The sequence below is a fragment of the Mirounga angustirostris genome, unplaced genomic scaffold (assembly GCF_029215605.1).
Source record: "Mirounga angustirostris isolate CCGP_5_RB_7025 unplaced genomic scaffold, mMirAng1.0.hap1 SCAF_5, whole genome shotgun sequence".
Lineage (NCBI taxonomy): Eukaryota > Metazoa > Chordata > Mammalia > Carnivora > Phocidae > Mirounga > Mirounga angustirostris.
Window position 1 is genome coordinate 118,386,955 of NW_026991713.1, and position 144,179 is coordinate 118,531,133.

The 144,179-nt window shown below is 39.2% G+C and overlaps 1 protein-coding gene across 1 annotated transcript; it reads right to left on the bottom strand.

Moving 5' to 3' along the window:
- Nucleotides 1-21,401: 21,401 nt before the first annotated feature.
- ARMC3 (armadillo repeat containing 3) lies at nucleotides 21,402-114,283 on the bottom strand. The gene is made up of 19 exons (XM_064591974.1): nucleotides 114,180-114,283; nucleotides 110,847-110,895; nucleotides 97,635-97,752; nucleotides 89,819-89,944; nucleotides 84,252-84,320; nucleotides 83,838-84,013; nucleotides 81,198-81,392; nucleotides 78,854-79,037; nucleotides 70,269-70,421; nucleotides 70,071-70,176; nucleotides 51,740-51,989; nucleotides 48,098-48,234; nucleotides 47,070-47,238; nucleotides 44,199-44,296; nucleotides 43,441-43,542; nucleotides 42,906-43,001; nucleotides 30,202-30,402; nucleotides 28,022-28,184; nucleotides 21,402-22,523 (listed from the first exon to the last, which is right to left on the bottom strand). The coding sequence occupies exons 2-19, from the start codon at nucleotides 110,892-110,894 to the stop codon at nucleotides 22,314-22,316; spliced, it is 2,601 nt and encodes an 866-aa protein (XP_064448044.1). The 5' UTR covers nucleotide 110,895; nucleotides 114,180-114,283; the 3' UTR covers nucleotides 21,402-22,313.
- Nucleotides 114,284-144,179: the final 29,896 nt, after the last annotated feature.

A 144,179-nucleotide genomic window follows, 5' to 3' on the forward strand; every position in this document is an offset into this window, starting at 1 on the left:
ATTTTTCTCTTGCTTTAGAGTCACATGTCTTTCTCACGTCCTCTTTCTGGAAAACAACAACGATCCATTTTGACTTCAGGGCCTGCCCAACGGAAGCAGGAGACAGAGATGGAGAAGGCCAGTTTTGTAATGGCCTCCAGCCTTTTAGAATTCCTACATGATTGTGACTAACGATTTTGAACCTCGAGATAATGAACCAAGAAGGAGCTTGTCCTATTTAAAAATGTTTCAGGCTAAAAATGGTGACTGGAATTTACGGGGCTCTTACTATGCTCGAGGAACAGGTGTGAACACTTGGAAAGGACCCATGCCATTTAATCCTCAGAGCCATCTGATGAAGGAGTATTTTAGTTGTCCCTCTTTACCAAGGTAAAATGACTCAGCCAAAGTCACACGGCCGGCACAAGGTGGGGCCCCATTATAATCCCAGACAGTCTGACTCTACTGCACTTAAGTGTCTTTCCTAAAACCAAATTCAATGAAGTGACAAAACTGGGACTCGAATTTAGAACCTCCACCTTCAAATCCTGCTGTGTCCTTTACATCACTGTTCTCAAATGCTTCCGTCTCAGGACCCCTTCACATTCTAAATTATTGAGGACCCTGAAGAGTAATGTTTCTGTAGGATAGATCTATTATGATTGACTGTATTAGAAATTAAAACTGAGAAATTTAAATGGGTTAATTCATTAAAAATCACAGCAATAAACCCATTCCATGTTTACAAGCAACACATTTTTATGAAAAGAACTACTTTCCAAAATAATAAAAAAATTAATGAGGAGAAAAGGTTTCCATTTTATGCTCAATGTAAATGTAATATTATTTGATACAGAAAAGCATGAAGAAAAGAAAAAACAAAAATCACCTGAGGGGTGCCTGGGTGGCTCAGTTGGTTAAGCATGCGACTCTTGATTTCAGGTCGGGTCATGACCTCAGGGTCGTGAGATTGAGTCCCGCACTGGGCTCCGCACTGAGCATGCAGCCTGCTTGAGATTCTCTCTCTTCCTCTCCATCTACCCATCCCCCCAACTCATGTTCTCATTCTCTCTCTCTCTCTCTGGAAAAAAAAAAAATTAACTGCAAACCTACCACCTAAGAGAGAACCACTGTGAATATTTTTGTATATTGTTCTAGCCTCCTGGAAAGACTATATCTCCCAGACATTGTGCCTTCCAGAAACTAAAATAGTAATCTTAAATTGTAGCAATTTAAAAATTCCCACAAAATCGGTGTAGGATACCTCAAGGTTGAGCCTAGACCTGGAGGGGAAAGGGAATGACTCTTGACCATATATTTCTAGATGGAATCAAGGCCCCACTATTCATTATCCAAGGAACCCTGGGCTTGGGCAAGTCATCCAAATTTCCAGCTGTAGGTTTTATCTCTCAAAGGGAAAATAATAATTGTACCTTCAAAGGATTATAGAGATAATTAAATGAGTAATGTGTGTAAACACTTTGAACAGTACCTGGAATGTAAATATTCAAAATGTTATTATGCTTACCATTTAAAATGATTTCCTGGCACCCTTTATATTCCTTATTCAATCATATGCTCCCTTTGGCTTTAACATCTCTTGTATATTGTTATGTGTAATCTTAAATAATCGGGCAATTCTGGAGACAAAGGTAACACCCATCCTGGTACGGTGTTCAATCTCAGAAGATCATGATTTCTATTCTTACTATTATCATTAGCAGTTTTCTTCCCACACCAAGAGATTCTGATAAAGATGTGGGTGTTGTGGATCATTAGGTTGGGCAGAGAAAACTTCCGGCAATTAACCTGTTACATGTCAGTGAAAATATAATATATAAACTTTGTGTAAAGGAAAGAGGTTGGCAGTTGGTTGGCACTGAATGCATTGTGTATTAAATGGACAAGTTAATGGAGCTTGATCGGGCCCATAGCTCTCTGAGCTGCTTTCTTCAAAATCTGGAGGCTGGAAATCATCGAAGTGTGGGATGCAAGCAGTAAAGGCCAGGCGGTCTCTACTGTACAAAGAAGCCGTCTTCTTTGTAAGGTGTTCATTCCGTAGGGATGATTCCAGGGGAGTGGAGAATATTCCATCATAAGCAAGCCAATCTCTCTCTGCACACATACTGTGATAAGGCATATCGTTGTCCCCAGACCTTTCTCACTCTCTATATTCACTCCTCTTGCCCTGTGACTTTGCAGTTTTTTCCCCACCAAAGGGGCAGAGTATATTTCCCAACCCTTTGACCTTGTGTTTGGCCATGTGACTTGTCTTGGCCAAGAGAATGGGGTGCAAGTGAGTGTGCAAGTTCTGAACCTAGGTCTTAAGAGGCCTTGTGTGTTTTCACTTGCGCTCTTGAGATTTAGCCATTTCCCTGAGAAGAACAGGCTTAGGCAGGCCCTCTGGTCTGAGGAGGGGGATGAGAGACATGAAGCAGAGTCACCCAGGTGAAGCCCTGCCTAGATCAGCCAACCTCTAGCATGCCCACAAACATGTAAGCTAAATAAATTGTCCAAAGTTATATGCCACTAGTTATAGTTGTTTATTACACAGCAATAGCTAAGTCATACATCAGCTCATCATCTGGCTGGAGTAAGGAAGAAGGTGGATACGATAATAAGAGAAAAGCCCTTTCCCTCTACTGGTGGAATGGGGAGAGTCAGAAAAGAAGTAAGCTGAGAAGGTCAGGGGCCAACCTTCTTATTCTTTCTTTGTTCTTGAGTATGACGGATGGGGAACACAAGAGACATTCTGTCAATTTTGGACCATCAGGAACCAATGGCCCATTTTCCTGGATTAGCATGGGGGAGGCTGTGAGCCTCCAAAAGACACCTGCATTTTGCTTAACACTGCCAGGGAGCTATCAGAGAGCTTGGGCAGGTGTCTGGGCTGGTGGTCATGGCTTCTGGCTTTCCCCAGTCTTTAGAGAGTTCATGGGGGATCTAGAACTCACTGTGTGCTCCAGAAAAGGGGCTTAAAGGGGTCAATGGCCTGACAGAAGCCCGGCATTAGCCAGAGAACATGTGGAATTTGTGGTCAGAGACAAAAGGCTGGGGTCTTGGTGCCAGCATAATGGTCCCCCCTCCCTGAAAGACAGGTCAGGGGCCAGCAGTTCTCCATCAGTTGTCTTACCAACCCCAGGCTCTGCAGACCGCTGACCACCCAGATGTCATCGTGGGGAGAAGTGGGATGGGAGGCGATGCGCAAGCAAAACATGCCACATCAAGCATCTACCTAAAAGATGCTGGGTCACCCCCTGCCCCAACAAAGCAGCATCAAATGGCAAGTGGCACATCTCAGTGGTTTCCTCGCTGCTCTGGGTATTGTGGTGAGTGCTCTTGTGAAGCTTAAACCTGTTCCTGAGTGTGGTTTATTCTTTCTTAAAACCTCATTCTTTATAATGTTGTTTTCTCCAAATGGTAACAAATGTTAAGTTTTTAGTTTACAAAGAGCCCCTAAAATCAACGACCCATCTGAGACTCCAGCACACAAACATCTGCTCGCCAGGACCAGTTAAAACGTCTTCCTTCAGCTGTTGGCTCTCAGCAGCTCTTTGTAGCCTGGGTTAAGTTGGACAGGAACAACTGTAAGGGAGGACCGCGCAGAATTATCCAGATGCGATGTAACCCAAACTGCATTTTCACGGCAGAGAGAACAGAAACAGGCCTCCAAGCAGATTTCAGAGCCCTTTCCCGATTCTCATGCCCATGTCCTATATCCAGTTTCCCACCTCGTTTTGCATTTCAACGAAAGAGCAGCGCCTTGCAGAGTTTATTTGGCCAATGTCATTTGAGACTGCAACGGGGTGATTTGTGGAGATAGCGATGTGTTAACTGGGCCCCAACTGCTATCCAATACCCCACCCGTAAACCTCTTCCTGGGGGCTGAAAGAGGAGCTGAGCCCTTTGGCAAGTTTACCTTTCATTTTTTCTGAGGCCTTCCAATGTCTTGGCTGCAGCTGGGTGTGCTCTCAGAGCAGAGGAGATGCTCTGGGAAAGCAGAGGTTGTCCATCATGCTGCCCAGCGGGGGGGCAGTGAGAGCTGGAACCTTCCAGGGGCAGCGCATCCCTGCCTCTGTGTCTCAGGTCAGCCGCCTGCAGGGCCCCGGGACTCAGCCCGACGTGGAAGAATCCTGGGGCTGATTGGATTCTCCAGGAAGAGCCGCATACAACCAAATGACCTTTCAGCTCCTGTAGATTTTATTTTCCCCAGTCAAGCATCCTTCCCTGAGTCTTTATTAAGCAAGGGGCAGGCACCATGCTTGGAACTCAGGACCCATTTGCCAGTTATTCCTTTCGGAAATCGTTTTGCAGGCAAAATGAGATGTTTGATGATTAGCAGCAATCCTTACTTCTCTACGTACGCAGTGCTTCTGGACTTAGGATCGGCTCTAGTTTGAAAACACTTAGTTTTGTGACTTTCAAAGTGAAGCCCTGGGTTCAGGGGTCCTGGGTAGAATTCTTGCGATTTGTTCCAAAGACAGTTGAGGGCTGAAGGGATTTGTGGGAAACGTAGTTTCTACTTTTGATGCTTCCTTCCCCCTCGGTAATTGGGAAGGAGTTTTAACTGGCAAGCCGGAGTCTCCCCAAATGCGAAAGAGGTTGTTGGAGGTGGGGATGTGAACAAGGCCTCGGTCCTGGTGCCTTGGCTCCCCGGGAGGCATTTGGATGACTTACAGTGAGGGATACTGAGCAGCCACGGCACGCCTGCAAATTTATCTCCCTGAACCACGGCCTCCCTGCTCTGTTCCAGCCTCTAATTACAAATGCAAAAAATAGCTAATTTGCAATGGCATCATAAAAAGGGAAAATATAAATGATTTAAGAGCTGCTCTGCGCTATGTTGTTCGTGTTTTACACACTCAGGCAGAGAAGAATTGCTCTTTCTCCGCATGTCGGGAGAGCTCCCTCACATCTGCCAGTTTCTGATTTGGCCAGACTGGGAGAATTCCCACAAAGTTGCAAAGAGGAGGAGGGGTCCCAGGACGGGCCGGTCGCTGGGGTTACTGCTCAAGGCCAGGAGTCTGCCATAATTTCTGATTTGAGCTCCTTGGGGAAATCTATAATGTGGACACAGTACCTGGAGTCTAACTATGATTGCTAGAAATTATTTTTTAACTGTGCTGGTGATGAAATAAGGAGGGTTTGTCATGGATCATCATGGATCATCATCCAAAAAAGACGTAGAAAGGTGTGTGCATGCACAGAGCCAGCGATCTGACTTCCTTTTCTTCCTCTCTTCCTCCTTGCCCTGCCCTTGGTCCTCCACCATCCGAGGGGCAGAGGCATGGGATAGAGGAAGGAGCAAGCAGTTTGGAGTCCGGGGCTGCCTCTAGATTCCTGGTGTGCTCCCCGAACCAGTGGTTACCTACAAACAGGGCAGGCCACAACCTCCCCCAGCCTGGCTTCTCCTGGGTGTGGATGGGCATGAACAGCACCTGCTCTGCCTCCCGGGTCTCTGTGGCCATCCCGTGGCCTCCCATGTGACAGTTGCTTGGTCATCCAGAAAGCCCCGGTCCAGCTCTTTCATCCTCTACCCTGCTTACTGCAGAGCCTCACCCTTGCACTTGGCCCCAGCACTCACCTACACACTCATGATGCTTTCGACACTCCCTTGGCACCCAGGGCTGTGCTGACTCCTGGGGGAGGGGCCTGGGGGGTAGGGACAGGCTCTGGTGGAGGCCACAAAAAAAGACTCTTTGCTCTTGAGGAGCGAGTTGGTCCTGTTTTACACCTCCCTTCAGAATGGAAAGGCAACTTCCCTGTGAGTGCAGAGACCTATATTCAGAACTGGCATTGCCAGGAACTGATTAAGAACTCTGAGCAAATCACTTTGCTTCTCTGGGCCTCAGTATTTCCCTGCTGTAAAATAAGAAGCTTGAACAAGATGGTCTCTAGGAATTCTTCAAGCTTTAAATCTCTATTGCTAGAATATTTTTGAGTCTAGGGCAGCCGCTTTTGTTCTATTTACTGTAGATTTGAAATACCCATTTTCTCTGGGATGCTTTGTTTGCCTTAAACACGGTACGACTCGCCATTTCCATCTTTAATGGTGGTATATGTGCAATAGGAAGATAATATATCGAAGTTCTTTCAGAAAAAGTAAAAACAAGGATACCTGGGTGGCTCAGTCAGTTCAGCAACTAACTGCCTTGGGCTCAGGTTGAGATCCCAGAACCCTGGGATCAAGCCCTGTATCAGACTCCTTGCTCAGCGAGGAGTCTGCTTCTCCCTCTTCCCCTGTTGCTTGAGTTCTCCCTCTCTCAAATGATTAAATAAAATCTTAAAAAAAAAAAGAAAGAAAAGGTAAAAACAAAATATCAATGGACAATTCTTAGAGGTAAGCTTTAAGTAAGCTTCAAATAGCAGATTTTTGGGGGTGCTAGGAAAAAATTATTCTGACATTTGTTAAAAGGACAAGGAAGGCTGTATTCAGGACTACTGCAATAGACATCAAGACTATTGCAGTAGGGGAGAGAAATCAGGCTTAATTCCAAATACAGTAAAGACAGCTAGGGACTGGGGCACCTGGGTGGCACAGTTGGTTAAGTGTCTGACTCTTGGTTTTGGCTCAGGTCCTGATCACAGGGTCATGAGATCGAGCCCCGGATCCGGCTCCATGCTCAGTGCGGAGTCTGCTGAGATTCTCTCTCCTCTAAATCTGCCCTTCCTGCTTGTGCTCTCTCTCTCTCTAAAATAAATAAAATCTTAAAAAAAAAAAGCTAGAAATTTATAGCCAAGGAGCAGAGCGGCACAGAGTTGTACTAGGCAAAAAAATCAAGTGGTTATTGCAGGGTCACTTTCCCTGCAGGGGATGACAAGGGTCTATCAGGCAGACTGCCCAACTGGTGCTGGTCAGGAAATTCCTTGTTGGTTTAAGATTCCATTTCTAGGAAAGCCAAAACTGTAATTAAGTCTTGGTTTGATAACCTGGGTCTTAGCACAAGCAAACTCCATTTTGGACCTGTTGTCTTGTTTTTAACAAGGGATTCTTGCTAAACCCATGTAACAGGATTCTCGTTGGAGGCAAGGTATTAAGGATGGGGGAATTCTTACCAAACTGACTTGGCAGGACTTTTGCTACAACTGGACAAGGCAGGTCAAAGACAAGGTCGGAGGATGAGACCTAGTTGAAAAGAAACCTCAGAGGAGCCTGTCTAAAGTTTGGTCAAGGAAAGAATCTTTGTCAGTGGGAGCAAATAATCCATTTTCTAGGACAATGAAACCCCTTTTAGGTGAATTTTTAGTATAATTATTATCAGATGATAGGTTCTTCATAGATTCTTTACAAATAAATTAAATGATGGAGGAGGGGAGGATGGTACAGGAGAAGGATAGATTCCACTTTGGTTAATGAGATGCAATCCTTAGATCGCCAGTGTGGTCGACACTCCTATTTACAGGGGAGCTTTGTATCTTGGATTACATGATATGGGGAGAAACTACAGATCTGAGTCAACTATCTATGCCTCTGTGAAAAAGCTGCCATTACATGATGTTTACCAGGTGAAGAGACCTGCTGGAATATTTCTTGGATTTTTCACAATCCCATCATTTTGCACAGAAAGAAGCTTTAATAACCCTGTGTACTATTGACTAGTGTTCGGAAGGTGCTAAGTAAATTTCACAGCGTAGACACATATCACATTGTCTACAATGCATGCTTCTATCCCCTCCCTCTTCGTTACTGCTCCATCCCCATGCACACTTAGGATCCTTGGTTCTGGGGGGTTCAATGATTCTGTCTGTAGAACAGTTCAAAAAGGAGAACAAGTTTTCTGGGTCCTAATCCACTATTTTAATTCAAGATTTAAAAATGCAAACAATTTTGAGAGAGAGATTTTGAACTAAGAGGACAACAGAGTGGGTAACTTGCGCCCTCCATCCAGGCTGTCCTAGGGGCTTGGGTAGGGCTGGTCTGGACTCAGTGAGGATGAGAAGGTAGACACAATGGTTCTGTCTTTCAGGAGTTTTTGGTTAATGGGGGAACGCTGCTAGGAGGTACACGGAACCACTGGTACCACTGGTGTGTGAGAGAACTCTCAGAACAGGAGAAAGGTTAGCACAGGTGGAAAAAGAACCCTGAGCATAAACCACCACCAAAGACTTAGAACAGTGGAGACTCAGAAAAATGTCCACTTCTATTTGGCCTTCTCAGGGTTTCAAAACCTTCCAGAAGCCAAAGAGAAAAATGGCAAAACAGAAGAAACAGACTATCTTTCTGCAAAGGGAAAAGGAAAAATGTTTCTCACTCACCTCAGATATGGAGAGTGGAGAACATTAAGAAAACCAAAAAGCTTTTTGCTTTTCATTTATATGTACGAATACTTTGTTGTTTTCCGTGGAAGAAAGCAGTTTTCAAATTGTATTCGCAGATTGATTTTGCTGAATAGATGTAGCTTCATTTTATTCAATCGGAAAATAATTCTTTTCAATTATAACCCTATTTGCAAACAACGCATTTTTAGCCACTGAACGGAACTTTTAGAGCTGTGATTGAGTGCTTCTTTGCGGCAGTCTGGGAGTTGCGATGTTTGTATTTTCTCGTATTCAGGCACGCAGACTTTGGAACCTGCGTGAAAAGGCGTCCCTAAGCTATAAATGGCACAGAAAAAAAGGGAATGGTTTGCTCTTATCCACAGTCCGAGCGACTTCAAGAAAGCATTCTCTGGTTAATTTGGACATGGCTAATCAGCTCAAGTGGATTCTAGAAAGGACTTTAAACATAAGTTATATTCCAATTGTTTCCATCTAAGTCACTCTCAGTTCCTGGGCTCCTGGAATTCTGATTTAGGATTTCCATAATACCTCAGTGAATTAGAGGAGCTTTCTGGGTAATTAGCATGCAAATGTGCATTTCAATGCAAGATCTAGACAAGCTTTCACTCTCCTGCTGAGGGATTGATTTTGTTAGAGGGCCCAAGAAGGTATGTTTTTCATTTAGACACGCTTATGGCAAATTCCATGTAGGCTGTAATGGATAAGGAGCCTTATGAGAAATGAGATATATCCCCACAGCAAGTAAAAAATATCTGTGCCCTGTCCTGGTCTGCATCTGCTGGCTGAAAGATGAGGAATCAAGGAATGTTTATTTAAAGCGATTCCTGGGGCGCCTGGGTGGCTCAGTCGTTAAGCGTCTGCCTTCGGCTCAGGTCATGATCCCAGGGTCCTGGGATCAAGCCCCGCATCGGGCTCCCTGCTCCGCAGGAAGCCGGCTTCCCCCTCTCCCACTCCCCCTGCTTGTGTTCCCTCTCTCGCTATGTCTCTGTCAAATAAATAAAATCTTTAAAAAAATAAAAATAAAAAAAATAAAGTGATTCCTGCTTTGTATGAATTTAAATTGTTGTAAAGGGACTTTAAAGAAAGCTTCAGACATTATCTGCAAAAGAACTGTGTTAGAGGACTTTATTAAGTCGCACAATCTGACTTCATTTATTATTTCTAAGAATGACTCCTGTAGGAATGAGAGAATCAAGCCTTTGTTCGGTCTCCTTTTCCTCCCAGGAAGGAGGCCCACTGGAGAGAAGTCTGTGAAGGTTTTCCCCGGTGACATTCAGGAGGACAGTAGCCGTGCTCTCCGGCAAACGGCTCGGCTCAGAGTGCCGAAAATGTGTACCAGATTTCCAAGGGTTTTTTTTGTTGTTGTTTGTTTTCGTTATTGTTTTTTTGTAGTGGAATATTTTTCCTGTCTGGGTTGAGATTTTGTGGATGGGAGGACACCTCTTGTAGTATGTGAATTCAGACTGAGCAGAGAGGATTTAGCATGTCAGGGGGATGAGGGCAGCTCGAAGCTTCTGGAGCCATCTTTTGACAAGGAAGTGGTTGCCTGACATTTGAGCTCCCTGCCTTTTGAACAAGGGGAAGAGAAGATGAATTGACCCCTCGGTGGTGGTGGTGGTGCGGAGAGCAGGGAAGCGGTGTCCTTGAATGGGTAGTGATGGGGGCAGAGGATGGAAATGCACCACTTTTTCGCACCCAGGATTATGGGTACGCCATTTTTTTAAGCCTGAAAGGGAACAAAATGTTAACGGCGGTTAGTCACCTCTGGTCACGGGGCTGTGAGTGACACTCTCTACAATGAGACTGTATTGCCTTCAGAATCCTAATGCACTATTTTAACCGTCCCCCCCCCAGCCCCCAGCAGGAGGAGGTCACGAGGTATCACGGAACTGATAATAGCAGGAAGGCACCAAGGCAAGAGCCCAGCCTCGCCTGGGCTGGAACCCCTCCTGAGGCTCCACGAACCCAGACACTGGTGGCCGCAGCATGGCTCCCCACTTAGGAAATCTCCCATTCTCTGCAAGGTGCTCCAAAGGGCCGCCTCTGCCTCCGTCCTCACCTTGCCTTCGCCGAGGGCTGCCCTTGACTGTGGTACCAGCTTCTAGCACATTGATTTATGGAGCTATTTGGTGTCAGGTAATTGCCCATCAATATCCTATTTATCACCCAGCTTGTCACGGGTAGTGACTGCTATTCCACAAAGCCAAGGCCTCTGAGAAAGGCCCAGTGGCTCAAAGCACAGGAAGAGGAGGTAGGAAATGTACCATGGCCAAGTTCTTTTCTTCCCACTTCACTTATTGCTGGGCTTTCCCTTGAGCGAGGGGAGGGAAGGTGGCATGTGTCCAGAGCGGTCGCACGACTTCTGGACGCCAGGAGGATTCCTCGTGTTCCAGCCCTTGTCCCCCCAATATCCTTCTTAAATAAACGTGATCTACATTGGATAGGCACAGCATCTGCCTATTTGGCAGGTCATTAAGTTTTTTAAAAAGTACATATGAATAGGCTGGAAAGAAATCTATCAAAACACAAATACTCTGTGGTTGATAGAAAACTTCTTTGCTATATTTGCTGCATTGTCTGCAATGAGCATGTATTTCTTAAAAACAAAATAATGCATTTGTGCCTATTCACTGGTAACTTGAAATTCCACAATTAAGTAGTCATTCATTCGGCTTCCAGTTTTTTATATCTTTAAAATGCAGATTCTGAAGAGTCCATCATTCTAGAAAGAAGGCTTTAGAATTGATGGGCCTCCAGAGAGCGGGCTCTGGTGAGCCTGAGGGTGTGTGGGGGCTGGTGGGGAGCGTGTTGGGAAAAGAGGGTGGAAAGTGGGCTGGGAAGCCACCCTTGCCCACTCCAGGGTTTGCCAGGGGGTGCACGTGCTGACCCAGCACGCTGGGAATCTCAAGTACAGACAGGAGGACGCTCCCCGCTTTGCAGCACTGAATTCCTGGAGAGCCCAGCCATTGTCTGGAGCCCTGGAGATCAGGAAACCCTGGACTTTCCCGGCCCTCCCTTGCCCTTGAGTTTCAAGGGCTCAGCCCAGACGCCCTTGTCTCCTCCGGCCTGGGTCTGCAAGGGGAGCAAAGGAAGCTGGAGCTCTGGTTGTTTCACAACAGAAAGTCCCGGCTCCTGACACTGAGTGATTAAAAGTGATTTTTCTTTTAAGAAAAAAGAAGGCTTTTATCATACTCCTAGGGCTGTCAGAAACCATTCGGACAGATTTTCCTAGTCTTGTTTTTTTAGATGCAAACGTGGGAGGGCGTAGCTGTCCTCACCCCAACTCACCCTTACAAACCACGGGGAGAAGAGAGAGGCTTTCTGGTGTGGTCAGGGAGGTGGTTGGCTCCACTGTTCTCCTCACATCCTGTGTGGCCCTCCCCAAATGGAAGGAGGCTGTGGACGGTTTCAATCCGCAGATTCCCCCTTTATGTGGATTATGTCTGAAAATCTGGGTCCCAGGGCATGGTGTGAATGGGCTGAGGAGAGTGAACATTCACTGGATTCATTCTCTGTGCCAGGCACCGTTTTTAACAGCTTTGTGTTTATTCATCTATTCAATTCTCACAACAACCTGATGAGAAAGGAGTATTGTCATCGCCATTTTCTGGGCAAAGAAACTGAGAGCCAGAGTCACTTGCCCATGACCTCGTGTTCGGTGAGTAGCAGAGCCAGGCTATGAACCTGGCCTTCACCCGATAAACAGACTCAAATCTCCCACCATGGTGTTTGCCGATGGTCATTTCAAATTTTGCTTACAGCTGTGCATAAAAGTTTTAAAAATTATAACGAGATACCTTTCCAGGCATTATGCTAATTACAATGTGCTCACAATTTACATCCGTAATTAGGAAACTGGGGAGTGAGTGATTCTATTGCTTGAAAAGGGAGAGTACAAATATTACTCCCTGTGGAAACCACATACCCAAGTCCCAAGAATAAGAATAGCATACCAATGGGTACTGGTGCCCAATGGGAGCCCATCATCTAAATATTCTCAAGGCCCAAGGATTTTAGTGATTAAGTATCTCAATGGCATGAATCTAAAAAGACAAGGAGTTGGGCCAACCAGCTCAAGCCTGCGCCTCTTCAGTGCAGGGGAGGAGATAAGGTCTTTTTCCACCTACCCTCCTAGGTTCTCTGGCTGGAGCCTGTAGATTGAACAGACAAAATTCTCATAACAAGAGAAAAGCATACACATTTATTTAATATAAGTTTTACATGACACAGGAGCCTTCATAAGAAAATGAAGACCCCCAGAAAGGTGAAACCTTCGTGTTTGTATACTAGGTTTTTTTTTTTTTTTTTTTTTAAGATTTTATTTATTTGACAGAGACAGAGACAGCGAGAGCAGGAACACAAGCAGGGGGAGTGGGAGAGGGAGAAGCAGGCTTCCCGCTGAGCAGGGAGCCCAATGTGGGACTTGATCCCAGGACTCTGGGATCATGACCTGAGCCGAAGGCAGCCGCTTAACGACTGAGCCACCCAGGCACCAGGCACTAGGTTTGATGAAAAGTGAAAGTCGTGGAAAACACGATAGGACAAAGGATACGAGCTAATTGTTGTAACGTTGGAGGAAACTTAGCAAAGCCTTTTATTTCAAATTCCTCTCAGAGCCCTGCAGTCTCAGAGATGAGGAGGTTCCTTTCCTCGGGCATAGGGAGGGCATCTCTCACATGAGGATCTCATGACCTGTTTTGGGGGACACAGGGAAAGTCAGGGAGACCTTTCTGCACCTGGCATTTCTCAAATTCCTTCAGCTAAAAATTTTCATATGCCAAGTGACCATATTTTGGAGTAGTGTGTGAACCCTGTCATCAGCCAACAACAAAACTGGAATAACAAAATTTTAAAGCCAATGGCATCTTGCAACCAAGGCATTCAGTGCAACACGGGTCTCAAGTTTCTTAGACAATTTATTTCATATATTTTTAAATTGTCTTTTTATAGAAATGAATATACTCATTAAAAAAGTTGGGGCGGGAGGAGCCTGGCTGGCTCAGTTGGCAGGCCATGCAACTCATGATCTTGGGGTTGTGAGCTCAAGCCCCATGTTGGCTATAGAGCCTACTCAAAAAAAAAAAAAAGTTTGGTTCTATTTTTTTAAAAAAACTTTGAAGAAGAGTTACTTGCAAATCTCTGCTTGGATTAATGTCTTAATATCCACACTTAACCTGTGACATTGAAACCTGAGCTGAAAGAACACTTTGGAGCACTTGCTAAAGACCCACTCTGATCTTCTCTGTGGAAATTTCTAGTTCATAGCTGACCTCTGTAGGTTGTTGTGTCCTTTCTACATGGTGTCTTTGACAGAGATGCCAATGGTACATGAAAAATGATAATAGAACATGTCCTGGGAGAAGCTACTCTGAGCATCCTCTCCCAGGCTCAGAAGCTCTGCCAGCGACAGGCCAAAGGCAAGACTTGGTTTGTTTCCTGGAGTGATTGACTTTATGGCTCTGGACTAGATTCCCAGCCAGACACCATCCCCAATCTAGCCCAGGCCTTCGGGACTATGCCAATAATGTAATGGTGAACCTAAAACTAGGCCTAAATGTAATCAGATGGTTGGTATTTGAGAGATACTCCAAAGCCTTCCTCATTTCCTCATTTGCTTTCTATGGGATTTCATATTTGTGAGCATATTCTCTGAACGTGATGGTGTAGCGTGGCACATGGCAATCCTGAGTCCCAGGGCACTCATTTAGTAAAGAACATGAGTGAGAAGGGAGCATTTGACTGATCCCATAAATGTTTTTAACTCACCAATAAGGTCTGTGTAGCTAGTAATTGTGGCTCCCGGCATGGAGAGGGCTTTCCTGTTGCTAAATTTTGGGCTGATCCTTAAAGCCAGCTAAGGTGGGTTCCATATTATTACTTCTTTTTTTTTTTTTTTAAAGATTTTATTTGACAGAGAGATAGCGAGAGCAGGAACACAGGCAGGGGGAGTGGGAGAGGGAGAAGCGGGCTTCCCGCCGAGCAGGGAGCCCGATGTGGGACTTGATCCCAGGACCCTGGGATCATGACCTGAGCTGAAGGCAGAAGCTTAACGACTGAGCCACCCAGGCGCCCTCCATATTATTACTTCTGAGTGGGGCAGTGACAACCACCTCTGGCAATTCTTAGCTCCCTTTTTATTTTTTATTTTATTATTGTCTTGTTTGGCTAGAGAAAATAACTGCATAACGAAAATCTCATCTCATTGAACACTTAAGTTTTCTCTCTCATCCTAATCCTTAAAGGAATAAATAATTGCATATAAGCCAAGCTTTCCATTCTGTAAGCGTCTGTCCTATTGATCTCTCTTTCTGCATGTCTCTCTTACATGTATTAATAAAGTTAAAATTAAATTTTTTTTTCCAGGAAGCAAATAAACGAAATCACACAGCTAGAAAATTGTGTATGCAGGATTGACTTTCAGTGATTTAGCAGATAAATGACTTGATAATATAAATATAAATGCATTCATCTGGGGTTTTCAAGGTTTTTTTCTTCTAAAAGTAAAGACCATGGAATCAAAGAGGAAAGATAGGCACTAAGATTTTTCAAAGAAAGGAACCTATAAATAACTAATTGGCCTATCACTTGATTTGTATGTCAGATATGTGAGTACTTGGAGAGAACACTGTTTCAGCTGTTCTCATCAGTATGATTAATGACTACTTAAAAGTGCTTGATTCCATTTGTGTGCCGGCTGTTCTTGTGTAAAACAAACTGGGACTTTCTCAAGATAATCAGAGTCGGACTGTCTGCAGGATTTGGGGGCTGATACCTATGAGCTGGAAAAGGAATTTGACGGCTCTCGGCTCATCATCTTGAGGTCAGACCCAGACGCTCATGATTGAAATATCCCCAAAACAGATGCTCATTACTGGGCACTTGTAAGAACAAGGGCCTGCTCCTTTGCAGATTTTGGATGACGGCAAGATCTTAGGCAATATGGAGCTTTATGCGCTGTTAGCGAGTTAACAAGGACCTGAGAAGTCTTCACTACACAGATTACTTTAAAAGGTAAATATGAAAGAAGAATCATTCAAAATCACAGGCAAGCTGGGCCAAGCAGCAATACAAAATCATTAGACCATGGAAGCAATGCTCCACACTTTCCTAATGAAGCACTCACGACAGGTTGCATCCTGCGGGTAGGCAAGGAGTTGGTTACATGGGAATGCACACATGCAGGATGAGGGTGATTTCAGCCCAAGCTCCAAAGACAGTGAGCGTTTCTGAATTTTCACTTCCCGTCGCACAAATTCAAAAATGGCTGCGCAGTCATTATCTCCTCTACACGGAAAGGTAAAAGGAAACCAGTACCTAATCAGAGATGGCAGTGTTCTTGACCACACGGCTTCTTTCAAAAGTACTCAAATGAAAATGAAAATCCCATTTTAGTCTTTAAAGTCAGTTAGTTTAAGGCGTCAAGACAGTCAACAAATATCGTTCGAGTTATCCTTGTGCTAGCAAGTCTGCCAGTAAGGTAGTTGCCAGACCTGAAATAGCTTTCCGTCTCGTTGCAGGAGATCAAAGCATAATAGCTTGCAGTTGTCAGCTGCTTACTATGTTTAGCACCATTCTGAGCACATTACAAGCACTATCTTATTTACTCCTCAGAGCAACTTTATGAGGTCACTATTATTACATCCTCATTTTTTAAAATTTTTATTTATTTTTATTTTTTTTAAAGATTTTATTTTATTTATTTGACAGAGAGAGAGAGAGAGACAGCTAGAGAGAGAACACAAGCAGGGGGAGTGGGAGAGGAAGAAGCAGGCTTCCCGCTGAGCAAGGAGCCCAATGCGGGGCTCGATCCCAGGACCCTGGGATCATGACCTGAGCTGAAGGCAGACGCTTAACGACTGAGCCACCCAGGCGCCCCTTACATCCTCATTTTAAAGACAAGAAAATGCTCAACATCCCACAGCTAAGAATGGTAGATGGAGGACTCAAACCCAAGTTTCTCTGACTCCAAGGACCATGTGTGCTCTGAACTAGTCCCCGATAGTTACGTGCATTAGGAAAATGGCGGTGCCGGGCAGTAAGCATATGGGGAAAAGCCAAAATGTGTGCCAAAGATAGGGTTATAGAGGTCATCAGAAGAGCAAAAGGCATCTGGGGAAGCTTAGGGGAGAAAGTGAGGCTTATCTGAATCTGGATTTGAACTTGTAGACAAAAGATTAGTGGGATGATATTGAGGATAATTACCATACTTTCTCACCAACACTCCTTTGTCAAGAAAGAAAATTTGGACTCATGAGTCATTGAGCTGATACATAAGTCATTGAACTGATATATAATAAACTTTTATGTATTTATATAAAATTTTATAAAAATGTATATATATAATTATAGAGATAATGGCTAGGGTAGGTTTCCATAACCATGTGTCAATTATCTCTATTTTATAGATGAGAAATTCCATAAGGCCTTTTATACTGTAAGGATTGATCAAGCTCCTGGGAGACAATCCTCCATGAGTTTCCTTTGTTTCTGCATGTCTTTTAAACAGAGGCTTCCTAACTGCCCTTTGTTCCAGACTATCTTTTCATGGATGTTGGCACAGAGCCTGGGAAGATATAGTGTCTCCCTCTGGTGAAAGGGTAAGTATGTTTATTGCCCATTATAAAAGATTGGGCTCTCTAAGCCCAGGGTCCCCCTCCTGAAATGCAATCCACTGCACCCGTAGGCATCCTTCTGGGTCTATCCAGGTTGTCCCCATGACACTTGGGAGCAAGGAGAATTAACACACTGCACTGGCTCATGCTGCTTGCTGTGCTATGAGTAACAAAGTCCTTTGTCTCTGACCCAGGAGTCTCATGTCTTATGCCAGCAACCACGAAACTGTGGCAGTTAGCTTGCCACTGGGGTAAAACCTCAGATACTTCACACTTCAGAAGACAGGAATATTTTTCTTTTCTTTTCTAGAGAGGTCAAATTTGTCCTCATCCTTATAGAAAAATAAGGCATCTGCTTTGGCGTCCATTGGATTAATATCAAGTAGATCCATCTTAGAGCCTAAAGAAATGAAGGAAGACAAAATGGCAGTGTTGGGGGGGGCTCCCCTGAATGTTAGCCAGGTGCTCAGAGATGAGGCTAAGTGAAGTACAACTATTTCCATGTCCATACCCTCAAAATGCTCATCACTGAAAGCAAGGGTTGACAAACTGGCCCATGAGCCAAATCCAGCCCACACGTTTTTCGGTAAGTACATTTCTATGGTTTAGGCATTATCGGTGGCTGTTTTTATGCTACAATAGCAGAACCGAATGGTTGCAACAGAGACTCCATGGCCTGCAAAGCCTAAAATATTTACTGTCTGGCCTTTTACAGAAAACACTTGGTGACCTCTGATCTAAAGAAATAAACAGATTCATGTAGAATAAAGAATTCCCCCCAAATGTGCTGAAGAGGTATGAACAGAACATTATGTGAGCATAGAAAAGAGAGCTGTATGGCGCCTGGGTGGCTCAGATGGTTAAGCGTCTGCCTTCGGCTTGGGACATGATCCCAGGGATCGAGTCCTGCTTCGGGCTCCCTGCTCAGTGCAGAGCCTGCTTCTCCCTCTCCCTCTGCCGTTCCCTCTGCTTGTGCTCTCTGGCTCTGTCTATCTCTCTGTCAAATAAATACGTAAATCTTTAAAAAGAAAAAAAGAAAAGAGAGCTGTAAACACAGGCACATACATGCTTGTACACACACAAGATATTACCACGTTATTCCTCTGCCAAAGGAGTAATCTGGAGATATGACTTAGGGAGTTTTGGGAGATGGTGCATTTTCCTTTAGAATTCTTCACAGAAAGGCTGGAATACACATACTGGTGGTGATAGTTGCTTTTTTTCCCCCCCTCTAACTCAGTACTACTAAGGGTTGGATCAACTGACTCTATGAAAATTACATGGAAAATATCACTGTTTGGGGGGTAGATTCTTAAAGCAATGCAATAGTAACAAATCACTTATCTACAGTTTAATAGTTAAAGATACTATTCTTTCATTAAAATGACCTGAATATCATCATATAGATAACTGACAAAAGCTTTGCTTAGGCTTGTGCTCTTAAAATCATGAATATAATTATTTTAATGATAAAAGTGGACTTGACTTCAAAGGATCGCCATCAAAGCGTCAGGTGGGAATATATAATGACTTCAAAGAAGGCTCTTGCAGAACTCAGGACAAGAGATCTGTAGGATCTGCCAATAAACAACCCACAAATCACAATTTTACAAATACTAAGTATTGTTGGACAGGGCAAATTCTATTATGATTTTATGTATGAATTCTATAGACCTTTAATATTGAGGTGCAATATAATAGCAACGGTAAAGGGCCAGATTTTAGAGTCAGAGCTGAGATTAAGTTGTGCATCTACCTTTTTTTACCCGTATGACCTTAACAAAAGTACTTAACCTCTCTGTCCCTCAGTTTACTCTTCTGGAAAATAAGAAATATTTGCATATTGTATACTTTGTATAATCCTTCCATGGACACTATGTTGTTTAGGAATTTTACAAGGAACAAAACTGAGGCTCAGAGAAGTTAAATGACTTATCCAAAAATCACTCAGCTAGTAAGGAGCCAAGTTTTAAATTTGGACCGAATTTGTCACCAGAGGCTCTGCTCCCAAATCTATATGCCTAATAACTCTGCTGTGGAGATGAAATAAGACCATGATGCAAATGACAGACGGGTGTGTGATTAGGGGCAGGAAGGGATGCGTACATATGTGAGCATACACACTGAGGCCTTTGATTCTGACAGAGTAACAACAAGCTACTTTATAGAAATTGTTTTGAAACCTCACAACCACAACAGCTGCCAGAGTTCGCACACTATTTAGGTGACAGGGTAGGATTCTAACTCAGATCTTCTTGGTTCCAGACATTACCCCATATTTCCCGGGTCTAGTTCTGACCGAATCACATGCTATGTCAGCCCAAAGCACGTAATTCCTGAAGGAGATCCTCGGCATTTTCTCCTCCCACTGCAGTGGCTTAGAAGGTCCTGTATTCCAGATAGTGCTGCTACAAAACAGAGGGGTTGCTGTCGGCCTGGGTCCTTGGGAGACTGTGTGAAGCAGAGCCCCTTCTACCAACCTGGGTTTGACATGTAAAGTGACAAAAGACAAGCTACTGCGATCAGAAATCTGGGGTTTATTGCCACTGTATAGATGTCTTATTGAAATACTGCTGTCTTTGACTATTCTCCAGGTGAATTATCTTTTCCTCATTGATTTACAGAAACTCTTTATTTGTTAAGGATATTGACATGGTGTCTGTTACGTATGCTGTCAATGTTTTCCTCCCTATGATTTTGCTTACATTTTATTTTGCCGAACAGAAATATTTTTGCTGATGCTGTATTTTTCTGAACAGGAATTTAAAGTTTTACAGAGCCAAACTTGTCAGATATTTTCCTCTATGGCTTCTAGTTTATCTGTCAGAAATAGAGAGGATGTTCCTTTGCCAAGATAATAACTTTCCCATAGTCATTTACTGAATAGGCTATCATTGTGCCCTGCTCCTGGCAGAAAAGCTATTTTTATCAACACTAAATCCATATATATATATATATATATATATATATATATATATATATATATATATATATATCTCCATATATATATACACACACATATATAATCCACATATATATATAATGTATCTGTATCTGTACTCTTAATATTGTTCTATTTTTATGCCCATTCCATACTAATTTCTTACTTTTTAATATATGTTCTGATATATAATAGACGCAATTCCTCTTCATTTTTTTATTGCAAATATTATTGGCATACACATGTATTCATTCTTCCAGATAAAGTTTACTATTTGTCAGGTTTCAGAAAAGAAAATGCATTGGGATTCTAAATGAGTTACTAAATGTGTATATTAATACGGGGAGCACTGAAATCTTTATATTGTTGAGTTTCCATCAAGGAAAATGATGTGCATCTTCATTTATTCAGATCTCATTAAAATTTTATAGTTTTTCCTGTGTATTTCTTACTGAATCTATTTCTAGGTACTTTATACTTTGTGTTGCTATTGTGAATGTGTTGTCTTTTGGTAACACAAAATAGATGAACTTCGAAGAACTGTCTAAAAATAGAATTGAAACTCAAACCTGTGCAGTAATTACCTAGAAGCCAGTTGAGAGAGACATTATACGTAAATGTTTCTCAGATGAGAAAAGGGGTGGGGGATGGCCCTTGGCTTGGACCAGACTGAAGAATGTCACGTCTACATGAACCACAGCACAGTGGCTCTGAATGCAACTTCTGCTTCATTCCATTTTGCTGTTAGGCCATTGCCTACAAAAACCCTTTCCAGAACTTACTAGGAGGTTGTTTTTCAACAATGTTATTTTCTATATTACATTTGTCATCTGTATGAAGCTCCCAAAGAGGAATCCCCCTGGTCTTTATTCCTCCTGAGAAACTGCTTTGTGCTTTTAGCTAGCGGACCCTATTATAAATCATGTAACTGATAGCATTTCCCACTGCATTGTCTGCTAGAGAGCTTAGCATCAACTTCTCACCCACTGCTAACATATGCATGGGATTTTCATGGATGCATTCAAATTCTAAGCTTATTCCTGGCCTTGTCGAACTTTCTTTCCAACATTTACGCCTGTTTTTCATTTATTTTTATCTTGTTACATCTTACATATCTTTGTAATCCACTTTAAATGTGTTCTGGATCAAAACAGACTTGAAAATGCTTAGACGGGTATAATCCACGCACTAGTTCACGAAATTGCATGATAAATATAATTACCACACCATTTGATATAAAGAACTTTATTTTGAAATAAGGAAATACAAATTCTTTGAAGTTACCATCGGTTTGTGTAGAATCATCTCAGCCTTAATTTCTAAAATCAATCTGACTTTTGAAAACCTTCTAGTAAAATGATTACAGTAAACTTTAGACTTAAAGTCAGGCGAGGATATATATACTTTATGAGAGTCATCATATTACTAGTTTTGATTTATCTTTTAAAATGTGTGTTTGCTCCCTGTTTCATTCTCAATACTGAAAACACAATTTCTCACAAAGATTTACTCTCTTTCTATATCTAAAATTTTCCAAAAAAGAATTTTTAGGCTACATAAATTCAAAACAACTATTTTTGTGACCCAGCATGAAAATGTGTAGAAGCAAATCAGAATTGTTTTTAACTGGAGGTATATCTTCAAGTAAAACAAAGATAGGACCAAAGACAAACACAGTTTATGGGAATGGGTTTTAGAAAGATTTTTAGTTCAGTGAAGTATATTAGACAGTGTTCTTAATAATACGTTGTTTTAAGTGTGAACAAAAAAATTTTAGAAAGGAATTTGTAATACTAAAATCGATCTATACATATTCGAACTATCAATAATCTGACTTTAAGAAAGTGGGACAAGGTGACTGAAGACATAAAACACTATTGAGTTTACGGGGCACCTGGGTGGCTCAATCGTTAAGCGTCTGCCTTTGGCTCAGGTCATGGTCCCAGGGTCCTGGGATCGAGTCCCATAGCGGGCTCCCTGCTCAGCGGGAAGGCTGCTTCTCCCTCTCCCGTTCCCCCTGCTTGTGTTCCCTCTCTCGCTGTCTCTCTCTCTGTCAAATAAATAAGTAAAATCTTTAAAAAAAAAAAATACTACTGAGTTTATTTAACCAAGTGTTCCTGAACCATTCTGGGCGTGAAGAATGACAGGCATGAGGCCACGGTATTGTCCCAGGAACAGCGGCCGGCAGCTGGGTGCTTTACCACATGATTCCCAAAGGGCAGAGAGGCTCCTCGGGAAATAGTGGGGTGGATTAATTTTGACAATAATAAACTTTACATGAGGGACAGTGAGCATAATAGGATCTAATCAGACTGAACTCTTGCCAAGAACCTGAAATCAGAACCACCACCACCACCAAGTTCAATCCAAGTGTCCTCATTTCTACACAGAGAGAACATTTCTAATACTTTTATTTAAAGAAATAAAATCAATTGGTGAACTTCGTAAGAAGTGTATATAATGCACTTCTTGTGTGAACCCCTTTTTGTTCATTTGGTACCTTAGAGATATCTGTAAAGATCTGCCTCTTTACTTCTTAACTTCATCAACTCGCCTGGATGGAACATGAGGTCAACGATATACACCTCAGGGGGAGGGAGAGCCTCAATCAGTCCCTTACGAGATTCATTCATCAACTTAACTTCATTCCAGGCTCTGCCATACTCCCCACGAACCAGAGAGCAGCCAATGCCAATTTTATCAGCCAGCGCCTGTGGGAGAAAACACAAGATCAACCAAAAGTGAGGAGGGAGAGGGGCGGAGAAAAATCCTTAGCTGGAAGACCCACCTTGTTGAAGGGGAAATACACAACTCTTGCAAAGAAGTGCTTAGAAAGGAGGCTGGAAAAAAGATGTGGAATATTGTGATAGGAGCCAATAAAATGTGGTAAGTTCCCTTGTTCCCCAAGATCCTGCAGACTCAAAATCTCTGTGTAGGTCCTGCTGGGAAGTGACATTTTTCAGGCAGTTACACTGCATTGTATCAGCACAAGATTGATAACGTCATTGGAGAATAGCTATTCCACGGGCTTTCAGCACTACCGCATCTATCAATCTTTCCATGCTTCTAGGCTGCTCTGTGGGTGTGCTATGCAGTGGGATTGAATGGAGGGATCAAACTGGTGGGGACCTCTTTCTTGCCGATTTATTCTGTGTGATGGGGACGCTGCCGTGAGCAGGGGGTTGGCCCTTTTTGGGATGCCTGATGCCACTTCCTCCGGAGTGGCTTATGTTCCTTAGAAGCGCTCTCTTCAGTTTGTCCTGATTTTGAAGTTATTTAAAAAGTACCTTTAAAATAATCTGGAGACTTCTTAGCCACGTCATAGTGGATTAAGAGACTGCTCAGACTGCCTGGATTTGAATTTTGGCTCAGCCACTTACTAGTTGTTGTCACCTCAGGCAAATGACTCAGCCTCTCTGTACTTCTATTTCTTCATCTGAGAAATGAGGATAACAACAGTCGAACCTCCTTCCTAGCAGGGCGGTTATGGAGATGAAGGGAATGAATACGTGTCAAGGGCCTAGAGCTATGAATGCTGCACAGAGTAGGTACTCAATAGGTGTTCCTAGTAGAAGACAAGAATTGTGTTGTTTTAAAAATCCATCTATATATTAATGTGATTTATTGAATACCTACCCTGTGTATTGACTTCACCAAGGTAGTCTTTCTTGGGTGGACCAAGATAATTAAGACATGGTTGTCACTTTTAGAGGCTTCCATCCTATCAAGTCTGAGCCTGCCTGGTAAACAGTCAACTAGAATACAACAGGATCCAAATGGATGGCATTCTGTGGTATTGTCATTTATAATAGGATATACGCGTTTGGTCTTTGTCCCGTTTCTGGCACGGAACTCCTAAACCCTTGGAATTTCCTAAGTGATGAGAACGATAAAAGTGTCTTTCCTTATGTTAATGAGGTGACTTCTGGACCGCACTTAAGGATGGGGGCTGTTTGGCAGGGGAACCAATCTTATGATTGGGTTACAACATTTAGTCCCACCCTGAACCTGGGGAGGGGAGAGGGGTTGCAGGTTGAATCAGCCCCCAGTGGCAATGATTTCATCAATCATGGCTATGAAATGAAGCTTCCCTGAAAACCCAAAAGGTGAGAATTCGGAAAGCTTCCGGATTGGTGACCCCGTGGAGATTCAGGGAGAGTGGGGCACCTGGAGCAGGGCACAGAAGCTCCAAGCCTTCTCCCCCTACCTTTCTCTATGCATCTCTTCCATCTGGCTGTTCCTGAGTTATATCTTTTTATGATAAACTGGTGATCTAGTAAGTAAAATGTTTCTGAGTTCTGTGAGCCCCTCTGGCAAATTAATCAACCCTGAGGGGCTGTGTTCTTGGAAACCTCCAATCTATAGCGGGCTGGTCAGAAGCGCAGATGACAGCTGGGCTTGTGACTGGTTGGCTGAAGTTTGTGTGGTGGGGAGGGTGCAGTGTTGTAGGAGTGAGCCCGTAACCTGTGGGGTCTGATGCTGTCCCCAGGTGGGTAGTGTCAGAATTGAGTTGCATTGACCTAGCTGATGTCTGAGGATTGGCTGGATGTATAAAACCTGCTCCCCCCACCCTGGGCCTGCCACCTCTCCCCCCACTGGAATTGGTACAAGAATCCTCATACTCATTGTCTAGTGGGGTAGAGAGTCAAAAATAAACATGTTCTGGGGCGCCTGGGTGGCTCAGTCGTTGAGCGTCTGCCTTCGGCTCGGGTCATGATCCCAGGGTCCTGGGATAGAGCCCTGCATCAGGCTCCCTGCTCGGTGGGAAGCCTGCTTCTCCCTCTCCCACTCCCGCTGCTTGTGTTCCCTCTCTCGCTGTCAAATAAATAAAATCTTTAAAAAAATAATAATAATAATAAAAAAAAACATGTTCTCTGAAATAATATTTATTGCTCTCTTAACTCCATGTCAAGGCACTTTAAGTCGTCAAAATAATCCTGTGAAATAGATAACGATTGCGTATCCCATTTTATGGAGAGTGAAACTGAGGCCAGATCATTTTCCTGAGGAAGGTCACCGTAAGTGGTGACCTAATGTGGAAGCCAGGGAATCTGTCCCCAGAGTCTGAGTTCCTAGCCTCAGGGTGATACTGCCTCCCACTGAGTTGAATGAGTTCCCAGCTGAAAGTCTCCATCTTCTCTGCAAAGTGCGAAACAAAGTCGTCTGCTTAGAGGAAGAGGCAGAGATGAAAGTGTTAGTAGGACAGACATGTGGGGCAGAGCTGCTGCGGGAAAAGGAAAAGCCTGTGACCAGGAGCTGGAAAAGAGTGGCCAGGCCAAATGACTGTCCACATGAGTTGGGCACGCTGACTCGGCTGTGGCACTCCCCACTGTCAAGTTCCATAGCCCGAGTGTCACAGTGGAAAGGGCAAGCAATCCGACTGGCCCCGGGGGGACTGGCAAGGCAGTAGGGAGGACGGATGGGGTCAAGAAAGTGGGGGAAGTTAGTGAGCCAATTATAAGGTCTAAGGATAATTCATCTAGGCTGCCAAGGGGGAAAAGTAAAGCCAAAAAGGAGGCAACAAACTGGAAGAAAATAGGGAAGATGAAGAGTATTCACAGGAGTGAACAATTTAGGAGGGTGGAAGGATAAAAGATTTTATCATTGGTATTAGCGGTCAGGCCGTCAGGGGTGGGCAAGACCCAGCTAATGAATTGTGTCACTCCATGCAGGTGTGAGGGTAATAGATTGAATTCGGCATAATGAGATGGACTGAATGTTCGTGTCTCCCCCGCCCCGCCCACCCAGTTCATATGCTGAAACCTTGATCCCCAGTAGGGTGGTATTGGGAGATGGGTCTTTAGGTAGTTAGGTTCAGAGGAGGTCATGAACATGGAGCCCCCACTGCGGGATTAATGCTTTAGTAAGAGGAGGAAGAGATCAGAGCCTCCTGTCTGTCCGGGATGTGAGGACAGAGGCGGAAAGTGGCCACTGCAAACCAGGAAGAGGGTCCTCACCAGATGCTGACTCTGCTGGCACCTTGATCTTAGACTTCCCAGCCTCTGCAATTGTGAGAAATAAATGTTTACTGTTTAAGCCCCCCAGTGTATGGTATTTTGAGACAGCAGCATGAGAACACTAATACAGTGCCTAGGAGATGCTCGGGTGCAGCCAGCTGGAGCGCAGACAGATCAGGAATCAGGAGAGGTCTGTGGGACAGAGGAAAGAATCTGGGCACCTTAGGCAGTTAGTGTTTAAGGTCACGTGACAGGAGGACTGCACCGTAGAAAGTACATAAAGTGAGAAAAGAGTCTGGGTTGGAACCGTGAGGGACCCCCACCTTGAAGGGGCGTGGAGGAAAAGAGGTCACCAAAGGCCACTGAGATGAAGTGGAAAGAGAGGACAGAAGTTACTAAAGAGAGTGGTGTCAACGGATGAGAAGGATCAGTGACAAATTCTTTGACATATCAAGTAAGACAGGGAGCTAAGGCCAGGCTGCAGTGGGCTGAGGAGAAAAATGAGGCATGCTAAGGAGGGACTGAGATGACTAAGGTGCTGAGATGACTTTGAATTTTGACCTGGAATGAGAATTATCTACAGATAGAAGCAATGTGGTAGGTTTGATTCAGACAGGCATGGGTACGGGTGCCAGCTGGGCCTCTGGTTGATCTTGGGTAAATTCTCTCTTTGAGGGGCGCCTGGGTGGCTCAGTCGTTGGGCGTCTGCCTTCGGCTCAGGTCATGGTCCCAGGGTCCTGGGATCGAGCCCCACATCAGGCTCCCTGCTCCGCGGGAAGCCTGCTTCTCCCACTCCCCCTGCTTGTGTTCCCTCTCTCACTGCCGCTCTGTCAAATAAAATTAAAAAAAAAAAAAATTCTCTCTTTGAGTTCGGTTTTCTTGTCTTTCAAACAAGGGTGTAATTTCAACCTTTGGCATTTGTGAGACTCTTCACAATTGCATTTATCAGGTGCTTGACACGTAGCTCAAAATGATGGTGGTCATGGTAATAGGAGCTATAGGAGTAGTTGTAGCTATGAGGAGAAAAGGTTTCTATTTCCTCTTTAAAGAGTACAGACTTAACTTTAGATTTTAAAGGAAAAACAGCTAGTAGAGAGAAAGAGATTTAAGGAGAAAATTTGATAAAGCAAGAAATCCAAGAAAATACAGAAGGTTGGCATTTGGATTAGAGATAGAATTCGCTCAGAACTGGAAGCAAGATATACATGGATGTAAAGAGGTTTGTAGGTATTTGGGAGGGGATAGGAATCTTATACATTCAGTCTAGAGTTCAGAAACCATTTTTGCAGCTCCTATTATATTCCAGACACTTGACACAATGGAGAAAAAAATCACCCCCTCTTTCTCGTATCTGATCCTTCTTTAGTGTCCCCGTCTCGGTGAATAATGCCATCATTACCAGTTGCCCCGCCCAGGACCTGAAAATCACTTTGTTCTTCTCATGCAGTCCCTCATACCACACCTAGGCAGACACCCAACTGTTTTAAATCTCCCTGTAAATTCACACCTTCTTCCACGTCCTCACAGCTATTGCTTTGGTAAAGGTCACCTATATTTCTTGCTCCAATGACCTTCCAGTTGGTCTTCCTGTCTCCAGTCCTGCCCCTGCTCTAGTTGATTCCCCCTTCTGTTGCCTGAACGGTCTTTCAAAATCATGTTGCTGCTTTCCCCTTAACAACATTCAGTGGCTACTCACAGATTTTAGGATCAAGTGCAAACTCACATGGTGCTTTGTGATCTGGCCCTTAGCCTCCTCCAACCCCTCCTCTTTCCTTCATCCAGACAAACTACTCTACACTCCTCAGATGGACCAGGGGCTCTCATTCCAGTTATTTTGTATAAAATATTGGTTTGTTTAGAATGCTCTTGTCTTCCTTCTTTACCTGCTGAAATCCTACTTAGCCTCTAATACTCAGGCTGCATATCACTTCATCCCCTGAAACTTGCCCTGACATCTCCTTAGAACCCACAAGTCGGGCTTAGGCACCTGGGGTAGGGGCTGCCACTTTAGTATCTCTATATTCCCAGACCTTAGGAGAGCCCTTGGCCTATAGTAGATGTATGATAAATGTTGAATGAATATGCTTCTGATAGTCTGGCAAATATACACGTTACATATATATCTCAAATAGAAGTAACTCTAAACGATAGGATTAATATTAGCCAGTTAAATGTTAGCCAATGGCTCACACCATTATAATAATGACAAACATTTGTACCTATTGGCAAGTGAGGCAAAACATCTTAAGTACCTTGAAAAGCAAAGCTCGATGGTAGAAGATTCCTTTTTTGATCAGTCCAATTGGTATAACATTGGATTTAAGTTGAAATTTTAGTTCGCTTATATGAAGTTCCCAGCTGAAATCATGTAGTTTCTCTTTTGAAACTTTACCGCCCATTTTTTCTGCCACATACCTGTGTCAATTACATTGAGATCAAATCAGTCAAGTTTAATATCTCGTTTTGGATGCTTTGAGTGTAACTGTATGTGTGAAAACTATATTTCCTTTGACTTTTATCATTGGCTTTACTTTTTAAACTTACTATAAGCGTGTTAACATTATGCCTACTGTCTTCAAACTCTCATGTATAAACTGAAATTCTAACAATTTCATTCAACACAAAGGAAGAAATGAATGCTAATTTCAATATTTATAACAAGAGACAAATCAATATCACACTAAATTTGTATCAGTGCAGTCTTAAAGTTCTATCTTGCTCTTGAAAAGTATTTTCAAATGTTTCAATCTGAAATCCAAGGCATTGTACTAACGTATGGTCCTTCTTTTAAGGAATTTGAACTCAGAGATAATGTGAACAAATAGGAAATTTTCCCATTGGATTCCCAAATATTTTCAAGTTTTATAAGTTTTTGCCTTTTGTCTTATTATTATTATTTTTTTATTTAGAGGCATTTATGTAACCCTGAAGTGAGAGGAGAGAGGAAGGGGGTGATATAGTTTGCCTAGGGGTTTCCCCCTCATTTGAAGCTCTCCCTGAAGAAGTCAGTAAACACACCTGCAAAAATCTTCTGTCGACTGATGAAGCCTACTACATCTTGGAGTAAAGGCAGAATTGCAAATTTTAAGAAAGAATTTCCTCTTGCTGTATGTAGGATCAAGCAAAGAAGAACAACGGCGAAAAACAGAGAAAGGGGCGGGGAGAGAGCTGTCGCACGGACCCCGCCAGGTATCCTGTAATGAATGCGGGAAACCAAAGGCACGGGGACAAATCTCTGGATCTCGCCTCGAAAAGGGCTCAGGTTAAAAAAAGAATTATTTGGGAATGATGAAAAGTATTTCTGATAGGAACAAAGCATGAGGACATCTGACAAATGCTGAAATGAGCTAAATCAGAGTTCTGCTCGAGTCATCACTTCTCAAGGACATCAGGAAAACTTCAGTCGCCAAAAATGTTCTCTTCCAGTTCTGGCTGACAAGAAGTCAATGATCTGGCGGCTGTGTTTCTTGCAGTTGTCACGTCCAGGTTTGATGAGTGCAATGCACTGCTCCTTGGAATAGACACAAGCTCCTGTGGAGACTACAGCTGTTGCAGGATCCAGTAGCTCACTAACTGGTTGTCGGTGCCAATTATGGAGGCCACCCTCCACTTGCTGCAATTCCTAACCCCTTACAACTACCAAGTCAAGTTCTCAGATTTCCCTTAGTGGACTCACATTAAATGCTCTAATTAAGAAGGCAACATCACTGGCTCTGCCCAAACAGCCACCTCTTAGGACGCTCACAACCACACTCGAGAGCAACGCGAAACGCAAAATATCAGACATCTCTCTGACCTAAAAATAGTGATGGTTATTTGTATCAGAAAAGAATTTGTGGGGATGGGGTAACCTGGTGATGGGCATTAAGGAGCACACGTGATGGAATGAGCACTGGGTGTTATAGAAGACTGATCAATCACTGAACTCTACCTCTGAAACTGATAATACACTATATGTTAATTCATTGAATTCAAATTGAAAAAATTAAAAAAAGAAAATAATTTGTGAGTTTACAAAGAATTCACAATACACTTCGTTAAATTGTGAGCACCCCAGGTACCTAAGGAGTAATTTAATTTTCTTTCTCTCTTTTTTTATTTTTGGAGTAATTTAATTTTCAAACTTTTGATTCCTTCCTAACTTCTTCAGGATCACGTTGAACGATGCCTTTAATGGTTTAGCTGGAGAAAATGACAAAAGTGTTTTTCTTTAAGCAATTTCTAGCTCCTAGCTCTGATTCTTGGCGGAAATAGGACCTAAAATAGAAATTGGGCATTTTTTCCAATTTATTATGTTTCTGCTTCAAGGTCAGAAGTGGGGGGCAGTAATTACACTGTCGTTAGCTGAAAATGGGCTAAGAAATGTAAACCACTAAAATAAAAAACTTTGCTTCAGAAACTTAAAATGCTGATGTATATAGAGACCACTTACTCTGCAAGAGCCTCAATCTGCTCCTTAATATTGGTTATGGGAAATATTGACTTGGTCACTTCATACACATAAACACAGAAGCCCGGGTCGGAGGGAGGGTACCATTCTTTATCAGGGCTCCCTTCTCCGGCCAATTTTGGGGCTGCCACAAACTCCTCTTCCTCCTTCACTTTTTCCTCTTCTTTTTTCCCTCGGTCTTTCCTTTAAGAGGAAACGGCAGCAATCAAAGTCACAACATGAATAGGCACTAACTGCACTCCGAGTTCATCTGAAGAGCACACCAGAAAGAGAGTTTTTTATACCTTAACGACCGTATCATGTGCAGTTTTCAAATTTTTGATGACAACAATAGAGTTTTATGGTTTCTATATTATGTAAGCGAAATTAACTGTCAAGAGAACACAACATGATTGATACATATTATGAAAATCATATACTGGTCTTGCATACAATTGCCTAGCCAGATGTCTGGTGCATAGTAGGTATGTAATAAACATTTATTGAATTGGGAAAAAATAGGTTGCCTCCTCAGGGAGTGTAAGCCAGTCTTACATCATCTCTTGCTTCAGGTGAGACCTTCTGCAAGAAGAGTTTGAATCACTGTTTTTAAGAAAAATGACCCAGAACTTGGAAAAAAGGCAAAACAAAATAAGGCTAGCATGGAATTTTCATGTCATGCAGGGGAAGACTTACCTAAAGTTTTTATAGGGAAACGTACTTAGTTCTGTACTTAGGAAAACTGGAATGTACTTTGTAAAGATATTGTTTAATTAAAATATTCTGTGAATTAATCGTTTCAAACTTAGAGAATTTGCTAGCTAACATGTAAGTGTTTGTTTAGTAGAGATGCACATTATTTCCGTCAATGGAGAAGATATGGCCAGAGGTTATAGTTTATTGTCCTGTAGGATGGTAACCAGTTTTTGGGTTTTTTTTTAATGTAACTCAGCCATCTTTTTCTAACATCCTTTAATTAAATTGGATATAAATCCCTAGCTCCTCAAATGTCCTTTGGACCAATATTAACATCTTCCTGGTTCCCTCATTAATTTATGAGTTGAACAAAAGCAGTGACATGTATTCTCATTCCAGGTAACATGGAGTAGGCACATTTAACCCTGCTTCTCCTCCTGAATACAGTCCATCAAACCTGGACAGGATTCAACAGCTACTTGAAGACTCTGAAAAGCAAATGGTAGCAGGAAGATCCGAGAAGGTCTCTGGAATTACTGAACAGATGGTGAGTTTATCTTTTTATTTTTCTCGAGTATTCTCTAGACATGGCTCAAAATCCCGGAAGTGGGCATCAGCACAGAGAGAGTTCAAGGAGAGGCCCTCTTGAGAAACAGGAAAGACACAGAGCAGAGGAAAGCCATGTTTTGTTGTTTTCTTTTTTTCCCTCCATTCTCGTGTGTCCCAGCCCCCAAGGAATCCTGTGGCTGTGGCAGCAGTGGTGACATCAGCATCTCATAAGAACCCAAAATAACTTTATACTCACTCAGTCCTCATGTTGCTTGGCTGGAGAGAATAGGGGCAGTCACGGCCAGAGGATAGCAGGGCAGGGTAAATAAAGTTTCCCGACTTGAGGACCAAAAAAAACCCCCCAAGGAACCAACAAACACAAGGGAGATCACGAAAAGGGAAAAGCTCAGGAAAAAAATCAAGTTATTTATGAATTCTTAGGCTTACCCCCAAGCTGTGTACATATCGTTCTGACCCTAAACAGTACATCACAGATGTTGAGGCTAGAACGATGGGACTGACCACCACCCAAATCCTAAACTGGACGCCAGTTGGCACACAGTCAGGACTGCTCCAAATAGCACGGCAAAGCCTTTGGAAACTGGGCTGACAGTGGAATGACAACCCACAGAACACTGGCTGAAACTTGTTGAAGATTGAAAGCAGCTGGGTCTGGGCACCTGACGTCTCGGAGCGTGTGACTCTTGGTCTTGGGGTGGTGAGTTCGAGTCCCACGTTGGGTGGAGAGATTACTTAAATAAATACAACTTAAAAAAAAAAAAAAGAAGAAATCAGCTTGGTCAACTGCTGGCTAAAACAGACACACAAAAAGGGAAATTCTTCTTAGAATGCATATAAGACACATTTACCAATATTTTGATTACTGTAACTTTATCATAAATCATTAAATCGAGAGATTTTTTCAACTTTATTCTTTCTTTAAAATTATTTTATATACCCTTCCATAAAGGTTTTAGATTTAGCATGTCTATATCTAAAAAAATCCTGCTGGAATTTTGATAGAATTATACCAAATCTATCAGATCAGTTTGGGGGAAAACTGACATTTTTACTATGTTGAGTTTTCCAATACATGAACGTGGTATATCTCTTCACTTATTTAGTGATTCTTTGATTTCCTTTGTGTTTGATGGTTCTCAATATATGTTTTGAGATATTTCATATCTCATTTTTAAAGCTGTTAAAAATGGTATTCAACAAATTTTTGGTTTTCAATTTTTTATTGCCAGCATATAGAAATATGATTGATTTTTATGTTTTGACCTGATATACTGATCTGTTGCTAAAGTCACCTATTATTCCTAAGAGGTTTTTTAAAAAATAGACTCCTTATGGATTTTCTATTCAGACTATCTTGTTGTCTGCAAATAGGAACTGTTTTTTCCCCCTCATTTTCCAGTCTTTATACTTTTAAAAATTACCTTATTGCAATGTGTAGGTGATGAATAAGAGTGATAAGAATACAGTGATGAATAGGAGTGATAAGAATAGTTATCCTTGTTTTGTTCATGATTTTTTCAGAAAAGCATCCAGTCTTTCACCATTAAGTATGATATAATCAGTTGTTTCTCCCCCCCGCCCCCCCCGTGGATGCCTTTCATCAGGTCGAGAAAGTTCCCTTATATACCTACTTCACTGACAGTTGTATTTTTAATCATAAATGATGTTGAATTTTGTCAAATTATTTTTCTGCATCAATTAATATGATCATGTGGGTTTTTTTCTTTATACTGTCAATATGGTGGATTACATTGATTGATTTCCAAATATTGAACCAGCCTACATTCCTGGGATAAACTCCTCTTAGATGAATTATTCTTTCTATGTATCACTGGATTTGATTTGCTAATATTTCATAGAGGACTTTCACCTCTGTATTCATGATGGATACTGGGCCGTAATTTTCTTTTTGTATAACCACCTTGTCTGATATTGGCATTAGGATAATGCTGATATCATACATTGGGAAACATTCTCCCTTATTTCCTGGAAAAGACTGTTTGGGGTTAGTATTGATTCTCGAAACATTTAGCAAAATTCACTAAATGAAACCATTGGGGTCAGGAGATTCTTTTTAGGAAGGGTTTTATGAATTCAGTTTCCTTCATAGTTCTGGACTATTTAGGTCATCTATTTCATCCTTGGTGAGTTTTGATAGTTGGCAGTTTTTGATGAATTTGTTCATTTCATCTAAGTGGCTGAATTAAAGTGCTCATAGCATTATCCTTCAATGTGTGTAGGGTTTGTGATGATAATTCTCTTTTCATTTCTAATATTGATAATTTACATATCCTCTTTTTTATGCTTTGTCAGTCTTGCTAGAAGTTTATCAATGTTACTGATGTTTTTAAAGTACCAGCTTTTGATTTCATTGGCCTTCTCTATTGCTTTTCTGTTTTCAATTTCATTGATTTCTGCTCCTTACTATTTTCTTCCTTCTGCTTGTATTGGGTTTATTTTGCTTGTCTTTTTCTAATTTCTTGAGGTAAGAGCTTAGCTTACTGACTCAAGACCTCCCTTTTATTCTAATAATTTAGTAAAATAAATTTCCCTCTTAGAACTGCTTTGCCTGTATCCCACAAATTTTCATATGCTACATCTTCACTTTCATTTAGTTCTTTGTAGTTTTAAACTTCCTTTGAGACTTTTGTCCCATAGATTATTTAGAAATGTGTCATTCAACTTCTGCACATCTAGAGATTTTCTTGTCTTTCTGTTGTTAATTTCTAGTTTGTTTCTATAAGGGTCAGAGATCATATTCTGTATGATTTCAATTATTTTAAAGTTGCTGAGTTCTGTTTTATGACCCCAGGTATTTGTAAATGTTCCACATGAAGTTGAAAAAATGTGTTTTCTGTTGTTAGTGGTGGAATGTTCTATAATTCATTGATTAGATCCTATTTATTGCTGGTATTGTTCAAATCTTTTATATCTTTGCTGATTTCAGGTCAAGTAGTTCTATCAGTTGCTCAGAGGGGAGTGTTGAAATCCTCAACCATAATTTTGGACTTGTCTATTTCTACTTTCTGCTCTATCAGTTTTTGTTTCATGTATTTGAGGCTCTGTTGTTTGGTGCTATACATTAGATCATTGTGTCTTCCTCACAGATTAATCCATTTTTCATATGTCTTTGTCTCTAGAAATTTTCTTTGCTCTGAAGTCTACTTTATTACGTATTAAAGAGCCACTCCTGCTTTTTAAAAAGTTAATGTTTACATGGTATCTTTTTCTATCTTTTCACTTTCAACCTACCTATATCAATGAATTTAAAGTGAGTTTCTTTAAACAGCATATAGTTCCATATAACTTTTTTTTTTAAGCTTTTATTTTTAAGTAATCTCTACACCCAACATGGGGCTCGAACTAACAACCCTGAGATCAAGAGTCGCATGCTCTACCGGCTGAGGCAGCCAAGTGCCCCTCCATAATAACTTTTTAATCCACTCTGTCAATCTCTGCCTTTTGATTGGTTCTTATTCCTCTGTTTTTCCTTCTTTGCCTTTCTGTTGGTTACCTGAACATTTTTTAGTTTTCCATCTTGATTTATTTACACCATTTTTGAGTGTAGCTCTTTGTATTGGTTTGTAGTGGTTACTGTAGGATTTTAGTATACATACATGGCTTATCACAGTCTGCTGGTATCCACATTTTATCACTTTGAGGGAAGTGTGGAAACCTCACATCCATTTAGCTCTCTTTACCTCTCTTCATTTTTGTTTCAATCATCAAATGTGATTTATAAAACTCATGAGGAAACAGATAGCCTATTGTATGTACCCATATTTCAATTCTTTTTGCTATTCCTTCTTCCTTCCTTGATGCTTCCAGATTCTTTCATCATTTTCTTCTTGTTTGAAGAACTTCTAGTAACTAGTCAATATGTAAAGGTAGAACTGCTGGCAATAAATTTTTTGTTTTCCTTCACTTGGGAATGTCTTTACTTTCCCCTCTTCATTACTAAAGGGTAGTTTCCCCAGAGAGAGAACACGTGGTTGACTCCTTTAGCAGTTGAGAAATGTTATGCCACCTCCTTCTAGCCTGAGAGAAATGTACCGTCATTCAAATTGGAGTTTCCCTATAGGAAACTGGAGCTTACACCTGTATGAATTCTGGATCCCATGACTCAGGTGGGCTTCCTTAGGTGGAGCTATCTCCCACAAGAAAATTGCATCCTATGCTATGCTAGCAGAAAGAAAGGGAAGACAAGGACACCTCTGTGTGACTTCTATAGCCTTCGCTTAAGTGTATCTTTTTCCTGCATCTCCTGTATTTTATCTTTTGCTGTAATAAATCTCGGCCATAATTATATATATATATATATATATATATATATATATATATATATATATATATATATATATCCCCCCACCAGCCAAGAAAATGGGGCTAGTTCAGGTGAATTTCCTAAATTATGTCTTTGCAACTATTGAACATTCTGTTCCGCTAGCAGTAAATTAGGGGCAGGAATTATCTTTAAGTATTTCTTGAAGTATAGAGTGAAAGGTGGGGATCAGCTAAAGGTCATGTGAGTTTTCTCTTTATTTTGAGGAAAAAATACAAAAATAATTTTATTAAATGCTTTTGGATAATTACCCAAAACTCTATAATCATAACAAATACAAAAGTTTTATATATATATATTTTTAATTTATTTGAGAGAGAGAGAGAGTGAGAGAGAGCGCGCAAGAGGGGATAGGGTTAGAGGGAGAAGCAGACTCCCTGCCGAGCAGGGAGCCCGATGTGGGACTCGATCCCAGGACTCCGGGATCATGACCTGAGCTGAAGGCAGTCGCTTAACCAACTGAGCCACCCAGGCGCCCCAGTTTTATATATTTTTTAAAATTTATTATTTATTTGAGAGAGAGAGAGGGAGAAGCAGACGCCCCACTGAGCAGAGAGCCCGATGCAGGGCCTGATCCCAGGACCCTGGAATCATGACCCAAGTCGAAGGCAGATAGCTTAACTGACTGAGCCACCCAGGAGCCCCAAGTTTTATATTTTCTAATTCAATATTCTATTGACCATAATTAAGTAAAGGAGAGAGCTTAATCATGTATGAAATGTACTCACCATATATTACGGTAAAATCTCTAAGCAAAAATTAGTATTTCCCAGCTCTACCATCTAAAAACCTTTCTTTTTTTTTGTAAATGGAACATCTTCACACCCATAGTAAGATTTTCGTGAGCTGGGAACTACCGCTGGAAAGGTCAATTAGAATGGCAGGAAGCATATTTAGGTTTACCTATTCCTAAAGTTACAGGGTAGCTTTATAATATTTGACAGTCTGACTCAGAGACACCTGTAAAACAAAGCAGGTGTATTTCTCACCGAGTGTGCTGCCAGGAGAAAGAATCATTTGGCACATAGAAGATGCCAGCCAGCACATAGGGCTAAGTGCATCGTGGAGGGCAATCTTATTGAGTGATTAAAAAGGGATAATTTACTGGAGCTCCTGAGCTGTAGTTTTCCGCTGCTGTATATAGAAGTATTTCATCTGGACCTCTTTCCCATGAAGTCTGCCCAGTTGTGTTAATAAGGGCTTTAATGCTTGAAGGAATTTCATTTCTAAGTAAATATTGGAACAAGTGCTCAGAAATTACAAAAACAACGCTCGTAAAATTAACCCTCAGAAAGAACATCAATTTGTGATTAAAGATAGCAGAACTTTTAACTTTCTTACAGAGGCTTGAACCAAACTACCTCAGAAAACAGAGACTTACTGTGGGAATCCAAAACAGTAAGGATATTTTCTATTGTTCATAGGTGGATGAGAAGGTAGGCAGCTAAGTAGAGAGATTTGTCTGGATCCAAATTGTGTATTGACATTTTCAAAGTTTAATCACTTGCTCCTTTTTGACACCAACAACTATTTGAACAAATAAATTAGAAGGCAAGGATGCTGGGAGCAATATAAGTCACGAATCTGGCCCACATGGGTTTTCAGTTTAGGTGGGAAGATTTTGGTCTATGGAAAATAATCACCATGCCTGGTAGCATTCGATAAATTCCACATGAGTGATAAAAATAAGAAACTCAAGATGTTCCAGAAATCTATCCCAACTGGGCATCCTGTTCCACCTATTCTATTCCAAAAGAATGAGAAGAGAGTATCATACAGGGTGGACACACAATGTATTCTGGGCTTAGAAGGATGCATATGCATGTGTGTATGTGTGTGTGGGGTGGGGGTGGGTGGGTGGGTGGGTGTGTGGTTTATTTTGTTATTTGTCAATGTCCCAGTAGGTAAGCTCTTTGAAAACAGAGGTTTTGTTCACTGCTATATCTCTAACACTAGAACAACTCCTAGCACCTAGTACAGTAAGTATTTGCTGAATGAATGAATAATTTCAAGAAAAGAAGGTGAGAAGGTATTTAAATGTGATTAAGATGTTAAGTGTGATTAAGAGACAATATCTATTTCTGAAAGACTTTTGCAGTCAGTAAAGATTTGGGGGGAAGGGAAAAAATGGCTAAGCTAAGGTTAAAAAGAAGAGCTTGAGGGAAATTATTTTAAAAATAAAAATGTTTTAGGAAGTCATTATGATGAAGATTAAGACTGAACAGCAGAAATGTTTAGGTACATGTTGTAAATTTCTAAAAGACTCCAGAGACGAACAGACTGGAAGGAAACAAAATGGAGACAGGAAAGCAATAAACTTTTTTTTTTTTTTAAAGATTTTATTTATTTATTTGAGACAGAGAGCATGAGAGGGAGGAGGGTCAGAGGGAGAAGCAGACTCCCTGCCGAGCAGGGAGCCCGATGCGGGACTCGATCCCGGAACTCCAGGATCATGACCTGAGCCGAAGGCAGTCGCTCAACCGACTGAGCCACCCAGGCGCCCCATAAACTTTTAAGTGTGTATAATAAACTCATGTGCAGTCAACTTAAATATTTATGAAAATTGGTCTGAATACAAAAATACAGTACACACAGAACTTACAATACATTTACAAATAGGTACAGTAAATGGTTATCGTAAGGGAAATGGTCTTTATAAAGAAAAGCTTTAGAGGGCATATTAGATTTGTTGGCTTCAGTGAAGCCTAGGAAAGTATCAAGATAGTGGCTGGATAGAAAGGAAACTAATCACCTCTCCCATGAGTGTGTTTTCCCACAAAGGAGAGCACAACTGAAACCTTCACACACAAAAATAATCTGATTACTGGTCACCCAGTGAGAGCCTGTTGCTTTAGGATTTTAATTCATGTAGCATATGGTGACAATATTCATGAGGAGAAAGAAAAATCATTCTTGTCCATATTAGGCCACCCCACATGCATAATTGATTTGCTTGTTTCCCATCCTTTCTCTCCTCTTCAAGAATTTAGCCACTTTGTGGTCCAAGATGGCTCATCATTCTTTGTCAGTATCTTTCAGTAACTTTTTGTTAACATTAAACATTCTCTGTGACATTCTCAGATGAATAGAGTTAAAATGTTTTACTCTATCTCCAGGGATCCAAAGGACTAATAGTCACAAGACAAGAAGGGTTTATCAAAAAACAGACAACAGGACAACAAGATTATGACCAATCTATCCCCCCAGTGGACCCAGGACTGAGGAGGGGAAAAGGACTGGACATACACTGATCACTTAAGTATGCAAGGCAATGGTTTAGGCACTGGGCAAACATTGTTTCACTTACTCTCACAGCACCTCTGTGAGGCAGGACTCATTTCCATTTTAGAGATAAGAAAACCAAGTACTGGTTTTGTCTGGATGCAAAATGTGTGTTCTTCATCATGCTAACAATCTGTTTGAATGTTGGGAGTACATCAGGGTTTATCTTCAAGTGGGGGAGAAGATGCAGGGACAAGGAGGAGAATGGACATGGTATGAGAAGAAATAATTATCTTCATTTGTTTACTTATTCTCCTGGGGCATATTGGGAGGGAGTCAAACCTCTATTCCTTTCAACAACAAGCATTCAGCATTTTAAATAATTTGTGAATACTTAAACGATAAATGTTTCTTTACTGTCTCTGGTTTCATGATATTATTCTAGGCTCTATGACTATAAAAATGAAAAAGGCCTGGTCCCAGGTCTCAAGTAATCCGTTGCTTAGTAAGAAAGACAAATAGATCAACACCAAGCAGTTCAGGTTATATATAAGATTATTTGAATTCATGAAGGAGTGAACAAAAAGAGAATACCTAACCTGGGGTGACCAGGGAATGCCTCACAAAAACAAAATGTATAAAGAGAATGAAGAAGAGTAGGAATTTGCTATGCATACAAGACTTGTAAGACTCTTACAGAGGATGCCATGGTTGCTGTTTGGACTTCATCTGGAGGAAGACAGGGAATCATTGCTTTAGGCAGAGTAATATCATCAGCCTTTCATTTTGGGAAGGTAACTCGGGGGGGGGTAGCATGGAGGATGGGTTTGTGGAGGGCTATACAAAAGGGAGAAGAATCTTACAATAATGAGGTCAGTGTCTTGAGATATAATACAAAGGCCTGAACTGGGGAGGTAAAGCTGAAAATGGAGGGAAACCATGACTTAAGAGACATTGAAGACATCTAGTGCACGGGACTGAGACTCATTCAGTGTAGGGAGGAAAGAAGAAGGACTTTAAGACGATTCCTAGGCTTGAGCACTTGCATGGGAAGAGGGTAACATTCATCAACTTAGGGAAGAGAGGAGGAAGTTTGGGAGTTGGGGGAACAATGAGTTTCATTTGGAACACATTGTTTACAGGGTAGCAGGAGAGAGCAGATTGGACTCCGGAGAGGTGTATGTAACTGTCAGCAGTAGCTAAAACCATGGAGAGCGAGAAAGGGAGTAAATGAAGAATCCTGGAGCATGTCAACATGTAAGGTAGTTGTGATGGGTAGATGAGGATATAGCAAAAAGGGCCAAAAAAGAGGAGACTTATCTATAGAAGAAGAAGGTATGGATCAAATGAGATAAAGATGTGAGTGCTTCCAAGTAGTACAGAAAAATCAAACTATCAAATATTGTAATTAAAAACCCATGGCTATCTGAAGATCAGCACTTTTAAAAATTTATTTAAATTCTAGTTAGTTGACATACAGTTCAATATTGGTTTCAGGAGTAGAGTTCAGTGCTCTGAACATTTACCTGTAACACCCGGTGTTTGTCATAACAAGTGCCCTCCTTCAACCCCATCCCCCATCTAGCCCATCCCCCACCCCCCTCCTCCCTCCATCAACCCTCAGTTTGTTCTCTATAGTTAAGATCTTGTCTCTCATGATTTGTTTCCCCCTTTCTCTCTTTTTCTGCCTCCCTGAAGATCAGCATTTTGATATTTACAAGTACACAAAATAACTTTCAACCCAGTAGGACTGCCCATTCTCCCCCAAAAGATTTAGGATTAAGAAACAGACTAAGTTGTAAGAAAAATAGATGATATTCTGCCAAGAATAGCAGAATCACCAAAGATTAAAGCTGATGTGGTATCAGAGGTACCAGAGGGAAAAATACGCTTTGACTGATGATGGTAAGTACAATATGTGTGTAATGGTCACCCATCAGACAAGTGGCCTACCCTCCTCTTATCAAGGGGGCAGAAAGTTGATTCTTCCCCAGGGCCATGGCTGGCTAGACCAAAGGGAGACACCTGCTTCAAAGCCAGCCAATACTTTGGCCTATGACGGTACGATGGCCTCTTTGACCAATATGCACTTGAATATGCACAAATATGCTTTAGAACTGAAAGTTTGCTTGGAATTGGAGCCAGATTTGTCCCCAGGCAAACCAAAGTCACATATAAGCCACAGTTATGGGTGAGGCGGTAATCAAAAGAAAGTCAAGGAGGATAACAAAGCATCTGTAAATAAGATACCCGCAGTGGAGAGAGAAAAAGAGAGGGAGAGAGACAGAGACCCCATAGTTACTGACTTCATCCGAGCTCCTGTCCTTTAGGGGGTGGCTGCATTTCCCGCATTGGACTCTGGAGACTCCTCTATATCCCTGCAAGGGTTGAGTGGATTTGGGCTCCTTGCAACCATTTCGTACAACAGCACTAACATTTGTCCACTTTGTGCCAGGCACTGCTCTATGCACTTTCTACGTGCTAATTTCTTTACTCCTCACCATACCCTATGTTCTGTTCATTTTACTGAGGAGGGGACTCAGGCAAAGAGAAGAAAACCAACTTGCTCAGACACACAGTTTATAAGGGTGGACCTTGTCAAAAATAACCTTTTCCTGCAACCCTTCAGATTTCTATTCTCTTGAATACACATGAATGCCTCTGTATGCCCACCAAGCCCTGGGCTAAACACTAGGGATGGGAAGAGAAATTCCTCAAATCAGAACATGTTCTTGTCTTCAAGGAGCTCTCCATGCCGTAGAGGTGAAGCACAGAGAAGCCAAAGGAGGAAAGGAAAGACAGGAAGAGAAGGTGCGGGGTGGGGCGCAGGATAGGGAGGGGAGGGGAGGGGAAAGGTGGGGGAGGGAGGGGTGGGGTGGGGACGAGACGGGTGACAGGGAAGGGAGGGGAGGGAAGGGCAAAAAATATCATTCCTGGAACAATAGGAGCAGTTAAGAAGCTGCGATGAGAAGAGCGAGCAAAGGAGACTTACAACAGAGAAGGAAGTCAGAAATAGGGAAACAGCCACTCTGAGGTCTGAGGAGAGCAAACCACCGCGCAGACCTCGGGAGGCCGTAAGGGGCGGTCTCAGTTTAGAGAGCGGATGCTCGAAATGCCTGCCAAACAGCCTCCGATACCACAGTGGTTCGGAAGGGCTTAAGTCAACAATAATTAAAGGGTCACGGAGTGTGGCAAGAGGTCCAAGTGGGTTTTTGAGGAATCCACGAAAGTGCTCATTAGAGAAATAATGGGTTTAAAAATACGTAAACATACGGAAAGCATGTTTAAAACATGCCAGGCCTAAAACGCATGAAACCACATTCTAATTGTTCCATCAAGTAAGAGCTGGGTCCTATTTCCCTTTCCTCCTCTCGCTGCCTCCTGAGGGGTCAGAGGTTTCTCTGGGCGAGCAGGGTGGGGGGAGGCGGGGTAGAAGCACAAGGCGGACATGGACAGGACCGCCCTCCTGCGTGTGGGGCTCACCATCCGCAAGGGCAGCCGCCGGAGGAAGGCAGGGGGTCATTCTACCTTGATCATGACACAGGGTTGGACTTTTAAATGACTGGCTAGAGACTACTGTTGCTGTTTTCGAATTCAAGTGTCTGTAGGACTGTATAGTTGATCAAAGTGACCTGAGTTCTCACCCAGAGGCAGGAGAAGCAATTCACTCTGGTTAAGTTTTCAAGAGATTGCAAGAGGCAAAAATGAAGTGACTTGTTAATTACATTTCATGAGTCTCCCCTCCTACCCAACATCCTGATTCGGTAAGAAAAGCTTCCTATTTTAAAGGCCACCCCTTCAGTTCACCAACTTTGGTGCGGAATCAGAACCTCACTTGACTATCCTTAGGAAAAGAAGACAGTCCTACATTTCCTACCTTGATCTTTTCTCCTTAGTGGTGCTTTTGCTAAGAGCAGTATTTCGTCCAGAAGTAGGTTCTGATTTGTCTTCTGTGGGAGATCCAAATCCAGTACTAAAATGAAAAATATTTGTTCTTAGGACAAGGAAAAATTCATCATCGATTTCAATCATATGAGAAATAATAAAATATTACATTTGCAAGGCATTTCGTCATTTAGAAGGCATGTTTCTTTGCCATGACATGCCTGGGCTCCCTTCCCCGATGTGAAGCCGGGCACCAGGCATGACTCCATCTACAGAAAATCGAACAAAGCCGGCTCACAGCTCCTAAGTCCTGTGCTCGAGGGCTCACTGGAGGTTCACAGCAAATAGCACAGAAAGCCTACTTTTCCCAGAGATCTTTTCCACAGCAATTTAAAAAGGCAATTATGAAATTATAGTACTAGAAGAATGAAAAGAATTAAGTTGCCCCAATCTAAAACCTAAATTTGTTCTTACTCCCAGGTTGAGGGGAGAATTATTTGAGTACAGACAAAATACCATTTTCTTACTTCGTCTTTTCTTTGCTTGCTCTTCTTAAAGAAGATGAGGAAGAAATACTCCGTCCATAACCAATATCTGATGACTTATCTTCCATACATGGAGGTGGAGAACTAAAATTTTACATATTTGAATTATATACAAGTTAAAATACTTTATTTGTCAATATTGGATTTGTCCTACAAAACAGATTTCTTTTTCAGAAAATCATAATGGGAGATGACTTTTAACAGTGATAGAATGAAAACATAAAGGAGAGGTGAAGGTAAGACAAAAAGAATATTGTTCATGAACTGGGACTGGAAATATTTTTATAAAATACATCACATAAAATAAATTATGACAGATATATAGGTATGCATGACCATTTGAAGCTTTAATTTTTAGCTGTACTATTTACTTCTTATTTTATAGTTAAAAAAAAAAAAACCTCTGGGCAGCAGTTAGAGTCCTGTAAACATAATTCGTTTTGGTTTGCTCCTATCTGCTTACACTTCCTTCAATTACTTCATGTTACCAGCATTGACTACAGAAATACATCTGGAATTGAGTGGTAAAAGGGAATCAAAGGAAAAACCATGTTGCTGGTGATTTCATGGCCTTTACTATGTCAGGCTATGAGTTTATGGACTGGTGTTCGTTTTCAGTGTGATGCCAAATACAGGGGGCAAAAAGATACCATCCTGGGAATCTTATATATTCATGTGATGATGTACAGACAAAAAGCATTATGTGCTTCCCTGCATCCCTCCTCCCCCAAGAGACTCACACGTCAAATTTACTGTTAACTAAGAGTACAGCACGTAGATCACTTGGTTCTTGTAAGCAGAGATCCTTCAAAGGCAAAAGTTTGGTGCCGGGATTTATCTACAGATAATTTAAGAAAGAAAAAGTAATATCCGCATGGATTATATTGTTTTATTTATTTATTCATTTATTTTTAAAGATTTTATTTATTTGAGACAGAGAGAATGAGAGAGAGAGCACATGAGAGGGGGGAGGGTCAGAGGGAGAAGCAGACTCCCTGCAGAGCAGGGAGCCCGATGCGGGACTCGATCCCGGAACTCCAGGATCATGACCTGAGCCGAAGGCAGTTGCTTAACCAACTGAGCCACCCAGGCGCCTGAGGATTATATTGTTTTAAATGAATACTGATGTTCTCAGCTGTTTGAAGTAATGTAATTTCGCATACACATATGCACAGTTAGAAAGAGGAACTTGAACTTGTGGGCATCTTGCCTCCAGTTCCCCACAATCTGTATTGCTTTATACTCTCAGCTGTTTCACACCATAATTATCAGTTTGGCCCCCAAAAGTAGTTGAGTTTGCAATGTAAACATAAGGGAGTTTGCAATGTATGCAATGTATATATAAGGGAGAATTTGTTGTCTGTGAGAGTAACTGATTACTCAACAGATGACTAAAAATGTTGTGAGGATATGTAAAAATAGGTTAGTCCAGATCTTATATTAGCAATTTTACTAGCCTGCTGAGGGGGGTTAGACCACACCACCTTCTGGGGTCTTTTCCCAGTCGTATTACAGTTAGATCCCTCTCTCGTCCAAGATACTTTCCAGGATCCTTTAAAAATCAGACAGATCATGTTATTTTTCTGCCCACAACTCTGCCAAGTTTTCCTACTTCATTCAGAATAAAGGCCCAAATCCTTCCGATGGTCTACAAGACTTACATGATCTGGGCTCTACCTCTCTGATTTAGTCCTTACTGGTCTGCCCCTTGGTTCACTCAGCTACGGCTACACTGACCTTGCTGTTTTTTAAATATGCCAGGCATGCATATTCCTCTGCCTGGAAAGCTCTTCCCCCAGCCATCCCCATGCCTAAGTCCCCCAACCTTCTAGCTTTGGCTCACCTCCCTGACCACAATTTCTAAAATCACGATGAACATCAACCCCAGTACCCACGCAGCACTATAGAACCCCCTTATCCTGCCTCTGCTCTACTTTTCCCCCCAAAGCTCTGATCATTTTGATCATGTGATATAAATTATTTATCTATTTGTCATGTTTACTGTTTATTGTCTATTTCTTCTCACTGGGGTGGTGAAAGTAGAGATCTAGGTCTTTTATTTACTGATGTCTTCAAACCTACACTATTAGAAACTTAATATTTACTGAATGAAGGAATCAGAGAATTCTCTGAATTCACTGAATGAGACGGGCTTTCTTGGAGCAGTGATTTCTCAGTGGTGTGTGTGTGTGTGTGTGTGTGTATGTCTTATGATAGGTATGATGGCGGCGGCAGCCGGGGAGAGCAGAAGGAAGAGCAGGAGTCAAGTTTTAGGCTAGTCATTTTTCATTATTCAAAATGTCTCGGGACGCTTGGGTGGCTCAGTCAGTTAAGCGTCTGCCTTTTGGCTCAGGTCATGATCCCAGGGACCTGGGATCGAGTCCCACATCGGGCTCCTTGCTCGGCGGGGAGCCTGCTTCTCCCTCTCCCTGCCGCTCCCCCTGCTTGTGCTCTCTCTCTCTCTGACAAATAAATTTAAAAAATCTTAAAAAAAAAAAAAAAAAGTCTCTAGGGGAGCCTCACTGGCTCCGCCGGTAGAGCATGTGACTCTTGATCTCGGAGTGGTGAGTTCGAGCCCCATGTGGTAGAGATTACTTTAAAAAAATTAAAAAATTAAAAAATGTCTCTGATTCAATTACCATGATAGAGTGTTTCCTGCAAATACGGTTCAGCTCTGTGATTCTTTCATGGCCCTATCTCCTCTGCTTTTTTGAATCAAACTGGTCCAAACTGGCTTTTGCTCCTAGCCTTGCCCATCCCAGGGCCTCGGGTCCTGCACCTGCCCGGCAAACAGAGCATTTGGCTTTTGCACTTCTGAGCTCTCCCTTCACATGAGGCAGGGATCGCACTTTCTGAGACCTGCACCACTAGCTGCTTGTCCCACTCTGGGCTTATTTTTACCCCCCTTTTCATTCCTCTTCCTGCACCCCTTCTGCCTGATCGCAGGGATTTTCAGTAACTCCTACATTTTTTTAATGAAGTCTGTGGATCATATCTGTTTCCTAGATTTGCCTAAAGTGGCATTTGTAGATTTAAAAATTGTTTTCCTGTTCTCCTTATTGCTCCTGGTTTCCAGAAGAAAGGAAGGAAAATGCTGGCTTAAGCAGCAGTGCCAAAATGTCCTTAAGATTCTAATTTTTAGCTTCCCATTTCTCTTGACATTAACCCTGAATTCCACTGTGTATTGCTTTTAAAATCCGAGTCAAAAATGCAGCTTAAATGACGTTCTTCTATATTACATTTTAAAATTTGGTATTACAATTTGGCTCATTTCATTTAGATTATAATAAAATGAAACACTCATACTTCTTATCACTAAGGCTGAACCCTGGAATTAATAGAACAGAAAATGCTCCTTCTTTTCGATCTTCCCTGAAACTTGAGAGTAGCCTCAGCAAGCTGATTCTACTATAAGTAATCAGATTCTAGTTAAAACTGTACACAAATGCAAGATCTTACAGCCAAAGTTAAGAATAAAGCTCTGATTCCCAAGTTTCTGCCTATAAAAATATACATTCTGTGAGGTGGTTAAAAAATTGCAATGTAATGGCACTGTGACTAAAGAAGAAATGATCGTACATACTAAAATACAAATTAATTCTGTCACTTACCTGACCGTAATCATAGAATCCGTCACTAATTATGTTACTTGATGACAAATAGCCAGTCAGGCTATATTTCAGAGACAGGTAGTTGTTGAGCAATTTGTTATAAGCTGCCTCACTGAATTTATTTTTTCGACTTACTGATAGATTAACTTCTTCAAGGATATCTAAAGCCCTGTCAATAAGAGAAAAAAAGCATTATTTGCTTTAAACAAGCAATCCAATATTAAGTTCTCATTTATATACCCAGCCAAGACCCTGAATGAAGAATTGAGATGGAAAGGTTAAAGACATCTCACCCTTTCAGATAAAGTAATACTGACAGAATTGTGAAGATGAATCAGTCCTTTTTGAGAATATATATGCCATGTAGTGACTCATATTCAAACAGCTGAAAAGGACACTTTGATGGGGGGGGAAGTTCTTCATTTAAAGCAAAATTAGTATTGGGCTCCAACTTTTTCAGCTAACCAGGCAATATGCACAAACACAGAGATGGTTAGAAATAGGATGAGCCCATCAGTGGACCCTTGAAACCCTATTTGCCAGTACGCTAAGGCAATTCGCTCATCTGCTGCAGCTGGAGGACCTGCTTTGGTGGGGTGGATTAAATGCCTAATTCTGATGGAGAGGTTTGGGTGAAGGCGGGATAAAAAGTAGATGCAGTCATGGCTCACCCATTTTATTTTCGCTTCAAAAGTGGAGAGACAGAGTTGCTGTTTAGCAATAGCAGAGGGGAGGGAAAGAGAGGCATTGATCAGGGTGAAAAGGTGGACAGGGAGATGGTAAAGATGGTTTTGTAAGGGTGCTGGGGAGATCTCCAGGTGGGGGGAATGGGAGGGGACCCCCCCTCCCCCGCCCCACCAGGCCATCCCTTCCTAGGGAAGGTCCGCTGAGCCAGTCACAGGTCCCGAGGGCTTGGCAGCCTGCGAGCGGGAGTGTGGACTCTGCCTGACCTTCCTTGGGCCCAAAGAGTGCGCTCCTTCATCTTCTGCTCTTCATCTGAGCCGGAGACTCCAGGCAGCTCCACTCACCCAAGCCTGCATAATTCAACAGCCATCAGCTCATCGTTGGCGCAGACCATCACCGCCCAGCTGGCGTGCCTTCTCACTTCTGCATTCTTAGAGCGCAGGAGCTCCACCAGCGGCTCCAGGCCGCCTGAATTTCTTAACTGAACGTGGAAACCAAAAGTTTATGCATTGGGAGTACAGAATATAAATGCTGATTTTTTTTTTTTAAATCTCATTTCATTGTTAAACGATTTTAACTATGTAAGAACACTTTAGGATATTTAAATTTATTACATCTAGGGGGAAGCAGTCTATTACAAAACCTTAAAGACGGGAGCCCAGATTTCTGTTCAAGGTCAAGAGGAGGCCACAGGCAAATAACCGAGGGAGGTCACTGTGATTTTGCATGGAGGTCACTGTGATTTTGCATGGGAGGGAGACTGAGAACCTGTCCTCTTGCTCCCTGTGTTCATTCATTCTGCTCATCAACACTGACTGTTCATTTGGCCCTATGGTAGACAGAACGATGGTCCCCCAAAGGTGTCCTTTTCCCTGGAAGGGCTTTTGCACATGTGACATGTTAGTAAGTTTGAGATGGGGAGATTGTCCCAGGTAATCAGGTGGGCCCAATTTAGTTATAAGGGTCCTTATAAGATGGAGATATGGGTGCCTGGAGCCGAGAAAGGAGTCGTGTAGAAGCAGAGATTGGAGTAATACCCTTTGAAGATGGAGGAAGGGGCCACAGAAGGGATGGAGGTGGATGGTAAAAGCTAGAAAGGGCAGATTTTCCCTCAAAGTCTCCCAAAGGAACATAGCTCTGCCAACACCTTGATTTTAACCCATAAGACCTGTTTTCAGACTTCTGACCTCCTATACTATACAATAACAGATTTCTATTACTTTAAGCCACAGTGTTGTGGTCATTTGTTACAGCAGTAATAGGGAATGAATCCGGTCCCCAAGGCTGGGCAGGAGGAATTGATACAGTGACATGCTACCCATGTCACCGCCACCAAATCATCAGTGTGGCCAAAGCAGTACCATAGCAATGCCCTAGAAGAAGACCAGTTTTTGTTAACGCTGCACAGCGTCTTCTCTTCAATTCTCCAAGGAGTGAGGAAGAGATAAAAAAGAATAAGAAGAGAATTGGACAGAACTACATTAATTACATTGTTAAAGGAAATTCAAGTAATAAAGGTAATTATTCATGGATAAAATTATTCCAATCCGGAAAAAAAAAAAAAAGATTTGATAGAGCCCTTGTCATACTGCCTGAAATGCAATATTCTATCATCTGAACCTAGAGGACAAAAAAAGAATATTTTACCAGTTTCTATGTGTAGTATCTGAAGACAAGAGCCCTTATGGGGTATGATCCACTTGATTCAGATTCAGTGGTTTTCCATCAATGTCCAGTGACATTTTCTTCTCAGGGATCACACTTTAGTACTTGTAACATTACAGCTTTAGAAAGTTTACTTGAAGCATCTTAGGCTTTAGCAAGTCAAATTTCTGAACATCTTTATTTCTGAGTATAATACAAGGTAGTCTAACTCCATGTGTTCTTTTGGAAAAGATCTAATTCATTTATTAATTCCCTCACTCATTTACCTATTCATTTAATGACTGTTTATTAAGTATGCACTCTGTGCCAGGTATCTATTAATGGCATGGACACAGGGAAGAAAAACTCTCAGGTCCTTTCCCTAAAGCTTCAAGGGGCTTATAGTCTTTCATACAAGAACCATATATGCAAAGCAGAAGACAAGGGAAGCATGCATAGGGTGTAAGGGAAGCATAGAGGAGGATGCTCCCTAGCTTGAGGGCTGAAGAAAGGCCTCATGGAAGACAGAATGGCTGACATGGGTTTTGAAGGAGAAGTGTGATTTTATCAGGTGGACAAAAGTGAGAATAGTTTTCCAAGCGGAGAAATCAAAGACATATAAATAAGAGAACAGAGCGTATGGACAGAATTACAAATGGTATCGTATTTCTGGAGAATGGAGTTAGGCCTGGGAAGAGGCTTCAGGCACAGGTGGGTAGGTGTGGGTCATTGGGAGCCCATGCGCATCACGCTAAGCTGCTCAACTTTTCCTCTGGGGCAATGGCACGCCACTGGGGACTTGCAGTGACATGATGAGGGTCATATATTTGAAAGATCAGTCTGGAGGCAGTGTGGGAAGCAGGGGTGGCAGGCGTAGGGAGAGCAGGAGACTCAGCTGCAATATTCCTGGAAAGAGACGGACTATTCTGCAGACTGCATTGAGGTAGGACCAAAACGCTTTGATCGCTGTGTTGCCGAAGCCTAGCATAGTCCCTGACACAGAGTAGATGGTAAATAAACATCTAGTAGTCTTGGGGCGCCTGGGCGGCTCAGCCACTTGGGCGTCCAGCTCTTGGTTTCAGCTCAGGTCGTGATGTCTTGGGTGGTGGGATCGAGCCCCCTGTTGGGCTCCTCACTCAGCAGGGAGTGACGCTTAAAAGCTTGTCGAGTGCTTAGCACAGTGCTCACTGCCTAGTAAGTGCTCAGTAAGTGTTAGCTATTGTTATTTATATTGGAGGGAGAGGAACAAAGCCCTAGGCTGTTTGGAGAGTGCTGTGTGACAAGTAAATATGACAAAAGCAAGAGAAAAAAGGATGTTTGTAGGTTTACATTACCTTTTTGAATAGAACCAAAGACACTTTTATATGATACACTTGTAAAAAAAATGCAATTCTATGTTTTAAAACTTTGAAATATACAAGGAACACAGGAGTATGTGGAACCCATGTGTATAATGTAACGCACTGTAGTAAAGGCACGCCTGTTTGTCTACCGCTCAGCTTAAGAAATGACAAATTTAAATGACCTTGAACCCCTGTTTTTTCCTCTCAGTTACATCCACTCCCTTGATCCCTCAAGAGGATTTCTTGAATTTGCGGTTAATCATTCTCTACCTTTGCCTTTATAGTTGCAACGTACATGTATGTTTATCTAAACAATATATTGCTTAGATTTGTATACTTTCGAGTGCTACATAAACAGAATCAGAAGTTGTATTCTTCTGCAATTTGATTTTGCTCAGCATGGCTTGAGATTCATCTCTATTGATGTCTGTAGCTATAGTTCATTCATTTTCACGGATGTGAAACTCCATTTTATGAATATACCACAAATTTATTTACCCACTCTCTTAAAAAACTAGGCAATTGGTGTGTTTCCAGTTGTTTAGATATTATAAACAATGCATCTGGTGCACAGAGGCAAGAGACCGTTTTAGCTGTATAACTTAGAAACATGACTGCTGGATTATACCGGATTATAGGACATGCTCTTCTTTGCTAGGTAATGCCAATTTCTTTTCCAAATGTTGCACCAATTTTTTAGAGTAGTTTTAGGTTCACAGCAAAACTGAGCAGCAGGTACAGAGATTTCCCCTACTCCCTGCCCCCACACACGAGCAGCTTTCCCATTATCAACATCCGTTGCTGGATTGGTACATTTGTTACAACTGATGAACATACACTGACACATTATTATCACCCAGAGTCCATGGCTGAAGTGTTGCACCGAATTCGAAGGCTCTAAATGATGGGTAGGTTCAAACACTTGAAAATGTTTCAAATTAATCCACCCAGAGGTAGGGACCAGAAAAATGAGAGAACAGACGTTATTAAAGCTCTCACCTCTGTCCGGGCCTCAACATCGCATGCGGTTGCAGCCACCACGAGAGCCGCTTTGCTCTGCACGATCGTGTTTGCAGAACGGAGTGGGCTGATGAGGGCGTGCATGACATCGTGGTTCTGTATGCTCACACGCAGGGGCTCCTGCATTGCCATGTTCGCTAATACTGTAGCAGCGTTGGAAATGGCTCCATCTCGTTTACTGGACAGCATGTTTATTAATGGATCAATACCATCAGCTTCAGCAGCAGCACTGGGTAAATGGAGGAGAAATGAATGTCATTCATCCGAGTTCAAGAAATTGTCTTTGGAGTATACAATGGAGCTTATTAAACAAATGAGTACATAAATACGGTTTTAGAAAGAAATTAATTTACAATGCAATGAACCCAGACTTGATGTGCTAGTGATTTAAGTGGAGTCTGGGAAAATGTCAGTTAAGAATGAATTTAGGGCGCCTGGGTGGCTCAGTTGGTTAAGCGACTGCCTTCGGCTCAGGTCATGATCCTGGAGTCCCGGGATCGAGTCCCGCATCAGGCTCCCTGCTCAGCGGGGGGTCTGCTTCTCCCTCTGCCCTCTTCCCTCTCGTGCTCTCTGTCTCTCATTCTCTCTCTCTCAAATAAATAAATAAATAATCTTTTAAAAAAAAGGAATGAATTTAAATAACCCTTTTCTTACTGCTACAGCTTGTAGTTATAGAAAAATGCATGACTTCTTCTTAGAAACTCTCCTACAGCTGCTCATTTTTTTTTTTTAACTCAGTGGTACTTACAAGACAGGAATTCTATTCAAAGAAAGCGGATTAAGATATTCTCAACCAGTAGGAAAACAAAGCTTTATTTTTATTTTATTTTAGCTTATTTATTTATTTTTTAAGAGAGGGAGAGAGAGAGAACCTTAATCTTAATCTGGGCATGGAGCCTGACCTGGGGCTCGATCTCACAACCCTGAGCTCAGGCCCTGAGCCAAAATCAAAAGTCAGATGTTTAACCCAACTGAGCCACCCAAGTGGCTCAGGAAAACAAGACTTTAAATAGGGGAAATGAGTGAGTGGGAGATGCTCCTGGTTTAAGTTAAAACTCTTTAGCTCATCCTCCCCATCTTTAAAGGAGGTTGTTAATTGTAGGCAGAGGTTAACACATTTGAAGCCAGCAAAACATTTTGGAGATAAATGCTGCTTTTACAAATTAAACATCAAAGATCAAAGTCCTAATATTGACATAATAACTAGTTTTAGTAATGTAGGCATATTCAGTTGTTAAATTTCCTATTTCTGCTATAAAAAGACCACGATTATCCATAAAATATATTAATAGTCTCACAAGTAATAAGCCTACACCTCTTTTTAAGAACGCCATACTGGGGCGCCTGGGTGGCTCAGTCGTTCAGCGTCTGCCTTCGGCTCAGGTCATGATCCCAGGGTCCTGGGGGATCGAGCCCCGCATCGGGCTCCCTGCTCTGCGGGAGGCCTGCTTCTCCCTCTCCCACCTCCCTCCCCCACTTGTGTTCCCTCTCTCGCTGTATCTGTCTCTGTCAAATAAATAAATAAAATCTTAAAAAAAAAAAGAATGCCATACTTTCTATAGTCCTTGCTTTCTAATCACTTAAAAAGCCATAAGGTAGTGAAAATAAAAAAGGGTATCATTTTAACAAGAGGAAGATGATTTAATTATGTTCTTTAATATTTGGAATTCTTTCAAATAAGAGATGTTCCAAGCCATAAGATTATACAGAGCATCTTAGTTTCAAAGGAAGACCCCAAACTCTGTGTTAAAAACCCATTTATATCATCATGGGAATAGAGGTAATCAAGACAATAAAAAAACATACCTTAGACTCCAATAATATGAACATCCCTTTAAGGTTTATATCTGACACATTTTTTTCCACTTAAGATCATATTAAGAACCAAAACTGAAAACAACAAGTGAGACTATATGATTCAGCCCATCACCTTGTATTCTGATGAATATTCTGATAATTAAATTTAATTTGATAGTCACTTAAATTTGCTGATTGTGAAGGAGAAGTGACAATCTCAAAAACAGAGGTTATCACAACTGTCCGAGAGAGGGCACAATGTAAATGAAGCATCCCGGAGGAGAAAGGAAGCTGTGATTGTCACTCAGAGTAGCTCTGAAGTGGACTGAACAACAGCAGCTGGGAAGGAATGAAATGATGAAGGCGGCCGCTCTGGGGAACGCTGGGCTCCGTTGGTGTTAACCCTGAAGGCACCTCCCACCCTGTTTTGAATAAATCCGCCCAGAAAACACACTGTATTGATATGAAGGCAAAATCAGACTTTGGTTCCATATCTTCCCATACCCTAGCCCTTGGTATATATTTAATCCTTCTTGTGGTGTCTTCCATTCCTTTCCTAGGAAGGCATCCCTTTAAAATTAGATGACACATAAGCAAAATTTGTTTCTATAAAAATACTGGTAAGAAGGGCCTGCATCTCACTATGATAGCTGGAGGGCCAGAACTTGCTCTCCTTTCCTAGAGGACAAAATAAACACTCTTAAGATAATTTTACTTTTACTTTTAATTCTCTCCTACCATTAATCAAACGGTGGTCATTTGATCGTATGAATAAGGAAAAATTTGGAGGCTCTAGTATATTAGTTTCTCAGAAACTTCTCATATTTTTACTTAGAGTGGAAATATTGAATTTTTTAAAACTGCCAGCAAGAATTTTAAATTATGCATATTTTCTGATTAATATGAGACGTAAACCTGCTCAAAAATAATTTTATTTCTTTGACTTATTTTTCAGGCACTGAACGCAATTGTTGGTCCCTTCAACCAAAATACTCTGTAGTTTGTAATCATTGCAAACATTCCTCAGTTAGAAGGCACGATGCCTTTTGTCACTTAGTGATTTTTCCTTTGACAAGGTTCACCTTTCAAAACATCCTGGAGAATCAGGGAGGAGAACACAGTGGAGGTGTTTCATTGTAACCGTGACAGAAACTACAAGTATTATAGGTAAGTGCATACTAGTACATTCTCCAGGTCTGTGTCTTTTGTATGTTTCAGGGGTTTTCTGGAAAATTTAAGTGAATACATAGGATCCCACTTTGTCATTTCAGTTTATCTTATTTATTAAAAAAAAAGGGGGGGGCTGCGAGATACCAAATTTTCATCAGATGCGCCTCTGCTCACAGCTTTGGTGCTTGGGTTTGCGTCCTCCTCTCTCCTGGACAAAGGCATATTTTGCTCTGATTCATTTCTATCTCAGCCTTCTGCTCTTTTCTGTGCTTTTTATGAACCAGTAAAGAGAAGTACATAAAATCCTAGCTGGTTAAGGAACCGAAGATGCTAGTACACAGTGGAATATAGCTTTTACTAAATTGAACATAACCGCCAGCACCAAAAGACAAATCGTACGTGTGCAGCTGGGAGAACGATTTGCACTGTGTGTACATACCTGCCCATAATGTGCTGTGTGCAGTCTAGTTAGGTGTGAAAAGCATAACCAAGATTAAGTTATTATGGTGGAAAAAAAATCAAGCTATTATTCTTACCTAAGAAAATCTAATTTCATTCTAGAAATAGAGCACAGAATTTACATTTTTTTTTAAAAAAAGAACTGCATTAATTTTGTGTTTCAAACCCAAGACATTCTGTTTTATTTTTCCCTGTATCTGATATGTACACAGGCTGGAGCCTGTCATATTTTAAAAACACATTTCCGTTTCCTAGATAGTATGGCATTATCCAAATGAACGGGACAGAAGTCAAACTGCTTTGTTACAAAATCCAGAATTATAGGGCCATATGTCATCATGATAATCTGAAAATATTTTGATTCTTACTATCGTGAACCTCCATCAGTTGGAGTTTAATCAAGTAAGAGTTCAAAAAACTAACTAAAACCCAAATATGGTAAAGTATAAAAACATCTGTTTATATCATTTGATATATGTAAACAGAAGTGAAGTTCGGCACGTCATGTGTATCCAATTTATTACCAAGTCCTAACTCTTTTCCGCTTCCCTATTTCTCCAATCTCTCTCGTCTCCAGCTCCATCTCTCCGATCTAATCCAGTTCATTAATCCCTTGTGAATTGATGTACTCTTCTAACAGGTCTCTCCTCCCCCCACACCGATTCTTTCTCCAACTTTTAGCTAATGTGATCTTTTAAAATAATAATCAGATTATTATAATTATATACATCATACACATCATCAGATTTCTCCCCTCCTTAAAATGTTTCTGGTTTCCCATCGCTCAGGGTGAAGCCCTAAATTTACCATATGGCCTCCAAGGCCCTGCACGAGCCCACCTGCCTCCCCCACCAGCACACGCCCCTCACCTCTCCCTGTGGCTTTGTGTTCTGGGCCTCTCTGCGACCTGCAACAGGTCAGGCTCTGGCTTACCTCTGGGTATTCCCATATGCCTGCCGTTCTTACTTCCTGATGAACTCTTCCCCCGGATAATTCCCATTCACCTTGCCAAGCTCAGCACAAATGCCTCTTCCTCAAGGAAGCATATCTTGACCCTCAAACTAGATACCAGGTCTCTTTTCCCCATGAACTCAAGATCATTTGTTTGCTAAACATATATACATTTTTTTAAATGATGTTTTAGCACAAATGGTCACACAGAATGGCAGCAATCTTGAAATATTATGTTATAGAAGCTTGTTGTGGAAAGGAGTTTACCACAAAGCTTTTTGGTTAAATCCCTGAGACCCACAATGAAAAAGCACTTACAGCAGGGGCACTAAGAACGTGGTTAAGGAAAAATACAATGACTGTGCACACATAGTGTCTGTTTACGGCTCGCTGAAAATACTGTGTGATTTCATGTGAGTGTGTCTTTGCATTCATGTTTTCTCTGCCCAAAAGTCCTGGCCCTACCTGTCCACACCCCTTTCCCCAGGGAACTGTAGCTCACCCTTCAAAAGCCGCTCAACTGCCCCTTCCTGTGCGGTCATTCTTGTCCATCCCCACCTCTCCTTTTTACTCACACCTTCTTTTTGCTATGTCTACACCTGGTCCCCACTTCTTAGAGGCAGGGCTTGAGTCTCATTCATATCCCCGGTGCTGAGAAGATCAATATATTTAAATTGACTTGACTCCACTTAAGGGGAGTGATGAAGAAAACCTCAGTAGGAGTCGAGAGAGGGTGAGGGAAAAATACCCAGTTGAGCTTTACATTTGCAAGAAGGCATAGGGCCCAACACAATTGAGATCTCTGCTTGTAGCACTTACAGCTGCTCTCCCCATCCCCAACACTTCCCTATTTATTTAGTGAAGCAATTTTTATACAGAGTTTAGGGAATGACATCTTGCACTTTAGACCACGTCTTAGGGATATGTCCTTTATATACCAAAGGATGTCTCTATTTTGTCTTTGCAGACACGGTCGACTCTATTTGGGCCGCGTCATCAGATGACACTTATTTGGTACTTCTCAGAAAACCTTTGTTGCACTTCGGAGGTTCACATTTACCCCATCTGCAAAGGCTGGTTACATGAATCAAGGGTGACCTTGGGCAGTACAGAAATCTGTTTAACAGAGCCCACATACAGGGTAATATGTGGAACCCGATGGAACAGATGGTAATATTGGCAATCAGAACCTTGTTTGTTAACAGTGATTACAACCATTCCCACCAGCATGACTTTTCATATGTCTCGGCGAGGTTTGTCACACCAAGGAAGACATACTGGCAGCAGACTCGCTGCAAGTGGTCAGGAGAGGTGCTCAGGCAGCGTGCACGGGGGGCGCATGTGTGAGCCTTGTCAGCTGCCTGTGAGTCTACACAGGTGCGTGGGGATAGGGCGCTGGCCGGGATGATAAACGGGTCTACTGGTTGTCACAGCCAGATTTGGAATGCTGTGACAGGATTCCTGACTCTCGTTCCAGCCAATTTTTCAACAAAAGTAATGATCCAAGAAGTCGAGTGTGTTCGTTAAATTGATCAATTTCTGACTACATCCAAAACAACTATGACCCTGCCGCCAGCCCCACAGTGGCAGAAGAATGGGATGTTGGCCCCCAACTCTGGCCGAACTCCACGGCTGACAAAAGTAGCCAAGAGAATTTTCTCCTTTGAAAGAAATATTATTTAAAGAAGCTGATCAGTAGTTAAGGGAGAGGATCACAATTAACTGTAGGCAAATGCTTAAAATGAAGGGTTTTTTAAGTAGCATGTAATTATTAAAGGAAAACCCAGCCAGGAAAACAAATGCATGCAGTTTTACATCCTATTGCAAAATAGGGAGAATGCAAAAAAAAAATTTTTTTTAAAGTATGTGACCTAATTGTTTCCCTCATATTGATGTATCTCAGTGGCATAATTTTGAGACTTTCAGAGTGTGCTCTTCTGCCACGGTTGCTATGACATCATGGTTTCTAAAGAAAGCGCGGCCAGTTGCGAAGAGACTAACTAGTCCGTGCTAACCCAGCACCTCCACAAACAGCGTGCAGGTTTTTGTTACCAATTATGAGGCAGTCAGTCAAAGTCTAGGGAGATCAAATGTAATTTTCTTACAAGGGACATGGAATCCTTATTGACCTATCTGCTCAATCACAATCCTTCACTTCCGTACATACCACCTTCTGTTTTGAGAGCTGGAATGCCTGCCAATAATTAACTAGCTGCCATCAGGAAAGAACAACCGTCTTCATGTTACATGGCTGACTTGTCTCCCGATAAAATAGGAATATTGGTCAAGGTGTTGGAATACTCATAATAAACGGCTTTTGCAGTTACTGAATGTTTCTGTTTAGCTTGGAAATCAGTCTATTTACGTATCTGCATGTGACAAGTGACGCAATCCCAAAGTAATTAGAGGTACCATTGTTTATTTTCTTCACTAAATAATAAGGACACCGCATGCTTTCTTGCAACAGCACATCAAAACCCCTGGCACTTGCCCGGCTGCCTTATTCTCGTCACTTCTAATGTCCCCTCTTTGGAGAGGCTGTCTTGGACGAGCTTTAGGTCATCCTCCCTGACCCCTTTCACAACCCGGTGTCACGCATGCTCCTCTCTAGGACATTGCGCTGCTTTATTTAATTGATACTGTTCTCTCTTCTCAAATGACCTTCTTAAAATTACTCCCTATGGTCCGACTCCCTGTGCAAAATGTAGGTCTCATGACAGCAGTCTGATGGAACCTTCGATGTGCTCCCCACAGTATCCCTGCAGCCTAGAACAGTGCCTCGACATAAAGAACCCCCAAGAAATGGAGAAAGAGTTACAAAAGAAACCTAAACTCTTAACTGCCTTCACCTCTGAGATAAAATGATAAAAGTGGTAAAGAGTGATCCCAACTAGTTCCTAGTGGAAGTTGTGCTCAAGACTCCCTATGATACTGGAGAGAGGGTAGTTACTCAGATGCACAAAATATAACAGATAATCTAGGCTCGCTTTTCTTTGTTCTGTAGTTAAGAAAGATAACATTTAGAGAGATTAAGACTTGCTCGTGAGGCAAGTCAATCAACCAACACAGGATTAAAACACCGGTGGTCTGACTTTTAGTCTATAACCTTTTTTACAATCATCCCTCTCTGAAGCTTTAAAAAGTATGGTGTTTTCTAGAAAAAAAAAAAAATCCAGGGAATGAGAAATGAGGCAGGCCAGTTTGATATGCAGCATAGTGGGAAATTCTTACTAACCAATGGATATATTTTTTCCCTTTTCCTTATTCTCCTTACAGAAGGAGGGGGAAGGAGAGGAAGGATAACGGAAAGGAAGCTGGGAGGAATGGAGTGGTCCTTATTATTTAGGAAGGAAAGGAGGAAATGAAGATTCACCTTTCTGGAGGGGCCGACTGGAGTTCCAGGAGCCCTGGGCAGGCCAGTCTGGAAGAATTCAGAGATCAGGAAAGCAAAGAAAAGCATTTTGGTGAAGATCTGGAGAAGTTCAGACTCAGATACTAAGCAGGAGTCAGAGAGAGAGAAAAGTTGCAGGAGTGGAGACTAGGAGTTTCAACTCCCGCAAACTCCCTATGGTTGTGCATAGCGGACTACCTCGGGGTGTGTCCACCCCGCTGCCATGACCCTGGGCAAAGACTGTTCCTCTGTTTCCTCATCCGCAAAGTGGACCTAACAATTATCCCTGCCTCATGGGACTGCTTCGAGGATTTAATAATATATTCCATTTCAAGTATCTAGCTCAAAGCCTGGCCCACACATGCCAGTTCTCACCATCACCACCGTTTGCTATATTCAGTGAGCCACAAGGCAGAGATTTTCCTATATCCTCTCGATTTTTTGGACCATGGAAAAATATCGTATTTCCAAATTTGCATGTGTGTATGAAATTTTCATTTTCAGACAACTTTTCAGCGAAGTGGTCAAATCTCCAACACCTGCAGGGCTAGAGCTGTGACAGTTTCCTCGGGAGTCCCACCCAAGTCTTTCCCATTTAGGTGCAGCCAGTGAGTAATAAAGGCCATTTCCAGAGAGGAAAAAAAAATCACAGAAAATGACTAATATAAAAAGTCAAGGATGAGTAAAAATGGAATTTATGTAGGTTTTAAGTACTGCTTCAAAGTGAGAGTGTGAGAGAAAAAAATCACACAATAATTTGAAAATTTTCTATGAACATCAGTAATGTTAGAAATCAAACCTGAGGGTGCCTGGGTGGCTCAGTTGGTTAGGCGACTGCCTTCGGCTCAGGTCATGATCCTGGAGTCCCGGGATCGAGTCCCACGTCGGGCTCCCTGCTCAGCGGGGAGTCTGCTTCTCTCTCTGACCCTCCCCCCTCTCATGCTCTCTATCTCATTCTCTCTCTCAAATAAATAAATAAAATTAAAAAAAAAAAAAAAAAAAAAAAAAAAAAAAAAAGAAATCAAACCTGAGGGCACCTGGGTGGCTCAGTCGTTAAGCGTCTGCCTTCGGCTCAGGTCATGATCCCAGGGTCCTGGGATCGAGCCCCACATCGGGCTCCCTGCTCCGCGGGAAGCCTGCTTCTCCCTCCCCCACTCCCCCTGCTTGTGTTCCCTCTCTCGCTGTCTCTCTCCCTGTCAAATAAATAAATAAAATCTTAAAAAAAAAAAAAGAAATCAAACATGAAAGGGGTACCAGAAACTTTAAGGTAAGAGTATGCAAATGTCAGTCTCTGCTCTCTGGGTAATAAAAGCAGCACAGACAATTTTCTAATTGAACATTTCATGGGATCCCCACAGCCTCACGAAACTAGTAGCCAATAAATTTTAAACTGTGAAGGTCGACTAGGCAACAACTAACACAAAATGGAGATATGGAATCAACCTGTTTTATTGTAATATCCAGCTTTTCACTGTATATTTTTCTTCAAATCCAGTATGATTTTTCCAACCTACTATAGCCTGTGTTATAACAACATTCTATCAGGCAGAGAAGGAATCAAGGCACTAACAGGTAGAAATGAAAAATATCCATTCAGTAAACTTGTATGGAAATAATACAAGAATAAATTTTAAGTTTACCACAAAGACTCTTCCCATTTATTTGATCTATTAACTTCAGAAGCCTTTTAAAATAGTAAATAAACACTTTAAATTCTTTGAGATATCATCCTTAATACAAAAGTTTAAAACATCCTTATACAAAACTGAATTTCCTAAAAGGTTATGAAACTAACTCAGTTATCTTGTAGGATGCTCACATTGTGAGCATTCTAATTCAAAGGAGGTAGCATCTTACAACAAAGTGATACTAATAAGAATTTTAAAACAAAATAATCTTTTCTATTATACAAAGTCAAGAGCAAAAAATCAGCTCTAGAGAGACTACAATAACAATGAGATTAACTAATGCTGTCCAAGCATATGCTATTAATCCTATATGGTTATATAGCACAGCAGATATTCAGTCACCGGAACAATGAATGTGTCAAAACATTTTAAAGTGACCGCACCTTAAAAGTGCCAAAGACAAATGTAAGCATCTATTAACACACATTTAGCAGGGGAATATTCTTTCTTCAAAAGCAACACAATGAAATGCTTATGAGATGACAATATTTTAATAATGTTTTAAAATATTATTTTAGATGCACCAGAGAGTGTTTCAAATTAAATTATTGTGCCTTTCATTAAAATTCAGAGCAATCTTTCCATTGCCTTTTTTGCCCCTCCCCCAACTTCCTTCTTAATGACCACTAGGGGTCAGTATGAAGACACAGTTCCCTTCACAGCAGTGAAAACAGCTCTGGAAACATTTTCCTGGTGAAAAACCCTTACGCAACAAAGACAATAACTGTACAGCTTTGGCATTCTGAAGTCCAACCGATACATCAAGTCTGTAACATGAGTTTGCATTTTTCATGAGACTGCATTTTAATTTTGTAAATCACAGTGGATTAGTTCTACAGTCGATGTTTCTTTAATAGCAAAGTATTCAAAGTGACAAGATTATTTACTCTAAGTGTATATGTGTGAACTGGCCAAGAAGTATGTTCTAGAACAGACGGTAAAATTTATTTTCAAAGGGTGAGATTACACGACTCTTGGCCATCTCAAAGCCATACATCCCATCTCTTCCCATAGAGGAACAGAGATGGAAGTGTAGCTTGTGGTGTTTTGCCAACTTTAGGGGAGACTTTTTTTTCTCCTTCAAAGTGACTGTCCTCGTTGGGTGCACAATAGCTTTGAGTGCATAATATAGCCAATTCTAAGACATAGCATTAGTCTATATATTTAAGTCTACAAATTAAAAGAAATACTTGTAGAAATAAATATACAAATATATTACCTTCCCCCAACTCTATTTAATGGGGTGAGAATGGAAAAAAAAAAAAGCTTTGAGAAGTGCTTTCTACACAATACTAGAGAGATTTAACATTCCAAGAAATGACTTATGGTCAGGCTCTCCCCTGACAATGCCCAATGACCAATAGGGAGTTGGGTCATGGTGAACAGATGAAGTCCTGCCTTTTCTTCAAGTGCTGTATAAAGTTCTATACGTGGCACACCTTTCAAATGGTTTCTCTACGCCTTATGTGGCTTTCTTAGGCATGGTACGCCATGAATAATTCTACTATTCAGTCAATGCTTTGTTTCTACGTTAGTGAAGAGAAATATTAATACTGATAATACGAAATGACAGGTTATCCATAAATAATAAAGAACATTCAAAAGTTCCCAAAGTACTCAAACACACATCCATATAATTTGGGGGCATTGTGTCTCTTTCTGGAATCCCTTTGAGGTATACTCCTTACTCATCTCCTCATTTCCTTTGCTGTGGTCCTGACCATAGGTCACACAATAGCAGACGGGTCCCTACAGAAGAGCTTTGTCTCTAGGGGCCCCTAGGTGGCTCAGTCAGTTAAGTGTCTGCCCTCGGCTCAGGTCATGGTCCCGGGGTCCTGGGATTGAGCCCCATGTTGGGCTCACTGCTCAGCGGGGAACCTGCTTCCCCCTCTCCTCCCCACTTGTGTTCTCTCTCTCTCTAAGTAAATGAATAATATCTTAGAAGGAGAAGGAGAAGGAGAAGGAGAAGGAGAAGGAGAAGGAGAAGGAGAAGAAGAAGAAGAAGAAGAAGAAGAAGAAGAAGAAGAAGAAGAAGAAGAAGGAGAAAGAAGAAGAGCAGCTTTGTCTCTGGTATTGTGAAGGCCTGCAGTGGCCTAGCAAGCAACTTTTTGTTAGTTTAAGTAACCACTATATGTGCTGTCATTTAGAACTTACTTAACTCACTGCTGTTGCGGAAAGCGAAGAAGGGGTATAAGAAATAAAAAATAAAAAACAAAGAAATGGAGATTAGAAGGTCTCTAAGCTTGAGCAAAATCACCCAGTTCTTCATGGAGAGAACATGGAATAAGTATGAAGAATCAGGAGTTAGTATGATCTATTAATAAACAATAGAGACTTGATTATGTATTTTCTACAGCAAAACCACAGTTTGTACTTACTTATCTATGGGTATTAATTGTATTATTACTTTTTATGTTTTTATTTTATTCATTGTCTTATTTCCTAAAATAACTATCTTTTGAGAACTATGTAGTCACCAACCATACTATTTTCTAATCTTTTCATAGTTTACTAATAGCCAAAATTTACTTAGTGTTGGCAAGGAAAATGAAAACCATCGAACTCTTTTTATTCTTAGGACAACTCAGAAACTCTAATTCTGATCAGATCCAACAGATGGCAGTGATGTTATAAATTAACAGTTTAAAATACTCCTATAATATGTAGAATCTGCCCCTCAGAAGAATGTCAACCAAGAATAATTCTCTCGGTATTTGCATAAATAATGTACAGCTTTGATATGAATAATTGGATAGAAGAATACAAGGTAAATATCACATGAAATTTCACTGAAATGGTATTTCCTGTATCAAAAATCAACAACTTTCTCCTTTCCAAAAAGTATTATAAATTGAGAATTGTCAGAAAGATTAGCAGTGAACCAAGAAAGGATAACAGTGTCCAGAGTAACTAAATGGGTTACATTTTTTTTTTAAGATTTATTATTTATTTTTAGGGAGGAAGAGGGCACATGCATGTGAGCCCCGGCGGGGGGTGGGGTGGGGGTGGGGGGGCGGGTAGGAGCAGAGAGAGAGGGAGAGACTCTTTAAGCAGGCTCCTTGCTGAGAGCAGAGCCTGACGCAGGGCTCGATCCCACCACCCTGAGATCATGACCTGAGCCAAAACCAAGATTTGGATGCTTAACTGACATTGTCACCCAGCCACCCCAATGGGTTACATTTTTATATAAAAATTCATTATTGCTCTTTGGTTTCTATTTTCACTTATTTTTTCCTATGGGGTTGTCTTAGCCTTCTCACTTTTTATTTATTCACTTAAAAAATAATTTTACTTTTTTTCTCCTCTGTCACTTTAAATAAGTGAATCTGGTTGGGACACCTGCGTGGCTCAGTTGGTTAAGCGTCTGCCTTCGGCTCAGGTCATGATCCCAGGGTCCTGGGATCGAGTCCCACTTCTGGCTCCTTGCTCAGTGGGGAGCCTGCTTCTCCCTCTGCCCACTGCTTCCCCTGCTTATGCTTGTTCTCTCTCTCTGACAAATAAATAAATAAAATCTTAAAATGAATGAATGAATGAATCAATCAATCAATCTGGCTGTTCTTGTCCTTTTTTCCTACACCTCCAAACTGTTATTTTTATTTGTGTTTGTGGCCTTACCATGTTTTTATCCACTTTAAGTGATTTTTACCCTGAAGATAATAAAGAATGAGAAGTATGACTAGAAAACTCTTAGAGGTGTGTTTCCACTGCTGCTTCTGTGATTCCAATTATGTAAAAATGAACACACAAAACAATAGAGATGATCGCTTTCTGTTTGAAGTTATGGGCATTGGTTGATGTCAGACAGACCTGTCTTTTCACTGTCCTGTTGCTTTCCATTGTATTTTGGCTAAGTCCACTTCCCCCAAATGCCTACTCTGCAGTGGGCACTATTCTAGATGCTTGGTAGGCATCAGCGAATTAAACAGACAAAGGCACTTCCTTCATGGGTGCTGGTCAGAGGAGGGTTGGGGACAGAAAATAAATAACAAACATAATGAGTGAGTTACACAGTATGTTAGAAAATCATAAGTGCGATGGAAAAGGGGCAGCAGGGAAAGAGGTTTGAGAAAAAGTGTGTGTGGTTGCAACAGTAAACAATGTGGTCATGGTGGGTCTCTTTAAGAAGGTGACATTTGGGGGCACCTGGGTGGCTCAGTCGTTAAGCGTCTGCCTTTGGCTCAGGTCATGATTCCAGGGTCCTGGGATCGAGCCCCGCATCGGGCTCTCTGCTCGGCAGGAAGCCTGCTTCTCCCTCTCCCACTCCCCCTGCTTGTGTTCCCTCTCTCGCTGTGTCTCTCTCTGTGTCAAATAAATAAATAAAATCTTTAAAAAAAAAAAAAGAAGATGACATTTGAACAGACTTAAAGGACGAGTGAGCCATGGGCATTCTGGAGTTAGAAGAACATTCCATGCACAGAGACTGGTCCATCCATAAGGCCTGAGGCAAAATACTGCTGGAAGTTGTACGTATTTCCAGAACAGATTTTGTGATCTACTTTACTTTTCATCATTTTACTCCCTAACACCTGCTTATTTGTAAGCAAAGGAATGTGTGTCTGCCAGATTTATTGTTTTTATTTATTTATTTATTTAGATTTATTGTTTTTTAAGTACAGTCTCAATTGTCTATAACTCAAATACCTGGAAACTTCATATATCCATAATATACATGAGCACTATCAGAAAGAAAGAAAGAAAAAAGAAGGAAGGAAGGAAGGGAGGAAAGGAAGGAAAGAAGGAAGGAAAAAAGGGAGGGAGGGAGGAAGAGAGAAAGGAAGGAAGAGAGAAAGGAAGGAAGGAAGAAATGGTCTCTGAGGACCAAAACACCACTTAGAGAAGAGGTCTCAGGCCTTCACTTATGGCTTTTATATAAAATTTGATAAAGCTTGGTTAACTGACCGAAAGGAAGGCATTTGAAGAGAATTTTGGCAGGATCAGTCCTGCCAATCAGATCTACAGACAGCAGTGAAAATTGACACTGACGGCTTGCCAATGAGGAGTCGACAAGATGAGTCAGCATTCAAGAGGCACTGAGGCCAGAAGGTCACACTCAGAGTGCAGCAGCCATCCACCCTCCCTACAGGGCTCTGATACCACCACCTTGGAGCGCATGGTGGCCATCAACTCAAAATGGCGACCATAACCCTCCCCCAAAAGTCTAGTAACAGTAATGATCCGCTTCAAAAGTTGGAGGAAGGATTTTAGAGTATTTTAATTCACATGCATTACAAACTTTCAAAAGCTTTGTTGATTATAAAGAATTTTCAAATATACGGAAAACTTGAGCATCCAGGAAGCCTTATTCACAGAGAATACCAGTGAGGCAAAATCTTTTGGCACCAATTAAGGTGATAGTTATAATTAAAGTTGAAAGGGGTATGGGTGGTCTGACTATTTATCACTGCTAGCAGAATTGCTCATCATCTTACCATTCTATTGCATATGAGTGTGTTTTCTCTCTTAAGAAAGCAAGATGTGTGAACATCTGAATATAGGTATTTTAGATTACAAATTTGTATAAAATTCTATTTTTAGACCATAAAAATATTTTGTTTTTTAAAAGCATTTATCAATTTCACAAAAAGAGTCACCACAAAGTATATTTTTCCTTCCTCTGGTTGATTTTTTTTCCTTTAACTTATTTTTTTTTTAAGATTTTATTTCCTTATTTGACAGAGAGAGACACAGCGAGAGAGGGAACACAAGCAGGGGGAGTGGTAGAGGGAGAAGCAGGCTTCCCACTGAGCAGGGAGCCTGATGCGGGCCTTGATCCCAGGACCCTGGGAACATGACCTGAGCCTAAGGCAGACGTTTAACAACTGAGCCACCCAGGTGCCCCGTTTTTGTTTTTTTTTTTTCCTTTAACTTAGAAAATTTTAATTTACCCACAACTTGCCAGGCAAAAATCTGTTGTTACATAAGGAAATTATATCAGCATAAAATGTAATCATAACACACCAGAGAACATTCATTTCATGAAATGGGCCTCCAACTCCAGAAGGTGCCCTGGCTTTAAGAATTAAAAGTCCAGGCGCCTTGGTGACTCAATCGGTTAAGCATCTGCCTTCGGCTGGGGCCATGATCCCAGGGTCCTGGGATCCAGTCCCACATCAGGCTCCCTGCTCCGCGGGAAGCCTGCTTCTCCCTCTCCCACTCCCCCTGCTTGTGTTCCCTCTCTCTCACTCTATCTCTGTCAAATAAATAAATAAAATCTTAAAAAAAAAAAAAAAGAATTAGAAATCCATTTTAGGCACATAGGGATATGAATGCCAGAGGGTTGTCTTCTAACAAACAAAATTAGTATTCATAGTGCTTAACTGCAAGTTTTTTTTTTTTTAATTAGGCTAGCAATTATCAGGTACCTCAACAGCTACCCAGTGCACCTGGAAGACATTAACTCTGGTTTTTTGCCTTCTTTTACCACTTAGGTGTGGCAGAAAAGCAACATTCTTTCTATCCCCTAGTCCCACCACCCCAGCAGCAGAGCCGTGACTCAGCCCCCCAACCCCTATTGCACAGCTAGGAAAGGTGATCTAAGGCCCCGCTTCTAAAATGTAATGCTAGAAATACTCACCAATGCTGAGTTTAAGCTAATATGTTTTTAAAGATGATCTGAGTAGAAAACACTTCTTATTAAAAATAATCAGTCATGGTTGCTGTCTCTTCTGTTGTGATTCTAATTAATACTCTAAGAGGCTTGCTAGAAGGATAGACAATGTGGCTTACTTGTTTTCATTCCTTTTGATTGACTATAGAATCTTTGTCAACTCCAGTCTTCAGCATTTGGTACAAACATGTCAAATCTGACTCCATCTCCTCCTCAGAAATATTTATTTTCAATATCTTTTAGCTCAAAAGTCCAAAGTAAAAACTATACAGGCCTCAAAAGACATCCATAAAACCACTTTTATTCATGTCCCATTTTCCATACCAAACACAAATTGAAAAACAAAAAAGTCAGAAAGGACAATATATAATAGATTAAATAACTGCAATTGAAAATTTTAAAAAAATAAATTACAAAAATTGAGATGTGTGGCATCATTTAGTGTTAATTGACCTTTCTATGTTCACAAAATGGAACCTAGAGTCAGATGACAAAATTCTGTGAAATAGATGATTAAATTGCAAGAGAAAATCTGGAGGCAGCCTCTTTTAGAAGCTACTTAACATCCTAATTTTCTATGATTTTATATAAAACTGTGAGATGATATAAGCCAGGCAAACTCACATCAAATTACGATGTCTATACACTCTGGAGGCCTGTTAAAGTGTTTTAGGTAATATATAAATCTAAATGCACCTGAGATAGAAGAGTTTTAGTGTCACTGATAAGACTTTAGCACCAGCCCGACGATACTGGAACAATCACTAAATAAGCTATTTTCAAATTGCTACTTACTATGACTCAATATTCTAGAAATTTATGTGCTTTCATATAGATGATGATGACCCTGAATTTTGGAAATTACCGTGTCAAAGATTGTAGCTTTTAAAGGAACACAATTTTGTTCTGATGCTTATACATTTTGGCTGAATTTGAATCAGGCATTGTTAGATTTTTAGTCATTGCATTAAAGACTTGTAAAATATTTGTGTGGGAGGAGTGAAAGGGAAGGAAAGGCTAAGAGATAGATTAAGTATATGAGGGAGGTGGAGGAAGATTTATTTCAAGTTAAAAAAGAGTAATTTTAGCCACAATGCCACAAAGGAATAATACACGAAAGTTAATAACTTACGTATTGTGATGGTGGACTTTATGTGTCAACTTGCCTGGGCTAAACAATATCCAGGTAGCTGGTAAAACATTATTTTTGAGTGTGTCTGTGAAGGTCTTTCTGGAAGAGGTTAGCATTTGAATCAGTAGACTGAGTAAAGGTTGCTCTCACCAAAGTGGGTGGGCATCACCTAATCCATTGAGGGTTCAAATAGAACAAAGAAAGTGGAAAGGTAAACTTGCTCTCTGCCTAAGCTGAGACATTCATCTTTTCCTGCCCTGGGACACTGGCTTCCCTGGCTCTCAGGCCGTCAAACTCGGACTAAATTATACCAGCATCTTTCCTGGTTCCCCAGTTTGCAGATGGCAGATCATGAAACTTCTTGGCCTTCATAATCACATAAGCCAATTCCTATAATAAACCTCCATGTCTATGTATATTATGTCCTATCGGTTCTGTTTCTCTAGAGAATCCTGACTAATAAGCATACCAAATGAGATGTAGGGAGGGGAAATAATTATTTTATTTATGAAAGTTGCCTTCAAGAAATTCTCACTCTTTTATAAGGTGGTCTTCTGTAGAGAAAAGAACATAGATTCTGGAGGCCAGCAGACCTGGGTTTAATTTCCAGCTCAGATATTTTAATAAATTTGTATACCCAGGAAAATTAGGTAAATTGCAGAGCCTCAGTTTTCTCATTTGTTGACAGATTATCTAGATAATTAAAATTTATAACGAATACAGATCATGTACCACAGTGTTTGGAATGCAGAGGGCATTCCTTTCCAATCTTTCCTCATAGTATTTAGCCATATTATGTTGTTTCAGATTGACTTTTTAAAATGTTTCTAGATTTGCCTAATGTTTATGTCGTTTTAAAACGATCCATAAATGGATCTTTTATATTTTTTCTAGATGTATCGAAGGTTTATATAAAGTTGTCTTTAATATTTCCAGCACTCTCCAGTTCTGTTTGTTCTGGAATCTTCCACACGAGAGGGTTTCTGAGGAATAATCCAAGATAGAACAGCTGACAGAATATGTACACTGCCTTGAAAGCCAAAATATTACAGTCAGAACATGTTGGACTGTTGGGTGCCCCCAAACGAGGCAGTGTTGTGTTGTCTGGTACTCACTTTGCATTCGCCGTGTTGCATGTGGTCAGATTAGCTAGGGCGAGGGCCGCAGCTTCCCTTACTTCTTCACTGTCACTCCTGAGCAACTGAATTAACTGTGGAATCCCTGCAGAAACCGAAAGGGAAGATGTGGGTCTATAAACATCCAGGTAAACGACAGTTTGGTGGCCTAAAAATGGCTCTGTCTGGTTTGCTTACCCTGATTATTGAAAAATTCTTTGCTGCCTGAATTCTCACACATCACCGAAATAGCTTGGGAGGCAGCAATTTTCGTTCCGTCATTTTCAGAACCCAAAAGGGCCACAAGGCATTTTTCGACCTCTTGTTCGTGAAAGAGTTTTCTATTTTCAGCTTGCATAAACCAAAAGGAAAAAAAAAATCAGAATGTTGCTGCAAAAATTGTGCAAGGGTAACTACTTCCTCATCTAAAATATAACAGGAATTCAAACTATTTCTTAGCTTTAAAACTAAACAAAATATACACCTGTTTAACCTTTAGAACACAGTGATTATGCAAAATGACTTATGGATATTGGAATTTTTTCCCTAATATGATATCAATAACGCAGCAAAGAAAATTCTAGGGGTGCCTGGGTGTTCAGCCTCGTCGGTTAAGCCTCTGACTCTTGGTTTCAGCTCAGGTCATGATCTCAGGGTTGTGAGATTGAGCCCCACATCAGGCTCTGCACTCAGCACGGAATTTGCTTGAGATTCTCTCTCCCTCTCCCTCTGTTCCTCCTGCTCATGCTCTCTGTCTCTCTAAAATAAATAAATAAATCTTTAAAAAAAAATGACAATTCTATAATAAGAAAAAGGCAAGTTTCAGATTTAGAGAGAATTTATTTAATGCCAATCATGGGGCCTGGCATGGTGCCGTGTTCACAATGCTTTCTTCGCACTAAGGACAAAACCCTGTTGATTTGATGTTCACTTTAAATACAAAACTCAATATTTGAAGAATGCCTAAGTTGTACAAACTGGCATGCTGGATGCTTGAGAGAAAAAGAGAGGAGAGGAGAAAGTGAAAAAGGAGTAATAGAGTATGATCCCAAGTCTTAAGGATTTATAATCTTATATCAAAAAATCATATTCATTTTTTACCTCATTACAATACATGCTGTTGTAGCAAAAATTAAATATTTAATTGCTAAATTACCATCAATATAATCTAAACATACATTAGCATGATTTTCTTTATTTGAAAACAAATAAAATTATGACTCTAAGTACATACCATATTCACTCCATCATAGAATACTAAATGAAAAACCCAAGTATTTTTAATGTTCTCTTTGTTCCCTAATGTTTTTCTCTTGATTTCGTTTCATTTTTTAAATAAATGACAACCTCATTACTATACTAAGCAAACACTACATTAAACTAAATTAGAACATTAAAACTTAATTTTTTGTTCTGTGTTCTATAGTTAATTCTAAATAAGTTACTATTTATTAACGACATGGTCTCGAAAAAAGGTATATTAACCAAACTCAATTTTAATGCCAAAAGAGGTACCAGAGACTAGTTTGAAAAGCAACAGCTTACAAATAATTCTTTGCTAATTTATTTACAGTTCCTTCAAAAAACTTTGTCTTAGGGTTGATTCTCCATGAATTGACCTTCATAAACTCAATTTACTTGATTAAAACAGAAGAATGTATGATATAGGCTCTTAGGATGTTGATATACATGAGACTATTCTGTTAGAATAAAAATCTCTGCAAAAACTGCTGATACTAATTTAGGTCATACATAACATCTGCATGTGGAAGTAATTCATTACTTACATATACTGTAATTAACTTGTTTTTCCAGGAATATTCTGAGAAGTTATCGAAACTGGTTTTCCACATTAAAGTTAATACACAATTTCTATCTTCTTCCAACAATGAGTTTTTTAAATTGCCCCACTCACAGAAGCAGAATCACATTGAGATGCCACCATCTTTGCAAACATTTTTGGCCTTTGTTCATCGGATACACCGCAATCTGATCATAACTGGCACCAGCTAAATTACTACCACTTCTGTTCATTTGTCTTAAACCAATTATGAACCATGTCCTGTAATCCTATCATTTTAATCCCTTGCTCCTTTCATTTAAAATTAGGATTCAGTCAGGTCAGAACTGTTTTATAAAAATGTTGCGATTAATAGTTAAATCTCAAGTATGTGGCTTCTGAAATGTTTTAAAATATATGTAGTCCTGATTAGTAATCCCTGAATAAACAAGATCTGAAAGTTTTCTAGAGTCTCTGACCTAAATTGCTTAGATTTATAATTAAGACTTCCCTGAATCTCAAGCTCTAAATTAACTTCACTAAACGGAACAGTCTGAGAGTAAGTTCTACCAGGGAAATCGGCCAAAAGAATTAATTTGTAAAGACTAACTTTGGAGTATGCAGTTGTAATGCAGTTTTTGCATTCAAAAAAAAACAGTATATATGCCTTTATTGGAAAGATTTTTCAAAATAATCTAAATACTGTGGGCAATTAGTTTCTCAACCCTGCTGGGAGTGTTCTCAAAATCCAGCTGTGTTCACCAAACCTCAAAAGTGCTGACTGCAGTGTGGCTATAATGGATTTAAAAGATGAATTAACATATTAACCAAGTACCTTCATTGAATTGCTACACCAAGAAGTAAAGTATTTATGTTTTAATTACACAGATAATAAAGATGGCAAGGTAATTATGTGACTAATAGAGTAACGTCCTTTAAAAATAACATTTGTGCAGTATCACTAAAATAAAAAGCATGAGGTTTTGTAACTGGAAATAAATCTGCTCGTAATGATGCTTTCTTCGCCCACCCTCAGAAGTTGCTATTGTACCACCTTTGGTCCTGCTGAGATGTTAATGCCAGTTCATAAACCTCATGGCAACGTGGCAATTAACACCTTCCTCCTCCTGGTGCCAGGTCAAAGGCATACTGGTCTGGGCTTTCTACGGTGGGGTGGGGACGCAGGTTAAAAAGTACTCAACAAACAAAACTTCAAGGTTGTGTGTTTCAACTGTGTTTTTGACATGCAATGACAATGCATTACCTAATCTACAAAAGATGTTTGGTGATGATGGAAAGTAAAAAAAAAACGTTATAAATGAATACTGATGGTTACATTATTCTTAATAACAGGATGAAGAGCAGTATTTGTTAAAATCTGCTTATGAATGGAGTTTTCTAACAGGGCAAATAGCTTCTCTCATTTGGTAGGTTGTCTCTTAGTCTTGCTGATTGCTTCCTTCGCTGTGCAGAAGCTTTCTATTTTGATGTAGTCCCAATTGTTTATTTTTGCTTTTGCTTTCCTTGCCTCAGGAGACATATCCAGAAAAATGTTGCTACGGCCTATGTCAGAGAAATTACTGCCTGTGGTCTCTTCTAGGATTTTCTAACTGTGGAAAATTATTTTGAAAATTCACAACTATGTATTTTCAATACAGAAATATTAGGAGATAACTTTGTGAATCCTTGTTAAGTTTTTAGAGTTTACCATTGTTACTAATTAATATAAAGTAAAGCATGATAGATCTGGCTAGCTCTGGCAGAGAGAAGTCAAGGCAGGCAAGAGTTGATATAAGAAGGGGTAGACAAGAAATATTTAGGGGTTGAAAATAAAGCACAGTATAGAATGGAGGCAGGGAAGAGGAGGTGGTTATTGTTGATTTGGCTATGTAAACAGCATAAGGAGGTAAATAAATAAATAGAAGAGAATAATCAGCTAAATGACATGTCTGTAAGATTTAGGAGCTGGGAAGTTAATGCCAAATTCTACAAGGACTATTTTGGCAGAATGGTAGAAGCAGAAGTCACATGCTTAAGGTTAAGGCATGGAGATAAGATATTGCTAATCTGTGGGGATCTCACCATCCGTTGTTTGTTCCCTTAACCCTAACTGTACTTTGGAAAGTAGTCCCTTCATTTGTCTCTTTATTTAAACTATCTGGAGATTACAGAGCTGGTTTTTGCCAAGACCATATTTGATGATAAATGGCAATCTTAATATCAAATTAGAATTTAAAGCTAAAAATCAATTAAATGAGATTTAAAAAAAATCAATAATGGATATAAAATAACATTAAATAAAACAAAGTTAGTTAAAATAAAATTACAAGAAAAAATCAACAGAAATAACATAGTGAGAAACTTCTAACATACCACTCTTCTTCTGTGATAGATCTAAGAATAGATAAAAAATAAGGATGACAAAAACTGTACAATGTAATTTAGAAAGCTGAGCTAAAAGGCAAATATCAAACTCTACATTCCACTGGAAATACATCTTTTTTCTATTCAACAAATATTTATCCACTTATTTTATTCATTGTTTACCTTTATCTTCTAGAATAGTGCCTTGCATATAGCATGCATAGAATAAATATTTGTTAAGTAGTAAGCAAAGAACATACCTTCTCAAGATTTCATAGAAGACCAGTATACACTGATTATTTCCTAGACCTCAGTGAAAATGCAATATTATTTCCAAAGCAAAATTTGCATTTTTTTAACTACAAATCAAAAAATGTTAGAATTTAAAATGGAAGACTTTGAACTCTGGGTCCTGTTGGAGAAATGGGATCTGGGGTTCACTGTAGGTCTTTCCCTCGAAGTGTTGGCTCAGTCTGCTGACATGGTCAAAAGGCTGATTAAGATACTTGCTTCATAAAACTGAAATTGAAAATAATCATAAGATAACCAAATCTTTATATTACATAAAATGACAGTGCATGTTTTTAAAATGCTGTTCATAATACATATCACCCTACTTCAAAGAGGGTATCGTGAACAAGAGAAAGTCCAGAAAAAGTAAGACGATGATTATAGGATAGCCTACAGACGTGACATATGGGGAAAGACTAAGTAAAATATAGATTCTTCAGTCTGGAAAAATGGTGGTTAAAGGGAACATGAAAAAAAATCACAAATGACATAGATGTAATAAATACAGATTTAGTCATTTGATTCTAAAATAGTGAGGAGACACAATTTGGAACTGGAATATAGTCATTTTAGAACTAACATAAGGAAGTAGATTCATAAAACATAAAGTGCCAGATGGAATTTAAAGACTATCTGGTTGAGTTTCTTTGTATTACAAATAAAGAATGGATTTCAACAAATGGTGCTAGGAAACTGGATTTCCACTTGCAAAAGAAGGAAGTTGGATCCTTAACACCATATACAAAAACAACTCAAAATGGATCAAAAACCTAAACATTAGAGATAAAACTATAAAATGCCTAGACAAAAATGGGAAAATTTTCCTGATGTCAGATTTGTTAATGATTTTTTGGATATAACACCAAAAGTACAGGAAACAAAAGAAAAAATAAATTGGATTACATCAGAATTAAAAACTGCATCAAAGGACACAATCAATAGAGTGAAAAGGCAACCCATGGAATGGGGAAAAATATTTGCAAATCATACATCTGATAAGGAGTTACTACCCACAGTATAAAGAACTCCTACAACTCAATAACAACAACAACAACAACAAAACAAACAAAAAAAACCAACCTGGTTAAAAAATGGGCAAAGGATTTAAGTAGATATTTTTTCCAAAGAAGAGAAACAAATGGACAATAGATCATGGAAAAAATGCTCAACATCACTAGTCATTAGAGAAGTACAAACCAAAACACAATGAAATACCACCTCATACTCATTAGCATGGCTATTGACTAATAAACAACATAGCAAGTACTGGTGAGAATGTAGAGAAATTGGAACCTTTGTATCCTGTTGATGGGAATGTAAAATGGTGCAGCTGCTAGGAAAACGTTATGTCAGCTCCTCAACATATTTAACACAGAATTACCATATGATCCAACAAGTCCAGTCAGTATACCCCAAAGAACGGAATGCAGGGTCTTGAAAAGCTATTTTTTTTAAAGATTTTATTTATTTATGTATTAGAGAGCGAGAGAGAGAGAAACAGCATGAGAGGGGAGAAGGTCAGAGGGAGAAGCAGGTTCGCCGCTGAGCTGGGAGCCCGATGTGGGACTCGATCCCAGGACTCCAGGATCATGACCTGAGCCGAAGGCAGTCGCTTAACCAACTGAGCCACCCAGGCGCCCTTGAAAAGCTATTTGTATATGGATGTTCATAGCAGCATTATTCACAGTAGCCAAAAAGTGGAAGCAACCCAAGTGTCCATTAATAGACAAATAGATCAACAAAATGTGATATATACAATACTATGGAACACTAGTCAGCCTTAAAAAGGAAGGAAATTCTGATGTACGCTAGAACATGGATAAATCTGAGAATAAGTCACACAAAGTGAAACAAGCTAGTCACAAAAGGACAAATATTGTATGGTTCCATCTATATAAGGACTTAAAATAGTCAAAATCATAGAGACAGAGAGGATGGTGGTTGTCAGGGACTGCAAGGAGGAAGAAATGGGGAGTTTGTTGTTCCACAGGTACAGGGTGTCTCTTTGGCAAGATGAAAAGAGTTCTGGAGACGGATGTTGGCGATGGTAGCACAAAAACGTGAATGTACTTCATGCCACTGAGCTTAAAATTGGTTAAGACAGTAAACTTAATACTATGTGTGTTTTACCATAATTTCTATTAATTAATTAATTAATTTGTTTATTTATTTTAAAGTTTATTTATAATCTCTACACCCAACATGGGGCTAGAACTCATGACCCTGAGGATCAAGAGTCACAATGCTCCACCAACTGAGCCAGCCAGGCACCCCTTTTACCACCATTTTTGAAAGAATAGAACTCATTTCCTTTCCTTTCATCAAAACCAGCTCCTCTTCTTGAGTTCCCCATTTCAGTGAATGGCACCATTCTACCTCCAGCCGTCCCAGCCAGAAACCTGGCCTTATCCTTGACATCGCCTTCTTCCTCCTCCAACCCATGTAGTCAGTCAACAAAAACTTATGGGTCCTCCCAATGTGCCAAGCACTGTGCTGGTGGTCCTCCTTGCAAATGTCTGTTTCAGGATACTTTCACCTTCCACCTAGATTACCACAGCAATCCCCTTCCTGGTCTTTTCTGGGTCTGGTCCTGCACACTTCTAATCTCTCCTCCACTTTGCAACAAGAGGCTTCTTTCTTTAAAAAATATCTGTAATGGTCCCTCACCTCTCTAAGCCACTTCAGTGGCTCTTTGTTGCCATCAAAATAAGGTCCAAAGTCCTTAACTTGGCCTCTATCACCCATTAGCATCTGGCTCCTCATTACTTCTACAGCCTTCACTTTCAGTTTTCTGCTGCATTATATTCATGAGCCATTCTGAAAATTTTCAGTTCTGGAATTTACCATGCTCTGTCTCTCCTCTGGCCTTTACACACCGTTCCTTCTCCTTTGAGCTCTGGTGATCCTTCCCCATCCCACCACGACCTTCTTTGCCCAGCCAATTTCTATTATTTACTTCAGGTCCTAGCTTGTAAATCACCTATGTCAGGAAGATCTATCTGATCCAAGTTGACATTAGGTGGCCCCCCCAAGTGATCCTTTTCTTCTATCATCAAGCTCATTTAACACTACAGTGTGATCACCTGTTTCTTTGCCTGTTCTGGGTTTATTGACACAGAGTGGGGGCTCAATAAATCATTAATAAATAGGTCCAGAGAGGCTGTGGTTCACACATAGTCACAACCTAGGTCATCTCAGTGCCAGGAGTGGGACTAGCAGTAGAAATGGACCAACAGGGACTCTCCACCCAGTGCTCTTCCCACTGCTACGTCACATGATGAGTAATGAAACTCACTATCCCAAGAGGGGCTGCGACCATCTTGAAATGGTCCAACCACACTAGACAAAAGAGAAATTGCAAAAATTTTAGGTCTGATATTGTCCGTGTCTTGCCATTGCCCTTTCTTTTGGTCTTAAATAGCTAAGAAGTCCTGAGAAAGTTGGAAAACAGAACTGATCAGGTTTGATAAGGTCTAAATTCCATATGACAGAATACTGAATCAAGCAACTTTTTCCAGTATTAAAAACTTCAATTTTACAGCCTGTCTAGATTTGGCAAGTTCCCTCTATGTTAACTATGTGCTGGATGGTGAAACTCGACTTACTGCAATAAAACTCTGCCTTGAAGAAATCAGTATGGATTGAGAAGGAAATGTTTCCCATAATATATACACAGACATATATACAGATGTGAGTATATATGTTTAGAATATAAATCACTTAAACTAGTCAAAACTGTCATCATTTATAAGAGGAGTGATGTGGAAGGGGGAAAATAAAATCACTTCTTTTATTAAATAAAATACTCCAAATATACATAAATTAAAACTATAATTTCAGCTTCAGTGCTTGTGATATAATTAATCTCTCATATTTTACAGATTTATGTCAACATAGCTTGCCACTGAAATGAAAATTGTATTATGTATATAGTATGAGCATATTATTTTTCACAGCTATATCACATGGCACTGCTAGTCTCCGGCTGAAGTTGAAATTATGGTATAGATATCATTCCATATTGAAACAACATTTTCAGGATCACAAACAATGCATGGATTCTGTAAAATTTCAAAATCAAGAGAAATAAAGGCTTAAAAACTTAATTTATGAATGCATTGCTTAAAAAAACATAATTAAATCATAGAGTTTATTATATCCCTGACAAAGCAATCTCTACTTTTACTCATTGGCATTAGGATGAATTTTGGCCCCAAATAGCAAATATGGCACTATTCTCAGATGACCATTTAAAAGCAGACAAATACTCCAGTGCTTGTTAGTACTAATCAAAATCAAGAATAAAAGAGGAAGTATGTGTGCTTAGTTTATATAAAATGAGACATACGATCATAAGCTGCTTTAGTTATTGCTTTTGCTGCGTTCTTCTGAATATCAGGAATTGTAGAGTTTTCTGCAAATGAGAGGAGCTTCTTAAGACCCCCTGTCTGCTGAAAGAGCACCAAAGTATCCATATCTTCAAGGCAATTTGCTATCACGGAAAGTGCTTCTATATGAAGGTCATTCAATTCCTAATAATAAAAGCAAACACAACTTTAGAAAATTGTACTAAAAGAGATTGATACTTCCCAAATTTTACTGTAAGACAAAGGTCAGTCAGAATGTATTGCTGTTAACTTTGTTGTGACAGATGTCCAAGGAAACAGTTTTGTTTATGATCATAACATCGCTCTCCCTCACAATTTGCCCCATCTCTTCTTGTTTCCCCTACTCCAAAATGTTCCACAGATAAAAGATAATTACTGGACATTTCCAGTAATGGTAGCCAAGTCAAGTTGCTCATACAACCTCCTACCAATAACAATTTTAAAATCTGAAGAAAATATTCTTTGAAAAAGCAGACAGAAGCTGAAGGAAAGTGTATTCCTTAAAATCTCCTACTGGTAGAGGAAGTATTATAAGTTTGTGGCCCTCTTGCCTGAGGAATCTCCTGAATCCCCATCGCTGTGGAAAATTGCAACCTTACCCGAACAGCGAGACATTTAAAGTGGGAATCCTTAAAGTGAGAGGAACACAGGAAGGATGCTCACGGAATTCCCTGTCTTACCATGATGCCCGCCATCCCGAAGCAGCTGGCTTGACAGAATGGCCTTTTGAAGACTTAGTTACCATGTCAGCAAAGTGGCAATACCTTGCAGGGGCCTGGGCAAGGTTCTCCACAAGGTTATGTTCCGAATCAGCATCCAATATATGGTGCCGTTTCTCCCATAGCCAGTGATGGCGGGTCCCGGAATCAAGGGGTGGAAATGTGTGTGGCAGCACTCCTGATTACCCCTAGGGACCCATTAGCAACATTTTTGCTTCCTGCCTCCCAGACCTTATGCTCTGCTGGCCTAGAGGTCTTAGTTCCAAAGGGGAGAATGCTTCCACCAAAAGACACAACAATGATTCCACTGTACTGGAAGTTAAAACTGCCACCCAGCCACTTTGGCCTCCCCATGCCTCTAAGGCAGGCAAAGAAGGATGTTACAGTCCTGCTGGGGTGACTGATCCCAGTTACCAATGGGAAATTGGACTGCTACTCCACAGTAGAGGTAAGAAGACTATATCTAGAATATAGGAAGTCCTTAGGGTGTCTGTTAGTATTACTACGCCTTGTGATTAAGGTCAATGGAAAACTACAATTACCGAATCCAGGCAGGACTACTAATGGCCCAGACCCTCAGGAATGAAGACATGGATCACCCTACCAGGTAAAGAATCACATCCAGCTAAAGTGCTTGCTGAGGGCAAAGGGAATATGGAATGTGTACTGGAGGAAAGTTAGTTATAAATACCAACTACCACCATGTGGCCACCTATAGACAAAAGGGTTGTAACTGCCATGAGTATTTCTTCCTTATTTTGTTATAAATAAGTGTGTATGTGTGTATTATGAAATATCGTTGTTTTTTCCCCTCTCTTATCCCCTTAGGTAACATAAAATGTCCTAACTTTAAAAATTAGCATTAATTTTATATCATAGTATTTAAGTTACAGGATATCAAGGAGAAGAGTAAATATCATTACATCCTCTTCTGGAGAAAGGGTTAGTATGTTTTGGTTGTACACAGGATAGTTAAATCATTCCAGGCAGAAGTAGGACCTTGCTACTGCCTTTATTTGGAGACTGAGTATGATTTAAGGAGATGTGTATGAGTGCCATATTTATAAGTGATGGACTTATGATGATTAATTTTCATGTTTTAACTTGGCTAGGCCATGGTATCCAGATATTTGGTCAAACATTATTCTAGATGTTTCTGTGAAAGTATTTCTTTAGATGAAAATAATATTTAAGTCAATAGACTGAGTAAAGCAGATTACTCTCCACAATGAGGGGTAAATCACTCTTCTTATTTTTCCTTTGAGAAAACTATGGCCGATAAAGCTTAAAAGACTAATTCTAGGTATTTCGGGAAATCATAAACAAGATCCTAAACAAGAATTTAAAAATTTTAAAATTCTAAACCAGAAGATTAAGAAAATTATTTTATAATGGCTCTATCATTAATCTGATTTAATCATGCTGATAAACAATGTAGCAATAAGCAAATTAGTCCATTATACTTAGTACTATGCCTAAATATATTAAAATTTCATTTTTTAAAATATTCTTTAATTCATATTTTATAACAACATTTAGAAGAGATACATTTCCTTGTAGAGAGTTGAATGAAAGTTATAAATACCTTAGTTTCTAGGATTTTAATAAGGTGGTCCATTCCTTGATTGTCCCTTAGCATCGCCCGTGCCTCCTTATCATTTGTAATAACACCTAAGGTTTTGAGAGCCAACAACTGAATAATTGGATATTCTGACTTCAAGAGATCTAATATAGGGGGGACTGCATTTAGTTCTTGAAGTGTAGCTCGACACTGAAAATCCTGCCATGAAATACAAATGATCAAATAAGTAACTTTTAAAGCAAAATACAGTTAGTCTCAAGAATGGAAAACTCTATCTTCTAACAAAGGACATTATACGTTATAAATTTCCCATCTTTTATTCCAGATTCCCTTCCAAAATACCTCACACAAAAAATAAGCAAACCTTCAACTGACAACACCTAAATATTCATTTTAACTCTGCAGACATTGTCAATAACAGGAAATAGATGTGATCTATGACTTCTGCAGTTTCTATTGTTTATTACTGGCAAATTCCCTTTATTACAAATAGCATTACAATAAATCTGTGCATAATCAAATTCTTTTCACACTATGTACCTTGTTTCAAATAGTATTTGATAAAATGAAATGATGGCATCAATTCCTTATTATCTTTATTCGAATGGAATGTTTATGAAATGCTTACATGCACTCAATGCTGTTGGCAGACCCTGTGCACACAAATTTTTATCAGGTTTAGCTCAGACACATGACCTTTATTTAAGACATTTAGAATATCAAGGGGTCATTAGAGTCTAGATGAGTTGCTCCACAGTGTGTGTCTATAATTTTGTGTGTGTGAGTGGTGGGGAGAGGGCTAGTTGGGGGTCGGCAATGGACAAAACAGAAAAAGTCATGAAAAGCCCCTGAACTCTGACTGCTAAATCATGACACTTAAAATCAAAACATCATAAATGTAAAATAGTATTAAAGGTAGAAAAACCCTACTAACAACTTAGGTTTCTCTATCCATTCTTCAATGAATGCTTCCTACAGATATAAAAATTGTGGGTTGCTATTTGTTATAGGTTGAATTGTGTCCCTCCCAAAATATAAGTTGGAAGTCCTGACCCTCAAAATGTGACCTTATTTGGAAATAGGGTCATTGTAGATGTCATTAGTTAAGATAAGGTCATAGTGGAGTAGGGTAGGTACTTAATGGTGTCTTCATAAGAGTGGTGTCTTTTTTTTTTTTTAAAGAGTTTATTTATTTATTTGACAGAGAGAGATACAGCGAGAGAGGGAACACAAGCAGGGGGAGTGGGAGAGGGAGAAGCAGGCTTCCTGCGGAGCAGGGAGCCTGATGCGGGCTCGATCCCAGGACCCCGGGATCTTGACCCAACCGAAGGCAGACACTTAACGACTGAGCCACCCAGGCGCCCCAAGAATGATGTCTTTAAAAGAAGATGAGACAAAACAGAGGGAGAGATTGCAATGATGAAGTTGTAAACCAAGGAAATTAATATACTGTTATTAACTAGTATACTTCTGTTCTGAAGAATAGTGAAGGCAAGCTTTTCATTTCTGTTTGATAAAAAAGATACAGGGAAATAAAAGCTATGAGGAGTCTTGAGATGAAAGACACTAACACATTGACAGGGTTATTTAGGCCTATGCAATGAGAGAAGGTAAACAGCTGAGCTTCCTTCAGCATGTCTCCCTCAGGCAAGAGCAAGGGTAGAAGCCAGTGGGTGCCCAACCATGTGGCAATAACTTCTAAGGCCAGGAATGTAGGTTTGCTTTGCTGTCTTTGGGCATGAGCTCATTGCCTCTCCATGAAACGGAGGCCTCATCTTCACTGTCTCTTCCTTTTATACTCCACTGCTGGCTATTTAAGATGGTGTTTTGTATCTTAAGTTGATCTAAAGCTTATCAAGTGTGTGTGGGAATTGTTCAGGAACCTGAGCAGGGAAAGAAGCAGAGGAGGCTGTCCAGTGTTAGGAAGCTGACCTGCTGTGGGTGTGAGTGTGTGTGTCTTGTGCGGCTGCAGCAGGGGCAGGGACACAGAAGAGCACAGAGGGGGAAGAGGCCAAGGGAGCCTGTTTCTTTCCATAACTAAGGAAGACAGTTCAGGGACATAGCATCTTCCAATTGTGAACAATGAATTCTGTTCAGCGTACTCAACTCACTGGGTCTTCACCAATAAATAAGTCTAACCCAAAATGTTGGTACACTGAATAAGGCATATATTGCACCCAATGTGCTTAGATCACCAAGGTTATGTCAATAAATAACTGCCTGAGTCAAACTTGGTTCAATATATTAGATATCCTCTTTCAGAAGAAATACATTCATCTAGTATAATCCTGCCTTAATTTGCAAGCCATTCTATTCTTTCAAAATTTAAATACACTTTTAAAATGCCCTTTCATAGACCTGTACTCTGGAAAGTATAAAACACTGAAAGAAATTGAAGAGGACATAAAGAAAAGGAAAGACATCCCATACTCATGGATTGGAAGAACAAAGTCTATACTAACCAAAACAATCTACACATTTAATACAATCCCTATCAAAAGACCAATAGCATTTTTCACAGAGGTAGAACAAACAATCCTAAAATTTGTATGGAACCACAAAAGACCCTAAATAGCAAAGCAATCCTGAAATAAATTCTATAAATAGCTATGGTCAAAATACACTTTTAGAAATTACCCTCACCTGGACCAAGTTGTAAATGCACTCAGTAGAGTTCTTCTTCACGTCAGGGTCTGGGCTGGCCAGCAGTCTGATGAGTGGCTCTAACCCACCATGCTCAAATATTTGCACTTTGCCGGTATACTCTGCAGACATGTTCGCCAGGCAAAGACTGGCAAACTCATGGATAACCACTTCCTCTGCGCATCAGAGATAAACAACACAAGTATGCAAAAGGCTTACTCAGACATTACTTTAAAACATGTTTTGAAAACCAAAGCTTCACAAATCTTACTGGGTTGGAGCCCATCTTGGTTTGAGAGATTTTAATGACAATTCACAACTGATACTACATAAACTATTTTCGATGAGTAGTTTAACCCAATGTGAAAAATAAACCAGCCCCGCTTTTGAAACAGATGTACGATGGAAAGTTACCTTCTGGAGCAAGCTGAGCAATGACAGAATTCATGACATCTAACTCCCTTAACAATTTTTTTACATCATCTACAAAAGGAGACACAGAATATTAATGTTTATTAATAATAATAATAATGGTGATGCTGTTGAAATAGTCCCTTATGACGTAGGCTTTATTATTACCTAATTTTACAGATAAAGAAATTGAGGCTCAGGGCGCCTGGGTGGCTCAGTTGGTTAAACAACTGCCTTCGGCTCAGGTCATGATCCCGGAGCCCCGGGATCGAGTTCCACATAGGGCTCCCTGCTCAGCAGGGAGTCTGCTTCTCCCTCTGACCCTCCCCCTTCTTGTGCTCTCTCTCTCTCTCTCACATAAATAAAATCTAAAAAAAAAAAAAAAAAACATTAAAAAAAGGAAACTGAGGCTCAAAATCACACAGCAAGTGAATGGTGGGACCAGGTGGCTTGCCCAGGTCTATCTGCCCCTAGACAGACTCTGGCTTCTGCTCCTTGATCACTGAGCTATACTACCTTCCAAAACACCAGAAAAATGCAAAATATGCCTAGAACATAATCAGTAAATTCAAGTTACTGTGCCCTACATGTGTTTATTATATAGTAGAAACTCTGTTGTGTTGCTTTGTTGGGAAGGGTATTTTTAAATTTTGATTTTAATAAAACTTGTACAGAATGCACATGAGAATTATCCCCAGGCTTTTCGATGAATATAACTTGTTTGCATTCCATTTTCTTATCAGAAATGCCAAAAATGATAAAAGATAAGTATACTGATTTTTTTTTAAAGTTCACTTTTATATTATTTATGTGAGACTAAGTCTAGGCAGGTTTGCCCCTACTTCTCTCCTGCCATCCTTAACCCCTGTTTTCTGAGAAATAAGGCATAGGTACAAATTTAGTTTTTGTAGTTTCTCTTCTTGGTCAATTATTTTTGCTTGTAAGCCAAAATTAGCATTACCAGAATTTTGGAAAATTTCGCTCTGCAGCAGCTAAGGCGGATGATCTCTGGATGAATTTTTCCTCATTAACTACTGGGTATACTTGACTTTCAAGCCACCAAAACTTCTGCTCTCTGTTTCTGTTCAAAATGGCTAAAGAGGGCCAGCAAATTTACAGCTAGCTCTATGTATGTGAGTAAGCTTGAAGTACAAAAGAATAGTAGAGCTTCTAGAAAGTATAGTGTCCCAAAGTGGAGGACATTAGTTTTCAGTCAACATTTGTTCAAAAAACAGAAGTATCACCATGACAGGGAATTAACCAAGTTAAGGCATAATACTCAGATCCTTCCAGGTGTTTTGGCGAACTATATGGATGGGTACCCTCTGGAAGAGCTATTTCTATTCTCTTCTCACTGTGAGGAGTCCAGGCTCTATTTTTCAAAATGAGAAGGCCATACCAGTCTATTTTTACATGCTTGACGCAAAATATTTCTGGCTTTTTCAATCTCTAAGTTCATTCTCCATTCGAAATACAAAATAGTATGTCAGGAACATTCATGCTCCATGTGCTCTCTGCTCCTCTTCTCTGCAGGAAGGACCTGCTGCTTCAGGGAGAAGCCAGCTTGTTGCATCTGTATGTGCCATCACCCCTTGGTCTGTCCTGACAAGTCCAAAGTTCTCATCAGAGGATTTTCTGTGCCGTGAAAGGCCCTTCTTGATATGAATTTAGCCAAATGTGATACATCTAGTAGATCTATCCACTAAACCATTTTCTCTTGGCTCACCGGATGATTCAGCTTCACTGACAGTTCTTATAAATCGGTGGCATACCTGATCAATTTGTTATTCTGCTTTTTGACACCAAATTGCCCTCCCCAATCTTTCTTTTCTTGCAGTTAAATCAGTAAAAATAATAAAAATAAGGGATAAGCTGCTATTTTCAACACTTTAAAAACAATATTGCTCTCTGTCCCCTTCTCTCTCAACAGACCCCCATATATGACAGCTGAGTAGAAACTCTGACTTGTGGTTGGTCCACATAAATCCATTCTCGCTAAACAGTGTGACACCTACAATTTTAGATTGTTCCAGAACTGCCGGCACCTTCACTTCCTGGGGCACCTTCAAGTGATCTGTTTTCATTGCATTCTTATTTACAGGTTTTGGTTGCATAGTATTGACCATCTAATTTATTTTTGACCTGGTATACTCTTTTACATCAACCATTTCTTAAGATGGCAAGCTCTTCAGATTGCCATAAGTAATGTAAAGTCTGAGCTTCGAGGATCATGATGAACTCTCTCTTTAGCTGACTTCATTAAATGAGTCTCTGTTATATGGCCTCATCAAACTAAATACAAACTGGCAGGTAAAAGGAGACAGCAGCTCCATTTTGATAAAAAGGTTTAACAAAGTAATTTAAGTGCCTGTCTTGAAGGACCCAGGCTTGGCAAGGGCACGTAACTCAGTAACTTCAGAAAAAAAGAAAAGGAAGAAAAAGTAAGATTTGTTTGCTCTCATAGCAATCCTTTTAGCACCTGGCATTCTACTGGAACATTCTGTTGGATCATCCTCTATGAACATAGTGACATCACTGGATACATGAAAGTCATGTAAAGATACAAATTTCTAAAGAAAAATCAGTTATTTAAAAACAGCCCAAAGATGATTTAACCATGCAGCAGCAGAGGTACATTTATTTACATATTCGTCTGGAAACATGCCTTTTGATTTAGGCAAATAACTACGTGCTCATATTTTTTTTTTAAGATTTTATTTATTTATTTGAGAGAGAGAGAATGAGAGACAGAGAGCATGAGAGGGAGGAGGGTCAGAGGGAGAAGCAGACTCCCTGCCGAGCAGAGAGCCCGATGCGGAACTCGATCCCGGGACTCCAGGATCATGACCTGAGCCGAAGGCAGTCGCCTAACCAACTGAGCCACCCAGGCGCCCCCTACGTGCTCATATTTTATCCCATGTCACCTTGGACATGTATGCAAAGTGAACCACTAGCTATTAATGTATTGGCTGTATTAACAAAAAAGGAACTCCACAAGCAGTTGGGGATGCCATGTGTTTATCCATGTCATCAGGTAGTTCAAATAGACAAGGAGTTCAGTCCAATAATGGCTTAATTTTTCCACCGAACTCATGGAATCAAAAGAAAGCTCTTGGAGGTGCATTCATCACGTGTAAGACCCAAACGCTCACTGGAAACCACCAAGACAACAAAACTCTTTCCAGTGTTATGCTTCGTCGTTGCAGACCGCACTCTCGTCTAGCACTGGTCACAGCCTGGCCAGCCTGTAGGTGTGGCTCGACAGGTCTGAGCACCACTGCATTTAGCCTCAAACACAACAGTAATTCTCAATATTTTGGGGTCACAGACTCCTTTAGAAACTCATGAAATTCAATATAGAAATCCTGCTCAGGAAAATTCTGCAAACAATTTGGAGGGCTTCACAGGTTATAAACTCCTCACATATTGGAAGATGGAAATACTCAATTAAAATGAGTAACAGAGATTAAGAACAAAAGTAAACAGGAAAGAAAGTCACAGAAACCTAGACCTTAAATTAGAAAATATAAGTATATGCAGGCAATTATAACTCTCCTTTCCAAACGAGCTGCATTCTCCCCCAAAATCACTTAGAAGGAGAACCTTAGTATGTGCACTAATGTTAAGGATCGGAGAAGATCTGATGAATAGAAAGCCCCCTACGCATGAGCCACAGGCTACAGTTCTAATTCTAGCTCTGATCTCATCTCTTCCACCAACCACCTGCGTGACTGTGCCAGGAACCGAATCCCTTCAGAGCTCGTTCCTATTTTTAAAATGAGGAATTGCAGGAATTGCAAAAGATGTGTTACAAAGCACCACTGGTTCTCAAATTCTGTGGTGTATAAACAGAATAAAACATAAGAAATTTTTTAATTTTCTCTTTTTTTGGTTATAAATACATTCAGTAAGCCTCATTCAATATGGCAGACTTAGTATACAGGCAGCCCCTGAGATAAATTTATGAGGGTTCCACAAGACAAATGATTACTACCTCATTTAACTGCTCTGTACCTCAGTTGCCTTATGTGTAAAGGGAACGATAATAGCACCAACCTCATTGTATATTGTCATTACAATATACAAATAGCATATAGAACAGTGCCTGGCACATTGTAAATGCTGTGTGAGTGTTGACTACTGGTATCATAATCTGGGTTGGTGGACCATCCTCTGTCCACAACTGTCTTCATCCTGCGGCCATCCACCGAGCCCCTGCCTTACAGAACAGCCACCGTTCGAGCTCGGGCAGTTGCTGCCTGACGGAGCCCCATCTGTCCCCCAACACTAAAGGTGCTGTTCATGCAATCTCTGCAGCTGAGGCTGAAATCGCACAGATGCCACAGAAAACTCTCCTTGCCCTTCTCTTCCCGTCTTCCTTTCCCTGACTAATGCCACAGTCCCTGATGGACACCATGGAATAAGGAGCGCGCCGCCCCCCACCCCCGCCCCCGGCCCACCCTGTCTCACACAGGATTCAGGAAAGTGAAGTGGGGGGGCCGGAAGCTGAGGGAGGAAACTGCTTGTGTTTTTGCTGAGACTGGTGAGAGGGAAAATATGATAATTTTAGCCCCATGCCATGAGAGAGAGAGAGAGACATGTTTATTCCTAGCTGCCTGAGTTTCATGTTAGAATTCAGTCTCTACCAAGAATGTCATTTCTTATTATAAAGTCAGAAGGCTTTTGTTGGCTAACTCAAAAAACCTACCATTATAACATGAAAATGACTTTCAAATGGAAAACACATCCTGTTCATTAGTCAGGGACTGCCTTTATTGCCATGGTTTTGGTCAAACTGATATTCTAACAGACATAATAGCACGTTTTAACTAATGCTATTATTCTGCCATATTAAATATATGAAAATATTCAAGCAAGTAATGGGTCTGATTTAAGAAATAAAAACATGTCTAAAATTATTTTTGGCAAAATATATTTTGCAGTTTCAAAAAAAAAAATAAATGTATCAAACCTCTTTACCCTGGGCTACTTTCATTGAGACATACATATGAAGTGTAGCTTACATATAGGCAGACAAATTATATTATGCTAACTCAAGAAAAATATCTATTTTAATTTTAAGAGACAATGATTGCCCTTCAACTTGTTAGACCGGAACATACTACATCACCAACTTTGACAGTTTTTGCATGGATAAATTTCCACGTATTTTTATATTTTAAAAATATCTCTTGGGGTGCCTGGTGGCTCAGCCTGGTTAGCCTCTGACTCTTGGTTTTGGCTCAGGTCATGATCTCAGGATCCTGGGATGGAGCCCTGCATCTGGCTCTGTGATCAGCAGGGAGTCTGCCTCTCTGCCTCTTTCTCCTTCTCCCTCTGCCCCTCCCCACCCCCGACCAGCTGGCGCACTCTCTCTAAAATAAATAAATAAAACTTAAAAAAAACTCTTAAAATATGAAATCATACATCTGTTGTATTATACACATTTAACTTCTTGTTAACATTAAAGTCAGTTCAAATAAAATTCAAACAAATCCCTTAAAATTAAATTTTAAAAAGATAATGTATTATGTGAGATTATTAGATAATTTTAAAAAGTTGACACTTACTGTTAGAAGTCAGGATTCCAAATATCATAGTAGCATTTCTCCTTACAATTTTGTTTTCATGGGTGAGCAGTTTAGTTAAGGGTTCCACAGCTCCAAGTTCAAGGAGGGTAGCTTTATTTTCTTCACCTGATGTCATAGGTAAAATAAAATCATGCATGGATAGCATCAATCTCATCAAAACTCTTCCTCGTGTCATTGTAATTTCTTATTTGTCATTTGCCTTTCACATTCCTCTTTGCTTCCACATATATTTCTCTCGGAATAAACTTTAGAGCACAGGTAGCCTGGACAATAGCTGTTCTCCTTCCTCCTGCTGTCGACAAAGCTGGCTTCCTCTTGTCATTCAGTTTTAGCTCACCCTGCACGTGCTCAGAGGGGTCTCCCCTGACCACCCTATGTAATGTTAATGTTATCACTACATCCAAGCCTTTCTTATCCTTCTTTAGTCTACCTTCTTCACACCACTTGGGGATCTCCTTGAACACTTTGCCTGTTCCACTCTAACTTTTAATTTTTCATGAGGACAGACACCCTTTCCGTTCTAGTCTCTCATATCCTCAGTGCCTAGCATAGTGCTAGTCATGGACTGGCATAATTAATCACAAGACCTAATTAACATACACAGTCTCCACTTTGAGTTAAAGTGGAATGGTGGGGTGAGTTCAAGGGGTTCATTTTTCACCCAACGGGGTTACAGTTCCTATTTTATCAGGCAAGATATGCCTGCAGCTAGCATGAAGGTATGCGCACAGAGGGGAGCGCTGGGGTCACTGGGGACTACTTAGCTGTGGCAAGAAGCCCCAGAACCAGAAGGCCAGATAAGGCCAGAGTCCTGCTTAACTGTAGAAGCAGTTTGTCCATATCTTGATGAGCAGGATAGCATTCTACAAAGTCAGGAATAATGTTTAAGTCCTGATTAATTTCAGCTTTTCAATTTCACAGGCAATGAAAATACAGATTTCACTTTCAAAATTAATTTGAGAGTATAATAAAGTAATTTTAACTTTTCTTGCCTTAGTTTTCTCATAAAATTAGAGTATTTTATATTTTAAGTTATAGGTCCACATTCTGATAAGACACCGACTATAGCTTCGTAGAGCCCATGGAATTGCCCTGTATCTAAATGGTCAAATCTGTCGTCTGGTAAGAATATGTTGAAATATGCATTGTTGACTCTTACAAACTTCTTTTCAAATCTTCCAATATTTGCATTTTATGGAAATTTAAAACTTAATTTCTTAGATGAAAACATTTTGTCAAATGAATCTTAAGACAAATTTTAAGATACTAATGCTTAAGTAAAAACATATTTTATATATCAGATTGTTATAAAAATTGAAATTTCCTTTAAATTTTCATTCTGAGACTTTTATTACTTTTATTTACTTTTATTAACTTGAATTATTTCTTCATTAAAACATATTTCTTCTTCTTCTTTTTTAAATAATGCTATATATTATAACTTTATGATCAGAAGAGGATTTGCAAAATTAACAACCTGTGTCATCTTTTACATCTATTTTTATTCTTTTTTAACAGCTTTAATGAGATGACATACAATAGACTGTACATATTTAAAGAAAACGACTTGATAAGTTTTGATATGTGTTTAACGCCCATGAAACCAAGTGCCACCATGAAGAACACATCTAACACCCCCAAAAGTGCCCTCTTGACACCTTGTGATCTCTTCCTCCTATTACTATACATTATTTTGCATTGCCCAGAACTTTATATAATCATGCAGTATGAATTCGTTATTGCCTGGTTTTCTCACTCAGTCTAATTATTTTGAGATTAATCCACGTTGTAGCATGTATCATAGTTCATCCTATTTATTGTTATTTACTATTCAATTATATGGATATACCATGATTTGGCTGGATCATATATGGTGGGTTTACATTTAACTTTTCGAGAAACTGCCGAACTGTTCCAAAGTGGATGCAAAAATTCCAGAAGTTCCCCATCCTAGCCAACACATCTGTCCATCTTTCTGATGATAGTAATCTTAGAGGGTGTGAAGTAGTATTTCATCATGGTTTTAATTTGCATTTCCCTCACAACTAATGATGGCGAGCAAAAGGTATGCTTATGCCATCCATATATCTCTTTGGTGAAGTGTGTGTTCAAATCTCTTGCTCGTATGTATTTTTAAATTTTGTTTGTTTTATTATTGAGTTCTGAGAGTTATTTATATATTCTGGACACAAATCTTTTATCAGATATATGATTAACAAAAATTTTCTTGCTGTCTATAGTGTATCTTTTTAAAAAATTACTAGACTTTTTTTGAGCAGTTTCAAGTTTATTAAAAAATAAACAGGGGTGCCTGGGTGGCTCAGTCCGTTAAGCAGCTGACGCTGGATTTCAGCTCAGGTCATAATCTCAGGGTCCTGGGATCAAGTATTGTGTTGGGCTCTGGGCTCTCTCCCTCTGCCTTTCCCCCCGCCTCTGCTCATGCTCTCTCTCTCTCAAATAAATAAATCTTTTAAAAAAATGAACAAACAATACAGAGTTCTCATATACTCCATCTCCCTTCCCTCCCCCGTTTCTCTTATTATTAACATCATGCATTAGTGTGGTACATTTGTTACAATTGATGAACCGATATTGACACATTACTATTAACTAGAGTTGATAATCTACATTATGGTTCACTATATGTGCTGTACAATTCTACAGGTTTTGAGAAATGTGTAAGATTATGTTTAGCTTTCTAAGAAACTACCAAATCATCTTCCAAAGTACCTGTACTATTTTGGACTCCCACCAGCGATGAATCAGAGTCCCTGTTTTCCACATCTTCACCAGCATTTTATGTTGTCAGTGTTTAGAATTTTAGCCATTCTAATAGGTGTGTAGTGATATTTCATTATTGCTTTAATTTGCAATTTCCTGATAACATATGATGTCTTTTCACGTGCTTATTTGCCATCTGTGTATCTTTTTTGGTGGGTGTGTGTTTAGGGTAAATTTGATAAAATCCAATCAATTGTCATCTTATGGATTATGTTTAGTGTCATATCTAAGAAACTTTTGGCTAACCCAAATACTCTTTTGGTAGCATCCCACAAATTTTTATATGTTATGTTTTCATTTTCAATTTGGATTTTCCTTTTGAATTCTTTCACTGACAGATTATTTAGAAATGTGTAGTTTACGTTCTATTTAATGATTGTCCAGAGTCCTTTGTGTTAAGTGATTTTCAATTTAATTCTATTGTGGTATGACGTATATTTTATATGATTGGAATTCTTTTAAAATAAATTTATTAAGGCTTGTATTATGGATCAGAATATCACCTATTTTGATAAATGTCCTGTTTGTATTTGAAAAGAATGTTATTCTGCTTGGAGTGTTCTATAAATATCAATTAGGTTAAATTCATTTATATCGCTGTTTAAATCTTTTATATTCTTACAGATTTGCTATTCATTTGTTCTTTCATTTATTAATAGAAGGTTATTAAAGTCCTCAGCTATAATTGTGGATGTTTATTTCTCCCTGCATTTCTAACTTCATGTATTTTGAAGCTCTGACATTATGGTTTTTTTCATAGCTTTTTTTCTTTTATTTAAATTCAATTTCGTTAACACATACTGTAATTTTAGTTTCAGGGGTAGAATTCATGATTCATCAGTTGCATATAACACCCAGTGCTCATTACATCAAGTGTCCTCCTTAATGCCCATCACCCAATTACCCCATCCCTCCACCCACCTCCCCTCCAGCAACCCTCAGTTTGTTTCCTATAGTTAAGAATCTCTTATGGTTTGCCTCCCTGTTTTCATCTTATTTTATTTTTCATAGCTTCTTGATTAATTGACTCTTTTATTATTACAAAATGAGGTTTTTTATCTGATACTACTCCTTCATTATTCTGATATTAGTATAGCCACTCCAGCTTTTTTTTTTTTTTAAGATTTTATTTATTCATTTGAGACACAGAGATACAGAGAGAGAGAGAGAGCATGAGGGACAGGGAGAGGGAGAAGCAGGCTCCCCACTGAGCCAGGAGCCCGACGTGGGGCACAATCCCAGGATCCTGGGATCGTGACCTGAGCTGAAGGCAGACGCTTAACCATCTGAGCCACCCATGGTGCCCCTCCAGCTTTCTTTTGATTAGTGCTAATATATCTTTTTTTTATCCTTTTACTTTCAAGTTATTTGTGTCATTATATTCTAAGTGCATTTCTTGGATGCAGCATGTAGTTTGGTCTTGCTTTTTATAGACTATAAAACTATCTCCTTGTTAATTGAGTACTCAGCCCATTAACATTTAGTTGGATTATTGATAACATTAGGTTTGAGTCTACCACCTTGTTATTTGTTTCTTGTGTGTCTCATTATTCTTTTTTTCCTTTTTTTCATTTCTGCCTTCTTTGTATGAATTGAATATTATTTTTATGATTCCATTTCATTTCCTTTGGTGGCTTATTTGATATTACTCTTTGTTATTTTAGTGGTTGTATTAAAGTCTGTAGTATACATCCTTATCACAGTCTACTTTCAAGTCGGGATAGAGCACTTCACATATAGTGCAAGAACCTTACAATAGTATATACTTCCATTTTTCTGCTTCCTACCTTAGTTCAGTTGTTGTCATATATCTTATTTTTACAAGTGTTTCTGCACAATAAATGATTACTATTTTTGTTTAAGATAACCAATTTGATTTTTAAGTGATTTAAATAATGAGAAAAAACTTTCTGTGTTACCATTTCTAGTGTTCTATCTTTATTATTTTGTGTGTAGATCCACATTTCCATCTGGTATCATTTTCCTTCTTCCTGAAGGACCTACTTTACTATAATTAGTAGTGTGGGTCTGCTTGCAATAAACTACTTCAGCTTTTGAATGTCTGAAAGAGACATTATCTCACTTATGTTGTTGAAAGATATTTTTGCTGGGAATAAAATTCTAGGTTTAAAGTTTTTATTTTTCTTTCAGTATTTTAAAGATGCTGCTCCACTGACTTCTTGCTTGCATCATTTGTGATGATAAATCTACAGTCATCCTTATTTTTGTTCCTCTGAATGTAATGTGCTTTTTCCTCTGGCTTCTTTTTAAGATTTTCTCTTTATCACTCTTTTCAAACAATTTGATTTTGTTATACCTTGCTGTAATTTTCTTCATATTCATTGTGCTTGGGTTTTTATGAGCCTCTTAGATCTGGAAGCTTAGAGTTTTTGTCAAATTGGGGAAATTCAGAGCCATCATTTCTCCTAATACCTTTTCTGTCCCTTTCTCTTCTTTTTCAAAGACTCCAGTTACACATATATTGTGTCAGTTTTTATTTACTGATGATTTTATATCCTCATTAGGAGTTATATTTTCCTGCTTCTTTTCATGCCTGGTAATTTTTTATTGGATGCCAGACATTGTGAATTTTACTTAGTTGGTAAATGGTTATTTTTGTATTCTTCAAATTTGTTTTGGGACACAATTATCTGGAAACAATTTGATCACTTTAGGTCTTGCTTTTTAAATATTTATTAGGTAGTACTAGAACAGAGCTCGATCTAGGGCTAATTATTTCTAACTATTGAAGCAAGACCCTTCTGTGCATTCTATACAATTCTCCATGAATCTTGAGATTTTCTAGTCTGGCTGATGGAAACAGGCACCACTTGTGGCCCTGTGTGAGCATCAGACACTGTTAACTCTGATCATGTTAAGTGCTTTGTCTGACTTCAAGTAGTTCCCATATATATACCTCCTTATCAGTACTCAGCTGAACACTTGATTCGGACCCTTTGTCTATCTCCTGAGTTCTCTTTCTGTGAAACTCTTTCCTCTCTGTTACTGAAAACTCTTGCTACCTTTGTCTCCCTGAACTCTTAGATCTGTCTTCTCAACTCAGAGTCCACCAAGCTCTGTACAAGTTACCCCTTCCTGTGATGTGGCTGCAAATTCTCTGAAATTGATAAGCTGGGGTAATCATAGAGTTTATTTCCTTCATTTCCTATCTCTCAATGGTCACTGTCCTTCATTGCCTAATATCAAGTGTTTTGCCCACTGTTATTTCATAGATTTTTGTTTTCTTAGTTGTTTCAATCAGGGAAGTAAATTTGACCCCTTGGTCCATCATGGCCAAAAGGCAACATCTTATCATTTATCTTAAAAACACAGTCAGAAAATACTGCTAGTATAAAACACCAGACTTACAGTAATTTCTGTATTGACTTCACATAAAATATATGCCTACCTATTTCTTTACCTCATGTCATTTAAAAAAGATGGCATTTGATGACTCTGTATGGCTGAGTGAGACTCATGTTGCCATAACTGCATGATCCAGTGTCTCCCTGATATCTGGCCCAGAATTCTACACAATTACTCATGAACCATACCTGCCAGAAGCAACAATTCTGGTTTTTATCTGGATTCCCAATGATGACTAGAGTGATATAGCAAGGTGAGTATTTCACCATTTGCTACTTGAGTGACTTGTTGTTTTCTCATACAAGTCCCAAAACAATGTTTAAAGTATCATTTCCTTAAAAATCAAATTGCCCCCTTCTTAGTTTAAAAGGTTTTGTTAAAAATACCAAGTTATACTAAACTCTTCAAGTATCCTCAATTAAAATGTTATACAGTATAATAAAAGTCTACTTTTATCACCACTTGGAATGAACTAAAATATAATTGTCATTTATGTTTGTAAACCCTCTATGAATAAACCTTGCAATAGAACCTAACTCGTACCATGTATAGTGTTTTAATAAACTTTATTTTTTATAACAGTTTTAGTTTTACAGAAAAATTGCAAGGATAGTACAGAGTTACCACATATCCCATACCCATTTTCCCCTGTTATTAACGTTTTACATTAGTGGGTACATTTGTTACAATTAATAAACCAATATTAATATATTACTATTAATTAAAGTCCATGTTTATTCAGATTTCCTTACTTTTAGCCTAATGTTCCTTCTCTGTTCCAGGATCCTATCCAGGGCCCCCTATGACATTTAGTCATATATCCTCAACTCCTCTTGGCTGAGAGTTTCTCAGACTCTTCCTGTTTTTGATAGCTGTGACAGTTTTGAGGAGTACTGGTTAGACGTATTTGTAGAATGTCCCTGACTTGGAACTTGTCTGATTTCAGGATTATAAGTTTTGGGGAAAAATAACAGAAGTGCCATTTTCATTACATCATGTCAAGTTCACATATTATCACTATGACTTATCACTGTTGATGCTGATTTTGATCACCTGACTGAATAGTGTTTGTCAGGTTTCTCCACTATAAACCTACTCTTTTTTCCCTGTTTCCATATTGTAATCTTTGAAAAGAAGTCACTATGCAAAGCCCATACCTAAAGAGTGAAAAGTTATATTCTGCCTCCTTCAGGTCAGAGTACATAAATTATTTGGAATTCTTCTGCATGGGAGATTTGTATTTTCTCCCCCATTTATTTATTTGTTCAAGTATTTATTTATATCAGTATAGGCTCATAAATATTTATTTATACTTTGGGTTATAATCCAATACTACTTTATTTTCTTGCTCAAATTGTTCCGGCTTTGACCACTGGGAGCTCTTGCAGCTCCTGTGACTTACAATTTTTTAAACAACAATAAAACCTTCAACATGACTATTCTATGCAGTGACTAAATTACTCCTCAAGATTAAGATAGGCACTTAGGGAGATATATTAGTTTCAGGTAATGCATTAAAGGATATTCTGGTTGTCTGAAAGAATTCATCTGACAAGAAGTGAATTAAAGACTAGGGAAAAAGGGCCTATTACATAGTAAATATTTTAAGAAACTAATGAAATAGAAAAATAAACTGAAAAAACCAAACCTTTTAAAGCAAATCTATAAATGGCTTCACATGCTTTAGCCAAAATTTCTTCTTCTGGAGAATTAAGCATTAACACCACAGTTGCTGCTTCTTTGCTTTCAATCATTAATGGATCAAACTGAAATGTAGAGAGAAAAAAACGTCAAGTTCACATATGAGCTTTAAAAAACACGTAAAAAATGAATGGTGTCTAGAAACTTGAAGAGAACATAATCATACTAAAAGGATATGGTCACTGCCCACAAAGTGCATTGTAAAGTTTTTATTTAAAAAACATCACTGATAGATAGTTGCCAGTATTGGTGGCTTTCGAATTCCTGGGGTAATGGCAGGAAGAGCAAAGCATTTTGGAATCTGACAGACCTAGTCTCTCAACTTAGCCATGTGGAATCAAACAAGTTACTTAAGCTGCTAGAATTTCAGTTTTCCTTTCCTGTATAATGTGTATAATGATACCTATTCTTCCCGAAGGATCAAGGAGAGGATTAGAAATCATATATGTAATGCACTTAGCACACTGTCTGGCACATAACAGATGATCATTAAATAACATATACTAGCATAATTCTTGTTTGATACACAAGAATCCTTGAGTACCTGTATATATTAGATGCCCTGATAGTCCTAATATTCAGTACTTGCTTCTAATCACTATTCTTTCTGAGAAAGCAGAAATTACATATGTGAAATAACTAAAAAGCAATAGAAAACCACATATAACAAAATGTAAAATTGGATAAAACCTGAAACAGATTTTATGGTAATGGTAAAATGGTAATATGGTGTAAAGAAAAAGTATAGAGCTCTAGGAAGATCTCTATAGTGTTATGAGATCTTGAGAATTCATGGGTAGGCAAAATGTACAATAACAAATTCATGGCTCCTATGGGTTTTCTTTGGTCAAGGTGAAAACAAATTATTACACCATTTTTCTTCCATTTCCAGAGACTGGTGAAGGAGGGTGTTCTGCTTATGTTAAAGGAAAAAAATGAATTTCAAAGTTTTAGCTGGCTCTTTGTGTTGGCCCTTCCTAAATGGACATCTTATTGTGTCTGGGGATATAATTAAAATTGGTGTTCAGTTTCAGGCTGAGAATGGAGGGACAGATTACTCTAAGTAAGGAAGCATAATTGTGTGAGGTTGGGAGAGTGAAGAAGACAGAGAAGAGAGCAGTAAGCAATGACCTAAAAGGGCACAGCTGGGATAAAAATCCCCCTTGCAGGGGAAATGGCTGTTGGATTTCAGGACAGCATTATCTAACATCCAAATTAAAGCTGTTGTTTGTGTATGTCTTACTCTATACTAGAAACTCTAAGAGTTACAAAAGTCATAGTGTTTGTTCTCAAGCATCTTGGACTCTTTCTGGGGACATAAAACTTCACTAACATTCTGCCCGGGGTGCCTGGTGGCTCAGTCGGTTAAGTATCTGCCTTCGACAGGTCATGATCTCAGGGTTTTGGGATCGAGCCCTGCATCAGGCTCCCTGATCAATGGGAGTCTGCTTCTCCCTCTCCTTCAGCCACTCCCCCTGCTTGTGCTCTCTCTCTTTCTCATAAATAAATTTAAAAATCTTAAAAAAAAGAAAAAAAGTCTGCCACACGCACCAAGCTTGTGGCACTTGTGGTTTTCCAGTGACATGAACCAGTGAGAAAAGATGGCCCCTGTAGCGGAGCCCAGAGCAATGGCAAAGACACTGGCTTCAACACTGATCAGAAGAGCACAATGGCCCAGAAATCCACAGAAATTTTAAGGGAGGACTTCTGAAACTATTTGGGGATTGAGGCTTGAAAACCATCAGGCACTCCTAAAGTCAACAAGTATATTAACTATATATTTAAACAAATTACTTGGCAAATGCTCCAGTCAAAACTGAGGAAGACAAAATATAAAAACAATAGTAGTAGATCAATAAATACAATAAAATATATAGTTAAGCTGAATGATAGTGATGTTGTGAATCACAACGTAATTCTTAAGGATTTCTGAAGTAAAGATGACACATTATGAGAAAAAAATTAAAAATGACTTGGAATTAAAATTCTAGAAATTTTTCAACAAAGCTCATGTAAAGGAAACAGGATTGTTCTGGTAGAGAATGAGATTATTGCCCAGTTATAACTTATTTTTTACATTGATATAAAAAGCAGACTTAAATATGTGTTTAATAGACTACAGATAAGTAGAAGTTCCAAATTATCAAAAGGAAAGGGTAACAAATGAAAGTTGCTCAATTTAGAAAAAGGGAAGAAAGTACAAAAGAGACACAACATGAAAATATAGCAAAGAGACATCTTAAACTTAAAATAAACCTTAAACTTAAAATGATAGGAATAAAATCAAATATATCAATGACCAAAATAAACATCTATAGGGCCAATAGATTTCATTAATTAAGATTGTCAGATTGGGTTAAAAAGCAAAATCTACTGTTTTTTGTATATTGGTGCATATTTCTTCCACTTGATCTTACAGAATACAAATTCAGATCTAAGATATAGAACATTTCTATCTCCGCCTCACGCTCCTTCCCCCTCCAAAAAATCCTCAGAAAGATCATCGTTATGTGACTTTTAAAATCATCAGTTTTTCCTGTTCTTAAACTTTATATAAAGAGAATATATATGTATATTTATATATATAATATATATTCTATAACATAATTTATATAGAGAGAGAATCATAGAACATGACTTCTTTCACCTCTGCCTTGTTTAGCACAGCACATCTCTGAGATTCATTCACATTTTTGTACTACTAAGTCATACTTTCTATAGCTGTATATTATTCTGTTGTATGAAGGTTTGGGTTCTTTTCTTTCAGTTGGAGGCGATCATGAACAAAGCTGCAATGACTATTCTTGCACATGTCTTTTTGTGGATATGTGTCTTCATTTCCCTTGGGCACATGCCGAGGCATGGATTTGATGAGCCATAGGCTAGATATGTATTTACCTTTCACAGATGCTGTTGAACAGTTTTCTAAAGTGGTTTTATCAATTTATATTCCCACTAGTTATAAATAAGAGTTCCAGTTGTCCCACATCCTCACCAATCCTTGGTATTTTCAGTCTTTTTTAATTTGCCTTTCTATAGCTCTTAGATTATATTTTTAAGTCAATCTGCTTTTCATGGCTGTTGCAGTGGAAGAAATGCTCTACTGCTCTATATTACTACTACCGCATCCTGGCCAGAAACAGAAGCATTCTCATCACTTTTTAAAATTCTCTTTTGTCCCTTCTACTGACTCTGACTCAATACATCCGTCTATCTCTCAGCTTTGTCTTCTGCCATCATGCTTGATACTCCCATCGATTTTTCTTTGCTTCCTCACAGAGAGGTTTCCTGTAGCACCCACAGTGTTCAGTCTTTGAGGATTTCTTGGTAGCCAACAAGCAAATGGTGTAAGATAAAGCTTCACTGTTCAGCTACTCCCACTACAGCTATTCTTCCTCCTCACTGGGGTCCCCACGCCATTCACTCCCTCTATTTCCACTTCAGCTTTCTCGTTTCTTCACTTTACTTTTTATCCTGCTTAGATTTCATGATCTATTATCTTAATAACACTCCTGCCAAACCCTAAATAAACCTTTGTGTCCTTCTGTCTTCTCATCAAATCAATTTATTTATTTTTTAAGATTTATTTATTTGACAGAGATAGAGAACACAAGTAGGCAGAGCAGCAGGCAGAGTGAGAGGGAGAAGCAGCTCCCCACGGAGGAAGGAGCCCGATGTGGGGCTCGATCCCAGAACTCTGGGATCATGACCTGAGCTGAAGGCAGCCGCTTAACCAACTGAGCCACCCAGGCACCCCTCATCAAATCAATTTAAAATACCCAAACCATGAACAGACACTAGAAATTTCTTTCTTTGCATTTGTGCTCAAGCATCCGAGCATTCTAAGAGAATGTTAAACTACAGGGAAAATTAGTATTACTGTAAATTCATGATCAACAAATTCACAAGAGCCTCTGCACATATTCTTCTATTGTGTTAAAGAAAATGTGTCTCTTACTATCAGGAAAATAGCTAATGTGTGCTTTGGATTTTTAACCCATTCATCTTTAATTCACTCATTCATTCAATAAACACTCATTCAACCCCTAATAAGTGCATTATACTGAGAAGAGTGCATTAAACAGGATAACCAAGTCCCCCATTCTCATAGAACATACATATTCCCAGTTATGTCATACCATTAATCATCCCTTTTTTCTCTTGAGTAGTCACCTTCCTCCTAACAATTAAATTATTCCCATTACTTCGTTTGAGTCCACTTTACAGAGGGCCAATTTAGATTCAGTAAAATGCACCTAACTATGATGAGTTTTAATAAATGTATATGTATGTATAACCAATGATATGTGGAACTTTCCATTACCCCAAAATATTTGCTCCCACCTCTCTGCAGTTGATTCCCTTTCCCATATCCACTCTAGGCAACCACTAATCTGCCTTTCACTATAGATTAACTTTGCTTAATACGAAATTATTACATCGGTACCCTTTATGTATGGCTCCTTTCATTTGGCAGAATGCTTATGAGATTCATTCAGATTGTTCCATGTATCAGTGATTCATTCCTTTTTACTGATGAGTGATATCTCATTGTATGAATACAACACAATTTGTTTATCCATTCAATTAGCTGATGGACCTTTGGGTTGTTTCCATTTGGGACCATTATGAATAAAGCTGCAATGGGCATTTTCATATAAGTCTTCTTGTAGATATATGCTTTCATTTCTCTTCAGTGAATACCTAGGAGTAGAATTTCTGGCTTGTCCGGTAGTGAATGTTTAACTTGACAAAAAAAAATAATTTTTTTTCCAAAGTAGTTTTACTATCTTGTGTTCCCACCAGCAATGTATCTGTATCCAACAATAGATATCTCTTCACTTATTTGTCTTCTTTGTCTCAGCAATATTTTATAGTTTTCAGCATATAAGCATTGCATTTATTTTGTTAAACTTATCTCTAAATATTTCATTATTTTTGATGCTAATGGCAAATGATCTCTTTTTTTCTTCATGTATTTTAAACAAGTGTGATTAGGTGAACAACATTTAGGATCATTTTTTCTCTTACAAATGAACCTTTTCATTAAGATGATATGTATCTTTTTCTCTGATAATATTATTTGCCCTGTAATATAATTCATCTTGTATTAATATAGGCACTCCATCTTTCTTATGATTATTTCAGTGTATCTTTTACCATATTTTTACTTTTAACCTACCCATATCTTTATATTGAAAGATTTCTTGTAGACAGCTTATAGTTTGGATCTTGTTTTTTTATTCAGTTTGACAATCTCTCACTTTTAATTGGAGTATTAAATCATTTACATTTAATATAGTTACGGATATGATTGGGTTTTAATGGACCATCCTCTTAGTTGTTTTCTCTTTTTCTGATTTGGTCCCTGGTTCCTCTTTTCCTGTCTCTTTTTAGTATCCAATTTAATCTCCTCTATTGGCTTATGAACTGAGTTTTCTTCTGATTATGGGTCACATATTTCTTTGTATATATAATAATTTTTATTGGCAACTAAACATTGTGAAAATTATGTTGTTGAGTGTCTGGATTCTTTTGGGGGGTTTCTCTTAAAGGATGTTGAATTTTGTTCTGCTAGACAGTTGTTTTATTTATGCTTCAGCTTGATCTATTTAAGGCCTGCTTTAAAGCCTTATTACAGCAGGTCTGGGGAAGCCTGTGCTCTAGGGCTGGATTAGCCATACTACTACTAAGGCATGACCTTGCTGGGGGCTCTATTTAATACCCCAGATGTTCAATAAGATCTCTCCAATCTTTTGGATCAAAACCAGAATGTCTTCCAGATCTGTATGAGTCTAAAAATTATGCAGCTTACATCTCCCTGAGAGTTGTTCATGCCTGTTCTTTGTCATGAGCATGAGTTTCACCCTGTGCAGCTTAGACTTCAAAGAATCAAGGGGACAATTAACAAAATTTCTGGAGCTATTTTTTCTATGTATTTCCCTCCTCTCTGGCACTCTGCCCTGCAAATTCCAGCCACCTTAGCCTCTCTAAACTCTGGCTTCTCAAAACTTCCTTATTTTAAAATAAAAATAATCTTTCCCTGGATGTTAATCACCTTCCAGATGCTATCCTATGCCTCCTTCCCTTTCAGTCAAAAATTTTATGAACTATTGATTTTTCTCCATTTTCTCCCTCTCACACTTCCTGCTGAACATCTCTAAACTGACTTTTTTTTTTTAAGATTTTATTTATTTGACAGAGAGAGACACAGTGAGAGAAGGAACACAAGCAAGGAGAGTGAAAGAGGGAGAAGCAGGATTCCCGCTGAGCAGGGAGCCCGATGCGGGACTCGATCCCAGGACCCTGGGATCATGACCCAAGCCGAAGGCAGACATTTAATGACTGAGCCACCCAGGCACCCGAAAACTGACTTTCATCCTCATCAGTTCACCAAAATAGTTCTAAGACCATCATCAGTGATCACCATGTCACCTATCACTTCTTGACATTTTTATTTCATTTCTAGAGAATTAAAATAATAAATAATACTTGAAACTGTAGAAACCTAGGGCTTACTTTAATTATCAGGCCTCCAGCTTTCTGGATAAATTTTTTATTGCATTTTATTCATGGTAGTTTGGGTATTGAAAATCCTTGTTTTTTGTTGTTGTTGTTTGGGGGGGTTGTTTTGTTTTGTTTTTTTTCACAGTTATATTCCTCTGAACTTCCCTATAATAGCACTTAATACATTGCATTGTTTCTTTAGTGTATGTGTCTTCTTCAATATGTTTACCATCACTTACTCAGTTGTTCAAGCCAGAAACTTTGAAACATCTCCCAACTCCTCTTCTTCTCACACCCCATGTGCAATCCATCAGCAAATCCTGTCAACTCTACCCTCAACATGGATCCCCATTTGGCCACTTCTTGCCTTCTCCATAGTTACCATCTGGGCCTAGCTGCATAGTTTATGGCTCCTCTGTAATAGCCTCCAAATTGGTCTTCCAGTTTTCACTTTTCTTTCACATTGTAGCTAGAGTGATCTTATGCGTTTTGTTTTAAACATAAATGAGGTGTTGCTAATCCTCCACTTGTAACCTTCCACTGGATTCCCCTTTTTGCACATTAGAAAAAAAAAAATCGAACCTCCTTAATACAGCCAAAAAGGCCCTACATAATCACCACCATCCCACTACCTTTGACACCTACCTCCTATTCCCTTGCTTTCTAATTTCCAGCCATACCAACTTTCTTGGCATTCCTCACACACACTAAATAAGGCCTTAGTTATTATTCTCTGGTTGGGGTGCTCTCTCCAGATATTTGCATAGCATACTTCCTCATACCATTTGTCTTTCTTAAGTGTGACCCACTGGGAAAGCTTGCCCTGACATGGATTTTATTTAAAGTAGCCTGATCACTCTCCATCCTTATAACCTACTTTATTTTTCCTCATTGATCTTATTGCTGTCTGAATTATATTATTTTTTGTTAAGTGACTGTTTCCCCCAAATATTCTATATTTGCTATTCTGGTACTTCAATATTTTTAAAGCTGACTTTATAAGCATGTGAATAAATATGCCATGTTAAAACAAGGAATGTCATGACACAATGACTACAATTGTCAAAGGAGTACATGAAAATATATTTAAACTAAAACTATCATAAACATCTTTAATCCTTCTTTAATCGTTGAGAAAACACTTCAGTATTTTGCCATGTCTTCTGGTCATCATTAAGAAAAAGGTGATATGGGGTACAAGAAGCTTAAAAGGAAGATTCAAACTGTGAGAGTTACAATCTAAAGAGTTGTTAAAGGCGGAGAAATACCAATATTTGGCAGAGAGCGGAGAAACTTGGCATGACATTTGTTTCTCCTACAGACCCTACAGCATTATAGTAATTTTTTATTAAAAAAGGTGCTGAGAATAAAATGATAGCTATAGCAGAATGCCACACAACTAAATAAATAATACTGTGCTGTAATTACATAACCCATCTGCTTTCCTGTGAGGAATTCACAGTCACCAACAAGCTGGTTGTGAAATTATAATTTCACACTCTATACAAAATAAATGATGAACAAAAGTTATTTATAGAAAGTGAAATAAAGGGGAAGGATTTTGGCTAAACTTTAAATTTTAAGCTCAGTCAATTAGAGAAGCCATAGACTTTATATCTCTGTTAAGGAAACAGATTGTCTAGAATAGTGCTGCCCAGTAGAATTTCAACGATGGAAATGTTCTGATTCTTCATCATCCGATGCAGCAGTCACAAGCCATGTGGGGCATTTGAGCACTTGAAGTGTAATGTGACAGGAACTGAATTTTTCATTTAATTTTTAGTTGTTGATTTTGATTGATTTTACTTTAATTATTATAAATTTAAATTTAAATAACCACATGTGGCTAGTGACTACTGCATTAGCACAGGTCTAAAAGAATACAAAATTATAAAGTTGAACTCAGTGAAAGTATATAAATCATGACAGTTTAGTGATTTTTATGGTACCAATAAGGGCAAATAAAAGGCTTGTTTGATGTCGATTGGAATGTGTTTACTATATCAGTGGTCTCAGATCACAAGGAACCAATTACACAGGAAAAGAGAGACAGATAAACAGAAGGAAACAGACTACCACTCTAATACAAACTTTTAGTAGAGAACATCTAGACATCAGTTAAAATCTGCTAAAAAGTGTAAAAATTAAAATGAAAACAGCTAACATTGTCTCTAGTCTTCTTTACGACCTGAATTAAAGTAAAGGTTTAGAGCCAGGTAAGCAAGTTGATAATTGTTTATACAGTTTTGTATATGTTTATTAATTTATACTAATTTTTATTAAGTCATTACATCTTGTTTATCTGTGATGAGAGCGAAAGACAGAAAAATAAATTCCCATAAACCTTCATTTCTGAAATAAGTCCGTTTTGGCAGTAGGTGACAGAGCGTCAAGGGTTACATTCTGCGGTTGATGAAAGTGTCCTGGAGAAACAAGACCCTGGAGACATCCCACTCCTTCAAGGAACTGGGTTTGGTTGCCCAGGTGAGGGAGCAGGTTCTGCTAGTGCCTGTCACTCTGACTCAGTACTCACAGAGCTCAGCTTCCCCAGATGCACTGAACTACAAAGAGAAGGTGCTGACCCATTAACATAAATCTTCGGGTAACTTGATACTTACTAAGATTCCAGAACCATAGTCCCTTATGAGTTTAGATGCTGTGGATTTATCCACTTAAATGCGATTTCCTCTGAAATATTAAGAAAATAAACATTCCATGCTCATAAACTTGAAGACCTGACCGTGAATCATGTCGGCCACACCCCAGGCCACCAGGAACTTCAGTGGCCATCTGGTCTTCCACAGTTGATCTCCCTGCCTCGTTTGACAATTCATAAAAATTCTAAAGTTTTACAGAGTGATGAAGAGCACCCTCAGCTACATCATTCAAAATAACAACTTCTACTAAGTTCTTATCTAGTGCCAAGCACTGTTCTAAGCATCTTATATTTATCTAACCTTGCCTCACTGCTGTGAGTAGTTATGAAGTGGGTATCAGTTCATCCTCCCTGGAGAGTACAGAGGTTGGGAACTTTGCCCCAGATCATAAATGGTAGATGATGGAGTAGAGATTCAGTTTCTGGTAGTATAACTCGGAGCCTATATTCTTAGTAACTGAATATCTTGCCTTATATTAAATATTGTCTATTAAGGTCATTTGCTAGTAACTCTCTTATGCAATCACTCCACAGAAAGTTTGCCTTTTATTTAAAGCATCACAAACAACCTTTCAGCCAGACTTAGAAATGATGTGGGGAGGCAGAATATAGTTGCACTGCTCGTTCAAGCTATATCTTCCCCATATCCAAGCTAGTGGTCACTTTCATGAGAAGGAATGGAGGTCAATACAGCATATAGGCATATATCAAATGTATGCTTTGACAATGAGAAAATTAAGAAAAACAAAGGGAGCTTTATTTTGACCATATAACTGAACATTCTTCTTTCTGTCCCCATAACCCATTTTAAATAGTAGATGAAAGACTAATAAAAATACAAATCTTTGGAAATAATGTTTTTAGGAACTCTATCAGGAAGTTATTATTTGACACAGGAAAGTTTATTTTTTTAAGCGGTTATATATTCATCTTTTAAATTTGGTCTTCCTTTAAAATTTGTACAAGAAAACTTTTGTAGACATTGAAGAGGTACACCTTGGAAAAAATTTCAAGTTCAGATAGTTTAAATTGTGGCATACTGTTTTGAAGTATTTGAATTTGTAAGATAGAAAGTAGCTACATACTTTCACACTAATCTATCAGCTTTATTAACATAAAGTCAGAGTAAGGAGAGAATGGAAGGACCTTGAGGAAAGGTAATAGTCAAGGACCATTGGTAACTGTCGCATGCCTTTTTTTTTCCCCCTTGGTCTCACTCCATATTTTTTAAAGTATAATTAACATACAGTGTTATATTAGTTTCAGGTGTACAATATAATGATTCAACAATTCTATACATTTCTCAGTTCTCAAGATAAGTGTACTCTTTAATCCCCTTTATCTCATCCATCCCCCACTTACCTCCCCTCTGGCAACCACCAGTTTGTTCTCTGAATTTAAAGTATGTTTTTTTTGTTTGTCTCTTGTTTTGTTTGTTCATTTGGTTTTTTCTTAAATTCCATGTATGATTGAAATCATTAGGTATTTGTCTTTCTTTGTCTGACTTACTTCATTTAGCATTATACCCTCTAGATCCTTCCATGTTGCTGCAAACAGCAAGATCACATTCTTTTTATAGCTGAGTAATATTCCATTGCACATATATATATGCCACATCTTCCTTATCCATTCATCTATGGAGGGATACTTGATGCAATCCCTATCAAAATACCAACAACATTTTTCACAGAACTAGAACAAATAATACTAAAATGTGTATGGAACCACAAAATATCCCAAATAGCCAAAGCAATCTTGAGAAAGAAGAACACAGCTGGAGTTATAACAATCCCAGATTTCAAGATGTACTACAAAGCTGTAGTCATCAAAACAGTATGGTACTGGCACAAAAATAAGACACATAGATCAATGGAACAAAATAGGAGGCAAGAATATAGAACGGGGAAAAGGCAGTCTCTTCAACAAATGGTGTAGGGAAAACTGGACAGCTACATGGAAAAGAATGAAACTGGACCACTATCTTACACCATACACAAAAATAAACTCAAGTGGATTAAAGACCTACATACGAGACCTGAAACCATAAAACTCCCAGAAGAAAACACAGGCAGTAATTTTTTTAAAACTGGCCATTACACATGCTTTGGCTGTCCCTAAGGCTGTTGTGAACTGCTAGATTTCTGGTAACACTAGGATTAAAACCGTTTCTCAAGTCCTTGATTGTGCCCCACAAGGTCTAGAGTACAGAGGACAATGCAAGCAAGATGTTGCAAAATTATAGAAAGTGTATTAGACAAATATATCTATTGCTTAATAGTCCCTTCCTTCCAATTGTAATTAGACAGTCTTTGTCAGCAAGCTCTGTGTTCCTTAGTCCACTTTCTGGTAATAAGATGTCAATAACGTTATTGTGCGGGGCACCTGGCTGGCTCAGTCCATGGAGCATGTAACTCTTGATCCTGGGGTTGTGAGCTTGAGCCCCATGTTGGGTGTAGAGATTACTTAAAAATAAAATCTTGGGGCACCTGGGTGGCTCAGTCGGTTAAGTGTCCAACTCTTGATTTAGGCTCAGTTCATGATCTCAGGGTCCTGGGATGGAGCCCCTGTTGGGATCCTCATTTAGCAGGGAGTCTGCTTGAGATTCTTTCCTTCCCCCTGCATGCTCGCTCACTCTCTCTCTCCCCCTCAGATAGACGGATAGATAAATAAAATCTTTAATAAAATAAAATCTTTAAAAAATGCTACTTTGCAATAAAAAGTAGTAATGCAAACTTAGAATGCAATGAAAAAAAAAAAGAGAATTTGGAATGTTTTAGGAGTATGTCCAAAGGGAGAGCAACTAGAATGATGAAAATGCATCATGAACCACAATAACCATCTATCTCTGCAAAGCTTTCCTAGACCTGGGCAGACAGATGTTTCTGCAGCCTTTATTCCCAACTGTACTGAAGGATCATACATAAGAAGTTACATAAGGATGTGTGTGTGTGTGTGTATGTGTGTGTCAGAGTCTAAAGGAGTCCCATAATAAGCCTTATATACTAGTGTTAACTGTGTGCCAGGTACTGAAAACTTGATGTGCTTTATTTCATTTTAATTCATACAACAACCAAAATGAGTTGGACATTACAATTTGCATTGAAGATTTTTTTTTTTTTAACTGAAATAACTCAGCCGCATTTGGCAACTGTGCCAAACAACACAGCTCATGAGAGGCAGAGCTGAGACATAGCTCACATCCGTAACCACACAGCTCCAGTGCTGTTGGGAAGATACTGCACTAAGCTCAGCCTCCCTCAAACTATAAAATCCTACGAGTCTATTGACTGACTATAAGCACTTTTTTTTCTTTCGCATTTTATTTGAAGAAAATTACACCAAATGTCTGTTTCAAAATAAGTTTCTAAACTGAAAACTGTCCAAGTTCATTTTCTATTTTTAACACAATATTTTGATAATTCATAAACTTTAAAGAAATAAGATAAAACCATGCTTTTAAAAGGGAGACAGGGTTTTGTGTTGTAGGCAATGCGTTACTCAAATATTTGGAATAGAAAAAGAAGATGAACCCACACTTTTCTCTCCATAGAACTGGAAAATACAAGACTTCTGATGTCCAAGTGGTCTTCGTCAGACAACCTTATTATACCTATCTAGTAGCTATAGCATAAACTCTAGTTAATTTTGAAAATTCACTTGGATGATTAACATTAATGACAGGCAGGCAAATATAAATTTAAAATATTTAAAAGAACAAACCAAACTATTTGTTCATTAACTAGGCTTATAAACATGCCATCCACATACTGGAAAAGCTAATAATTACTCCCTAATTGTGCTAATTATGTAATGACAACATTGTAAATGTTGTTTATATAATGTTAGATTTCTCTAACTAATCTTATCATTAGTCAGACTTTGGACTTCTGCCACTGTGTACTCATGCATATACTGGTATGTGCCAAACTGTTTGAACAATTTATTTTTAAAACTGGTTGTTAATGTGCTACTATAATATTCAAATCAGAAACTTACCACATCCTTAGGAGGACGTTCTGCTTCCTTCTTTATCTTTTTACCCATTCTGGAAAAATAAATAGTTAAAAGTGTCATTTGTAAAGGGGCACCTAGGCAGGTCAGTCGATTAAGCATCTGACTCGATCTCAGCTCAGGTCTTGATCTCAGGGTTGTGAGTTCAGACCCCGCGTAGAGCCCACTTAAAAAAAAAAATTGTCATTTGTACATCGTATATCCGATGTACAAACCTCTCAGTTGCCTATGCCGTTAGAAGGAGATTCATTTCCTTATTTTGATTTTACCTAAAAACAGACTATGCAGTACTTGTAGAAATTATCGTACACGTACAAATGTTACCTACATTCCTATTTCAGATCCTCAAATTTTAAGGAACTTATTGATAAGATTGTTGAGCATTAGTCTGGCTTCCAGTTCGTAAGAAAGAGAATACATTAGTGACATAACTTTTACTTACATAACAGGAAACAGTTTACCATGCTTACAGCTCACTTATGGAGGGCTTGGGAGACTAAATCCAAGTTACTTTTGAGATCTGCAAGAATGTTTTGCCACAAAGGGATGGATTTTGTCTGCTTTCTGCACTGATCTAACCCAACAGTGTCTGGTACATAAATAGGCATTTGATATTTATAAAAATCATTAACTGTTTTTCCTGGGAGTATGATTTTATGAATGATACCCAAGACATAACCAACTGCAAACTAACATTTGTGTCATTTTCCCAGATAACCAAAAGTTTTCTCTAATATAATCCATAGCTCATTAAAACAAGTAATTGAGAATCTGAAGAGATGTATTCTGGGGAAATTGGAGTTATTGCTTGCAAGACCCTTTTCCACCTGCCTCTGTATGGAAAAATGTGCAGGAAAAATGCCTGTGCAGGAAAAATGTCAAAGCGTTGGTACTCATAGTTGATATACCACAGAGGAGTAATTCCACCTGGGTACAGAGATCTTTCCAACATGTTGGTGACTGTTAGAATAACCCCAGAAATCTTTTGAATTTTCTCCAATGAGAATTTATGCTTGGTATTTGAGCAATCTCAAACGGTATAAACTAGTCTCAAGGAAATTGCTATAGTTTCCAGAGAAATTCTGGGAAGTCGAAAATCCTTGGAGAGAATCTACATCAGGGTTAATTCAGGTAGTTTGTCAAGGCACAAATGTAACTCCTAGCATTAGAGACACTGACCAGAATTTATCACATATTTTATAAAGACACATGTACATAGAAACTCCTAGGGACTTCTGACAGACATCCAGGTCCCTAATTTCGGGTCACATACATTTCAAGATCTTTGAGGGCCTGCGCAAGTTTATGCTGTGATGCACTACCTCACATTATATCCAATATATTCAACATTAAAATGTACCCACATTCTCCATTAAATATAATTTTCATCATAAAAAGTTTTGAAATTAAGCATTTGAAATTATTCAGCAGTTTGTACACCTGGAAATTCTTACAAAATGAGAAAATTGTTTTCAAATGTAATTTAATATTAATAAAAAACATTTAACATTAATTTTTCAATTTTCTTTTCAGATTTTAGAGGCAATATTTTTTCAAAATTCAAACATCTTTCATAGATGCTTAAAAAGCACAGACCCTAGACTGCGTCTATAATATTCCAAGCAGATGCATAGAAACTATTCTAAACAAATGAAAATCTATCCTACGACTAATCTCTAGGAAAAAGAAATTTCATAGCTCTTTCCAACCAATTCCAAGATACAGCAGACTTTGACTTACATAAGAACTGCTTATGAATAATGTTTGAGAAGGAACTGAATTACACCTACACAAAGTTACTGTAGGTCATCTGATTTTCACTCAGGAACTTATTTTTCCCATTTCAGGATAGTGGCTTTGAATAATTGCATATTGAAGAGTATAGAGGTTGGAACAGCCTTAACACAAGATTAGAGCAATGAAGCTGATCTTAGGCAATACCGTGAAGTAGGAAGCATTTGGTTTGTGTTTTTATTGCCAAATTGAACATAATAGTTAATGGGGGAGAAAGTATACAACTGACAAAGAACCAGGGCAATGAGCCTCAAAGATAACCCTAAGGTGTTTTTTTTTTTAACTTTGTAAATTCAACATTTCACTTAAAAGCAACATGATACAACCAAATTACCTCATATTGTTTTATTCTTTAAAAATGTGTTTTCTTCTAAAGCTTCAGAGGTGTCAAATTAAGAAAATAAATACCTTTGACTGTTTGAAGCAAACCTGCTTTCCTTGACTCTTTTACCACCTGCCCATTGATGTTTTTTTATTGTGCTAAAATAAACATACCATAAAATTTACCATTTTAATCATATTTAAGTGTATAGCTCTGTGTTTACTGTCCACTTACAGAGGTAATACATTTCATTACAGAAAATTTGGAAGACAAGGAAGGGCACATAGGATAAAAAAAAAATCACCCAGGAAAGACTCAGGGAGATCAGCACTATTTCAATATAGTTCCTTTTTTGTGTGTTTTCTATAGTGATTTTACCATCATACCTGGATTTCTAGCCCCTATTCTCAACTTCCCTTCCTGGAACCATTTTCCTACTATATTCTTAAACTAATGGACAAGTTCATGGAAGCTCAGTCTCCATACACTGCTCCAATCATCTCCAATGAATCAGGATATCATGTCATTTAAAATAATACTGTAAAGTGCACTATTTATCTAGACAGTCCCCTATTGTTGAGCATTTGTTTCCAATTTCCTGAAATTATGGATAAGGCTGCAATGAACATCCTTAGCCATAAAATGTTCATCCACATTCCGCAACTGCTTCTTTAAGATAAAGTAAAATAATTGGATGAAAACGCATGAACTTCACGGCATTGAGTACGAAAACAAATCTGCTTTAAATGTGCGTCTTCTTGATTATTAGAGAGGAGCCACATTTTCCCCCACAAATGTATCACTCATTTGTACTTCTTGGTGAACTTTCAGACTACACGACCTTAAACGTTTGCCAGTGGGGAGATCTTTTTTGAGAAAACTTGAAGGGGGAGGAGGAAGGCTAGAACAAGTGGGGACTGACGGAATCTTAGACCCTCAGAGCCCCTCTACGGGCCTCAGTTTTGTCACCTGTTAAATGGAAGGCGGCCGGGATGCTCATGAAACCCACCCCGACCCCCGTCTAATACTGCGGGCATAGGGCAGGGACCGACAACCCCTACAAGGTGTTCGTTCTTTCCCTCAGTAGCCCCAGATGTCCCCACCCGCGGGGCACCTTCTCCTTGCCCAAGTTCTGCTGGGACCTCGGCCCTGGGCCTCTCCTAACCGCGGGCGTAGCTGCGTAGCCGCACGCCTGCCTTTACCTGCCAGGAGATCCCTCAGAGCAGCGGCTCCTCAGACCTGGAGAACTGTACCCGCTGCGGCCGGCGCGCGCTCTGGGCCACTGTTGTTCCTGGTTGCTAGGCGACACCGTGCCGCGCCTGCGCGCGCAGGGAAGCGCGCGCCTCCGCCCAGGAAGCTCGCGCTCGGCAGCCCTATGGCGCTCATTGTCCCGCCTTAGGAAAGCCGTCGGTAGGGAAAGAGCTCGGGCGTCCTCCGCTCCCTGAGTACAGTGCTTTGAGGCAGGATAGACGTGAGAATCCTCCTCTTCCTAGTTGTTGCAGGCGAACCCAGGTGAAAACTGTAAATCAGCAGGCAGTGCAGCCTCAGCTTCTAGCCAGCGGACCGGCTCTGGGCTCACATACTCTGAGATGCTATTGCTTTCTCCCAAAGACAGGCCTCAGCCAGAATCGTGCGGATGACTTCCAAGTCGCCACTTCCTGTCCGGACTCCACGAAGCCACAGACCTGCAGGGCCGACACCTTGCATGCACTAGGGTGTCTAGTAAGCCCTCACAGAACTTATCTTGTCCCTTCAAAATCTCCTCTTCCACCTTTCTTTCCTCTTTATGCCATTCTTCCCAATGGCCTAGATCTCCATTTCCCTTCTTCGTCCTCCACCCTCCCCTCCAATCAGCGGTTAAGTCAATTGGCCCTCTTCATTTTGTCTCGTATCTATTCCCTCTCTTCAATCCTTACTGTCACCCCAAACCACGTCATCCTTTTTGGCTTCTGATGACTTCGGTTCCTCTCTCCTTTCTATTTATTCACAATACCAGAGACAGATCAACCTTCCAGAAACTATTGTTTTAGACATGTCACTCCCCTACTCAAACTTCAGTTGGCTTCCTAAAATAAAGTCTGAACTCCTTAGCCTGGTATTCAAAACTGTCTGCCCCATCCCTATTCTATTTGTGCAGCCCACCATTCTCCCACAACACAAGTCCCAGTCAAACGTACGTTCCCCCAATTTTTCCATACTTTAACCCTCTGGATTTTGCTCACTGTCCTTCATAATTTCATCTATTCAACAAATATTTATTAAGCATCTACTATTTGCCGGGTCATGTGCAACTTGTGTAACTGCCGGAATATTCTTTCATTTCTACTTAATTAAACCCAGCTCAAATGCCATCTTCATAAAATACTCTTTGATTGGACTTTAGCAAAAAAAAAAAAAAAAAAATCTCTCCCTCTCCTGAATTCCTCTCACACTTATAAAACTCCATCTCTTGCCTGCCTCTGCTGGTCCCCCAGCCCTAAGAATGTTAGATGTTTCTTACAGTTTCTTCTTTCATATCCCTTTATGTCCTTATATCATCTTTTAAATTACCTGATAAACAGCTTTATACATATTTAAGAATTCTTTATATTAAATTTTCTATGAAATGACTTGCAATTTCTGTCTCCTGACTGGACCTTGAGTAATACACTCCTAGATCTTCAGCCTCTCCCTCTCTTCCAGCCCTTTCCCCTTCAATATAGAAATACTGTGAAGTCTCTCCCTTGCCTCATAAAAAAAAAAAACAAAAAACAAAAAAACAGAAACAAACAAATGAAAAACCTCCTTTCAACCTGTATTTCCTTGTAGCTATCATTCTGTTTTTCTCTTTCTCTTCTTGACCATGAGTTTCCAAAACAGTAGCCTGCATTTGATATTTCCACGTGTTAACCTCCGTTCACTCTTCAAACCACAGTGATCTAATTTGCTCCCACTACTAAAACTACTCCAATCCATTGGCTGTTTCTTTTTTTTTTTTATCATTTTTTTTAAAGATTTTATTTATTTATATGAGAGAGAGAGAATGAGAGACAGAGAGCATGAGAGGGAGGAGGGTCAGAGGGAGAAGCAGACTCCCTGCCGAGCAGGGAGCCCGATGCGGGACTCGATCCAGGGACTCCAGGATCATGACCTGAGCCGAAGGCAGTCACTTAACCAACTGAGCCACCCAGGCGCCCCCATTGGCTGTTTCTTAGTCTTCATTTTCCTTGACATCACCACTGCATTTAATACTCCTGATGATACCTCATTCTTGAAACACCTTCCTTGTTTTCCTTGATACTACTTGCTCTTGATCCTCCTACTTTTATGACCACTATTTAAGGTCTTTTCTATACAGACTTAAGTGTTGATATTTCCCAGGGTTCTGTCCCTGGTTTCCTTGTCATACTTTATGCTTTTCCAGGGTGATCTTCTTTATTTCTGTGACTTCAACTGCCATACATATAGCTCCCCAGCCGACTTCAATACTGAGCTTTAGGTTCATATATCCTTCCTTTTATTGGAAAGCTCTATGTGGATGTCCACAGGCACCTCAAACATCAATACTACTCACCTAAACTCATCATTTCCCTTTAGGAACATGTTTTTCTATTTATCAAGACATACCACTACCCGGGGCGCCTGGGTGGCTCGGTCATTAAGTGTCTGCCTTCGGCTCAGGTCATGATCCCAGGATTCTGGGATTGAGCCCCGCATTGGGCTCCCTGCTCAGCGGGAAGCCTGCTTCTCCCTCTCCCACTCCCCCTGCTTGTGTTCCCTCTCTCGCTGTGTCTCTCTCTGTCAAATAAATAAAATCTTAAAAAAAAAAAAAAAGACATACCACTACTCACCTAGATACCCAAGCATGAATTCTAAATGTCATTTTAGAGCCATTCTCCTTCATATCAGTTATGTGGATTCCCCTAAAACTCTCTTGAATTTATTCTCACCTTTCTATTCCCATAGTCCAAGTGCTGAATGTCACCATTCTTTACTTGATTTCATCTAACAAGACTTCTGACAGGTTTGTCACACTCTAGCTTCATCCTGGCTTCAATCCACCTTCTCCAAGATGACAAAAGTAATCTTTGTAATTTGTTCCCCTCTTTGTTGGCTCCTGATCACTCTACCATAAGCATGATGAAATACAACAAGATTCCTAAGTTAGCATTCAAGAGCTTATTCTGGCTAACTCCTCCATATTGCAGTAGCTTCTCTAATCATGAAAGAAGGAAAGAAAGAAAGAAGAAAGAAAGAAAGAAAGAAAGAAAGAAAGAAAGAAAGAAAGAAAGAAAGAAAGAAAGAAAGAAAGAAAGAAAGAAAGAAAGAAAGAAAAAGGAAAGGAATAGCAAACTGCTCATAATTCTCCATGTACACTATGACAGTTTATGCCCTTCACTCTCCTAATCAGGCTGAAAACCATCTATTTGTCTTTCAGAATTTATCTTAGTCATGATTTCCTCCAGAAAGTCTTCATTGGCTTCTTCAAACATGGTGAAACATTTCTCATTTTTTGCCATCACTGTGCCTTACACTTGCTCTATTTCTGCTATTTTCACAAGATATTGTAATTTATTTGCTTATATGTGTATCTCCCCACATATAAACTTCATGTTTCTAAATGTTCTTAAATAACTAACGTTTGTTGAATGCCCATATGAGCCAAGCAGTGACGAAGTGGTTAAGTGCATCATTAAATCCCCACCATAAGCCTTTCAGGTATGAATGATGTAATTAGCATAAGGTCACTCTACTAATAAATGGCAGAACCAGAACTTGAACCAAAGTCAGCTTGAATTTTATAGCCATGTTCTGAACCAATGAATCATACCAGCCCATTCTGAAAATGCACTTCTATGACAAATTGTAGAGTTTTCATAAAGTAGTTTAAAGCTACTGTTTTAATTTTTCCCCCACAATTAGTCTGTACTGCACATGTCTATATTTTGGGGTTCCTTTTTATTTTAACATATATGGCTGGATGATTTTTGACAAATGTTTACAGTCGTGTAACTGTTACTACAATGAAGATGTAGAGCATTTCCATCATCCGAAATTCCCTTCATGCCCCTTTGAGGTCAGACCTTTCCCTCCAACCCTCTTCTCCAGGAAAAACTGATCGTTTTCTCTCCCTATAATTTTGGATTTTTAGAATATCTTATAAATTGCACTGTGCAATATGCTGCCTCTTGTGTCTGGCTTCTTAATTTAGCATAAGGCTTTGGAGATTTGTTCATAGTTTGCATGTATCAGTAGCTTGTCTCTTTCTGTTGCTGAGTAGTATTGCACTACATGGATATACAACATCCAATCACTGGTTGATGGACATTTGGGTTCTTTCCAGTTTTGGACTGTTATAAATAAATCTGCTCTAAACATTTATACACAGGTTTTTGTGTGAACATATGTTTCTCCTTCCTTGGGAAAATACCCAAAAATGGAATTTCTGGGTCTTATGCCATGTGTATGCTTGATGTTATGAGAACTTGCCAAACTGTTTTTCCAAAGGATCTATACTATATTCGCATACCCACCACCAATGAGTGAGTGATCCAATTGCTTCCTATGCTCTACAACACTTGATATTGTCAGGCCTTTAAATTTTAGCCATTCTATTGGGTGTGTAGTGGTGCCTCCTTCTGGTTTTAATTTGCTTTCCCTTCATGACTAATGATGAGCTCATTCTATTTTTTGTTAACCATGTCTATATCTTCTTTTGTGAAGTATCTGTTCAAATATTTGTCCTACTTTTAATTGAGTTGTTTGTCTTATTAGTATTGACTCATAATAGTTCTCTATATATTTTGGATACAGGTCATTTATCACATATCATTTGGAAATATTTTCTACCCAGGTTCATCATAGTGGAAAATTAAATTTAGAGACCATAATTTAAACACTAAGGTTGCTCATTGCTACTGGGTTAGTCATTGCTTTTAAGTCTTTTCAGAAACCTGGTGAAGCTATGAATTCAGCACACACTATAAATCAGAAATCTACAGATCCAGACTGTGGCTATAAGGGACAAGATATTGTGTGGCAGTCATCGATATTCTCTGGTTCTCTAGTCATGGCTTAAACTTAAAACTCTAAGCCTGTCATTTTCTGTCTCAGAACTACTAAATATAATTAGAAGTACTTTGCCCATTCTGCATCCCTTATGGTGCTTTTCTCCACCACACTGTGCTATAGCAGTAGCCACCTGGTCCTGTCAAAACTGTCTCCAAAAGGTACTCCTTTCTAGGAGACCACAGGTGACTCCCATCAGACATCCTCTCAAAGTAAACAGATCTCTTCACTGTTTTCAAATTCACTCAGGTTAAACAACAGTTCCAGATTTACATCTTGGGATTTCTTTTTTTTTTTTTTAAGATTGTATTTATTTATTTGAGATAGAGAGAGGGAGAGATAGCACGCAGGACCTTGGGATCATGACCTGAGCCGAAGGCAGATGCTTAACCAACTGAGCCACCCAGGCACCCCATATCTTTGGGTTTCTAAGGTCAGCAGCCATTTCTGGTACCAATTATTGTATCATTTAAAGTTCCACTGTGGACAAAAATCTATTCTAGTTGACAGGGAATTAGAGATTTATAGCATAGTTGCAAGGCCTGGAGGAACAGGTGGTAGGCTTTCAGAGATGATTTTCAAAACAGTACCGCAAAGCATTATTCACAATAGACAACACATGGAAACAAACTAAATGTCCATTGACAGATGAATGGATAAAGAAAATGTGTATCTATATACAATGGAACACTATTCAGCCATAAAGAAGAAGGAAATCCTGCCATTTGTGACAACATGGATGGACCTTGAGGGCATTATGCTACGGGAGATAAATCAGATGGAGAAAGACAAATACTGTATGATTTCACTTATATTTGGAATCTAAAAACATTGAACTCATAGAAAAAGAGAAGAATGATGGTTGCCAGGGATCAAGGGGCCAGGACAAATGGAGAGATGTTGGTCAAAGGGTACAGACATTCAATTATAAGATGAATAAGCTCCAGAGATCTAAAATAGAGCATGGTGACTATAGTTGACAATAACTGTACTGTATACTTGAAAGTTGTTATGAGGGTAAAGCTTTAATATTCTCACCACCACCACAACAACAATAAAATGGTAATTATGTGAGGTGAAGGATATGTTAACTAACCTTGTTGCAGTAATCATTTTACAATAAGTATGTGTATCAAATCATCACATTGTACACCTTAAACTTATACAATGTTGTATGTCAATTACATCTCAATAAATCTGGGAGCAAAATAAATATATTAATATATATTAATAAGTACGTGAGTATATATTAATATTTAAATATTTACATATAAATAAATATATCTCAGTAAATGTGGGGCAAAAGTGGGCAACCAAGAAAGCCAAGGAATCAGGAACCTTAAATCATGCAGAATAATGAGGATTATCTCAAATTCACTTGTATGTTCTCCAGTAATTCTTTTAATCCTCAGCCTTTTTTTTTTTTTTTTTTGGTCATGGAAAAGTTATCAAGTGAAGCAACAGTGCCTAGTACTTTCTCAGATAAATAAATAAATCTTTTTTAAAAAAATAAAAAACTAATATTTTGAACATCTTAAAGAACTTGATCCAGGATTGGTAGGACCCCATCAGATATATGAATGTGCAGTGTCAATATTAATGGATTTAAAGAAAAAAATCACTACTAATGTTTAGTAACTGTTAGATTTTGAACATTAAAGTATTAGTAAGACCAGTGGAGCAATGTGTTTATGCTGGAAGAAAAACTTCACAAAAACTTTGAAATAGTATGAAATATTTTAAAGGATTCAAAATCTGTTCATTATCACACAACATTTCAATGTTGCATTTGTCAAAGATAAGAAGGCTTTTATGCTTAAAAATGGTAAGTCTATGAAGTAAGATTTTAAAAGATCAAAGATCAAATTATCTGATAAAGGGCAAGAAAACAGTTTTCAGTCATTGAAGAAAAAGTGCTAATCTGCTCTTTGCCACCTCTGCTTGTGGAAACATAATCTCTGACCAAGGGGACTATGAAGAATATGAAAGGTCTGATTAGGAATTACATGGAGCAGTTTTGAGCTGCAAATCGGGTTGGTGTGTGTGTGTGTGTGTGTGTGTGTGTTGTGTTGTGTGTAAAAAATTCACAGAAGCAAACTCAACTTTTCATTTTAAAATGTGAAGCAAAAAATAAATAAAAATAAATAAAAATGTGAGTCCATTTTATTTGTAAATTTTTTATAAACTCTATATTCAATGTATCTCTCCTTTTATTTTCTTTATCATAAATATATAATATAAAGATATAAAGGAAATATAGTATTTTTTTTTCATGAAACCCCATATTGACTCCCTCAAATCCTCTCCAGTTCACCTGGAGGACTTACAAATATCATCATTTTCTGTATGTGCCATGATGTGGAAAAGTTTGAGAAACACTAATCTAAAGTCTTGCTGGACAAGGACTTTGTTTTCAACAGTCCTGGTCTAGTAATTTGCCATTGTCCATACATGCAGAGATCATTAAATGTGTTTATTAGACAATTTATAATGAAAGCTATTCCCACTTCCTCCAAATCAGTGTACTTCCTTTCATGGTCTTAAGGTACTTGAGCAACAAATTAGCTATCAGAACATTGAGGGTGAATGTGAACTAGGACTAGAGGAGATGAGAAATCTAATGGATTTTCCTACCACAGACAACACTTATTTGCATCTCACCTCAGATCCAGCCAGCATCTTTCTTCCCTGGACTCTGTTACAGTCTACGTAGTTATTTCCATGGCTAGAAGACATTTTGCCCCTTCATATTATATATGTTTAAAAATCAGTGTCCTGGGGCAACTGGGTGGCTGTCATTAAGCGTCTGCCTCTGGCTCAGGTCATGATCCCAGATTCCTGGGATAGAGCCCCGCATCTGGCTCCCTGCTCAGTGTAAGCCTTCTTCTCCCTCTCCCACTCCCCCTGCTTGTGTTCCTGCTCTTGCTATCTCTCTCTCTGTCAAATAAATAAATAAAATCTTAAAAAAAAATCAGTGTCCTTAGGGGGCACCTGGGTGGCTCAGGCAGTTGAGCGTCCGACTCTTGATTTCGGCTCAGGTCCTGATATAGGGGTTGTGGAATCGAGCCCAGCATTGGGCTCACCCGCTGGGGGTGGAGCCTGCTTGGGATTCTCTCTCTCCCTTTCCCTCTGCCCCTACCCCTTCCCCAACCCCATCCCACGTGCATGCATGCGTGTGTGCTCTCTCTCTCTCTCTTTCTCACTCAAAAAAAAAAAATCAGTGTCCTCAGGTATTATCACCTTCACACACTACCCATTAGTACCATGGTGTTGGATGCTAATCAAAGGACATGATACTATCAACTCTCCCATGTTAACAGCTTGAGAGTCTTAGCATAATAACCTTCATCTGATGCAGTAGTTGTGTTCCAGAAAACGTTTTTGAAAAGGATTTTTGGAATCTAATTATACTTTAAGAACATTAAGAGAGTTCACTATTTAGAGAAATCTAGAGATGAATCACCTTATACTGAAAAAGAAGAGAGCCCTTCAATAAAAGAAAGCAATTATATATTATTTATCTACTTCAGAAATCTAAATTTGTTAAAGTGAGGGGGTACATTTGTATGACTTAGATAATTTATCATTGTATGTTTCTTTTAATGTATTCTTTGAACTCATTTTCATTCAAATTGAATTAGTCATATGGCTGATTGTTGTAAATCAATTGAACTTGGTTGAAGATAAGTAATAAAAATGTCACTTTTGTCTGTAACATTCAATTCAGTGTTAGCCATGTAAGAAAAACCATAAACAGTATGGTAACCTTCCACCTTCCCTAGAGCTTAAGCATACACAGTTTGCCAACATGTACAGTCAATAGTTGCTATTTTTCTCAAAAGTAGATTGCCACAAGGCAGTTTCTTCCACCACACTGTGTTATTTAAAAGTTATCTGCTTTTTTGGCCGCTGTTCAAGAGAGTCCTTTGCCTGTAAATCCTCTTTATCTCATGCTATGGTTGAAGCAAAGCCTTGGCACAGTTTCAGTGCATTTGTCTTGTACCAAGGGAAAAAAAAAATGAAGGGCCCCAGAGACTGACATTGTTCTACAAATGGTCATGAATCAGTGGGGAGTCCTGTGGGCTATTTAAAAGGGTAATATCACTGAGTACCCACTGCGAAAGTGAGATCCCCTCACACGGAAGGCAGCCACACCATTAAAAAAGGTCATTTAAAAGCCTGAGAGATAGAGTTTCTAAATAAGCATTACTCATTGTGTACTTGACTCCAGGCCTTTAGAATCAGCCTAACTTAGACTGGGTCCATAAGTAGCACTCATTTAGCTCTTAGTCTTGGTTTTACATTCTTTCGATCCTGAACTCAGTTTCTGTAATTTGCACTATGGAAATACCAGCTTGTTTGCTAGAGGTGGTGGGGTTGAGGAGAAAGTAGGATGCACCCCACTTAAAGAAATTGATAACAGGTGTCTCAAGCAATATATTCCTTTGAGATGACATCTCATGCTGTGAAGGATGGCTTAGAATGACTTCTTCTACCACTAGCCAGCTATCTACATGAAATGTGGAACCTATGGTTGTGGATGAACAGCAGAAACTGTGGTCTCAGCAACCCCTTGATATGAAGATTTCCCTAGTTTGGCTTCTGGCATTCAGCTTGTTTTTTTAAAAAAAAAAAAAAAAAGAAGAAGAAGCTGAACAACTGTGTCTATTTAGCAATCCCAGTTTAAGGACCCCTTGCACTGAAAATAAATGGGTTGATCAAAAATACAACACAGATGAGAAGCACCAAAATAAAGTCTATTGAATAAAATGGGACTCCCCAAGAAAACCAGTGTGTTGGTGGTAGAAAGAATGGTTCTCTGAGCTCTTCTCTTTGCCTGTTATGGTGAGTGGTAAGGTAATCCAATAGCACATGATATTATTGAGGCCAGGATCCCAGGTCAGATCTCACGTTGGCTTTCTTAACCAAAATGGGCCAAAGATTTTGGTTGGATCATGACTGACAAATGATTACTGCTAGAAAAGGAGTCTGAGCACAAGCCTTTCCAGTGGCAGGTCATGAATATCATCCTGTCATCCTGACTATGGAGGATCTTTGGGCCCTCTTTATTTGAGGGGCTGGGCCACCCACATGGATCTGGTTCCAAGGCAACATCATTTAGGTATAGTTAGTTTAGTTTCTACAAATTATTGGAGAGTTTTGTCTAATTTAGGACAGAATTATTAATCTTTCATTTACAAATTATTTTATATTCCATCACTTATTTCAAGAAATGCCAAGTAACATATAATGTATTATTTGTTTCAGAGGTACAGGTCTGTGATTCAACAGTCTTACACAATTCACAGCGCTCACCATAGCACAATGAAGGGGGGCAGAAATCAGAGGGGGAGATGAACCATGAGAGACTATGGACCCTGAAAAACAAACTGAGGGTTCTAGAGGGGAGGAGGGTGGGGTGATGGGTTAGCCTGGTGATGGGTATTAAAGAGGGCACATACTGAATGGAGCACTGGGTGTTATACGCAATCAATGAATCATGGAACACGACATCAAAAACAAAGGATGTAATGTATGATTAACATAACATAATAAAATAAAATAAAATAAATGCCAAGTAAAACAGGCTTTAAAAACAAATGAAAATTGGGATACCTGGGTGGCTCAGTCAGTTAAGTTGTCTGCCTTTGGCTCAGGTCATGATCCCAGGGTTCTGGGATCAAGCCCCGCTTCTCCCTCTCCCTCTGTCCCTGTTTGTGTTCCCTCTCTCGCTGTGTCTCTCTCTGTCAAATAAATAAATAAAATCTTTTAAAAAATGAAAAATCTTACTTAAAATTAACTAAAATTTACCTAAATTCTTGAACAATAGAAAAAATAAGCAAAAGATAATAATAACCAACTATAATATGTTTTGATATAAGTAGAGGAGAAAGATCCCCATTGTTTGTTTGTATTTTTAAAAATTATAATGGATAGATATATCTACCTGTGAACATCTTAATTATTAAATATGTAGAGAAATAATTTTTAGTTTCAAACAGAGTATAATCTATAAGTGAAATTTTATAAATTTAAGAAAATTATAATTCACAAAAGATCAGCATTACTTAAAGTGTATCTTTAATTTTGACTAAACCTCCAACTTCAGGACACCTTGAAGGAGTTGATTTTTTTGAACAGTTGATTGCAAGGGTATAGGGCTTATTTTAAATATGGTTCTTCTGTAAGAATCAAAAAATTAAAGAGGGATAAAATATTCTGAAATCTTTATTTAATGGAAGACTGAGACCAAGCTCACACAAAGATTAAGCAACAAAACAAACTCATAAATACTAATGATTTTCTCTATAACATTAATCATTTAATTTTTCACCATGGAGTTGATATATATTAAAAGAAGGGGAAAATCCAAAAAGAAAATATCAAAATAAAGAGATTTAGTTTCCTTCCATCCAAAATAGGATGAATTCTTTATTTCAAATTTAGTCTCTATCTCTTGTAAGCACATTCCTATGGATTATATGTAGTTCTACATATAATCCACTTATTATGCAATTTGTTTTCATTGCAGTCATAACACACTACTTGGTCCTTTACTTTAGAAACTAAGCATAAACCAACGTTACTCTACTGCTCTTACTTAGCATTCAAATTGTAACAGGAATTAAACACTAGTGACTTTTTTTTTTAATCCATTAATGTCGACCACATACTTTATATTTCATGTAGATCTTGCAATTTTGGATTATGTTCATTACATTTTTGAACATCTTAAATATAATCCAAGTCCAAAGCTATCATTCTAAGCTTGGCATTACTAATTGGAAATTAATTAATTCAAATAGAAAGTTGCTATGTTTGGGATGCCTGGGTGGCTCAACTGGTTGAGCATCTGACTCTTGGTTTTGGCTAAGGTCATGATCTCAGGGTCATGGGATTGAGCCCTGCATCCGGCTCTGCACTCAATAAGGAGTCTGCTTGGGATTCTCTCTCTCCCCCTCCCTTTGCCCCTCTCTGCATGCGCTCTCTCTCCCTTTCTCTCTCTCAAATAAATAAATAAATCTTAAAAAAAAAGAAAGTTAGTATGCTTTATACTTATTCAGAAGAATGTTGTTATAGAATGTTACAGTTTTTGTAATGAGAAATATTTGCAATTTCTATTCTTTAACTATAAAATTTTTAATTAATTGATTCACTAGAATAAAAAATAGCAGATCATACCAGAAGTTCTACCATCCACTAGTTCTGAATACTACATTTTATGATTTAAAGGTTCTAAGGTTGTCCTTCAAGTAGCTTCAATCAAGATAAAACTCATCTTATATTTGCAAATGATGTATCAGATAAAGGGCTAGTATCCAAAATCTATAAAGAACTTATCAAACTCAACATCCAAAGAACAAATGATCCAATCAAGAAATGGGCAGAAGACATGAACAGATATTTTTCCAAAGAAGACATCCAAATGGCCAACAGACACATGAAAAAGTGCTCAGCATCACTCGGCATCAGGGAAATCCAAATCAAAACCTCGATAAGATACCACCTCTCACCAGTCAGAATGGCTAAAATTAACAAGTCAGGAAATGACAGATGTTGGCGGGGATGTGGAGAAAGGGGAACCCTCCTACACTGCTGGTGGGAATGCAAGCTGGTGCAGCCACTCTGGAAAACAGTACAGAGGTTCCTCAAAAACTTGAAAATAGAGCTACCATACGATCCAGCAATTGCACTACTGGGTATTTACCCCAAAGATACAAATGTAGGGATCCAAAGGGGTACGTGCACCCCGATGTTTACAGCAGCAATGTCCACAATAGCGAAACTGTGGAAAGAGCCAAGATGTCCATCGACAGATGAATGGATAAAGAAGATGTGGTATATATATACAATGGAATATTATGCAGCCATCAAAAGGAATGAAATCTTGCCATTTGCAACGATATGGATGGAACTGGAGGGTATTATGCTGAGTGAAATAAGTCAATCAGAGAAAGACATGTATCATATGACCTCACTAATATGAGGAATTCTTAATCTCAGGAAACAAACTGAGGGTTGCTGGAGTGATGGGGGGTGGGAGGGATGGGGTGGCTGGGTGATAGACATTGGGGAGGGTATGTGTTATGGTGAGTGCTGTGAATTGTGTAAGACTGTTGAATCATAGACTTGTACCTCTGAAACAAATAATACATTATATGTTAAAAAAAAAAAGAAGATAGCAGGAGGGGAAGAATGAAGGGGGGGGAATCGGAGGAGGAGATGAACCATGAGAGACTATGGACTCTGAGAAACAAACTGAGGGTTCTAGAGGGGAGGGGGGTGGGAGGATGGGTTAGCCTGGTGATGGGTATTAAAGAGGGCACGTTCTGCATGGAGCACTGGGTGTTATACGCAAACAATGAATCATGGAACACTACATCAAAAACTAATGATGTATGGTGACTAACATAACATAATAAAATTAAAAAAAAAGATAAAACTCATCTTAAAAGCCAAAATCAAGAAAATGATCTATATCTGCTAAAATAATCAGCTGTCATTTGTTACTTTGGCCTTAAAAGCAAGGGTACTGGATTCCATTTTCATCACAATTTGCCCCATGACTTAAGTAAATGGTGTAGTGTTTTGGAGATATGTAACTGATTCAAATATTTAGATACATATTTAAGTATGAATATGGATTTTCCAGTATTGTGACTATTGATAAAATGATTTGATGGCCAAAACTATTTTATAGAGCACTATTGTGCAGTACCAGCAACATCACTAGACAGAACAATTAAGCCAAGATAGAAAGAAGGAAAGGGCATACAAATTAGAAAGGAAGAAGTAAAATTGTCTTTGTTCACAGATGATGTGTTATACATAGAAAACTCTAAAGACTCAACTAAAAACTATTAAAACAAATAAATTCAGTAAAGTTAGGGGTACAAAATCAATATACAAAAATTAGGTGTGTTTCTATACACTAACAATGAACTATCAGAAAAAGAAATTAAGAAAATAATCCCATTTACAATAGTTTCAAAAAGAATAAAATACTTAGAAATGAATTTAATCAAGGAAGTGAAAGATGTGTACACTGGAAACTATAAAACAATGATGAAAGAAATAGAAAAAGACACAAATAAATGTAAAGATATTCCATGCTCACGAATTGGAAAAATTAATATTATTAAAGTATCAATACTACCCAAAGCAATCCACAGACTCAATGCAATCCCTATTAAAATTCCAATGACATTTTTCACATAAATAGAATAACCAATCCTAAAATTCTTTTGGAACTGCAAAGGACCCCAAATAGCCAAAGCAATTTTGAGAAGGAAGAATAAAGCTGGAGGCATCACAATTCCTGACTTCAAACTATATTATAAAGTTAGAGTAATCAAAACAGTATAGAATTGGCATAAAAACAAAAAGATCAACCAAACAGAATGAAGAGCCCAGAAATAAACTCATGCATACATATATGGTCAATTAATTTTTGGCAACAGTGCCAAGAACATACAATGGGTTAAGGACAATCTCTTTAATAAATGGTGTTGGGAAAACTAGATATACAATGCACCATACACAAAAATCAACTCAAAATGGATTAAGACTTGAATGTATGACCTGAAACTCTCAGAAGAAAACACAGGGAGTAAGCTTTTTGACATTGGTCTTGGCAATGATTTTTTAGATTTGACACCAAAAGCAAACATAATAAAAGCAAAAAATAAAGAAGTGAAACCACATCAAACTAAAAAGCTTCTGCACAGCAAAAGAAACCATCAACAAACTGCAAAAGCAACCTACAGAATGGGAGAAAATATAGGCAGATCAAATATCCATTAAGGGCGGGCACCTGGGTGGCTCAGTTGGTTAAGCGACTGCCTTCGGCTCAGGTCATGATCCTGGAGTCCCGGGATCGAGTCCCGCATCGGGCTCCCTGCTCGGCAGGGAGTCTGCTTCTCCCTCTGACCCTCCCCCCTCTCATGTGCTCTCTTTCTCTCTCATTCTCTCTGTCTCAAGTAAATAAAAAATAAAAATAAAAAATATCCATTAAGGGGTCAATATCCAAAATATACAAGGAATTCATACACCTCAATAGCAATCAATCAATCAATAAAAATAACCCAATTTAAAAAATGGGCAAAATACCTGAATAGACATTTTTGCAAAGAAGACATACAAATGGCCAACAGGTACATAAAAAGGTGCTCAACATCACTCATCATCAGGGAAATGCAAGTCAAAACCACAATGAGATATCACCTCATACCTGTTAGGACATCTATTATCAATAAAACAAGAGATAACAAATACTGGAGAGGATTTGGAGAAATGGGAACCCTTGTACACTTGGTGAGAATATAAACTGGTACAGCCACTATGGAAAACAGTATGGAGGTTCATCAAAAGATGAAAAATATAGCTACCATATGACCCAGCAATCCAACCTCTGGGTATTTATCCAAAGGAAATGAAAGTTGACTTACCAATGAAATTACCAATGAAATAATATGCTGTTGTTAAAAAAGAGAATGATATATATGTATTGACTTGGAATAATCTCAAAAAGACATTAAGTGAATAAGTAGAGTGCAGACCACTGTGAATATCATTCTATTGTTTGCGGAGAAAAAACTCTGAAAGACATACAAGCTGGTGATAATTGTCACATCTGGGGCAAAACTGAATGGCTAGAGAGTCAGGGTAGGAAAGAGACTTATTCTCGGTGGGATAACATTTGATAACTTTTGTGTAACATGGGATTACATTTGCTCGTTTAAAGATAAACAAGATCATTTATAAATAGAAAATTAAAGCAAAAGGAAGGAGAGGAGGAAGAGGAAGAAGAAGAAGAAGAAATTTGGATCTGGGCAGCCTATACCAAGAATGCCAGACTTAACAAAAGCACGGGTGTATCCAGTTGGCTCTTTTTTTTTTTTTTTAAGATTTTATTGTTAAGTAATCTCTACACCCAACATGGGGCTTGAACTCACAACCCCAAGATCAAGAGTCACATGCTCTTCCAACAGAGCCAGCCAGGTGCCCCCAGTAAGCTCCTTAAGCCAGAGATCATGGTCCGCAACTATTGGACAGTCTGAGGTGACAAGATGAACAGCCAGCCCCTTCCACTGCTGCTGAGACAACCAAAGCCAGTGTTCTCCTGCTCCAACCAGTGGAAAAAGAATTTAGTTCCTTAGAAACCCATGCATTTCAAAAACAAACTTGTCACCACCTCTCTTCTGACAGGGGGCGCTCACCCTATCTGAAATGGTAAGAAACTCGAACACCAAACTCCCAAGCCAACAAAGATCTTTCTTGTTTTTCTCTCTGCACCTCAGGAGGTTGGGAGAGGGCAACAAAACTCACTTGTGTTTTACTCAGACTCCATCTCTGGAACTAGAAAATTAGTCCTTAATTAGACTACTAGTTTCAGAAGCAAGGTGGTGGTAATACCAAGAAGAATCTATTGAAAAATTACATTTGATAAATTTCTACCTCACTCCTCTATCCAGAATTTGACTTATTGTGTATTTCACAAACTAAATATTAGACCCTCTTCTTCAGGAAAATATGGTAAAGAATACAGTAATTAGAATATTTATACTAGTGCTTTATTTTAGTAAGGTTTTTTACTTAAAAACTATTGTTGTTTCTTTCTACCATTTATGATATATAGTCCTATTTTCTGCAAATATATTTAGAATATCCCTGGAGAAATACACAATAAACTTAGTATTAATGCTTCCAGGGAGAGAACTGGGAGACTGGAGGTAGAAGGGAGACTTGTTTTTACAGTATATTTTTTGTACTTTTAAAATTCTCTACCAGGTGTATGTAATTCCATTTTATCAACTTGTTCTTAAAAAATCACCATTTACTTGACTAGACAATAAGCCTAAATAAATTCTGATCATTGGTGAAAAAAAAATATATTGTTGTCTCACAGATGTTTTCTACTTTGATTCATCTGAATTGCATGAACAGGTTAAAAATAGTTATACTATATCTACAAAAAGGGTAAGGTAATTAGTGACTACAAAATCTTAGTATTTTATAAAAGCTGTTGGTAACTCACCAGTTCTTGGCCTCCATGGTTAGATATAAAAGTATCAGAGGAGAGCAACAAATGACACTACCAAGTTCAAGGGAGAAGGAAGAAGAGTACAGGACAGCTCCAAAAAGTGGGCGATATAAGCTGAATTTCAAGAAATGATTATGTTTTAGCCAGAGAGACAATGGGCAGATCTCATGTCTGATAGAGGAAATATTATTAACAGAATACATTTTGCAGACTGCAGGAAAGTTACTATGACATGAGTTGACAGAGCCTATGTGAAGGGACAGGAGATAAAGCTTGGAAGTAGAAAGGGACCTTCTGTCCATGACATTTGTGTAAAGCATTTTGGGTTTTATGCTGCCGACTTTGGGAAAACACTTTATAGTATAAGCCAACTACTGAGGTTCATAAAATTAAAATAGACCAATTTGCATCTAGGAAATTCTACACACAGATAGATGTCTTTATCAACAGTATGTTGATATGTCTTTAACAACATTCCACACAGGATGTCCCTTGCAACCCTCTTTGGGGAGGGATCATTAAGAGAAATCTAGGTTTACTAGATTCACTAGAACCATTCACAGAAATCTAGGTTGACTAGATCACTCAGACAGTGACCTGCCAAGTGATCAAAACACCTCCTTCCTAAACTTTGCTGTGCCTCTTTTCCCAGATGAAAATCACATTGAACTGGCCTGGAGGTAAAGGCAGCCTTTGCAAAAAATTAGAAATCAAAAGGTTATTACTCAAGTTTTCCAGGAAGCATCCTTAAGCAGCACGGCACCAGCCCACTGTGGGTTGGGATTTCGCTGACCAAGATCCTTTTACGGCACCAGTTTTGGGAAATGTTGGTGACCCCCCAAGATAAAGAACCTCATCCCCAGCTTCTTTCTGGGCTTGCAAAATCTGCCACACAGATGTCACTTGGGTGTAGATGGCTTTTCCTCTGCCCAGCTGTGGCCTGGCGGTGAAAGAAGGAAAAGAGGCTCTGGCTCCTTGGATGTTGAGCAAGACAGTTTGATTTCTCTCTCTTTGCAGGGATAGGCTGCAGCTGGCTTCCACTGACTCAGCTGGGGATTAGAATTCCTCTGAGACCACAGACAGCCTAGTCCTCCTGTTACTGTGACTGAGGCCATATAGCTTACAAAATAATGCCTCTTACTCTGCTAAAAGAACATTTGCCTCCTACCTGGGTCTGTGTTCATTAAAATATGCTTTCCGTTTTACAGGAAAGATCTCTTCATGAGTGAAACAGAGAAAGCTACCTTTCTCAGTTGGTTTTACTTTGATTTCCAAATTCCTCCCTTGCTGGAGGGGTGGAGGGAGAAGGGGAGGGTCACAGGTTGGACTCTCCAAAAAGCAGCTGTGGTGGTGGAGCTAGGGGTATAAACATTGAATTGTGGAGTACACGTTACAAAGGGAAAGGGGAGAAAGCAGGATTGGGCAGGGGAAGCTGTGAGACCACAGTGCAGACAGGGTAGAATCTACCACCCAAAGGCAGGACCCTGGATCAGAGATGGCCCTTCAGAGAAGTTCTGCCTTGGGCAGAAATGACTAAGCATTTTTTCCATTGCCTTGCTTATCACTGACTAGAAGCCATCCTGAGAATTGTGTGATGTTGGTTCAAAGCTGAGGAAGATCCTGCTAAGCCATCACCTGGATGAAAAATACCCTGTAGAGTCTCCCAGAAACACACTGAATTAAATGTGCAGGAGAAATCTTTGTTGTTTTCAGTTACTGAAATGTGAGAATCTTGGATATGTGGATTCATTGTTTTCATCTATTTTGGAAAAATTTTGGCTATTATTTCTTCAAATATTTTTCTGCTCCTCCTTCCTCCCTCTGGCTTCTGGCTGATACAAAGTATCTAGATCAGTGTCTAGTAATAGGTCCTTCTATTCATTACTAGTAAATGCATCACAGGGCGTGTGAGCTCTGGAAATGCTTCATTCCTTCCTCTGTGCTACTTCTTTGCCATGAACTTTCACTGTTGTATGTATAAAACTGAGTATTAATTTCCTAGGACTACTGTAACAAAGTATCACAAATGGGGTGGCTTGAAACAAGAGAAGTGTATTTGTTCACAGTTCTGGAAGCTAGAAGTCCAAAATCAAGGTGTAGGCAGGGCCATGCTCTCTCAGAAGGCTCTAGAGAAGAATCTTCTTTTTGCAGCTTCCTAGCTTCTGGTGATTGCTGATAATCCTTAACATCCCTTGGCTTGTAGATGCATCATTCCAATCTCTGCCTCCATCCTGATGTGGACTTCTCCTCTCCACAGGACTTCCCTGTTTTTCTCTGTGCTTCTGCCTTCATGTGGCCTTCTCCTCTCTGTGTGTCTCTGTCTAAATTTCCTCCTTTTTATTAGGATACCAGTCATTGGAGTATGGCCCACCTTAATCTAGTATGACCTTATCCTAACTTGACTATCTCTGCAAAGACCCCATTCCCAAAGAAAAATGGCATCATAAGTATCAGAGGTTAGGACTTCTACGTACCTTTTGGGGAGACATAATTCAATGCACAACAAACTGCATTATCCTTATTTGCTTATATGTAAATTTCTCTTAGTAGACGGTTAGCTTCTTGAGAGCAGGAACTTTACTTTAAACTCTTAGTGTCTAGCATAGCATCTGAATTATATTTAGGTAAATGTATACAGATGTATCTCAGTAAATTATTGTATAGAAGGCATAAATAATGTATAGAAGGCAACTTAACCAAATAAGAACAACACTTGTATTGCTAAAGACCAATCTGGGAAAAAGCATAGGAGAAATAATAGAATACTAAATAAATATTTTGATTTTTGACTGTGACTCCAAATTTTTATATAGTATTTCACTTACTGTACAACTTTTGGTTGTAGGTAGCAGAAAAACCCAACTCACACTGTCTTAAAATAAAATAGAAGCATATTGGCCCATGCATTTAAAAAGTCCAGAGGTAGAGGGCACCTGGGTGGCTCAGATGGTTAAGTGTCTGCCTTTGGCTCAGGTCATGATCCCAGGATCCTGGGATCGAGTCCCACATCGAGCTCCCTGCTCAGCAGGGAGCCTGCTTCTCCCTCTGCCTCTCTCTCTGTCTCTTATGAATAAATAAATAAAATCTTAAAAAAAAAAAAAAAAGTCCAGAGGTAGAGTCTTTTTCATGATTCATTGGCTCAATGATACTAGCCAAGAGAAAATGTAGAAGATTTTTTCCTTCAACCATGACAGAATAACTGGCAATGAACTAGCCATAAACAACTAAAAAATTGGACAAAATATCTGAAACAACAGTTTTTAGACATTGTAAAACAGTCAGGACTGTGATACTTGAAAGAAATGAAACAAATAAGGTGAAACTGATGATCACTATTGGCTTCTGCCTAGAGGCATTTTCCAGACTGTAGCACAATAAGGGGGAACTAGGCAGACCACAGTGTTCTCCCTGAACTGAAAAGACTGGGATTAGAGTTTGGGAATGCTTAGGTGAATGGAATTTGCAGGGCAGAATGCTGGGGAAAATGGGAATTGTGCAGAACCAGAGCTCAAGAAATGTGCAAATCTTCACAAGGCTCTGTGAATACTACATGGCACATGTGCAATGCAGAACTCCATGAGGTCTTCCAAAAGAGTTGTAAGCTGAAAAATTCCCAGAGCTCACATGGGGCTGGGAGATATTTGATTTTCTAACTAGCTAGAATGGAGAGACCATATTGAAAACATGGAGCATTCAGTGAAGACCCCAGAAGTGTTACAACTTACTGCTAGTGTAGTTTAAAGCTGAGGCTACTGTAGGCCCACCTTAACAAAGTTTATAAAGAAGCACCAAAAGGATCAAACTGATCCACAAATAACTTGCCTTCCAGCCATAACAAAATTCAACACTCTTTAAAAGAAGTTTTCCTAAGGGTGCCTGGGTAGTTCAGTGGGTTGGGATGCCAACTCTTTGTTTTAGCTCAGGTCATGATCTCAGGGTCATGAGATCGAGTCCTGAGTTGGCTCCATGCTCAACAAGGAGTCTGCTTCTCTCCCTCTCTGTCTCCCTCTGTCTTTCCCCACACTCATGCTTGCTCTCTCTCTCTGTCTCTAATAAAGAAATAAACCTTTAAAAATAAAAAATAAGAGAAGCTTTTATAAAATCCAGACACCCAACAACACAATATTCACAATGTCCAGCATCCAATAAAAATTACTAGATATGCAAAAAAACCCAGAATACTGTAACTCATATACAGGAGAAGAAATCTGTTAATAAAAATAGACCCATGGGCACCTGGCTGGCTTAGTTGGTAGAGCATGTGACTCTTGATCTCGGGGTCATGAGTTCAAGTCCAACAGTGGGCATGGAGTCTACTTAAAAACAATAAAAAATGAAATAGACTCAGAATGATAGTGATGATAAAGTTAGTAGAAAAGGACTATGAACTCACTATTAAAAATATGCCAAGGAATGAAAGGAATACATGAACATAATGAGAGAAATTAAACCATATAAAAGTAACTTTTAGTGTTACAAAATACAAAATCTGAAATGAAAATTTACCAGATAGATCTTACAGCTGGTTGGACTCTGTAGAAGAAAAGATCAGTGAACTTGAAAACATAGTGAACAGAACCTCTCTAATATGAAACATGGAGAGAAAAATGGCGGAAAAATAATGAAGGATTCTTAATTTTCTATGATACATGATTACATATGTGAAATTGGAATCCTAAAAGGCTAGGGAGCAGAAACATATTTGAAAACATATTGGAAAACAATTTTCCAAATTTGATGGTAAGTATAAATTCACAGATCCAAGAATCTTAATAAATGCCAATCAGGATTAACACAAAGAAAAATACACCAAGACACAGTGTAATCAAATTGCTGAAAACCTATGACAAAGAGAAAATCTTAAAAGCAGTCAGAAAATAAAAAGCACATTATATACAGAAGAATGAATATAGAAAGGAGACAAGGCTTCTTGTTTGAAACTATACAAGTAGAATATTAATATAGCCATGTCAGTTTGCTTTTTTATGATTTATATCCATTAACATTCAACATCTCAGTATCTTTATATTTAAAATGTATTGGTTTGTCTTTTTAGCTTATCTGAAAGTCTTTTTTTTTTTTTTTTTTAAGATTTTAGTTATTTATTTGACACAGAAAGAGATAGAGAGAGAGGGAACACAAGCAGGGGGAGTGGGAGAGGGAGAAGCAGGCCTCCCGCAGAGCAGGGAGCCCGAAGTGGGACTTGATCCCAGGACCCTGGGATCATGACCCGAGCAGAAGGCAGACGCTTAACGACTGAGCCACCCAGGCGCCCCTGAAAGTCTTTCTTCTTAATATAGTGTTTAGACCATTTACATTTAATATAAATATAAGTCTACCATCTTGTTCTTTGTTTTAAGTTTCCATGTATCACTTTCCATCAATAGACTTGTCTTATTGTCACTTCTTAAAGTACATTTCTGTAAGCAACAAACTTTCTCAGTCTTTGTCTGAGAAAGTCTTTATTTCACCTTTTTGTTCTTGCTTTCATAATTTTAAAATGCATCCTTAAACTGATTTTTTTTTTTTTGGTTGAAATTAATCAATAGCTGTATCTTTCCCTGACTCATAGCAGAACATAAGCAGCATTTTGTTTTTCCTTTCCCTTTACTCCTATTTGCCTTACTCCTGCTGTTTCATGTATAGAATTTTTCTAAAATATTTTCTTATTTTTCAATTGGTTTCAAATTTTAAAAAATCAACACTTACTTAAATTTAGTGTTTCACTGATTTATTTCTTGCATCCTGCTTCTTTTTAAAAAATTGAGATATAATCAACATATAACATTATATCAGTTCCAAGTGTACAACATAATGATTTAATATTTGTATATATTGCAAATAAATCACCACACTATATCTAGTTAACATCCATCACCACACATAGTTACAAATTTTTTCTTGTGATAGGAACTTTTAAGATCTACTCTCTTAGCAACTTTCAAATATACAATACAGTATTATTAACAGTAATCACCATGCTGTATGTTATATCCCCAGGACTTACTTATTTTTTAACTTAACCACCTTCTATGTCTTTGCTCCATTTCTTCCTCTGGAATATATTTTTCTTCTTTCTGGATATGATGACTGTGTAATGTGCCAACTTGGCTAGGCTGAACTGCATTTCCCAGAATTTCCTTTCTTGTTTGTTTCTAGTTAGGATGCTCTCACATGTTGTTACTGATTTGCTAATGCATCCCACAGGCTAGGCCTGCAATTGTTTTACCTTCCTCTGGATCTTCCTTCCACTTCTCTGGCACCCAAGCCAGGCTTGCATGTTTAGCTCCATGACACTGGGCCCAGCTTCTGCAGGATACCTCAGTCACCAATGGCAGAGGTTTCAGTCTCTCCTCAAGGGGTTCCAGTTGGTGTTTGTGGGCTCCATCCTACTCATGATCTTTCCACCCTGAATGCTAGCCCTGTGGATTTCAAGCTTCAGTATCAAATGCAGAGACAATAGTTTCACAGAAACTGCTTAACCAGCTCCCACAATTATATAGGGATATACATATATATCCCTATACAATTATATAGGATATTCTATATATATGTATATCTCTATGTAATCCTTAGCCCCTACAATTATTCATATATATTAATTATATATAACTATATATACTATATTAGGTTTTTTAAAAGATTTTATTTATTTTTTTGACAGAGAGAAAGAAAAGCAGGGAGAGTGGGAGAGGAGAAGCAGGCTTCCCACTGAATAGGGAGCCCAATGCAGGGCTTGATCCCAGTACTCTGGGATCATGACCTGAGCCAAAGGCAGACACTTAGCGACTGAGCCACCCAGGCGTCCCTATATTAGTTGTATATAATATATAATTATATATCCACTATATCCCTATATAATATATTTATCCCTATATAATCCCTATAACCAACCCCTATATATAATATCCCTATATTATATACATATGCCTATTTATATTCCTATGTACAAAGAGATTTGTTGAAGAAATTGGCTTACCTACCTACTGTATATATATATACTTACACACATATATATACATATATGTATCTAATTACACAATATATATGTAAGTATTTACTCATACTATATACACACACACATATATATATGCATATAGTATATGTATAGTGTGAGTTTTATACATACATATATGTATGTATATATGTATGATATATATATATCACCTACTGGTCCTGCTTCACTACTTCCCTAACTGATACACTGGAATACATCTATTAATTTATAAAAGTTCTTTTATAGCAATTACTCCTACATTTCCAGCTGTGACTTTTAAAATTTGAAATTCTCTGCTTTCCATATTTTAGAAGCATCTCATAGTTTTTGTTCTCCAACTGTCCGCCCCAAAACAATTAGGGATTTACCAGTTTATTTTATTTGTCTTCTCTTATTTCTAGGGTTTGGAAGGTATAAAATAAGGCTTTGGTCTGAGCCCATCTGCTATCATGAACCAGAATCCTTTAGTAGGTTGGGGTTTTTTGTTTTGTTTTGTTTTATTTTGTTTAAGTCATCTCTACACCAACTTGGGGCTCAAACTCATGACCCCAAGATCGAGAGTTGCATGCTCTACTAATTAAGCCAGCCAGTTGGTTGTTGCTTTTTGTTTTTTGTTTAATGAAGTGTCTGGAACCATTTTTTACAAAGGCTTAGAAAAATGTCATCATTATAGCTAAGCCTTCTTAGTTTGGACAGTATGAATTTGTGAAAGCTTTAAATATAGAAATTTTAAAGGAACAAAGGGTGAAGCCATAACTTTCCGCATCTGAAAATCAGTGACAGGTAGTTTGGTATAATGTTAGAAGTAAAGAATACGTTCCCAAAAAGACACATGATAGAATTTCTACCTATTGAGGGGTTAGGGAAAAATATTCTGCTTAAATGGCAAATAGCTTCTTTCTGAGAAGAAAATTAAAACTTTACCTTAATTTTTTCATGTCACATTAACATAAGCTTGATTTCAGAAAAAAAAACTCTCAAAAAACTATTGTCTATCAAATTTTGAAAATTATAAAATGTTAACTACATTAGCAAAGCATTGTCACATAACAGTTCCTAAATGAATCTCAATTAGCATATCAATTCTTATGTAAATCATGCTCCTACGTGCTAGAGAAGTGAATTCTAGCACAATTTAATTCTTTTTTTTTTTAAGATTTTATTTATTTGACAGAGAGAGACTTAGCAAGAGAGGGAATACAAGCAGTGGGGAGTGCAAGAGGGAGAAGCAGGCTTCCCACAGAGCAGGGAGCCCTGTGCGGGCTTGATCCCAGCACTCTGGGATCATGACCTGAGCCAAAGGCAGACGCTTAACTACTGAGCTACCCAGGGGCTCTAGCACAATTTAATTCTTAAATAAATTAAGCTGAATAATCTTTTTGCTCTGTTAATTGCCTCTCAATTTTCAAATTATTTATTTATGTTCTTTTTACACTATGACTAGCAATCAAAGGGATAAGGTATATAAAGCATTTTGTAAACTATAAATCACCAGGAAAAGGTAAGGTAATATATCGTAACCCTTGGTTTGACTAAGCCCTACCCTACAGTAGTGGTCATTGAAAAGGTCATCTCCCACTTGTACATCTGGTAATATTAATTTTTCCCTGTCAATACGCCTTTCACATTGTTAGGAGGAAATTATACAATGAAGTTTAAATAACCAAAGATGAAAGCAACCAAATTAAAATGTGCTAATGGTATTTGAAGACTAAACCCTCCCTAAGCCCCAATTTGCTCTTTTCTGGTGTTTGGCCTTACATATACATTTAGGAAAGGAACACAGACTGTCTGTCCTGGGCACCAACCTGCCAGTTCCCAGATGCTGTATAGTGATGAATTAACTTGACTCAAAGAGAGGTTTGGCCTTTGTCCCTGCTCCTGGGAGTTAATCTTTGTACCCTTGGAATTTCTGGAAGAATTCTGATAAAAATGTGTTGTTAGGGGCACCTGGGTGGCTCAGTCGTTGAGCGTCTGCCTTCGGCTCAGGTCATGATCCCAGGTTCCTGGGATCGGGCCCCGCATCGGGCTCCCTGCTCCGTGGGAAGCCTGCTTCTCCCTCTCCCACTCCCCCTGCTTGTGTTCCCTCTCTCGCTGTGTCTCTCTCTGTCAAATAAATAAAATCTTTAAAAAAAAAATGTGTTGTTATTCACAGTGAGCCCTCAGACCACACCTAACAGTTTCTGCTAATTAGATGACTCATGGTGGGCACCTGACAGGTTATGCAAAGAGATAGCTCAGTATAGGGGCCCTGCCTACACTAATAGTTTTAAAGTGAGCCCGGACCATACCATAAAGACTTTGAGCCACATTATTACCAAGCTTAACCATAATGTGGGCCATGGTCAATAGTCATGCCTACTTAATGAAACCTCAGTAAAATTTCGACACCAAAGCTCAGGTGAGCTTGTTAGTTGACCACATTTGTGTACTGCCACACATAGACACCAGGAGAGTAATGCATCCTTGAGGACATGGAAGCTTCAAGCTTGGAGCTTTCTTAGTCCCAGATTCTGCCCTATGCATTTCTTCCTTTGGCTGGGTCTGATTTGTATCTTTTGCTACAAGAAAATTGTAATCATATATATAGTACTTTCCTGAGTTCTGTGAGTCATCCTATAAACGATCAAGACTGAGGGAGTCTGTGAATTTGTGCCCAGTCAGTTTGATGTAAGAGTGGCCCTGGGAACCCTCAAACTTATGGGTGGTGTCAGAAGTCTTGGGCAGACTTGGCAGTTTGGAGGATTGTGCCCCTCACCCAAAGTTGAAGTCGATAGATTTAAGATATGCAGGAGCTAGATTTGGTGGCTGATTGGAATTTGGAGTACTGAGGTGGGAGGTTGACATGGATGACTTGAGCCAGTTAGATGCCTATATCCTAGTTCTTTATCTCCCTAGTGTCTCTGTTACCTGATTTCCTTCCAGTTCTAGTGGGACTGATGAGTGACTTTTTTTTCATTCATCCATTCAACACACATTTATTGGGTGTCTACTGTATCCCCAGCAATGTACTAACATTGGACACTTCTTGTTCTCATGACCCCCACAGACCAGAGAAGAAGAGAGATACAGAATAATTACCCCTGCAAATAGTGAGAACACAGAAAATAGGCCCTTAGCTAGTCTTAGGAGTAAGGGAAATCTACCTAGAAGTAGAAGAGCATTCAAAGCAGAGCGACTAGCACATGCAAAGGCCAAGGCAGGAAGAAGTAGATCACACTGGAAGAAATTGAAAGGGGCTACCACGGCCGGGCAGCAGAAAGTGAGGTGAGCAGAGATGGGGAGAGGGAAGAATTGTCTGCTCATGTAGAGCCTGGTGCATGTTATTAAAGATTTTGGAGTTTGTTCTTAGAGAAGCAGGAAGCAAGATTTTGAAGGGTTTATTTAATAGTTACTTGATGTGCATGAAGAGACCCTACGCCCACTCCAGGGATATGACTGGTATTAGATAACTGTTTCAAGGTGATGATAGTGCAGTTAGGAGTGGAGGAGCTAAGTGGATAGATTTAAGATAATGCAGGTGCTTGATTCAGTAGAATTTGGTGATTGACTGGAAGTTGGACTACTGATGTGGGAGGTCATGGATGACTCCCAGGTGTCAGACCTGGGCAACCACGGACATGGTGGTGCCATTCACTGAGGCAGAGAATACTGGAAGAGGACAGGTTTGTCAGGGAAACACCCCAAGCTCCACTGAACTTGCTGAATTTGATGTACCTAGAAACCATGTGTTTGGAGATGTCTACTATGAAGCTCCATTTATGGGTCTGGAGCTGAGAGGAAAAGTCTGTGCTGGATACGTAGATCTAGATGTTGTTGGTGTGTAGTATTCATGAATTCATGACAGTGATAAACTTACCTAAAGAGAATGTGCACAAAGAGAAGCTCTAGTAAAACTTTAGCCATACACTCTGCTCAAACACATCAACCCTTGAGACCTTTACCGGGGAGTAAAGACTAAGTTGGGGCAGAAGATAGAGGAAGAGCCAGAGAAAGTAGATACATATGATCACCATCTTTCCCTCCTTTTCCTCCTTCCTCCTCAAGCAGGAAGTTAGGGAGAGTTGTAATGGAAATGGGTAGGTTTTAGGCATTGTCTGGGGGTTATCTGGAGATCAAACTCCTGCTGCTGTAGGAAACTGCCTTCCCAGAGTTAGATCTCTGCTCCTTTTGCTAAAAAACAAGCAGTAACTACATAGCTAGCACTGAATTTTCTGTGAGGCGACAGAAGTGTTAATTAACTAGATGGGGGGAATCCGTTCACAATTTGTACTATATCAAATCATTATGTTGTACACTTTAAATATCTTACAATTTTATATTAAGTTAAGCTTCAATAAAGCTGAAATTAAAAAAATAATAACTTCAGATAACTTTTTTTTTTGCTTTGTGGTTTTCTTTTTTAGGGAATAGAAGGATCTGTTTTGCATGTAAATATTCAGATTATACTAACTTATTCTATTCTTGAATGGTCTTTTTTAAAAAAGATTTTATTTTTAAGTAATCTTTACACCCAACACGGGACTCAAACTCACAACCTCAAGATCGATCAAAAGTCTCACGCTCCACTGACTGAGCCAGCAAGGCACCCCTTATTCTTGAATGTTCTAATGCAATTATTCAAAGAGTTTCCCAGAGAGATCAGTCAGAAGTCTTGTGGGGAATGAGACCTTTAACAGGTCATGTACTGTTGCCAGCCCATTTCCCAGGCCCAAGACCCCATGATGATACAGCTTATCATCCCATTCAGATAGACCAGAGTTAAATCATATTCTATGACAAGTACAAGTGATATAACATGAAATTCTCAGCCTCATTCCCTCAACACCAATATTATAAAATGATTTCAGTCTCTTCAGAATAGGGTCTGAAAAAATAGTCACTAAGCTATGGAAAGACTGGGTTTTAGCCAATATCATTTTCTGTCTTTAACCACTTAAATAGCTATGTGGCCATCCAGCTCTCATTATGACCTTCATTTGTCAGGTGCTTGAAAATAGCCCAGATACTTTTTCCTCCAAAGAAAGGCACCCTCCTGGGAAGGATGAGCCAGAAAGAGAGAGAAAGAGAGAGAAAGAGCCATCAAGATCACAGCAGGAGCTAGACGTCCTATTTCCTGGGAGAGCCATTTTGATTTGTGCTTTGATGAGACTGCTCTCTGCCTAGGAATGCCCTTTAAGACATGCAGCTCTCCCATCCCAGGCACAGGCTCCTAAAGGAGCAGGCGAGATGATTTTGTCTCTAGCTTGGCTATGTTTGCTTCCTTGCATTCACACTTACTGTCACTCTGACCCTTTCTGTGCACCTCCCCCACTCCAACCTGGCTCCAGAAAGATTTTACACCTATAAACCACAGAGATAGCCTTCCAAAAATTTTTTTCAGAAAAAATTACATAAAGTGCTTTGTTACTTGCTCTGCTTCTCATGCTCCTAGTTATGCAAAATATTTCTAGGTATATGTTGTACGCCCAGTGCTTCTTATGCCAAGAGAAAACTTTCCCTGATCAAAAATGTTTATCATCTTTACATTTCATGGAAGTTGATGTAACTGAGAACTATTTTCTCACTCATACCCTACTCTTATATTTAATGACCATGTGAGGAAAGAAAGCAGATTAAGAAGCCATTTGAATCTAAATCACTCTATATCTGAAACTAAATGAGAGCCAGGACAAATACAGATACTCGCAATTTGATAAGTAGTCGGGAATGTCCTTTGTTCCCAAGCCTTTCCTGGCATGATTCTATGAGAGTTTCTTCATATTTGTGAGGGTCCACAATCCAGGTTCAAGACCATCGATGAAAATGCCCTGAGCACCAAAGGGCTGGTTTTCAACACATAGCAATATCTTCCTCTTGGTTATATAAGTAGATCCACTTCAGGGAAAGAGAAGGAGGAAAGCAAGGTCTTGATATTTGTGATATTAAAAGAAAATCCAAGGGGATCATGAAGGAAAGTCTGTGGTCCTGTTAGTATTCCATCTCATGGATTCTAGTTAAACAGCTATGTTTTTCATGAAAATTCACTCAACTGTACTTATGATCTGTGCATTTTTCTGTATGCTTTATTCTTCAAAAGAAGTTCATATTTTTAAAAATCCATTAACATAATTC

Coding starts and splice junctions, on each gene's coding strand:
- ARMC3 (XM_064591974.1), bottom strand. CDS start 110,894: ATGGGTAAAAAGATAAAGAAGGAAGCAGAACGTCCTCCTAAGGATGTG. Junction 84,014..84,251: donor TGCTCAGCTTGCTCCAGAAG/GTAACTTTCCAT, acceptor TCTGATGCGCAG/AGGAAGTGGTTATCCATGAG. Junction 79,038..81,197: donor TTAAAATCCTAGAAACTAAG/GTATTTATAACT, acceptor TTTTATTATTAG/GAATTGAATGACCTTCATAT.